Below are 144,179 nucleotides of genomic sequence, written 5' to 3' on the forward strand. Positions count from 1 at the left end.
GAGTGTCGCCGTGTCATCCAAAGTAACGCTGGTAACACTGAACATCCTTTCTCTTTTCCCCACACGTGTTTAATAGGTTGTTTGCTCAATTGGAATTAAATTTTATTCCAATTTTGACAGTGTCGCCACTCTATATATTTACAGGTGTGTAACTTTAAACTACACCATGAGATCACCCATTGCGCAGTTCAACCAAATCACCGTCTTACCTGTTCGGCTGTTAGACTCTCAATGAATGTGCCGCGTTAGCTCACTCACTGTTGGTCGGACGCAGGACGACAGAGAAAGCCTATATTATAGCATGGCATATAATAGAGCCGTCTCGCCCCACAAAACAGGCACTCTACGGTCAGCAGCAATATCGAGTCGCAATAGAGTTCTCCAAACGAAAACACATGAACACTACGACACGGCCCGGTGTGAATCAATCTCGGTAGTTTTTTATTCTCTTTTAGTTAACAGTTCTCACAGGCGAAAAACAAATTCTTACAGCTAACAAAGAAAAATGGAACACATCGCACTAATACAAACGTGCCTGGAGAACTCTATCTAGCTTTTTACGCACCATAATGGCGGTCGCTATAATGCGTGTTCGTAATATGCGAATCTCTCTGCTTACGTCAGATTTGCGATTTCTGAAAAATTGGCATCACAAATGTTGCCAGATATATTTTTCTTTTGATAAATTGTATGGAGACTTCAAACTGACGTAAGCAGAGTTGTCAAAAGGGTGGGTAATTTATTACGAACTTTGCATTATAGCGTCCGCCATTATGGCGCGTAAAAAGCTGGATAGAGCTTTCTACGCCAGATCTCACCAATACAGACTTAGTCGTGTATCCTTATAAAATCGATTTGTTTTCAACCAAAAAATCAGCTGATATTCAATTTCACTTATGAATTCTAGTTCAGTAGTGTTACCTGTTTTAACAAACTTTGTTTTAAGGGAAAAATAGATGAAATAAAACCAAAAATCGGCTTACAACTTGAATAAAAGTTCGGGGCAGTGAAATCGACCACTAACATTAGGGCATCCTTAACTGTGCGCTTCTATACCCCGTTTAGCAGCGCTCTATCACCACTTCATACCGTACCGGTCGCTGCTAAACGCGCTAGAGAAATAGTAGCCGGGCCTCCGGGAAGCATCGCGCTCTCAAATTTGGTAGCCCGGTAACAGCGCTGCTAAAGGTTTATGCTGGATGAAACGTCATACAGAGACGATAGCAACGACTGGTGTGAAAACGGGTGAGTGCGTAAAATAGCCGCGCTGTACAAAGTCGCCATAACAGCTTAAATAGTAGCGCACTGTTAAGGATGCCCTTAGCGCAAATAGAGGAAGGTCTATATCGTTATATCGATAATATTTATCAAGAGCAACAATATCGGTCGAAAGTAACGATATTCTGACGAGTAAATATCGATAATATCAAATATCGATAAAATACTAGCAACCCTACTAGAAAATATCCTTGTGGTATCGTATTTATTTTGTTTGCGACATTTTGTGATGGTAAGTTTTTAAAATTTGCTCTTTTCATATATGAGTTCTTTTCGATTAACTGTTATAAAGTGGAACTGTTATAAGTGGAAATTTCAATATTTAACCATTACGCTGTGTAATTTACACATTCAATTGCTTTTACAGGCCTCCAAAGGAAAGCATGGAACTAGAGGAACTAAGCAAATATTGGTAGAAAATGCTGCTACATTGAAATTCTATAGAAACATGTGCATTGCAACGACCGTATTTTGCCTGATTATCACATATGTCGTATTACAGCCTTCCGGAATATTGCAAATGGTATGTAAACCTATTACTTAAAAGTGGATTACTTCAATAGGATTTTTTTTTAAATATTTCTTTAATTTATGACTGCAATGGATTTTTCCCGGGTTTCATATTTTTAAAATAACTACTGGGAATGCATGTACAGCAACAGCAGCATCATCACTACAGTGCATTTTTTTGAACCAATGTTTTTTTTTGCTGTTAGCCATTCACTACCCATACCACAGACAAACAGACGTGCCTCTTCGAACAAAAATCCTGAATAATCTTCGTCCTTATTCGAAACGTTACACTCATGCGCCACCATGTAAGCTTATTGCCTACTAACTAGTTTTCGTAAAACGGTTTTTGTCTTTGCTAATGGGTGTGCACTAGGGTGTCCCAAAGAAAATTGATGTTTAAAAAGGCAAGGTGCTCAGCCCTAAATTGAAAGATAATGTTGTTTATAGCATTTTTGTAGAACATTTCGACTTTCTAAAACATTGTTTTCAGGTTGCCTAAACGTGATTTATGAAAAAATTACTTTCTTAGGGCATCTTCAGCGGTGATCTATTTTTGATATATCTTTATATTAGATTTACACCAGCGAAACCAAAATAGAACCAGCTAATATAGGCCCACTTTTTGTTCTCCGTTGTATATCTTATTGTTTTAAACCGCTGACATCTGTCACACTGTCAACAATTCAATACCCCATGCTATCAGTTTATGAGACTTGTTATAATAAAAAGCACTCAATATCTAACAAACGGAAATTCGATAATTTTTACGCACATTAAACGATTACTTTGGCAAGACACTTTATATCCACAAGACTTTATGGGTTTGACCCGAGCGTCAGTGACATTTCTCACGATGGATTAGTATGATCGAAAAATTTCTGCTACAAGTTGGGCTTCAGAGGTTAGCGAAAAATATTTGATCGCGTAGATGTTCGTCTTCAGTTTTCATCTCATCAACATTTCAAAATCTTGCCGTTCTTCAAACTTGGGTTGGGTTTTGAGGATATTGGAACAAGCCTGCATTTTGAACATTTTCAGTTCAGTGTCTTCGAGGAGCATTTTTCTGGCTTCTTAAGGTCTCCTCTAGTCCCACTACAATAAGGGCGATTAACAAATACCCAACATATTTGACATCCTGGTGGCTGATGGTTGCAAACCAAGTAGTTGAACCTACGGTTATGGTCTTCCAGAATTCCCCCTTTTGCTGGTCGGTTTCCTCGAAGCCAAAAACGACAAACCTGTTCATTTTCTTCTTCAGAAAAGCCATAAAAATGAATTGTGAACTGTCATAAATACTACAAGGTATACAGCCCTAGGGTTGTATGAAATGGTGACGTGGGACTAAACACTGTAATTAGAAGGATTTTTAGCTATAAATGGTGCCGAATCTGCAGAAAGCAACAATTCGTTCGTTCTGTGATTCAGTATTTTTTATATGCAGACTCCCCATAAATTACACACAATACTCGAAAAAACTTCGATAACACTTAACGATATTGTGAGTGTTTCTTTGTGCGAACAACATTTCTTTAACAAGGCACAAGCGTTTCGTTGTTATTGAAGAAGCACCAAGAATTTCTCGCAATGCGTCTGAATAAGAATTAACTCTATTTCCTCATAAACCAGATCCAACAATATTTACGTTATCATAATACATGATTTTGTCTTATTAAACTCTGATCAAATTAAATTTATTATATAAATCTCATTATGAAAATAATTTCGAAGCCGTTACATAGGTTCACTCATAGGGAAACATAAGAAGATAAGTTGAACAAAATTGTCAACAAGTTCCAGCGAAGAATCATAACAATCAACAATTACAAGGAAGTTAAAGTTCGAAATGATTAATTTCTGTTTTTTGTTTGACAAGTTTTTTTCATTTGCCAACAATTGCATTCACTGTATTACGAAGATAGCTAATATAGGTACGTAAGAATATTATTTTTTAAGTTGAAAACAAAAATAGATCATCTAACAATGTTGAAATGTGAAAAAAGATTTTGAATAGATCCTAGTGAATCGACAAAATGTTCAGAAGCATTCGGTGGCTCTTAAGCTTATATAAATTTGTATTATCGGAAATCTACTCTTTCGATCACGATCATTTAGTGAATATTGAAGATAAAATGCAAAAAAAAATCTTATGACCGTTGCAAACATGCTCAATTCTTGTTGAGTAGTTCATGTTTTTTTAAGGTAACCATATTTATGAGATAAACTGTTAATCACTATCAATGCAGCAGCATTGCAGTTTTTCCTTGATTTCACGGAAATAGAAGTCGTGTACCACTACTATGATAGACGACGAGAGACCAGCGGCGCTCTGCTCCACATAATATGTATATTATACTGTACGGTATTGTTGCTTTTATCAGCATGTTTTCTTTCAAGACATCAGTTTTTATTATGCTTTGACAGCAGGTTTAGAAATTGTTCAAGTAAAAGGCTTGTTTCAAAACTTTTCGAAAGATCTTTACCTTCGAGACTTCAAATTAGTCTAAGTTCATGGAAGCAAACTTAAATCGACCTGTTGGGACGGGAGAACTCTGTCGATTTTTTTCATATTAATACAGAGAATATCACAGGGAATGGTTGGTGTCCATTCACATCGTCTGTGCTGGGAATGCTCGCGTGTGATTGGTCAATTGTTCGCGTGAATTTCTTTGTAACTTTTTATCAATTTTCACCGTTGAGCAGTGAAATAATAATGATGACTAGCGTATTATAAAATTGTTACACATTTTATCTATCCAACAATATATTGGTTATTGTTATCCATCATCCAAGTATGATGACAGCTCTACAAGGTATGCTACATTTTTGTCTATCCACGCACACAAACAAACCTCGTTATGAAAAATTTCGCGTTTTGTATGGAATTCAGAACATTTTTGGAATTTTCTCGTTTTATGTTGTTTTATATCTGATTTTTTGGTTGGAGAGTGAATCTCCAGTTGAAACACACTAGAAATTGATATTAATTTAGATTTAGTGTGAAAAATTGCGACAATATGTCGAAATAAAATATATAAAAATGCTATATTTCTAATAGTTGGAGCATAATCTTAGTCATTATCATAGCTCATGACTTTTGTTACTGTATGAAACATAAGCGACTCTATTTAGAAGCGCTATTAGACTACAATAAAAAAACGAAAAGTGCAGAAAGGTTACCGGCAAATTGATGAAAAACAGCATATTTTACCTAAACCACAGCAATTTTATGTATTCCCCACAAATAAAACATGTTTCAACATCATTTCTATAACTTTTCAGGAAAGTATGTTTTATAAGTTTAGTTTAAAATGCAAAATCATTTCAAATTTCATTCAAAGTTGGAAAAAGTTCATAACTATCACTAATACTAATGCATCGACGTGAATAGCATACCTTTTAGAACTGTCATCTATACTTGGATCCATCATGTGGTTAGACTGTTTTTATCGTTTGAAATCTGACGTAACATTTGCCAGTTGCGATTCATATTTTACAGAATGCATCCCAGTATAGTAAACAAAGACGTAGTCCCACGTCAAAAATTTTTGTTTTGTTTATTTCCCAACACTCGCAAAACGCTCATATGGAAATAGCTAAAAATGAGGAATTCAATTAAAATATGACATTTTACCCACCTATTGGCAGCGTACAAAGGGCTTTAAAACAATCTATTTCTTGTTCCAAAAAGTGACAAAAAAAGACCTTAACGTATACCAGTTTCAAATTTTTTCGATTTAGATCTGATATAAAACAAAATTTACACCACCGGTGCAGCAGTAAATTTGAGTTTGTTCCAAAAAAATGGAACAAAACAACGATTTGGACCACCGCTGAAAACGCCCTTAAGGGCATCTTCAGCGGTGGTCTATTTTTTAAACAACTTTATACTAGATTTACACCAGCGAAACCTGAACAGAGCCAGCTAATATAGACCAACTTTTAGTTCTCCGCACCGGTGTTGTATATCTTGTTGTTTTAAACCGCTGACATCTGTCACACTGTCAACAATTCAATACCCCATGCTATCAGCTTATGAGACTTGTTATAATAAAAAGCACTCAATATCTAACAAACGGAAATTCGATAATTTTTACGCACATTAAACGATAACTTTGGCAAGACACTTTATATCCACAAGACTTCATGGATTTGACGGTTTGACCCAAGCGTCAGTGACATTTCTCGGGATGGATTGGTATGATCGAAAAAAATTTGCTACAAGTAGGGCTTCGGAGGATAGCGAAAAATATATAATCGCGTAGATGTTCATCTTCCATTTTCTTCTCATCAATCTTTCGGAATCTTGCAGTTCTTTAACTTTGGTTAGGTTTTGAAGATATTGAAACAAGCCTGCATTTTGAACGTTTTCAGTTCAGTGTCTTCGAGGAACATTTTTCTGGCCTCTTACGGGGTTCATTTTCTTTTTCAGAAAACCCACAAAAATGAATTGTGAATTGTCATAAAAAATCTTTGTTTTGCTTATTCCCCAACACTCGCAAAACGCTTATATGGAAATAGCTAGAAATGAGGTGTTATTTAAAACATGACATTTCACCCACCTATTGGTAGCGTACAAAGGGTTTTAGAACGATCTATTTCTTGTTCCAAAAAGTGACGAAAATAGAACAAAACGTATACCAGTTTAAAATTTTTTCAATTTAGATCTGGTATAAAACAAAATTTACACCACCGGTGCAGTAGTGAATTTGAGTTTGTTCCAAAAAAATAGAACAAAACAACGATTTGGACCACCGCTGAAGATGCCCTAAACTACAAAACCACTCTTTTGCACTTTGTTTTAATTCTGTTCGATTCCCAAATTTTCCTATATATTTTTTTTATTTTTGTGGGGTTCCTTTCTAATATTTTGCAAAGTTCAGTTCAGCATTGCATTCAGTTATTGTAATCTCAGAGCCCATCACACATCACAGATAAATTATTTTTTCTCAGAATTTTCAGATAAAATCCTGCAAACACAAATAAAAAAAAAGTTTTATCAAGAACTGAATTTTTTATTGCAATGTGGGATTTATGACGAAAATTTACCTGAAAAAAGACCCTTGATCTCTTATCGGGGGGCTGAGATATTGGCATTTTTAAAAGTAATGGAAACTTATGCATTTTAACAAATATGTTAAATAACTATTTTATTTTGGGAGATAAAAAATAACAATGTTCAGGACACAAATGCATTTTTGGATAGCTGATAACTTAATAGAAGGTTTGAAAATTCGGAAAAATCTGTGAAAAAGTTAAAACGAAAATTGTGATTTTCAGTGCCTTCTAATAGAAAACTTTATGTTGCTCGTAATATGTAAGAGATAGAAACATATCATTTTCGGTTAAGTTCTTTTTGTTTTAAGATAACCTAAATTTTTGTCGAAGACATTTTATGTCTATCTTATTCCGAATCAAAAGTAATTTTTTTCTCTCACACATTGGTGAATTGATCACCCATCTTTTTACATTAAAAGATACCTTATGGCTATAATCAACATTTAAATCACTATTCAGTTAATCGCATAAAAACGGCAAAATAAAACGCTGTGCACTGGAGATATTGAGCTTAAGTGCAAAAAAGTTGGTTTTTCCATACAAATCTCCATACAAATTTGAAATGAAATGCGCCAAGCGGAGACAAAACCAATCGACTTCCGATAAATTTAGGATTGTTAGGGGCCCCAAAAAGAACAAAAAAAACTTGGTTCTGGCCTTCTGCTATCAAGTTTCGTTTTTTCCATATAACGATTCCCCAGCCTAGTAAATATGTGCATGTAGTGTGAAAGGTAATATCTGAAACATGTTGAGCTTTTTGTCACTGTTCTTACCTGCTGGAGCTGGAACTTTTCACTGCACTTACCCTCCGATATTAAATGTTACCTTCACATGCATTTGTTTCATTTCATCCTGTATTTTATATTTTATATGTTTCCTTATGCCTGGGTCATATCCCTTCAAATTCTTGTTTCTAGGTCGCTTTTGTAATTCGCACCGATGTGAGAAGTATAAATCCATGCAAAGAGAGAAAACAAGTTATTTGAGCATCAGTGACTTTCGCTATAGCAGCGGTTCTCAAACTTTTTTTGTCCACGTACCCCTTGACGATATTTTTCAAATCAATTGTACCCCCTGGCTCGGTTTGTTCTCGCAGCGTAGGAGAGAGTAATGGTAGATCATGTTGTAGAGGTCTAGTTCAGGTTTCAAATTAAACTATGGTTTGTTTAATTGCTACAGTCCTGTTTTAAGAGCAATGCAGGGTTGTTACATTCGGTGCGGATTTTGCGTTTTTTGCGGATTTTGCGTTTTTTGAGGATTTTGCGTTTCTTGCGGATTTGGCACGGTTTTACTACTCCATGGCGCGGATTTTGCGGAAAGCCTTGCAACTTGGCTTTCAGCCACCTAGAATTTAATATTGAAGGATTTCGCACCAATTCGACTGAGTAGTTTGCAGCACCCTCTCAGAATTTAATGAAACTTTGTGGATGCAAGGCAATTAAGCAACTTTGCATACTTCCTTCATTTTTTCAAATATTATCTGGACTAGCATTTGAAAAGGACTGATTTTTTTTTATTTTTCTACTTAACAAGGGAAAAGTTTTAAAGGGATGACTTTTGGGAAATTGTAAGGATTTTCATTAAAAATTATTGAAAAAAAAATGACTAGAAACAAAAAGTGACTTAACCCTCTAGTGTCCAAGTTAATTTCTAGACCGGCTTCGGTAAAATCACTTTTAACATTATAAACACTTTTGAAGTATTTATTAAAGCTTGAAGAAGAGGTTTGACTGAAGCCCACCAAAAGGCGGCATTGGGCAGTAGAGGGTTAAAAATGGTCGTCTCTGATTTTTGTCTATTATTTTGTCAATGTGTTCATTGACGGTGGTGTCACTGACAGGGTTATCAAAAACATTTTGGAATAAACTGTAATAATGTTGAAAATAAAAACGGAAAAATTGGATCCCTTGCATCCTTGTCTTGCTCCAGGTCACAATCAAAAATATTTGATAATCTCACGCCTAAGTCAGCCCTATTCGAATACAGATTCTACAAAATTTTAAAAAGTTTCTTTATCCATTATTGACCCTTTTGCTTCTACATTGTTTTTAATGTTTTTTTTTTCATTTCTATGTCATATCATGTTGCTTTAAATTTGGCTGAGCTCGTGCGAGCAGCGGATAGAGAGAAAAAATGAGTGAAATCCTTATTTACTCCCTGTTAAAAAAATTTTAAAGAGGAATCAAGATACAATTTTTACTTAAAATAATATTTTAAAATAGATAAAAACAATGGGAACTTGAGCTGTTAAAAAAATTTGGATAGAACTGGCAAAATGTACAAAAAACTGGATGATTTTGTGATTCAATTGTTTAACTAGATTACATGAAAAAAACTGGAAGAATCTAGTTTAAATTGGAACGTTGGCATCTCTGGTAACATTTTTTTAGAATTTTGTATTGAGCTTACTCATATAAATGTTTTGGACTGTAATTTTAGTAAAACTTTATATGAATTGCATTATTAACTACTGATTGAATATTCGCGGCAATGTACAGGTAGTACGTATCAGACAATATTAGATACTCTTTTTAAAGGTTATTAAATTTACAATCGAATGGCATCATCAGATTTTGCAAACAGTTTGCCAATATTGATATTTTTACGTTTAAAACTAAAACTTCGTTTATCTCAAGCACCCCCATTTTTTTTTAAATCTAATGTCACCGATGTGTTCTGCGGAAAATTTTACATAAGAATTATCTATCTACAAAATGCAATATGCGCTGTTGCGGAGATATTCAACTTTTAAGATTAGGGGCCATCCACATACCACGTGGACAGCTTGAGTGGGTGGGGGGGGGTGTAATGTCTACGGTCCTTACAAAAAAAAAGAATTTATATGGGCATTTGTCCACGGGGGGGTAAAATTCGTCAAAAATCTGTCCACGTGGTATGTAAATTCCAACACTACGACTACAAATACGATAAGCCTTATTAAAACGCATCCCAAACTAAATCACCGCTTCGAATCTCAAAAACTGGTTTCTCATATTCTACTTGATGGTACCTCAATTAACAGCCATTAAAGTACAACGTGCGTTTCATAAATTATATTTATTTAACAAGTTTGTCAGGAGTTAACGTTTGATTTTTGTGGTACGTGACGAATTTTGTTTAACTTTTGGAGTTAAATTGAAATAGGTACTCGACCAGAGCTTGACAATGTCCTCATTAAAATGGTGTCGCCGAATGGATTCCTGGAACAGATTTAACTGAATCAAACCTGGCAGCACTGACAACTGGCAGATTTTATTGCTCGTTTTATTGCAAATTTGAAATTTTTCTTTAAGTAGCCGAACCATTTCCTCTCCAGCACTTTCTAGACCTTCATTTTGCTGACTAGAAACAGCCTCAAAAGATTTTTTTAAAGCTTTTGATGCTCTGAGCATTTTTTCTCCACTGTATTTATTCGATCGTTTGACCTTCGACTCACTAATGGGTGATTGCGCAAGAGATTGCAAAACCGTGTTAAGGCAAACCAGCTGTGTCTTTACTATTATAGTATAATACTACTTGTATTAAAATAGGTTCAAAACAATTTCCAATAAAAAAAACCTAAATTAATCCACCTAGCGGTCAGACCCAGCCTTTCTCATTCAAACTTTTATTTGTTTAAATAGATTTACATGAATGCTTCAATCCAATAAATGTATATTTACTCTTTAGGTTCTAAAATATTGATGTTGTAATCTATACATATAAAAATGCAATCCGGTCTGTCTGTCTGTCTGATCCAAATTGGCTCGAAAATCGACGACTCGATCGACGTGAAAATTTGTATGTAGGGGTTTTTGATGCCGACAAAGGTTCCTATGATAGTTTGAGACCCCTCCCTTTGCTGGAAGGGAGAGGTCCCATACAAATGAAACATAAATTTCTGCACAACTCAAGAACAAACCAAGCAAATGAAACCGAATTTGGCATGTGGATGTTCAATATGTCCATACAAATGAAACACAAATTTCTGCACATCTCGAGAACTAATCAACTAAATGGAACCAAATTTGGCAGGTAAATGTTTTTAGTGGTAACAAATATGTTCCATAATCGACCTCAGGCAACCTTTTGGATTGTAAGATGGCAACTTCCGGTTTCTGGAAAACAGCCAAAAATGGCCGATTTCCACCCAATATAATAATATCCGAATCTAGAATAATACACAGGAGCTAAAATCGATCGAAATTGTCTTCAAATGCCATTTTGAAATCCAAGATGGCTACTTCCGGTTTCGGAAAAACAGTGGAAAACGACCAAATACCACCCAACATGGATATTTCCGGAACCGTAATGATGCACAGGAGCCACAACTCGACTTCAGACAAAATTTTGAATTGTAAGGTGGCAACTTCCGGTTTCTGGAAAACGGCCTGAATTTGACGATTCCCAATAAATATGAGTATCTCCGGAACCAGAAAGATGGACAGAAGCTAGAAATTGATCACAGACACAATCTTGAATTTCAAGATGGTGACTTCCGGTGTCTAGCAAACAGCCGGAAATGACCAAATACCATTCAATATGAATGTTTTCGGAACTAAAATTAAACCCAGATGACAGAAATTGATTTTACATACAATTTTAAAGTTCAAAATGACGACTTTCGGTATCTGAAAAACAGCCCAAAGTGACCAAATACCACCCAATATAAGTATCTCCAGAGCTAGAATGTTGCAAGAAGCTTAAAATTGACCTTAGACACTATTATTAATTGTAGGATGGCAACTTCTGGTCTCTGGAAAAAGTAAAAAATGGCCAATTTCCGTCTAACATGAGTATCTCCGGATGTAGAATACACAGCAGCTGAAATCGACCACAAACCCCATTTTAGATTCTCGGTTGGCGACTTACGGTTCCTGGGAAACAGCCGGCAATGATCGAATAACACCTAATATGGGTGTTTCTTCAACCAAAATGACGCTCAGAGGCCAGAAATTATCTTAAATACCATTTGGAAATCCAAGATGGCGACTACCGGTTTGTCAAAAACAGCCCAAATAAACAACTACTATCCAATATGAGAATGATGCAAGGAGCTAACAATTGACCTCAAGCACCATTTTAAATTGCTAAATGGCAACTTCTAGGAAACAGTCGAAACACCGAATAATACTCAATATGGATGTTTCCTTAATCGAGATGATGCATAGAAACCAAACAATGACCCTGGACACCATTTTGAATTTAAAGACGACCAGTTTCAGTCTCTGGAAAACAACCAAAATAACTAAATACCTCCCAATATGGGTATTTCCAGTGTCAGATTGATGCCAGAAAATCTACTGAAAATGACCGAATGCCACCCAATATGAATATATTCAGAATTAGGGCGATGTAAAAAGCAAAGCAAAGCCTTGGTGCTACATTCCGATTCGAAACTTGACCTTCTGTTTACTATACACAGACTTCGCAGCCAACCGTTAAGTGTACAGGACAATTGCGGGGCTAGCGCTACGATCCTACTGACACCAACAGTCTCTCCCGAGTCGAGACTCGAACCTACGACGACCGGCTTGTTAGGCCAGCATCGTACCTCGAGACCAGATTGGCGATGTACAGAAACCAAAAGTCGAGGATGTTGTCATTTCGATAAAACCAATCATTTTAATCGATTTGTTATTTGACTTCGATCATATCCTATGACCGATTCGTCGTGCATTTATAGATTTTAAACACATCGCAAGGAATCAATGCATTTGTAACGTTCAAATAGTAAGATACCACATTTAAATTATATTGAGGCCACATATATCGATCAAAGCAGGTATAGTTTTCAATAGTCGTTGAATTTTTTTTTCCATAACTTTTGAGCCACATATCAAATTGTTATGAAGCTTGTTATTTGTAAGTTTGAGAGTTGACTCGTTCGTATGACACTAGTTATGTTCTCATAAGTCATGTAATCTTTGAGATAATAGACTTTCGTTGTTTTATAAACAATTTAATACATAACGGTTGCTCAAGTACGATAATAATCAAATGAAATCGGAACGTATAGGGCAGCCAAAATTTGAAACCACGTGTTCAATCATAATTTATCATTTAACCCTCAACTAGCCCGTTCATCTGATAATAATATTGATCAAATCGGTTGTGTAGTTTCTGAGATAATGAAGTTTCGTGATTTTTTACATTTCGGTACATTACAGACGAAGTTACAGTACGATTACAGTAAAATTCATTAGGGTGTTATAAGGCAGCTAGACCTTTCATTTGACACTAATTTTTTGGAAATCGGGTCAGCCATCTCTGAGAAAAGTGAGTGAGTCCAAGTAGTCTTCGGAATATGTTCCTTTTCATAGCTGGATTTCATATTTTTAAACATAACAGGCAAAGTAATAATCCGATTGCAAAACAAATCAATATGGTCTTATGGGGCAACTAGGCCTTCCATTTGACACTGATTTTATGAAAATCGGTTCAGCCACCTTTGAGAAACATGAGTGAGATTAAACAGTCTTCAGAACATGTTTCTTTCCATAACTTTTAAACCACAAGTTCAATCTTCATAAAATTCAAAAGTTAAGGGTTTTTTGGATAGCCCGTTCATTTGGAACCAATTTTGTTCAAATCAGTCGTGTGGTTTTCGATGTAATGATGTATCATGATTTTTACATTTTGATACATAACCTCTAAATAAAAAATCCGATTACAATAAAATTAAATAGGGTCTTATGAGATAACAAGACCTTTCATTTGCAATTAATTTCATGAAAATCGGTCCAGTCATCTCTGAGAAAAGTGAGTGAGAATAAAAATCTGCACATACACACACACACACACACACACACACACACATACACATACATACACACACACGCACACACATACAGTAAATGCTCAGCTCGTCGAGCTGAGTCGAGTGATATATGCCATTCGGCCCTTTGGAGCACTTTTATAGTTTCGGTTTTGCAAGTGATTGCTATACCTTTCTAGGAGAAAGGCAAAAAACAATTATGACATCGCTGAAGTGAGCTAATCATTTCATTTCCAACATTTTCATGTTGTAAAGAATATAGTGTGAAAAATCCTTTTACTCAGCTCATGCGGAGTTTCCAATTCTTCAGCTAAATGATCCAACTCACCAGTATCCACAATAAAGAAATAATGAATGTTAACTATAATGCTAGTAACATTACTTGTGCTGAGGTATACTATTTATACCGAATGCTACACCTGTTTCCTGATCCATCATTCTATCTTGCGAATTAAAATTTGATGGTGTTTAGAGATAAACGAAGTTTTAGTTTTCAAACGTAAAAATATCAATATTGGCAACACTGTTTGCAAAATCTGATGATGCCATTTGATTGTAAATTTAATAACCTTTAAAAAGAGTGTCTAATATTGTCTGTAGCTCTTGCGGTCTCTGAGATATGATTTTTTCCCAAACATGGAAAATGATTTTTTGTTAAAAATACAAAAATGGAGGGCTCCGCAATTGGAGGGGGTCGTCCGATTGACTTGAAACTCTGGATTTTTCAGTTTCGATTTAAAACAAGTCATTTTGTTCATTTTGAAGCGAATCGGAGAGAGTCGTTGCATTTGCCTGATCACTTGACATGGAATGACCCATATGTAATTCAGGGAACATCAGGGAAAATCAGCGAATTTGCTTTCAAAAACTTTTCGCCACCCTGTTTAGTTTCCAAAGTTCATGTTCAAAAGTTTTTGACCAAAAAACAAAATTTAAATGTTCTGCATTTAGACTCAACACGAATAAACTATACATTAGCGTGGGACAAAAAAATTAAGTCAGCTCCAAGGCTTAGTATCCATACGATTTGTATGGAAAAATCCACTTTACTACACTTATTCTCTAGAAATGTTCAGTTAACTCTTATAAATATATCGATACACGATATTTGCAGGAAAAACTCTTCTGAGGACTGTAAGGCGCTACGATGCTTGTAGAAACCATGCTTAAATCAATAATTTTTAATAGTTTTTTTCGGCTCGGATTTACTTCTCACGACGCGGATCTTCAAACCCCGTGGCGCGGATTTTGCGGATTCAAAATCAAGATTTCTGTAACAACCCTGTGAATGTTAACTATAATGCTTGTAACATTACTTGTGCTGAGGTATACTATTTATACCGAATGCTACACCTGTTTCCTGATCCATCATTCTATCTTGCGAATTAAAATTTGAAGGTGTTTTGAGATAAACGAAGTTTTAGTTTTTAAACGTAAAAAAATCATAGGAAGGTTGCATGCAAAGCCACGACCGCAAGGTTGAAGTAGAATACTTTTACAAGAAAGATAACTCGGCTGCTTGCGTGTCAGTCATTTTTTCTAGTAAATAAACGTTGACCGTTCATTGGCAGTATTGTAATTTCTTTTTGTTTGATATTTTGAATGAAGTTCATTGAATATTTTTAAATTTTGTGCAAATGAGAAGTTGAAGTGCTGCCGAATTGTAATATGCACATTTAATACGACATCAAACGGGAACGGAACAAAGGCTACGGTTATGCAGAACGCGAATGACGGCGCGATGCGATTCGCCTTACCGTGGTGAAATGTACAGCTCTTTTTAAGGCGAAGTAGAGCTATACATTTCAACACATTTTGTCTTGCCGAATCGCATCGTGCCGTTATTTGCGTTCTGCATAACCGTAGCCAAACACTAAGCGACGCACGTAACACGTAATAATAGTCAGAGTATGCATGTAGATGAAGATAATTAACTTTGGATTATAGCGCAAAACGAGAAAATATTAACTCTTCAAATATTCATTTTTGTTCTTCAAATTTCTGTTGTTCAAAAACCGATGAAATGTCTGTTTATTATCTGATGAAGTTCTTATATAGGCCAAATGATTCATTCCCAATTCACTAGGTCCATAATTCTGCCGACCGTGCTTGGGAAAGCAATCGTATCGTCGAATTTTGTGTTTTGACAAGGCTTAAGGATTTTCAATAGTACAATAGTTCGAATAATAAAATTGCAATTTCATGCATCTGGTAGGAATCTTAGAAGATTTTCTAATCGATTGCTGCAAAAACGAAGGAAATCCATCGAAAACTAACTGATTTATTAGCATTTGAAATTGGACATATTTCTCACTTTTTTCAGCTTTAGATTTTCATTTCACATCCCTATGTAGCCGAACTTCCTGAGAGAAGTATTCTACTTCAAAATATCAATATTGGCAACACTGTTTGCAAAATCTGATGATGCCATTTGATTGTAAATTTAATAACCTTTAAAAAGAGTGTCTAATATTGTCTGTAGCTCTTACGGTCTCTGAGATATGATGTTTTTCCAAAACATGGAAAATGATTTTTTGTTAAAAAATACAAAAATGGAGGGCCCCGCAATTGGAGGGGGTCGTCCGATTGACTTAAAACTCTGGGTTTTTCAGCTTCGATCTAAAACAAGTCATTTTGTTCATTTTGAAGCGAATCGGAGAGAGTCGTTGCATTTGCCTGATCACTTGACATGGAATGACCCATATGTAATTTAGGGAACATCAGGGAAAATCAGCGAATTTGCTTTCAAAAACTTTTCGCCACCCTGTTTAGTTTCCAAAGTTCATGTTCAAAAGTTTTTGACAAAAAAACAAAATTCAAATGTTCTGCGTTTTAGACTCAACACGAATAAGCTATACATTAGCGTGGGACAAAAAATTAAGTCAGCTCCAAGGCTTAGTTTCCACACGATTTGTATGGAAAAATCCACTTTACTAAACTTATTCTCTAGAAATGTTCAGTTTGCTTTTATAAATATATCGATACAGGATATTTGCAGGAAAAATTCTTCTGAGGACTGTAAGGCGCTACGATGCTTGTAGAAACCATGCTTAAATCAATAATTTTTGATAGTTTTTTTTCGGCTCGGATTTAGTTCTCACGCGCGGATCTTCAAACCCCGTGGCGCGGATTTTGCGGATTCAAAATCAAGATTTCTGTAACAACCATGATATTGTAAATCAAATGAAGTATATTAAATAAAAATTGCTTTGTCCGCCATTACTGATTTTGTTTTAGCGTACCCCCTAGAGGCTTTCGCGTACCCCTAGGAGTACGCGTACCCCAGGTTGAGAACCGCTGTGCTATAGAATCCTTGTTAATGGGTTATATGCCCAGTACCCTCATGTACTAATTAGATATTTAGATATTTCAACATGTTATATTCCAGAGTATGGAAGAATTGAATACGCAAAGTTTACTTTGCAAAACATTTCATATTTTTCGGAAAGACATGGTCAAATAAAATAAAGAAGATAATAAACAGAAGACGAATAAAAATAAAAAACAAATATAAAACGGAAAACAGGATATTTGCATATGACCGGGTTCTTATTCAAAGCCCTCATACGGTGAGTCGTTGTCATCACTATAATACTCAAATGGTGTTGGGAGAATTTCGCACAAATCATTCGATTCACTGCTGTCGTCATATTCCGATTCGATTAAGCTTGCATATAGTTTTTTTGTTTTGTTGTTCGGTCTTCATCGTTTCTTTATCCATGGCCCATTCTTGTCACATTTCCATTGAGACTCCGCTTCGATCTATATCTTGTTGCATGCAAGTTTTCCACGTGTAATCCGGTCGTCTCATTTTCTCTGGGCCATTTATGTGATATCTAAGAGCTTTTTTTAACACGCCTTGTTCGCTGTCGCGAGTGAGATGACCATAGAAATTTAGCCTATTGACGCGAATTTTGTTTATCGTGTGTCCTTCCAAGATTTGTAGGGCTAATTGAGCATTATCAGAACTACTCTTGGTCTCCGAGCATAAAGATCTTAGAATCGTTAGCATGGTGCTTTCCATTTCTCGTAGTGCATTTCTATTCTGTTTAAGTACAGTTGCTACTTCCATAGAGTAAGTGCATACTGGGGTGATTAGGCTATGATATTACCGTCGCACCTGATGGTCTCGAGGTACGATGCTGACCCAACAAGCCAGTTGTCGTAGGTTCGAGTCTCGGCTAGGGAGAGACTGTTAGTGTCAGTAGGATCGTAGCGCTAGCCCCGCAATTGTCCTGTACACTAAATAGTCGGCTGCGAAGTCTATGTATAAATTAACAAAAGGTCAAGTTCCGAATCGGAATGTAGCATCAAGGCTTTGCTTTGCTTTACAACCGTCGCACCACCTCCCAACTCAATTTATGCTTCTTCAGAACTTGGCATAGACAATGGAACGCTTTATTAGCTTTTTTAATCTGCAGTGGTTTCCTTTCTGGATAAGCTGCTTGTGATAACCCCTCCCAGATATGTCAGCTTCGTGACACAGCATAATGAAAATCGTCCATAGACTCTGGTGCGCGGGGGTGAAACATTGTTCGTAAAGTACGGGTACCGATACAAAATTTTCGTTTTGGTTACATTAATTTCTAGTCCCACAGATTGTAAAAGGGGCTTCAGTCTTCGATACTTGGTATATGTTTGCTCAGCTGGAAATGTTTGAGGATTGCCAGCTGGCCTGTCGGATCTCCATCAGGTACTTTTTTTAGGCGTGTTAGTTTCAATGCACTTTTTTCCGCCTCTAGTAGTACTACCTGGTGGAGTGGTAATAAATGCAGAATTGTATCTAAGGCTTTCGATGAAGCACTTTTCATTACTCTTGTAATTGCATTACAAATTAGCCTTTGCAACTTGCCAAGCTTGTTCTGCGTTGACCTTTCTTTTGTTTTAGGCCACCACACTAGCGAGGCATACGTTATTCTTGGTCTTATTATTGCCTGGTACAACCAATAAATCATACTTTAGACCCCATGTTCTGCCAATAGCTTTGTTACATGCCCAGAGGGCACTCGTAGCTTTACCGATGACATATTCAATATGTGCATTCCAGCTGAGTTTCTTATCTAAAACTACTCCAAGATGTTTAGTCTCAGTGGAAAGCTGCAGTGTGGTCTCGCTCAGCTTCAGGCTCTTCAAGTTGTACCTTCTTTTCCGAGTGAATGGAATAATGGTTGTTTTAGAGGGGTTAATCGTCAGCCCCTCTTGTCTACACCATTCTAAAGTACAGTTTAGAGCTAACTGCATTTTCTCCGATACCGTACTGTCGAATTTTTCCCTCACAAGAATCACAACATCATCGGCGAATCCTACCACTTCGAAACCTAGCTCAGTTAGGTTTCTAAGTAGCTGGTCTACAACCAATGACCATAGCAAAGGCGATAGAATTCCACCTTGCGGGCATCCCTTAGTTGTGTTCCTTGTAAGGGTATTACCCAATACTGCAGTTATCTCACGACTATTCAGCATGGTTTTGATCTATATGTATCAAACCCATGGTGTCCCATTGCGTTCGACATTGAGTGATGGGATACATTATCAAAAGCTCCCTCTATGTCTAAGAACGCAGCGAGTGCGATTTCTTTTTGTATCTATAGATTTCGTTATTTTTGTCGTCAGCATATATATTGCATCCGCTGTTGACATGTTGCTTCAATATGCAAATTGATACCTACTCAGCGGAGAGGTTTTAAGGTACATTGATTTGACGTGATAGTCAATTAGTTTTTTCATAATTTTTAACATAATAGAGGTTAGACTAATTGGTCTAAAGGCTTTTGGAAGTGTTTTGCCGCGCTTCCCAGCTTTTGGTATGAAGATCACTCTCGTTTTTCTCCAGTTGGTGGGTATGTAATTAAGTGTCAGGCTTGCCCTAAATATTTCGGTTATGAATTAAATTATTACCCTTCCACACCGTTGAAGCATTATTGGTAATAATCCATCCAGTCCCGGGGACTTATAGGGCTCGAATGAGTTGATTGCCCATTCCACTTTCGATTCTGTGAAGATATCGCAGGCTATGTAATGCGCATTTGTCCTAGCGATAGTCGAACCAGAACATGGAGCATTTGAGTCCTGCGTTTCTTCTTCTAGAATGGATCGTAATCCTGAGAAATGTTTCTCCATCATAACATTGAGTGTTTCAAGAGAATCGGCAGTAAAAGTACCGTCGTCCTTTTTTATTCTGCCCAAGCCATTCATGTGATCTTTGGACAGGGCTTTGTGTACTCTTGCAGCTGCAGCACAGTGTTTCTTCTTCTCAGTTTCAGTTCAGTTTCTTCTTCTAGAATGGATCGTAATCCTGAGAAATGTTTCTCCATCATAACATTGAGTGTTTCAAGAGAATCGGCAGTAAAAGTACCGTCGTCCTTTTTTATTCTGCCCAATCCATTCATGTGATCTTTGGACAGGGCTTTGTGTACTCTTGCAGCTGCAGCACAGTGGGAAATCGCTGGCCATCAGCCAAAATTTTTTTTTTTTCGTTAGCTGTTTCATAATATTTTTATTTTATTGCTATAACTTTCAAGTGTCTAAATCCAAAATTTGGGCGCAATATTATGAAATCTGAATTTTTTACGACTTTTCAAAGCATGGCGAATTACAGTGTTTTATTTTGCTGATTTCGTGCGCAAAATTAATAGCGTCTTCAAATTTGATTTTAGTGATATACTTTATTCGAAAAAGTTTCTATGTATTTTAATGAGCTTCTTTTAGAATGTACGATTTAGTGATTAATTCACCTAGAAGGGATATGTAAAATTTTTTTTTTTCAGGACAGTGAGATAGACAGCTAGTCTTCGAAAAAGTTGTAGCAAATGGTTTTACTAGCAACTTTGTCGAAGGAGTTGGATTTCTATCTCTTATGTTAACAAAGATATAAAAAGTTTTATATGCAAAGTTCACTCAAATCATAATTTTAAATATAACTTTTTGCCTCTCTCCTAGAAAGGTATAGCAATCACTGGAAAAACCAAAGGTATAAGAGTGGTCCCAATGGCCGAATGTCATATACCACTCGACCCCTTTCGACGAAATGAGCATTTTCTGTATGTATGTATGTATGTGTGTGTGTGTGTGTGTATGTGCAACTTTTTTTTCTCACTCACTTTTCTCAGAGATGGCTGGGCCGATTTTCATAAAATTAATTGCAAATGAAAGGTCTAGTTGCACCATAGGTTGCTATTGAATTTCATTGTAATTGGATTTTTAGTTTAGAGGTTATGTAACAAAATGTAAAAATCACGAAACATCAATATCTCAGAAACCACATAACCGATTTCAATAAGACTGGTTTCAAATGATCGGGCTGTCTCCAAAACCCTTAACTATTAAATTTCGTTATGATTGAACTTATGGTTCAAAAGTTATGTAAAGAAAAGTTATCCTGAGGTTGTTTAAACTCACTCATTTTTCTCAGAGATGGCTGGACCGATTTTCACAAAATTAGTGTCAAATGAAAGGTCTAGTTGCCCCATAGGTTGCTATTGAATTTCATTGTAATCGGATTGTAACTTTGTCCGTTGTTCATACAAATGTGAAATCACATAATGAAAGTAAACATATTGACTTTCTCCTAACGATCACTGGCTAATTAAAAGGTAGAAAAGTGATCCAAATGGCCGAATGTCATATACTACTCGACTAAGTTCGACGAATCGAGCATTTTCTGCATGTATAGGTGTATATGTTTGTGTGTGTGTGTGTACCTGTGTATGTGCACCTTTTTTTTTCGCACTCACTTTTCTCAGAGATGGTCTGACCGATTCTTTCTATCTTGGTGTCAAATGAAGGGTCTATTTGCCGCTTAGGTTGCTATTGAATTTGATTGTAATCAAACTTTAAGTTTTGGCGCTGCGTCAGAATGTGAAAATCGCTCTTATATCTCAGAAGCTATGAACATAGTTGATTTCAAATTAATGGGATTTACAACCCTTAAACAATGAATTTCATAATGTTTAAACATTTGGTTTGAAAGTAATAGAAAGAAACGTAACCCGCAGACTGTTTAAATTTATAGCTACGATCAAAATATGTGGCCTCAACACCATTTAAGTTTGATATTGTACTATTTCAATGTTTGCGGCCTTGCTCGGGAATGAGGTTGAAATTATAAGTCATTTCTATCAATTCACTTTTTGCCTTGATCCTAGAAAGGTATAGCTATCACTGCAAAAACTAAAGGTATAAAAGTGCTCAAAAGGGCCGAATGTCGTATATCACTCGACTCAGTTCGACGAGCTGAGCATTTTCTGTATGTGTGTGTGTAGCGCTCTCCCAATCTCACTCGATTTTCTCAGAGATGGCTGAGCCGATTTCAATGAAATTAATGGCAAATGAAAGGTCTAGTTGCTAGAGATGCACCGAATATTCGGCCGGCCGAATATTCGGGCCGAATATCAGCAAAAAATGGATTTTGCCGTATATTCGGCTCGCCCAATAATAAGTTTATTATTCGGCCGAATAGGCCGAATAAGCCGAATAGTTGCCAATGATTATCAGAAAATAATATAAAAGTATAGTGCAAAGTTGCATGAACGGGGGCAAATGAAAACTGAAGATGTAACTTGGGGTTAGAAAGGAATATATCTCATTAAAACGGAACACGAACCGCAATCTCCACACAATAGTTCATGTCTTGTCTGGATAAGGTATATTTTTTCTGAGCCAAAGTCACATCCTCAGTTCTCGTTAATTTCTCGCATTTTATATATTTGCATGCACTGCTTGCTTTGCAAAAACACTTGAAATGTAGTTGTAACACAAACTTTTTAATTGTGTTAACCATAATCCTTAAAAACATTATTTTTTAATGACAACTCAAATAAGATCAAAAGTAGGTGCGCCACGAATTAGCGTGCCTCATTCCATAGGTGCAAAATTAATTATTTCTTGTGCAATAGTTCGGATAACTTTCAATCATTTTCGTACATGAACAGTTGAAAAGCGAAAGAAACAATTTAAACTTCAAACAATGACCATTTGGTTATTTTGTTATCATACGATCAACGTTGTGTTCAGCCAAATATACGGCCGAATATTCGTCTCACCGAATAATGGAAAAAAAGTTATTCGGTATTCGGCCGAAGGCCGAATAGTGCTATTCGGTGCATCTCTACTAGTTGCCCTATAAGACCCTATTCAATTTTATTGTAATCTATTAGAATCTATTTGTATTAGAACTCAAAGAGTGAATATACCTTTATTGGATTTAAGCATTCATGTAAATCTATTTTTACAAATAATAAGTTTGAATGAGAAAGGCTGAGTCTGACCGCTAGGTGGATTAATTTTGGTTTCTCCTGAATTTTCTACATATTTTTCTACAAAATTATTAGCCAAACAGAAATACACATCTTTGCTGAACATTTGATCTAGATATGGTTCGAAAAAAAAAGGTAATCAACCATTAACGGTTTTTCAAGGGTTAGTTTCACTTCAAATTACTCAGCCGTACCCAAAAATACGCAGATAACTTTTTGATGTTCTGAAAGCACGTATTCTACTTCCAAAAGAATATAAAATCATTTGTCTAATAGAGTCTTTTCGAATGTTTCAATGAAAAGAATCTTTTGCATGAAAATTCTAACTTTATCAAATAACTTTGTTATTTCTAAATATACCGTTTTACAATCTTCAGCAAAAATATGAATCCAATGAAATCGCGTATTTTTTTAGAAGGTCATAAAAATATAGAAACTCATGGGAAAAGAAGGAACTTTTTCATTTTTAATCATAACTGGATCAAATGTTCAGAAAAAATATGTATTTCTGTTTGGCTAATAATTTTTAGAAGGCATAAAATATGTAGAAAATCCAGGAAAAAAGTTATATTTAAAATTATGATTTGAGTGAACTTTGCATATAAAACTTTTTATATCTTTTTAAACATAAGAGGTAGAAATCCGACACCTTCGACAAAGTTGCTAGTAAAACCATTTGCCACATTTTTTTCGAAGACACTAGCTGTCTATCTGTCCTGAAAAAATAAATTGTCCATATTACTTCTAGGTGAATTAATCACTAAATCGTACATTCTCAAAGAAGCACAATAAAATACATAGGAACTTTTCGAATAATTTATATCACTAAAATCTAATTTGAATTTTGCCCACGAAATCAGCAAAATGAAACATTGTGCGAACTGACGTTTTTCGTCTTTTAAAAAAAAAAGGTACATTACTTTGAAACGCTCTGTAGCTTCAAAGATAGCTTGGATTTTTTTGGCGTCAAAGGAAAGGTTGTTGTAAATATTGTGCAAAACAAACCCTTTTCATTAGATATTGTAAAATTTGGTCATAGTAGGCCTGACACTAGAAAAAATTAAAAAAAACGTGATTTTTTTTGTAGAAAAGTAGCTTAAAAGTTTAGTTGCCGCAGTTTGTCACGATTGTGACTACATTCAAAATTTAGTAAGCTTTCAAATGCATACTGTCCGCTGCAGCGCAAAACTGCGCAAATGGTCACTTTAGTGAAGAAAGCGATAACAGATTTTTTTAGTTTTTATTTTTGAAGTTGAAATTTCATCCAGGATTAATTTTAATCATAACCATGATACCCCATTAATGAAAATTTATGATATCGTTCTCAATCCGTAAGGATAAAATATAAATTTGGGCAAAAACCACAAAATTTATCAATGAAAAGTTGTAAAATAAGTGTTAAACAAGAAAACAGTAAACAAATCTTTATGAAATTTTAATTATGTCAAACTTTATCACTTTCTGCAAATTTAAAACAATATTAAAAACATTTCGCCCTTTTCAATTTATGATCATGAAATTCGCTAAACTGATTGAAGAGTCAAATACTAGCAGCAAATTCATACCACCAAACTCCGGCTAACAATAGCCCGTTTGAAGATTGCTTTTACTTCGCACTCGTTTGCATACAAAAGTAAAACACATTTAACACAAGTAACATTTTGCTCTATGAGAAAAAAAAAAACAAAGAACAGTCGTCGCCCTCCGTATCTTTTCATATTCATTTAGAACGTTGTGTCATTCCAGTGTCTTGGTTTTGAAATTCATAAATTCGTTGAATTTTATTATGGAGCCTTCAACTTCAGCGGCACCACCTAATTCAATGTCTAGTAAGTTGTCAATTCATGGTGTTATACATGTATTTAAATGTCCTCTTTCAACCATAGAAACCGGATTAGGAAGATAACATATATATGAAACAATGAAACATCAAACAAATTACTAGAAGAAATGAAAATTGCAGCGAAAGACATTTTTCCTGCTGATAAGTATAATGAACTTCAAATTTTCTGGAAACAATTCAACACGAGATTTGAGCAATCACAGCGGAAGATGATGATGCTGATGATGATTTTTTCAATTTGTAATTCGCGACTACGACGGTGCTGATATTTGTTTTGTTCTTGCATGAGAAAAAGAAGGAAGGAAATATTTTTGCCTTTGTCATCACACACATTTGACAATTGACATATTGACATATAACATTGCATATGAGAGTTCGCCTAGGTGCGAACAGCCTTTAAAATCTCTTTCAACTTCGTAGCCGCGAATTAGTTTGTATCTTCTAAACATATAAAAATGCAGCTCTGTCTGTCTGTTCCATATAGGCTTGGAAACTACTGAACCGATCGGAGTGAAATTTTGTATATAGGGGTTTTAGGGGCCGAGAGAGGTGACTAAGATAGTTCGAGACCCCTCCCTCTTCTGGAAGGGAGGGGTCTCATACAAATGAAACACAAATTCATGCACATCTCGAAAACTAACCAAGCAAATGGAACCAAATTTGGCAGGTGGTTGTTTTTAGAGGGTAACAAATATATCCATAATGCGGGGGCCTAGTGTGGTTGGTAACGTCTCTGCCAACCACGCTCGACGCCTGGGTTCGAATCCCACCGCCGACATAGGTGTCGATGGTTGTGAGGTGGCGTGATCCACTCACAACCAACCCAACTGGTCTAGATTCAATCCTAGCCGACACCGGGAGATTTTCTGAGGCGAAAAATCTCTGGGATCACGCCTTCCATCGCATGAGGAAGTAAAGCCGTTGGCGCCGGTCCGTTAATAAACGGGTCGTGAGTTAGGGTCCTGGGTGTGGAGTCGCCTCCCTGGGCGTCGGTGATTGGCCACAACAGGCGGAACTAGATCGACGGAAAATAAGCAAGAATAAAATATATATATATATATATATATATATATATATATATATATATATATATATATATATATATATATATATATATATATATATATATATATATATATATATATATATATATATATATATATATATATATATATATATATATATATATATATATATATATATATATATATATATATATATATATATATATATATATATATATATATATATATATATATATATATATATATATATATATATATATATATATATATATATATATATATCCATAACGGTTTGACACCCCTTCCTCTACTAAAAGGGCGGGTTCCATACAAATAAAACACAAATTTCTGCACATCTCGAGAACTAACCAAGTAAATAGAACCAAATTTGGTATGTGAATGTTTTTAGAGGTAACAAATATGTCCACATAGTGGTTCGACTCCCCTCCCTCTTCTGTGAGGGAGGAGTTACAAACAAATAAAAATTTCTGATTATCTCGAGAACTAACCAACTAAATGGAACCAATTTTGGCATGTGAATGTTTTTAGGTGTAACAAACATGTCCATAATGTTTCGACACCCTTACTTCTTCTGGTATGTCTCCAAATATCATTTCGAAATCCAAGATGGCGACTTCCGGTTTCTGAAAAACAGCTGCAAATGACCAAATACCAACAATATGGGTATTTCCGGAATTGTTATGATGCACTGAAGCCACAAATCGATTTATTAACCTCAGAAAACATTTTGAATTGTAAGATGACGACTTCCGGTGTCTGGAAAACAGCCGAGAATGACCAAATACCACCCAATTTGAATGTTTCTTTAACCAGAATGACGCTCAGAGGCCAAAAACTGTCTCCTAATGCCATTTTGAAATCCAAAATGGCGACTTCCGGTTTCTGAAAAACAGCAGTAAATGACCAAATACCACCCAATATGGTTGTTTCTTAAACCAGAATGACGCACAGAGGCCAGAAATTGTCTCCAATGAACAGCTCTACTTACGGCTGTTTATTTACCCGCGGCAAGAATCCCGACCGACCGCCCGGGTCGGCATCCAGCATGACAGAGGCCTAATGTCTTCGCTTACGCCGTTTTTCTACGCTTTTTTTACGCGGATTTCGGAATTTATGTGTTTTTACGCGCTATTTCCTGCATATAGAAAGACTTCAATAATGTCAGTATGAAATCAACAAAATATATTTTGTATATTTTTATAGACTCAACAACTCAAAACTCACAGTTTCGAGTAAACCGTTTTTGAGAATCAACGTCGAAAACTTTTTTCATTTCCGTGAAAACTTTAAATTTTAAGACTTCCTATTTTAGTTGAACCTGTTCAGGTCGATAATGAGCAAGTTATACGAGTTGTAATCTCATTTTGTGGTCTTTTTAGAATATTTTAAATTTGAGCTATAAAGGCACATCTCCTTAAAACTCTGGATTTTCTGTGCCATCGAAAACTCAAAATTGCAAAATTTTAAGCCGCGCCAACACCGAATCCAACCAACGATTTATTTCTAAGGAAAAGTAGAAAAAAAAGAAAGACAATATAGAAAGGAAAAAAAGAGAGAAAAAAAAGAAAGAAAAAAAACAAAAAACAAAAACAACAAAACGGTGGTTTGGTCCACGTGTGAGATCCATTCTTCAAAACTAGCCTTTTGTAAAATAAAAGCATATTTTAATAAGTAGAAGAATTCTCCCACATAGGAGATAGCCAAGAGAAGTCATAATAGGAAAAAGGAAAAGTAACAGATGGCCAACTCTCTTCATCTCCCACTCCCATCCGCCACCCGGGAGTACGCGCCCTATAGGCTAACCACCAAGCCCAGGGAAGTCGCACAAAAACAGGTTTGACTATGTCATACAACCCTAGGGCTGTATACCTGGTAGTATTTTTTTTGTAGCACAGTGTTATAGGTTCTCTTCATAGTCAATCAGTTAGCAATCATGTTTGTTGTAAGATAATCAACCTTTTTTGACGAGTAATTTTGAATCCCTACAAATAGCTTTTAACCCGTAAAGACCCGGGACGGAACTTTTTTTTAGAAAATGGTCGTTCTCAGCGATGCTGCGGCCGATTTGAGTAAACTCGTAATATTATTCAAGGGGAATAGTTGCTCTAAGTTTTAGTAAGGGTGCCACCCCTCTGAACCCCTCCCAGTTTATGTGAGACCCAAATATGTCTGTGCCTTTTTTTATTTTTTCCTACTGATTGAACAAACGCATGGATTTATCATACGTATCAAATGTCCTTTGCATCAAATCATGTCAAGTAGATGAAATAGGATTAACAAAAGTAAATTTTGAAGTTACCAAATTATTTCAGTGCAAAATCACATAACTACGTATTTTCATAGAAAGTCAAAAAAGATGTTCTACTGAGGGAGATTGTAGCTGTGTCCTTCAAGTTTTCTACTCTACATTTTTAGAATTAGGTCTTCTAAGTCCAAATATGTTAAAAGATTCATTCTAGCATATACAGATTTTGAGAAAAACAAGTTTGAATTCACTAAAGTACGAATTTTCATGGAAATTCGATTTTCTCAGTCTCTCACAGTAGGTTTCTATTTTGTTTTTCCATTTTTCAAATTTGCATTTTTAGAAAAAGGTCTCCTGAATTCAAATATGGCGAAAGATTTATTCTAGCATGAACAGATTTTGAGAAAAACAATTTCGAATTCACTAAAGTACGAATTTTCATGGAAATTCGATTTCTCAGTCTCTCACAGTAGGTTTCTATTTTGTTTTTCCATTTTTTAACTTTACATTTTTGGAAAAAGGTCTCCTGAATTCAAATATGGCGAAAGATTTATTCTAGCATGAACAGATTTTGAGAAAAACAAGTTGAATTCACAAAAGTACGAATTTTCATGGAAATTCGATTTTCTCAGTCTCTCACAGTAGGTTTCTATTTTGTTTTTCCATTTTTCAACTTTGCATTTCTAAAAAAAGGTCTCCTGAATTCAAATATGCTAAAGATTTAGTCTAGCATGAACAGATTTTGAGAAAAACAAGTTTGAATTCACTAAAGTACGAATTTTCATGGAAATTCGATTTTCTCAGTCTCTCACAGTAGGTTTCTATTTTGTTTTTCCATTTTTCAACTTTGCATTTCTAGAAAAAGGTCTCCTGAATTCGAATATGGCGAAAGATTTATTCTAGCATGAACGGATTTTGAGAAAAACAAGTTTGAATTCACTAAAGTACGAATTTTCATGGAAATTCGATTTTCTCAGTCTCTCACAGTAGGTTTCTATTTTGTTTTTCCATTTTTCAAGTTTACATTTTTAGAAAAAGGTCTCCTGAATTCAAATATGGCGAAAGATTTATTCTAGCATGAACAGATTTTGAGTGAAACATGGTTAAAATTATCAAAGTATGTACGCCTTAGACAAGTAGGGTAAATATGTATAAAATGCCCCCCACCGGGACATAACGCCCCAGTCCATTTATTCGGAAACACACAAAAAATAAGACATAAGACTATTGGGAATCCGTGACGGGTCATAAAACCAACTTTCTGTGCAAGTTTGATGATTGTCACTAGCAGCAAAAAATAAACAAAAATCAATTTTGATTTGAGCTGCTTCAGATCTAATTTTTTGCAGTGTTTCCGTAACGTTTTTCCACTAATGTATAAAGTTTATTATCTGGTATTTGCACTTATATATCTCAAATGAACCTCTAGGCAGCTGTATCTAGTGAGGAAACGATACAAATTATATAATTTGCTTAAGTATTCAATGCTTTCAGGTTCATTACAGCTCCCGGGCAATATGCCCCACCGCTAGCCCGGCTGATTTGTTCATTGTTTTAGCGTTTGCTTCTGAGACTTCAAGCGCTGTTTCACTTCGCATGCTGAGCTGGCATATGAAGCTACCGCATGGGGCATATTATACTGCATCTGGGGCGTTTTGCCCCGGTAGATTGGAAAGCTTGCAACTTAGTCCTATTTTTTAATAAAATTATGGCGTTTTTGTGTAACAGTAATTACAAAACAAAATAATAGCAGTGCATTACCAACTAAATAGTGTATCCAACTGCATGAAAGATTTGTTGTTTGTGATAAACATAGCTACAATATTGACGATGTTCCTTAGGGGGGGCGTATTATACCTGTTTACCCTAATTATATCTGTATCTAACTAGAAACCAGCAACTCGGTATCAAAGTTTTGGTTTATAGCATAGAGCAGAATTCGTATATTTATAAACCATACGGAATCTCGGGTTGGTTTAGAAATATACGAACTGAAAAAAAAATTAAAGCCTTTCAAGTTTTAAAACAAAAAAAAAGAGTAACGTGGCTTGTGATTAGTCTTTAGAGTAAATAAAGCGGACGATAGAGTTTTTTTTTGTTTTCTTGGACAATTTATACGGAGACTACGGTCGGAACTACGAATAACTAACCAAACCAACGAAGATAAAAAAAATCGATGTGAGCACTGGCACCGCAAAACGTTTGTGTTAGTGTGTACCTTAGTGTACCTTAGTGAGTACCTTAGTACCTTAGTGAGTTCAAACTCGTTTTTCTCAAAATCAGTTCATACTAGAATAAATCTTTCGCCATATTTGGATTCAGGAGACCTTTTATAAAAATGCAAAGTTAAAAAATGGAAAAATAAAACAAAAATCTACTGTGAGAGACTGAGAAAATCAAATTTCCATGAAAATTCGTACTTTAGTGAATTCAAACTTGTTTTTCTCAAAATCTGTTCATGCTAAAATAAATCTTTCGCCATATTTGAATTCAGGAGACCTTTTTCTAAAAATGTAAAGTTGAAAAATGGAAAAACAAAATAGAAACCTACTGTGAGAGACTGAGAAAATCGAATTTCCATGAAAATTCGTACTTTTGTGAATTCAAACTTGTTTTTCTCAAAATCTGTTCATGCTAGAATAAATCTTTCGCCATATTCGAATTCAGGAGACCTTTTTCTAAAAATGTAAAGTTGAAAAATGGAAAAACAAAATAGAAACCTACTGTGAGAGACTGAGAAAATCGAATTTCCATGAAAAGTCGTACTTTTGTGAATTCAAACTTGTTTTTCTCAAAATCTGTTCATGCTAGAATGAATCTTTCGCCATATTTGAATTCAGGAGACCTTTTTCTAGAAATTCAAAGTTGAAAAATGGAAAAACAAAATAGAAACCTACTGTGAGAGACTGAGAAAATCGAATTTCCATGAAAATTCGCACTTTAGTGAATTCAAACTTGTTTTTCTCAAAATCTGTTCATGCTAGAATAAATCTTTCGCCATATTTGAATTCAGGAGACCTTTTTCTAAAAATCTAAAGTTGAAAAATGGAAAAACAAAATAGAAACCTACTGTGAGAGACTGAGAAAATCGAATTTCCATGAAAATTCGTACTTTAGTGAATTCAAACTTGTTTTTCTCAAAATCTGTATATGCTAGAATGAATCTTTTAACATATTTGGACTTAGAAGACCTAATTCTAAAAATGTAGAGTAGAAAACTTGAAGGACACAGCTACAATCTCCCTCAGTAGAACATCTTTTTTGACTTTCTATGAAAATACGTAGTTATGTGATTTTGCACTGAAATAATTTGGTAACTTCAAAATTTACTTTTGTTAATCGTATTTCATCTACTCGACATGATTTGATGCAAAGGACATTTGATACGTATGATAAATCCATGCGTTTGTTCAATCAGTAGGAAAAAATAAAAAAAGGCACAGACATATTTGGGTCTCACATAAACTGGGAGGGGTTCAGAGGTGTGGCACCCTTACTAAAACTTAGAGCAACTATTCCCCTTGAATAATATTCCGAGTTTACTCAAATCGGCCGCAGCATCGCTGAGAACGACCATTTTCTAAAAAAAAGTTCCGTCCCGGGTCTTTACGGGTTCGATCCATGTAAACAGTAGATCAAATCAACTCGGGAATAATTCGGGTTCTTGTTTGCATTTCTTTTGAGATCAGTGCATACTTATTTTGTTTTATTCCAGGCGATGATGCTTCTGAGTGTTTGCATCTATTTTGGAAGCTACTCTATCATGATGACAATGAGTAAACCAAGGTATAGCGAAACAGGTATCATTTTGGACTCCGGTAATGACTTAAACATGGAAGGAGGAATAGCAGAGTAAGTTTGTTTGGTTTCATACGGTTAGCAAGCCCACACATTTGTTATTTAAACTATATCATCAAGGCACCAAACAGCCTTTAAGGCGGCATCCATAATGTACGTCACGCATATAGGGGGAGAGGGGGTTGTGACAATAGTGACTATTTGTGACGAAGTGGGGGGGGGGCTATAAAGTTGTGTGACATCACATAAAAAATATTAAAAAATTAAAAATTGGAATTATTTTTGTTTACTTATTTGCAAGCTTTTGATTAATAATCAAACTGAAACTAATAAGGCAAATACAATAACAGCTTGGGAAATCCTTCCGAAACTGGTTGCTTCAAGGCATCAGTAGAAAGTCCTGATTCTCAAATTGGGTTTGGCGCAGTGTTGCCAAATTTTTATCTGTACTGGGAGCTGCAAAAATCCTGTTCATTTACACTGGGGTCGCTTTTTACGCGGGTCGTTTTCATGCGTTTTTTTAAACAGGATATTTTTACAATAACGCGGATTATTTCTACTCGATTCGGAAGATGATTCGTGCGTGGTTCCAAATAAGTTTAGTATAAGTATATCTAATCTAATCTTTCAAATGCGGTAAAACCAACCACGTAAAAAGCGACCCCAGTGTATACTATTTCCGAGAAAAATCTGAACATCTAGAAAGAAACAAATGTGAAGTCATATACTTTTTGAGAACTAAACTGCAATTTTCTCTCTGAAATGTGTGATAAACATTGGTTTTGTTGTTAACTAAATTAAACATTGAAGTCTACTCTCCAAGTTATATTTTGACATCAAGCATTTAACTCTTTTAGTTTATCTGCTATTTCACTTTAAAGGCAATAGACGAAGACGAATGAGTAAGCATCAAAGCCGTTCGTACTGCGATCCCAGGGTGGCCAGCGAACCAGGAAAATCAGGAAAACCGGGAAAAAGGGGATGGGATTACTGTTGGGATCTGTTGTATTAGTTCAACGTGCAATTTTCTGCCATTTCACAAACACTGGAAGACTCAAGGAACCATGTAGTTGGTCTCGGGGTAAGATGCTGGGGTAACAAGCCAGTCGTCATATATTAGAATCTCGGCTAAGAGAGACGACAGTTAAAGTCAATAGGACCCTAGCGCTAGCCCCGCAATTATTCTGTACACTAACGGTTGGCTGCGATTGTTTATCTCTAATTTGTCTTCCTTCTCATTCGCACTGATTAGGACTTCAACAGTAAGTGCCGGAGATTTTCTGAGGCAAAAAATCTCTGGGTTCTTCCATCGCAGGGAAAGTGAAGTCGTTGGCACAGGTCCGTTAATCAACGGGTCGTTAGTAAAGATTCTAGTTGTAGTCGCCTCCCCGGGGGTCAGGGATTGACACAATAGTGGCGGAAAAAGACCGACGGAAAATAAGCAAAAATAAAAAACCTAAATTAATCCACCTAGCGGTCAGACCCAGTCTTTCTCATTCAAACTTTTATTTTTAAAAACAGATTCACATGAACGCTTCAATCCAATAAATGTATATTCACTTTTTAGGTTCTAAAATATTGATGTTGTAATCTATACTTATAAAAATGCAGTTCGGTCTTTCTGTCTGTCTGATCCATACAGGCTCGAAAACTACCGAACCGATCGACGTGAAAATTTGTATGTAGAGGTTTTTGGTGCCGATAAAGGTTCCTATGATAGATTGAGACCCCTGCCTCTTCTGGAAGGGAGGGGTCTCATACAAATGAAACATAAATTTCTGCACATCTCAAGAACAAACCAAGCAATTGAAACCGAATTCGGCATGTGGATGTTTTAAGGGGTAACAAATATGTCCATAATAGTTGGACGCCCCTCCCTTTTCTGTAAGGAGGGGTTCCATACAAATGAAACATAAATTTCTGCACATCTCGAGAACTAATCAACTAAATGGAATCAAATTTGGCAGGTATATGTTTTTTAGTGGTAAAAAATATGTCCATAATCTTTTGACACCCCTCCTACATTTGGAAGGGAGGGGTGCCATACAAATGAAACACAAATTAACCGAGTAAATCGTAACCGAGTAAATGGAACCAAATTTTGCATGTGAATGTTTTCAGGGGTAACAAATATGTCCATAATGGTTCGACACCCCTCCGGATCTAGAATGATATACAGCAGCTGAAATCGACCACAGACCCCATTTTGGATTCTTGGTTGGCGACTTCCGGTTTCTGGGAAACAGCCGAAAATGATCGAATGACACCCAATATGGGTGTTTCTTCAACCAGAATGACACTCAGAGGCCAGAAATTATCTTAAATACCATTTTGAAATCCAAGATGGCGACTTCCGGTTTGTGAAAAACAGCCTAAAATAACCAAATATCATCCAATATGAGTATCTTTGGAACCATAATGATGCAATGAGCTAACAATTAACCTCAGGCACCATTTTGAATTGCTAAATGGCAACTTCTAGGTCGAACAGTCGAAAATTACCGAATAATACTCAATACAGGGTGGCCACCCAACCGGGAAAACCGGGAGAACCGGGAACTGTTTAGAACCGGGAAAAAAACCGGGAATTCCACTGAATATCGCCAAGAGAACATAATACTGCTGAGTAAGGCTTGTACTCAAAAAAAACGCACCAGACAAAAGTGTTCGTCGAATATTTACTTAATTCGGATTTTCTTGTAACTTTCAGGGAATGAACTAATACATATAAATTGTGTTCCGGCATAATTACTTTATTAAATTTCCTTTCCATCGCTGAAATTTCGCACCATTCCCTTAAGACCCCTCATAACCTTTTGCGCAACAGTAGAGTCGACCTTTTTAGTCACATTTATCCATTTTTATTTCAACTCAAACTCGGTCTTAAAAGCTTGGACGATTTCGTACTTTGGCTTTCATTATGAAATTGGGGGCGGTTTTTGGTACAACAAATACGTTATTGTCTCTATAGCAATCCAACATCGATCGCGCGTAATGGCATGATGCCAGGACCGGCCAAAATAATGCCTCGCCTCCGTGGGACCGCAGAAAGGGTAATAGACGCTTCTGGAGGCACTCGGTGCGGTGCATTTCGCTATTGATGGTACCCGTTATGATGTACGGTTTACTCAGTTTACCATCGGAGCATGTATTTATTGGCGAATTTGTCCACTTTCTTCTTCCTTGGGTCTTCAGGAACATCAAACTGTGATTTGGCAACGTAGAACTCCAGCCCCAGTATCTGCTTTGCGTCTGTCTCGATGTTGGTTTCGTTATCGTTAACCACTCTGTTTTGTCGATCACGCCGGTTCGGTGCCTTCCGAACCTTAATATACGAAGCCCAGCTCGTTTCATTGTTTGCTAAACGAACTAGGCGGAACACTTTGCCTTCAGAGCCGCGCCGCGAATCGAAAGGTTCGGAATACGCTTGAAATAATTCAACATCTTTCGGACCTTCACAGGGTCAGCTGTCTTCGATTTTCTTCCACTTCCAGCCCGCCGCTCGGTCGCCTGGGACTCCTTAAACGTTTTAGTAAAGCGGGCAATGTATGCAGTTTGCGAGGATGCGAAAGTCATATGACAAAAATAAAATTAGTTCGTAAAGCTCCTTAAACGACTCAACCAGCCGAGACACAGTTGTATGGGTGATTCTCAGTTGTCTTCCGATCAATCTTATGGTCGCAGTCGGATTTTCCATGACGGCGTGCAAAATGGTGCATTTGTTTCGAGTGCAGGTGCTATGCAAACGATGAAGACATTACTGATTTCCTACCACCGTAGCGAGAAGCGCTTTAATAGTTTTTGGAGAGATCTGATGGCCGGTTCAGGCAAGAACCTTACTGACTTGACCATATTTATTAAGAGGACTTTGATTATATCCCATGGCAATGCCACAAGGATTAGGAAAGCCTTGTAGAACTGCGCTTGGTGTACGATGCAGTACAGGATGCCGGTGAAGTGTACGAAATTGATATTACCAAGTTACCAAGTTATGATGTTAAATTGATGAAGACAAAGAAGAAGGAGCAGTCAAATCAAGATGAAGAAGCCCGGAAAATGCACTGATGGATGAGATGCGTGCGCTGCTGAAGTAATGTGTTTGAAGTGTTTTGAAAATCTGATTGGCCTGATTAAATTGAAGTTTGTTTTGCAAGAAATGTGTAACATAATTCTTTTATATATTGATTCTTATATGCTTGAGGTAAGAGTGGTTCCTTCAAACTTAATTTGACCTTGGAGTCCCCGGTAACGAGTATTATATGCGTTGTTTAAAAAATACTCGTAGACAAGATCTTCTCTCGAAAAAGATGAGTCCGTCACATTCCTCGAATTTTTGCTATTTGATTTGTGGATCCAATAAAGCTAAATACGTTTAAGTAGTGACTTTGAGCATATTATGATGTAAATCGAACGTCACGTTTTTTTTTTCAATCCTTAATTTGTGGAAAACTACAGAATTCAGAAGTACAATTTATATACACAAAATATACAAAATATTTGAACGAACCGGGAAAAACCGGGAATTTCATTTCGGGTTTTGAGTGGCCACCCTGTCAATATGGATATTTCCGTAATCGAGATGATACATAGAAACCAAACATTGACCCTTAATACAATTTTAAATTTAAAGACGACCACTTTTAGTTTCTGGAAAACAACCAAAATAACTAAATACCTCCCAATATGAGTATTTCCTGTGTCAGATTGATTCTAGAAAATTTGCTGAAAATGACCGAAAACCACCCAATATGAATATATTCAGAATTACGGTGATGTACAGAAGCCAAAAGTCGAGGATGTTGTCATTTCGATAAAACCAATCATTTCAAACAATTTGTTATTTGACTTTGATCATATACTATGGCCGATTCGTCGTGCATTTGCAGACTTTAAACACATCGCAAGGAATCAATGAATTTGGCACGTTCAAATAGTACGATACCACATTTAAATTATGTTGAGGCCACATATATCGATCAAAGCAGGTATACTTTCAAATAGTCTTTGAATTTCTTTTCTCTCCATAACTTTTGAGCAACATATCAAATTGTTATGAAGTTGTAAGTTTGAGAGATGACTCGTTCGTATGGCACTAGTTATGTTCAAATAAGTCATGTAATCTCTAAGATAATAGACTTTCGTTGTTTTATTAACAATTTAATACATAACGGTGCTTAAGTTCGATTATATATAACCTTTCACCACAATATATCTAACTAATGGTAGCAGTGGTCATAGGCTCCTACAGGAAGTTCGATTATAATGAAATGAAATGGAAACGTCTAAGGGTATAGGGCAGCCAAGCTTTGAAACCACGTGTTCAATCATAATTCGTTAGCTAACTTTTAACGCCCGCTCATCTCATAATAATATTGATCAAATCGGTTGTGTAGTTACTGAGATAATGAAGTTTCGTGATTTTTACATTTCGGTTCTTTACAGACGAAGTTATAGTCCGATTACAGTAAAATTCAATAGGGTGTTACGAGGCAACTAGACTTATTAGTTGACACTAATTTTGTGGAAATCGGGTCAGCCATCTCTGAGAAAAGTGAGTGAGTTCAAGTAGTCTTCGGAATATGTTCCTTTTCATAGCTGAATTTCACATTTTTAAACAGAACAGGAAAAGTAACAGTCCGATGGCAAAACAAATCAATAGGGTGGGCAACTAGACCTTCCATTTGACACTGATTTAATGAAAATCAGTCCAGCCATCTCTGAGAAACATGAATGAGATTAAACAGTCTTCAGAACACGTTTCTTTTCATAACTTTTGAGCCACAACTTCAATCTTTATAAAATTCAAAAGTTAAGGGTATTTCAGGTAACCCGTTTATTCGAAACCAATTTTGTTCAATTCGGTTGTGAAGTTTTCGAGATAATAATGTTTCATGATTTTTACCTTTTTAAAAATAATCTCTAAACTAAAAACCGATTACAATGAAATTTAATAGGGTCTTATGGGACAACGATACCTTTTATTTGCAATTAATTTCATAAAAATCAGTCCAGCCATCTCTGAGAAAAGTGAGTGAGAATAAAAGTCTGCACATACACACACACACATACAGAAAATGCTCAGCTCGTCGAGCTGAGTTGAGTGATATCGGCCCTTTGGAGCACTATGGGACCCACAGTTATGAGTCAGCTATAATTATGGGTCACTGTTACGCAAATACGTCTATTCTCACGAAACAGAATAATTTTTATTAGCAGTGGTATTTTTTGTAACTCATTTGTAACCTCATTTATACGATTAAAATGATTAAAAGTTGAAAATGTCACTAAAAACTATAATTCTGCTCGGTGCAATGAGTGAAGTGACCCATAATTGTAGTAATGTTACATTTTGCGGTGCACAATTGTGGGTCAGTCCATATTCTGGCAATTTCTATTATCTTTACATGATAATGCATCGAGACCGAATAAAATAACATGTTACCAAGCTTTTACAACAATAAAATAACTTGCGTTATGTATTTTGACGATTTTATAGACTAAATGGTTTTGGATGCCAAAAAACACCCAAAATTGTGTCTTTTGCTATGTAAGTGATATTTTTCTTCTCAACCGATTTACACGCATCAACTGCAGTAAAACTAATTGTTGATCGAAAGTACACATTAAAACACAGAGATAGATAGTTGAACATTCGTAGTTGATAAATTTTTCGATTTTTTATCCATTTTTGAACATTTAGACAACACGTTGACTGACCCATAATTGTAGAGGAACTGTACATGGAATTTGAATATTTGAAAAATGTTTTCGATTCCAAGTGTCTTTAAAAGTACATGAAACGGTGGAAACTGATGGAATGTTTTTTTATTTTGTTTGAAAAATCTACTCTCTAGGACACTTGTACTTGTTCTGTCGAATGTTGTACCAGACGATTTATTCGTTTTATTTTCCACAATAATGTCCTTGGCCAACGCTTGATCTAACACACAGTGCTCTGGCTTAAATAATCGGACAATAGACTGTATCGATGTTATTCAGTGATAATTTATTTATTATCTATTTTCATCTGACCTTATTGGTCTCCATGAAAGTTAGTGGATGGGGAAAAGCCTTTTGAGGCCATCCTCATGGAGGCATAAAAACCCCATCATCTTTTGTTAAGAATACATTTACAATTTTACACATTTACAATTTGTCAATAATAAAACTACAAACATTACTAACTAACATTAAATTTAACAAATATTACATTGGGTTGCCCCGAGTCAGCATACAAAACATAGGTCCTAATATTATTCTATATGGTCAATTAAAAAATATTAGACATAGTCACTTTTCGGAGGAATTTGTTCAAAGTTTCACCGAATTCGAAGATCTCTTCAACTGAAGTGAATGCTCGAACCTTGCAGTGACAGGTTCATTGTAACCGAACGTTGACCGATGCACTCTGGGTTGTAGCAATCCAGCGGACCTTAGTGAGCGTTGCGGAGCGCGAAAATTCAGCAAGGATAGGGTTCTCGGTGAATCAATTTCGCCATGCAATAACTTGGTCACAAATCCGGCTTACTGGATTCTCCTGCGTCGTTCAAGCGTGTCAAGGCCAATAAGACGACACCGCTCGGAATACGGTGGTAGGTTAGCGGGATCACGCCAGAGAAGATTTCTCAATGCTAAGCGGATAAATCTTTTTTGTACTCGTTCAATCCTCAGAATCCAACTAAGCTGGTAAGGAGACCAAACCAAACACGCATTTTCCAATATTGGTCTCACGAGTGAACAGTTTAAAGCCTTCAAACAGTATGGATCATTAAAATAACGTCCTATTTTAGCAATGAAGCCGAGTTGTCGAGTTGCCTTAGTAATGATAGATGAGCGGTTCAGATTAAAGTTGAGCTTGGCATCGAGCAAAACACCAAGGTCGTTTACTTGATCCATTCTTTCGATCACATGACCATTAATCTTATAGTCGAACAGGACAGGATTCGCAATGCGATAAAATATCAGTTTCTGCGGCACCAACTTATAAAAATATCCAGCAATCTTTGTAACTCACGACAACCTTCAATGTTCCGCACAGCCAAGTACAGCTTCAGATCATCAGCATACAACTTCATCCATCACTTAATAGCAATGTCACATCGTTGAAATAAAGTAAGAAAAGGAGTGGCCCCATATTACTACCTTGTGGTATTCCAGATGTATTGGAGAACGTGGAGGATAATCAGGATCTTAGCCAACCAACAAATTGTTGCGACGCACCAAGTCTCAAAAGCTTTCGTAAAAGTATGCGGTGGTCAATTCGGTCAAAAGCTGCGTGAGTGTATATGACGTCGATCTGGGCCTTCTGCTCCATGTGCGATATGCAAGTCGTTGTGAAGTCCAAAAGATTTTTGGTAACAGAACGTCCTGGCATGAACCCGTGTTGGTCGCTAGAAATGTAGTTTTTCGTACAAGATAAGATTCTCGAGCTAACGACAATTTCAAGCAATTTAGACGAGGCAGGAAGACTGGTAATGCCCCGATAATTCCTAATGCTACGCCGATCTCCACTTTTAAATACAGGAAACATGTACGACTGCTTCCAAATCTGCGGGAATTTTCCTTGCTCAAATGATCGGTTAAAATGCGAGATAAGGGTTTAGCTAAAACGGTTGCACAGCGGGTATAGATTACTGCTGGGATTCCATCGGGCTTCACAGAAAAAGAAGATTTAAGCCTTTTCGCAGCTCCCAGTATCATATCCGCAGTAATTTCAACTGTACTTAGATCATCTAAGTTTAGCGGTACATCTGCAGAAGCAATCTCAGCATCCGATTCGGAAGCAGTGCTGTCGGCGAAAACAGAAGCGAAAAATTTAGCAAACATCTCACATGAATCCAGGGAACACGCTGAATCAGTTCCATCGAGGTAAACATTGGCAGGAATTAACGAACACTTTCGCTTCCAATTCACGAAGTTCCAGAACTGTTTAGGGTTTCGGCGGAGATCAGTTTGTATCCGCATTACATAGCTTTTGTATAAGCTGGCGTTCAATCGACGAAAATCTGTACTTGCTCTTTTAAAATTAATTTTTGTCTCATTTGTTTTAATGTTTCGGTATTTACGCTGCCAAGCATTACGTATGCGCTTCAGTGCACGCAGCCGCTATGTAGCCCATAGAGGGGAAGCAGGCTTATTAACTGTCGGTAAATTTTGCCTCAGCCACTGACATAATGTTTCACTAAACGAGGCAGCTAGATCGTCAACATCAATTACTCCGTAAAGATTCTCCCAGTCGTAACTTTTTAAGTATTCTGTAAGAGCCGTGAAGTCAATTTTGCGGTAATTCAAAGCTATAGTGCTGTCCGCTGACGATTCCGGTGTCGTCATTTTGGATACAATTGGCATCGATATAACTAGCGGAGGATGATGCAGGTCAACGGAAACAAGCGGGGCAACACAAACATCGACAACACAAGTTTGCTCGGAAGAACAAAAAATAAGATCGAGCATGTGGTCGAGATGGTTCAATTGCTGGTTTACTTGGCGTAGATTTAAAAAGTCCATGCCATCAATCAGCGCAGCACTTGCAGCAGACAATTGAGAAGAAATGGTGTGCGTTTCACTCTCCTGTGTCCAAACGATGCGAGGCTGATTAAAATCATCACAGATAAGAACGTTATCACCAGCTGATCTCTTATTGCACAGCTCGGCGACGGAGGCAATATGTGCGTCATTTATAGCTGGATCGTTACTTTTGTCTGGCAGGATTTACACTGCACAAAGCAATATTTTCGAGCCACAAATAGTGGTGCTCACGCATATCTGTTCCAGATGGTTGCCATGTAAAGTATTTAACAGAGCGCTCGGGTATCGTTTATTAACGGCGACCAAAACTCCACCAAAAGAACGTTTGTCACTGTTAATAGAGCATCGCATCGGAAAACATTAAACGTGTCGCCAAACAGTTGCTGTGAGTTGATGCGGCTGTCCAGTCCAGTTTCAGTCAACACGATCACGTCGAAATTGCAGTCGTTAGTCGCCAGGTAAAACTCGTCGATTTTTGTGCGTAGACCGCGAACGTTCTGGTAGAACAACCAAACAGCATTCGTATGTTGAGCAGTGTGCTGAAAAACATTACTACACAGTACAGGTTGCCGGGAAAAATCATCAGAATACTCGCCGTCCACAGTAGACCGCAAAAATTCATTACTAACAGGCTCATGCTCGTTGCTCGCAGTGTAGTCGGCATCTCAAAAACTAATTTTTTGGTATGTCGACAAACTCACGAAAGAGCAATCCAGTAGGCCACGAGGCAGGATCCAAAGCGGCGTTCTTCAAGTCCGGATCCAGGTCGATTTTATAGGACACATACGAGTAGTTTGACGTATCCGTTCCTTTCCGAACGAGCCGAACAACAGCAGCAGGTTCGGTTGTATTCCAACAGCGTGAGATGATTTTTTGAATATCATTATCGGTAAGTTGTGGATTCAAACCCGACAGATATAGCCAAAAGCGTTTCTGTACTGCAATTGAAGCGATGGATGGCACTAAACGATCGCTTAAATCGATATTGTTTTCACCACGGTCAGGTTGAACCGGGATGGGAACCCGCTCTGTTCGGCGACGCTTTATGTTTTTGTTGGGCCACACTGGAGTGGCAAACGAGGTAGATGGGGTGCGAAGAGCAGAATTCCCATTTATCGATATACGAGAGCAATTGTCGATTTTTTTGCTTAAAGCGTGGTACGCAGTTGAAAAGAAAAGAGGTTTACGAAATTTTGCTCTTTGTACCAAACGGAATTTTGACAGCTGAGAATGCTTCACAGTAACGATATCTGAGGTGAGTGAGCGCATGATTTTTCCTTTTTTTCTAGAACACAAGAACACTCTTGTTTACCGCGATCTGGTGTGAGAGCAGGGATGCCAGGTAATTTTTTCAAAAGTCTTCATGGTACGGAAAAAATGTCTTCCTACCCGTCGCCCGAAGGCTGAAAAAACTTTCTGGAAAATCGAAAACTGTCGAGCAAAAAAAGGTCACCACTAATGCACTAATGCAAAATTCGAGTCGTTCACATATTTTTCAATATCTTTACATGTTTTCTTCAATGTCTTCACGTTGTCGTCACAAAAATGGATGTCTTCATTGTACACTCAAAACTTTTTTCACGTTATTGTTACGTGAAAGTTTCTATACTTGTTCATTTTCTGTCATTTTGCATGATTTATGTGACAAACATAACATCTATGTGACAATCTCATGCATACCATGGTCAATCACGTACCATCTACGTGAACTTGACCACGTCAAACATCGCGTGAATTCTCTGTGCGAAAAGAACCAGAAATCAAAATGGTGATGCTGTTGTCTGATTCTAAACATAAAACAGAATTTCTGGATGGCTTGCACTTAAGTAAGTTTTCGAAAAATCCTAATAAACTCGAGACTTGAGCTTACAGGTTTCACACAGCTTCAGTTCAAAGATGGAAGAGTTACCTGAACAAAAACAGCTGCAGCGGACGATAAAAATCCCCGGGAATGTCGTAATATTTATCAGTTTTTGTGTTGTTTTATTCATTTACGAATTGACGAATTTGCATACCTGAGTGATATCTGATAGCAATCACGTTTTACGAAATGTACAATTTTCATTTATTTCGCTAGATGAATTTTACGTGAAACTCACATGAAATGCATACATCTACTGAACAAATTTCAAAGGAAAATTCATCTCAACAGGCCATGATGAACTCAAATGACAATCACGTAGAATCTACTAGAAAACGATAGTGGAAAATATTGACGTAACTTTTCCGGTAACTATAGCGTGAAAAATATTTTGAATGTAGGCTAAATGTCTTCCAATCTGGCATCGCTGGGTGTGAGACGACCAACCAACTGCCTGACACTTTCAGGCAGAGCTGAATGCCACCACGGGTCGGTAATTGGCGATTACCGAAGGCCACGGAAGTGCTCACTGCTAGCAAGCAGTCCCGGACCATCAGCGGGAGCTAGCCTAGGTCGTGGCGAGATTCAGGCACTGGGCCGCTGAATTCTCGCAAAAGCCACACTGGCCGGAAGCAGCTCCGACGGAGCGAGTAGTGCCGCTCCCACCACCCAAATGCACTATACCGCCCATTGGGACTGATGCCAGTAATGTTCCCAATTACGGCAACTGGTCGCATCACTATAGGATAAGAGTCGGATTTCGTTTTCGTACCATGATTTTGGGCCGGCACCTGCGCCGAGCTCCCTTAGTAATGTCGTGTGATAACGGCTTGAAACGGCGAGATTACAACCGGTGCAGGGGTCTCCGTCCCGTAAAACCTGGCAGGCCTTCCAGTACGTTCCGAGTCCATTGCCGGGTGGGAACCCGGCAGGAGTAGGATCAGATATCTTTTCCTGACTTGCGCCGGTCGGGGGTGTCATAGTTGCCCATAAGGCGCTATGGCAGCCACCCCTAGCCATGGCCTCACTGCTCCGGCATAGACTACCTTGGGACCATTTAGGCGACTACTCCATTATGGATAAGGATAGCGGCTGGTAGGGGGACCCAATAAACAAAAATGTTGAACTCAAAAACAAAAGAGACGGGTGCGGAGGGGTTACCAAATCCCTTCGCACGAGGTGGCATCCAGCGGTCTCCGCAGAAGAAGGCGGATACGGATGCGGCGAAGTCTGGAGGTGGAAAAACGGCGAATCCGTCGGTGTCCACACCAGACATCTCGGTAGACGGTCCCTTGCTAGTCAAGGCCGTCGAAAGGTGTATGGACACGCGGCCAAGAGTGGCGGCGCTGTCTGAACAACTCGATGCCTTAATCGAGTTCTTGGCGAACAGGCGAAACATCGCTGGCGACCTGAAGCAGAGCCTCCTCCTGCTTCGGAGCACCATTGATGAAGCCAGAAAGGAGCACGAAGAACTCGTAGCTCGGGTGAAGGCGGCCGAGAAAGCGGCCAGGACCGGGAGGGCGACTGCATCTAAAGAGGTGCAGACAGACGCCCCCTCGTTCGCGTCGGTCTGCTCCACAGGGCAGGTCGCTAAGCGAACGAGGCAGTCCCCGGGGGAAACGGCCCCCGGGAACACCAAGAAACGATTGGTCGTGCTACTCCCACGGGAACACACGCCAACCGGTTCAAGGTCCACCGCGGAAAAGGCACAGGTGGAGGCTACGGGCAACCCTTGGACTACCGTAGAGGGTAGGAAGCGTCGGGAAGGTGCGACGCGACATGATGGCGGAGCGGCCAGAGGACCAAAAAAGGTCAAAAAGGCGCGGAGTAGTGGTGATGCCCTCATACTCAAGACGGATGGGTCGAAGTACTCAGAAGTCTTGAAGAAGATGAGGGGGGAAACCCAGCTCAAGGATCTGGGGGCGGATGTGCGGAGTATCCGCCGATCTCGCACTGGCGAGATGATACTTGAGCTCCGGAAGGACGCCAAGAACAAGGGGGCTACCTACAAAACGGTAGCTGAAAAGGTCCTAGGGAAGGAGGTGCAAGTGCGGGCACTCACCTCAGAAGTGACTCTCCAGCTTAAAAACCTGGACGAATTCACTGAGGGGTACGACATTGCACAAGCCCTAAAAGCGAAGTGCGGGGTGGAGGTGGCTAAGGAGTCAATCCGCCTCCGCAAAGGTCCGGCGGGGACCCAGATAGCTACCTTCCGACTACCGTCGGCGGACGCTAACCTGGCCCTGAAAGAGGGCAAGTTGAAGGTCGGCTGGTCTGTATGTCCTCTGGGCATACTACAGCAACCAGACATTTGTTTCCGGTGCTTTGAGGGCGGACATAAGTCCTGGACCTGCAAGGGGCCCGATAGGAGCCAGCTGTGCAGGCCATGTGGAGGTGCAGGCCATAAAGCAAAGGACTGTGTGGAGTCTCCCAAGTGCATGGTATGTTCCGGGAAACGGGACGCCAAACACCTTATGGGAGGCCCCAGGTGCCCAGCCGGTAAGCCGGCTGCGAAACCACGGGCGTAAGGGTGACGCAACTGAACCTGAACCATTGCTTCGCGGCTCAGCAGCTGCTACACCAAGCAGCCACTGAGTCGTTGTCGGACATCGCCGTCATATCGGATCCCTACCGCATCCCTCCCGGAAACGGTAACTGGGTTGCGGATAAGTCCAGTTTGGCGGCCATATGTACGACGAGCAAGTTCCCGGTTCAGGAGGTTGTCTCAACCTCAGAAGAAGGGTACGTAGTTGCTAAGGTAAACGGAGTGTTCTACTGCAGCTGCTATGCTCCGCCACGTTGGTCTACCGAAAGGTTCACCCAGATGGTCGACCTCCTATCCATGGAGCTAACGGGCCTAACGCCGTTGGTGGTGGCGGGCGACTTCAACGCTTGGGCTGTTGAGTGGGGAAGTCGCTTCACGAACCAGAGGGGCCAGATCCTGTTGGGGGCTTTTGCAAAGCTCAACCTAGATCTGGCCAACGTTGGGAACAAAAGTACATTTAGCAGAAATGGTGCGGAGTCGATCATCGACGTGACGTTCTCCAGCCCAGGACTGATCAAGAACTGGAGGGTAGACGATGGCTACACTAATAGCGACCACCAGGCGGTCTGTTATAGTGTAGACAACAACGAGAGGCGGCAAGCGACGGGTAGAGCCAACACTCCGACCGTTCGCGGGTGGAAGACATCGCACTTTGATGCCGAGGTATTCGAAGAGGCAATGAGAAGGGAGCGCGAGGGGGGCAGTTGGATCCGCCCGACTGCTGACCAACTAGTTGCTATGCTATCGCGGGCGTGCGACGCCACCATGCCTAGGACTCGCCAACCTAGGAATGGAAAACCACCGGTTTACTTGTGGACGGACGCTATAGCCGACCTTCGCAGTGCGTGCCTCCGTGCAAGACGGAGGATGCAGCGTGCGCGAAACGAAGAAGAGAGGACAGAGCGCCACGCAGCATTCAGTTCGGCAAGATCGATGCTAAAGAGTGCGATAAAGGCCAGCAAGAGGGCCTGCTTCGATAGGCTATGTGCGAGTGCCAATACAAATCCGTGGGGTGACGCCTACAGGATCGTAATGGCCAAGACTAAAGGCGCGCTGGCGCCTGCAGAGCGATCACCAGCGATGCTGGAGCGTATCATCGAGGGACTCTTTCCACGCCACGAGCCAAGTCCTTGGCCTCCGGCAGTCGAGTCTCACGTCCGACGTTCCAGTATCTCAGACATAGACCAGAGATGGTCGGCCAACCTGCCGAGCATCCAATCCGTGAGCGACGACAGCCGTGTCGAGGCAGGGGAGGAGGCAAGGGTTACGAATGAGGAACTCATCGTGATCGCCAAATCCCTAAAGGTGAGCAAGGCACCGGGACCGGATGGTATCCCTAACCTGGTGATCAGGCTGGCGATAAAAACGGCCCCCGGGCTGTTCAGGGCAGTCATGCAGAGGTGCCTGGATGACTGTCTCTTTCCGGACAGGTGGAAGCGGCAGAGACTGGTCTTATTGCCGAAGGCTGGGAAACCGCCAGGGGACCCATCGGCATATAGGCCTATCTGCCTGCTGGACACCGCGGGCAAGGTGCTTGAGAGGATCATCCTCAACAGGCTGGTGAAGTACACGGAGGGTGTACACGGTCTGGCAAGTAACCAGTTCGGCTTCCGGAAGGGCAGGTCCACGCTGGACGCAATCTCTTCCGTCATCAAGACGGCGGAGGTAGCAATCCAGCGCAAGAGAAGGGGAATACGCTACTGCGCAATCGTCACGCTCGACGTGAAGAATGCGTTCAATAGTGCCAGTTGGGACTCGATAGCGCTCGCGCTCAGGAGCATCCATGTACCGGTGTCGCTGTACAAGATTCTGGAAAATTATTTCCAGAATCGAGTACTTGTTTACGACACGGAGGAGGGTCAGAAGTGCGTCCCAATTACCGCAGGAGTTCCGCAAGGTTCTATCCTGGGCCCGGTGTTGTGGAATGTCATGTATGACGGAGTGTTGAAACTCAAGTTTCCTGTAGGGGTTGTGATCGTCGGCTTTGCAGACGACATAACGCTGGAGGTTTACGGCGAGTCTATCGAGGAGGTCGAGTTGACCGCCGCGCACTGTATACGCAAGGTCGAGGACTGGATGCGCTCCAGGAAACTGGAGCTCGCGCATCATAAGACGGAGGTCACGGTTGTGAACAACCGTAAATCGGAGCAACAGGCGGTGGTCAGAGTCGGAGACTGCACCATCACCTCGAAGCGATCCCTGAAGCTCTTGGGGGTTATGGTGGACGACAAGCTCACGTTCGGGAGTCACGTCGACTATGCCTGTAAGAGGGCCTCATCGGCTATTGCAGCACTATCTCGTATGATGTCCAATAGCTCAGCGGTTTATGGCAGCAAGCGAAGACTTCTTGCCAGCGTGGTTTCGTCCATACTTAGGTATGGTGGGCCAGTGTGGTCCAGAGCGCTAGGTACTAACAGTTACCGTGGTAAACTGGAAAGTACCTACAGGCTCATGTGCCTGAGAGTTGCGAGTGCGTATCGTACGGTGTCATACGATGCAATCTGTGTCTTGTCCGGCATGATGCCTATCAGCATCGCCATCAAGGAGGACAGAGAGTGTTTCGACCAACGTGACACAAGGGGCATACGAGGTACCAGAAGGTCATTCTCGATGCTCCGCTGGCAGCGGGAATGGTCCAACTCCACAAAGGGCAGATGGACGCACCGACTCATACCGGAGATATCCGGCTGGGTCGGGAGACGACATGGTGAAGTGAACTTCCACCTGACACAAATCCTGTCAGGCCATGGTTGTTTCAGGCAATATCTGCACAGGTTCGGACACGCGGTGTCCCCCATGTGTCCCGAGTGCGTGGAGGAGGAGGAGACTGCTGAGCATGTCTTCTTCGGATGCCCCCGTTTCGCAAGAGCGAGGAGCAACATGATGGCTGTGAGCGGGCCTGGCACTACTCCGGACAATCTAGTCCGGAGGATGTGCGACGACCCGGACATCTGGAACGCGGTCTGTGCGGCCGCCTCTCAGATTGTTCTGGAGCTGCAACGTGTGTGGCGGGTCAACCACCAACACGCCAGTGGTAGCTAATTACCAGTCTCCAGGTAGTTAGCTAGGGGTTTATAAGAGTAAAGAGGGTGCATCACGCACAAAAGCCACTCCCCGACGTAATACTTAACCGTCGTTCCGGGAAGACCAGGGCTGGAGACTGGAGGGGTTTTAGTGGGTCGGGACAGGGATCAGTAGGTGTCTGGGCGAGTGTAACTACCCCAGCATCTCTCCCCTAGTCTCATCCCCACATCCTGAGCTCTCTTCTCAGGTGTCTGTTTGCAGATTTCCCCGCCACCTTTAAAAAAAAAAACACTTTCAGTACCTGAATAATGTCAATGACCATTATTCCGTGCTAGAACAAGTCACATTTTGCTTCACAGCAGTGTTCACAGTAAGTGAACTTTGTTCTCCCTTCCGGTTTATGATTTCTTTTTAGCTGCGTACTAGCTACCAGAAGAAATTTCATTGCCTGATTCAGTGCCTGAATTTTACATGGGATTGAGATAGGAAAATGAATTCCTTTTTGAACTGCATACTGCGCTTAAACCGTCAACAACCTCGAAGAGTTTTTGAACCTGAGCCGGCAGTTCAGTGAGATGTGAAGTTTGTGCGGGTTGCTCTAACTGTGGTAGTTGCATATCTGCCATATATGAGCGAATAGAACAACCGTTCAGCAATTCTTTGCATTCCGGTGCGAAAAGATCCTTGCACACTCTACTGTTAAAACCGCAGCATTGTTGATTTATGTGGTATCACAGAAGCCACATCGGATTGGTTCGATATCATTGACAGCTTGTTTACATTCTCCACACAGTTTCTTCTCCATTCTGTTTTTAATCAATTCGTGGCGCAAAGAGCGGTAAAATTTGACGAAAGATGTGTTTTACTAGGTAGCCTGTACAATTTGGCTGGAGAATCCACACAATAAAATTGCTCGATGGCGGCAGCAGACTAGAGATTCAACGATATTTCACAACGTTAGGGTAATTTAACAGGTACACTTTACTATACGCAGGTAAATATCAGAAAAGAATAGCTTTGTCACTCTAATGAGAGTATAGGGATCTCAAACAGATACGCAACACAATTGACTTGTTGTTTCTGGGTTTGCGTCGTTTTGACCCTTCGACCATACATTTTCTGTCAAGTTTACATCATCAGAACGTGAACGTGCTCATTGGCTGAAACTTTGCATAGACGTTTTTATAGGCAAAAGATGCCATTTTGTGCTATTGGTTCAATTTTTTGGAACACAACTCATTTTTGAAAAGCCATTGAAAAATGCTATTTCGGATAGGTGGTTATGATTACAAATATTTTTAGAACCAACACGGTTCGTTTGAGCGGTGTGACGTCTTCGGCAAAGTTGTAGATAATATTTTTGTCTTTTTAAAAAACACATATACAACGGTCTGGAAAACCGCACGCATCGTACCGATCCTCAAAACAGGCAATATTCACCACGTCAACAATTATCGTGGCATATCGATACTATGCTTACTTGCGAAGATATTCGAGTCGCTAGTTCATGTCGTGCTATACAGAGTTGCACGACCGCTTATATCAGAATACCAACACGGGTTTGTGCAACAAAGGTCCACAACCTCCAACCTGATGTGTTATACAAACGCACTATTTCCTGAAATCGAGAACAGAAAACAACGTTGATTTCTCTAAGGCTTTTGATGTTTGCGAAACAATTATGCCATCGAAAAACTTAAACGTATGGGGTTTCCAGAGCACATCACCGGATGGCTACACTCATACCTCACTAACCGTAAAGCCTCAGTCTTCGTGAACTCCGTGTGTTTCAAAGAGTTCGTCCTCACGTCTGGTGTCCCACAGGGAAGCGTACTGGGTCCGCTTATATTTGTCTTGTTTGTAAACGACATATGCACTAGACTGAAGTCCCAGAAGCAGATGTTTGCTAATGACCTCAAATTCTATAGAGTAGTATCGTCACCTCTGGACTGTCTGGCTTTGCAAGACGACATCAACGAACTCTCGTAATGGTGTTCACAAAATGGCATGAAAATGAACGCAGCGAAGTGCAAAATTGTTTCATTCACAAGACGCTCTGACTCTGTAAACCATACATATTACATTGATGGTAACGTCCACGATTTCTCTGGGATGTTGGAGAAAGGGCAAGGTATACAGCAGGGTTCGTTTTGCTAAACGATGCGCTGATTTCGAGCGTCGGGTTCTTTAGAACAAGCGTCGCGCCATTACATCCGCTACGATATTCACAATGCGATTCGAACTTATTCAGTTTGACAATGTAACACCGCAACAATAAATCGTACGCAAGAATACTGGATCTTTGACCGAATTGGGACAACTTCAAATGATTGGATATTTCCTTGTAAGGTGATCCTCTTGATACCGAGAGCTATTGCGCGTTGGTGATCTATCTGAAGATAATACGGCCTCATGAAAGGTATAAACGCGGAGTCTCTAGGGGTTCGGTCAACCGGATATTTTCTATCTAACAGATCGACTAACGACGTCTCTCGTATTCACTCCGTCTGCTCTAAAAAGAAAATGATGCCGTGAAAAACACACTTGAAAAACGGAATATAAAAATGTTGCGCGCTTATTACGGAAACGAACCAATAGCATCTTCTTGTCAAACACCGCGATCCTCTGCGTACGACGCGCGCGAAGTAGCTTTTGCCACTCGTAGCAACCAGCTATTTGTCAATCACGAGTACACGTCGGCTGACGTGATTCTTTGGAAGGTATACATCGTGTTTTCGTTAGTCACGATATTTATCGACCGAACGAAATTTTCGGCTGAATGGTCACTGTGAGACATAAAAAAGTATCTGGGTATACTTCGCGAAATCACTTCATTTCGAAAACGTTCATATGAGCAAAACTCTCCCGAGCCGGAAACGCGGTTTACACCGAAGCATTACGCACGACCGCTGTAGGGCAACCTCGGGGTTACCCTACCAGGAATTGTGATATTTTGTGTGAAGGAATCTACACCGAACCACGAATTCCTGTACGCACGGTCACACGACCGTGCGGAATCTCTTATACTTAGCGATTAATTTGTGGTTTACCTGAGAACTTACAGCTAACCCTAGAGTGTATTTCGCGAGAGACAATTTCCCCTCGCGAAATCACCACCTATCCTTATTACCCTAATGGCCTTTTCTCGGCCTGTCTCTATTTTGGATCACTTAATTTCAATTCTACTGAGAGTGGGGCGCCGTGCGCTCGTCACTCTACCTTGTTTACAAACATTTTCGGTAACTCACTTCTCGCGCGTCGATGAGTTACCGATCCATCAAGTAACCAACCTCGGACTTTGGTTTGTTTTAATATAATTTGCTTACGGGTGTCGGTTTTCGTCACCCAAGCCAAGCGGAAGACTTGGCTTCAACAGTAAGCAAGCTCTGACCTACTTTCGCGCACAGCTGAAGGCTGTGCCAACGTTGAAAAGAATGCGGTAGGAAACCGGCCTCTTTTCGGGGTTCCAACTGTGTCGTCTAATGTGACGGAACCCTGTAGGCATCTACGGGACGCGTGGGGGCCGTTACATCTGCCCCGCCTCCGATGATAGAGCTCCCGTGAAGCGTCGAGCTCTACCGGTAAGTACCGCGGGTTGGCTACTTTTACATACATATATGAGACAATTTCGAATTTACATGGATTAACACTATCTCTCGTCACAATTCTTGGACTCTTTGGGGCAGTAAGGTGTCAGCTGATTTCGTTGGCTTGACCTACTTTTGTCTCGGGGTGCTGTACCTTGCATTGTTTTGCTTGCAATGTTTCCACTTGTTCTGTCCGTTTGTTTGATGTGCAATGCAAACCTGAATTTTGCAATTCAATTGGGGTCGGCTAGGATATTGTCCCCTTGATTTCCGTTGATGATTTCACTTCGATTGGCAATCTCCCCATAAAGTTTCCTTAGGAAGTTTTTTTTAATGCGTAACTGATGCTGTCTCGATTAGTCTGAGCTAAACCAGATCGATAACTGATGTCTGGCTAGCTCTCGCCCATTTTTCTTTTTGTTGTCTGGGATCTGTGTTGAATTGGCGGCTTCGCCGCGTTCGCGATTCCTCCCTTGGTCTAGAAACTGAAGGCTGGTGGTTGTCCTCTCCTCGATACTGCGCGAAATACCTCACCCGCCATCGACTCCCACCATCCGGTCTCCCCTTAGCGCCAACTGCTGTCCTCTGGTGACTTGGTGGCATCTCCTCGTGGTCTGTAGAGTCCGCAATCGTTAATTCGCTCATCTCGTCGTTTGGCTGCTTGGTGTCTCTCCTTTTTTTTTGTTTTATCTTACGTGTTAACCCTGCTAAGCTAGTGGTGCATTTATTTTTTTGCTGATAATTCATCAATTCTTTTCTGGTTTGTTACTTTTTTCCACTTGCTGTCTAAACTTATTGTTCCCTCGCGTACGGGCTTCTTACATTTTATTTTCTGTTCTACGCTTCTACTTACAATCTATGCCCGTATTTTTTTTTTCTTTCGGTTAATATGCTTTCAATTCTCTTCCCCTACTAAATTGTTCAATATTTTCGTGTGTATATTTTGTTTATCTGATTTTACAAAAAATAATATTTAAATGTGCATTCTTTCTTTTATTTCGTTTCACTTTTGACTTTGAAGTATGATGTTTTTCCAGATTAAACATCATGTTGCACATATCAATCCGATTCATTTTTAACAGGCCTTTTACTTTCTATGTTGAAATATCAGTTTAACTTGTCTTTTGGCCATTGAATAACTTTTTTTTTCCAATTTGATGAAAAAAATCATAAATGTTTTGCTTGTTTGATACCTTTCGGTCACATATTTTTCCATCCTCTTGCTTTTCTTTGGATATAATCTTTCATTTCCCTTACAACATTTTCACATTCTGTCTTCATATATCTCCTATCATCGACTCTTTCAAAAACTCTCGAAACTCTCTTGACTTCCTTGTTTTCCATTAAGTTTTGTAGTTTTATTTCTTTGTATCTCTTTTTTTTCCTCTCTAGAATTTCTTTTTATCTTACCTTATCTATACTTACATTTACTTACACTTCTCCTGGTATGCAGTAGTCTGCATAATACCTCTCCCCCTTCCGACCGAAGGTGCGACCGCCCGCTTTAGAGATTCCTGAAAGATAAGAAGGTTAGGAAATAAAAGAAAAAATTCGCACTTCCATTCATACTGGGTTGACTACTCCCTTGTTCGTTCACCTGATACGCATTCATCTCAATCGTTCCGGGTAGTCACTCCCGTTGTTTCCACTCGCCCGATCTTAACTTACAATAGATAGGTGGAATCTTTTAACGCCAGTAGTCTCCTCGTCTGGAAGGTTTAGCCTTCTTGTCCAAAGTCTCTCCTAGTTTTATTGTCGTTCGTTATTTAGGTCATCTCCAATACTTCATTAATCGGTTTTCTTCTCTCATTGGGCCATTAGCCATTTTTAATTAACCCCGTTCTCATATTCACTATATATTTTTCCCATGTTTACATTTTCATTTTACAAAACAAAAAAACAAATGCTGTTCTAAATTCTTTTAACTCCTTACAATCGCCCTCATTGTTATTTCCCGTCCGTCTTTTATCGGGCCATTGGCCATTTTTTCCTACGTCTGCCTCGCACTAACGGGGTCATCTGTACTCTGTCCATTTATCCCATGCTAAATTCGCATTTTATATAAAAACGTTCCCTGTGTATTATTTACTTCTGTTTTCCGTGTTCCCACACGATAGGTCATTTTTTGTCTATAAATTCAATCTCGTTTTTCCCCAAGTAAACTTCACGCCCTTTTGACACTTGTCCATCAAAGGCTTTCTATAATTTCGGCGACTATTCATATTTCTTCACGCCATTTTATTTCAGTATACCTTTTCATATAGCTTTAGGTGCTTGCTACTATAACTTATTGTATTTCATTTTATTTTATAGCATAGTATAAGGTCATATAATCAGTCATAACAGCCGGTTATTATGAACTTTTTCTAAACGATTGCCGTTTCTAATTACTGTGGTCATTTCGCTTTGGAATTCCACTACTTCATAAGGTCCATGAGGTGTCGGGACTGATTTCACTAAAACTAAATCGCCATACATGGGCTGCCATTCATTTGCCTTTCTGTCATAAACTTGCTTGCGCTTTTCTTTCGAATCCTTTAGGTTGGCCTTCGCGTTTGCGTGGAGGTCAAAAAATATTTTTTTCATCTCTTGTGTATATGTTTCATATGTCAAATTGTCCACTCCATTCCGCTTGTAAATTGAGGTGGGAATGCGTGCTGTACGTCTATACAACAATTCGAAAGGGGTGTACCCCGTTGATGACTTTACTGAAGTATTATACTCAAACGTAAAAAATGGGAGTAATTTATCCCACGTGTGCGATTTTCCGCCAATAAATTGCCTTAGGTAAGTTTTTAACTCACGATTTGATCTCTCCACCAAGTTAGCCTGTGGGTGATATGGGCTAGTGGTAATTTTTGTTGATCTTCAAAATCTTGCACACATCCTTCATTAGTGCGCTCACAAAATTTGCGCCATTATCCGCAACTAATTCTAACGGTGCCCAAATTTGCATATATAGTTTTCCACAAAAGTTTCAGCTACTGTGTAGCTCTCTTGATTCGGCATTGGTGCCGCGATCAAGTATCTAGTCAAATCGTCTTGCATGACTAATCCATATTTGTTCCCGCTATCAGACTCGGGTAACACAACTATATCCATATAAAGTATTAAATGGTTCCGAAGCAGCTGTCGTAATCTGCATTGGAATCCTATTGGACTTACAAATTTTGTTCTTCTGGCAGGACTCACACTGCCGCACATAATTCTCAATATCTCGCTTCATAGTGGCCCACGTAAATAGTGTGCCAATCCTTTGGCGCATTCGTCGCGCTCCAACATGCCCTCCTAAGGGTGCATCGTGAAATTCTTTCAAAATTGTTTCTATCTGATCCGGCGCAACCAGCGTACGCTCGCTATCAGCATTATATAGTATAATTTGCTTCTTTAGCTTGCCCGCTATAAATTGAATCATTTGTAAAATCTCCCGTTGTTTGATTTTTCTAAATGATATTAAATGAATTACCACAGCAGCTTTCACAGCCGTGGGACTCCTATTGAAACTTTCTAAAAACAGTGAAAAGAATTTCCGGCAGTCGATTAGTGAATTTCCGCTGCCGTCTAATATAAAACCGCCTACCTTTTTGTCTTTCAATTTGAGTACACCATCTATTCTTTCAGTCCTTGTGACAGCTGATACAGTGTCTGAAGTTCTCTGTATGCCGTCCGACTGTTCAAAATGACAAGACGAGCTTCGATATTCCTGTCATCCAATATTCGAGACTTCCACCGTCTCGCTCGGTTTCAGGTCATCTGATAATGCCTGTGAAAAATCGTCATACGAAATATTGACGAGTTGTTGCTCATCCTCGTCCTCAGCGATGTCCGCAATGTCTATGGCACTCAAATCTTGTATTGTGCCCTGTAGTTCATCTGAAGTGTTTTTCTGCTGCTCTAGCAGGCGTTTCTGCTGGCGCGTAATCATTGCTATCTGCCTGTGGGGAGCACTTTCTTGCCCCTGACATGTCCCATCTGACAAACGTGACAAAAAATCTGCGACTACATTCTCGCTTCCTTGTTTGTACCTGATGCTGCATTCTAAACCCTGCAACTTCAGTCTCAATCTTGTCAGCGTTGGAGATGTCTCTTTGAGCCTCCAAATCGCTATAAGTGGTCTGTGGTCCGTGTAAACGATAAACTTTTGACCAAAAATGTAATGTTTGAAATATTCTATGGCCCATACAATTGCCAGTAGTTCCTTTTCTATGATATGATACCTTGTTTCTGCACCTACAAGTGCCCGACTCGCGAATGCGATCGGCCGGTGCATGGATTTTTCGTTTGACAGAACGGCCCCAATTGCTAGCGTCCGTCGGAATAACAAAAGTGTCCTTATAATCTGGCCGGACTTAAACAGGCTATGTAATCAGCGCGTCTCTAAGGAATTCGAACGCTTCTTGGCATTCTTTTCCCCACACAAATTTAACGTCTTTCTTCAACAAATCATTCAGCGGCTTGCGCTTCTCCGCGATGTTGGGGATAAATTTCCCGCAAAAAGTCACTGTACCCAAAAACGATCTTATACCTTTCACGTTAGTGGGTGGCTTAAAGCTCTGTATGGCCTTAATATTTGCATTAGTGGGTTTGATGCCGTTCTCGTTAACGACATGTCCCAAGTATTCTAATTATCTCTTTAGAAATTGGCATTTCGCTGGTTCAATTTTTAAGTTATGCTTACGTAGAGCCCGTAATACTTTACGCAAGTTGTCATTATGGTCGGCGATAGTGTCACCGAAGACTATAATATCATCGAGGTAAACGAATGCTTTCACATCCCCGATCTCAAACAAAACTGTATTCATCAACTTCTGAAAGGTTGAAGGACTGTTCTTCAACCCCATTGGCATTCGCGTAAATTCAAAATGGCCTTTTGGTGTAGAAAACGCCGTTTTAGCCGCATCTCGGCGATCAATCGGGACTTGGTAAAAACCCGATTTCAAATCAATTGAAGAGAAGTATTTCGCCTCTCCAACATTATCCAATATCTCATTTATAAGAGGTATTGGGTAAACAAATGGTTTGGTGACTTCGTTCAAAGATCTGAAGTCGACCACAATACGCTATCTCTTGTTACCGTCAGCATCCGGTTTTTTCGGTACGCATAATACCGCTGCATTCCAAGGGCTAGTGCTGGGTCTTATAATGCCCTGCGCCCTCATTTCCTCGATTTCCTTATTTATGTGCCTTTTTGTGGCCTCGGGAAATCTGTATTGCCTTTTATTAATGGGCACATCTGATGAAGTTTCAATAATGTGTACTGCGGCGTCGGTCGTAGTTAATCTGTCGCCTTCGAAAAAGAAAATGTCAGCAAAGCTTTCAATTATATTCTTCACTGTCTTAAATTCCATATCAGGCAAGTGGGCCAAATTTAAAACTTGCCGTAGTTTTTCAATTCTTGCAATACCTTTTGACTCTGGTGTCAGCTTGTGCTCCAACAGGTCATAGTCGAGCCTCGAGTCTAGCTCTAACTCTATAATATCTCTATAATATTTTCTATAATATTTTTCGAGTCAAGAAGATTGTTCTTCGGCTCTTCATTCTGATATGTTTGGTGCTCCCTACTTATTTCGTTTTTGTCCACGTCAGCCTCATTGCAGGCTGTGTTACTAGTATCTCGCAGCTCGTTCTGCACAATGACTCTATTTCTGGCTGCCATATAAACATGTCGACTAAGGACTTCCTCTTTGGGCATGCTCCACGGACTCAAGTCGTCCGGACCTCTAATGCCGTGTTTCTTGAACACGATGTAATCAAAATTAGTCCTAATTTGAAGCGTATGCTTCTTTAAAAACTCTGCTCCGATTATTCCGTCGCTTGGCAAATTTTCTAATATATGAAATTGTGTCGGGATTAGGAAGTCTCCGACTATTAAATCCAACGTAATTGTACCTGAGGTTCGTACAATGTTGCGACCGATACCTCCAAAAGTAGTTACATTCTGTGTATTTACCGGTACATTCAAACGGTTTACAATGCCTGCATTAATTATATTCGTACATGCGCCTGTATCTAAGATCAGGTTTAACGTAAATTGGACATTCTGCTTAGCCAGCAGCGTTAACATTAAGCACCCTTTGACATCGTAATAGACGCGCTTAGCCACACAAGCGCTGTTATCTCTTATGTGATTGCATGCGGTCTCCCAATCTGATATTTTAATGTTGCTGGGTTCATCTGTGCACATACGCCAGTCGACGTCCTGACACAATTCTGCGAAGCCATCGCTGAAATACTCTTGTGCAAACGGATCTTTTATACCTTGTTTTGGGTAATTTGTATCCCCCCTTCCAGTATGTCTTATACTCAAAATATTTCGGTGTCTGCGGTCGCACGAGTGATCGGACCGTCTGTTCCTTGATCCACTCTGACCATAATAATTGTGCTGCCTGTTTCTGGCATAGTTCTCCTGATTACGCCAATTCCTAGGAGCGTCGTGATTGTTATAACTGGGCCGATTACCGCTATATCTTTCATAATTTCTAGTTCTGCGACTGATATGCTTATCTCTTTTGAACCACCTTTTTCTATAACTCGTACCCGTGTGGTTGATTGAGAAAATATTTCTGCTTCTGATACAATGCTTGGGTGCGCCATGCTGTTTTTCGAGCAATTCTAAGCCACGCCATCGCTTTTCAATATCAGAGATATGTTTGATCTCCTGTTCATAATTTTCTAAGTTATTCAGCAGCTCCTCTAAATTCAGCATTTCTCTACCTCCGGCGGCTTCTTTCAATAAGCTGTCGTGCAGCCCTGCTATGCAATGTAACCGGAGACTCACTATCATGCAAGACTTCCCACTTTTGTTTTCGTAGGAGTCGATTTGTCTCTTAAGTTTAATTACTCTTCTTTTGTATTCAGGGAAGGTCTCATACACTCCCTGCCTCAACGTTTCTACCTGAATAATTACCGCTCCTATAGATATATTTTCTCCAAATTCCTTTAATAAATTCTGCTTAACCTGTGGCCAAGCGTTTGCGTTGATTCGATGTATTGCGGCAGCAGCTCTGCCTTTTAATTTCAATAGAACAATAAAAACCAGTGAAGCATGTGATACTCCTTCTGGTATTTCTAGGGAAAAATGTTCAATATGGTAAATGAACGCATCTAGTTCGTCCACCGATCCGTCATATTCTGGGATGCACTTCATGGCATCTCTTTCTGGGAACGTGTACTCCATTTTACAATAAATATTACTCTTCCTGATGAAAGAGATTCTAAAGTTTCTTTAAAATAATAATTACAATTATTGTAAATTATTTCCAAACACTAATATTAAGGATTCTATATTGCTTTAAAATACTATAAAAAAATTAATAGCACTGTAAAAAATATCCGTCTGTAAAGACTCATGTGGCCTTCTTTCTCTTTTTCCTATGTATCACTATCGCTTCTATTAACCAGATGTGATACCGGTGCGCGATCGGTTTCAATTTTATTGACGCTATTTCGAAGAATTTGAGTGCCAAGGTGCGAACCATTCGGCGCTGAAACTTCAATGTTTATTTTTATTAAGTAAATAAATAATTTTAGGTTTTAATAGTAATCAAATGACTATTGAAATAATCATTATTATTTAGTGTAATTAAACCCATTTTACAACTAATCAAAAGTTGTAAATGTTTACATCAGACGGCGTATGGTGTCATTCCTTATTCATGAAATCATACTTTAACCTCGTAGGCTAAAATTCAACCCGCTTGCCATGCACCGTAGCCTTGACCGTGAATTTGCACAGCTGATCACAATACCTAGAGACCTGCCTTAATGTACATACGTGACGTCATCCCCCAGACAATAACGAGCCATGGAAAGAAAAGAGACAGTTTAATCAAACCAAATTAGTACAACTGTCCGAAGTTAACCCGTACTTATTGATATCTCACGAGCGCGCTATTCGCTCTCCCGCTCTTATGCGGGGTTCTCGCGATCTTCTGTGCACTGCGTTATAATATGCACAACAGATGACAAACACCTATGCCCGTACAAATGCCCTAGTGCGAATTTGCATACGTCATAACCGCAGCCATTAAAATAAGTAATACAAATATACCCGAGTTATCATGCTCGCGAGAATTCTCGCGCAACCGAAAATGCGACACCTGATCGTACATCAGTACTCACTCTCTGGAATGGTACTCGATCGATGCCTCCGGTGTGCCAACCGGCGTGTGATAGGTAAATTTTGCCTTCCGTGCGTGGATCTTTAAATTATACCACTGTGCGCGGGCGAAATATCGTTTAAATTAAATGCGCTAGCACACACTCGTTCGGACGAGATTACCTAGCGCTCCTAGTGACGCAAAATTATGCTTTATGAAGCGCTAAACAATGTAATCAACAAAAATCTAACCAAGGTAGAACTCTAGACAAACCAAAGTGGAGAACCGCCGGGGAAAAAAAAGTAGGAGGTTGTATCCAAGACACGACCGCATAACTGACGTAGAACTACGCACACTATTAACAAATGCATTGTTGTAGGTGTTTCAATAATGAGTCAAAGTCTACTAATGCTTGCTTTGTGCTACCTCAACAGTGGGGTAATAAAGACACTGAAAACACGAGCTGTAAAACCAGTTTCACATTCTGTAAATTAGACGGCTGCTACAGATTTAAATTGCTACTATCCAGCACAGATTGCTCGCTTGAGTTGTCAAAAAATTATTACCCTTAAAAAATTTGTTTATTTGCCTTGAGAAAAGCATTTTGCTGCTCAAAATTGGATTTGCTGATGGCAACCTTTATGCTGCCTCAGTAGTGGGGCAATAACGGCAGTCTGACGACACACGCTGAGAAGCGAGAAGAACCGCGCTGCTCCTGCGATATGGTGACCAACCACAGGGCAAGTGCTTAATTTGAAGGCAGCCACAGGCGCGACCCGCTGCTATGGTCTGTTACTGCTGAGTGCCGATATCTGCTGCAACTGCTGTCAACGTTGTGGAGGGTCCATCCAGCTCATCTTCCGACTAATGAATGTAGCTAGTTTTTCCAGAAACGCTCTTTTATAGCCGAAGGGTGCTACGTAATAGGTCACGCCCTTCAGTTCAGTTGTCTAATTCTCTAATATTCTTTAGACGAATTATTCCACAATTCGCATTCGATATTTGTTTCCAGCGAATAAACACCGATGGTGCTCTCACACACGCAACGATTTTAACCCGTATTTTATTGCGGTTTGTAACATCAAGCGATTTCGTTTGCTCGTTGTTGCGTGTTGCATCATGTTGCAACTTGGCAGCTTTATATCGACTTTATATCAGTACTGCATATTCGAATTAACTGTCTTTGTGAATGCGTTCTAACAGGGCAGTTTGTTATTCAAAATCGGTTATGTTGATCGCAGCCTTTGTGCTGTCCCAACAGTGAGGGTAAACTAAAACTAAATAAACTACAACAGAATTTGATTGCTAGGATCCCGCGAAGAGGCATTTTGCTGTTCAAAATCGGTTGCTGATCGTAACCTTTGTGCCCCAACAGTGGGGGAGTTAAGATACATGGATAACATGCACTGTGGAAGCTATTTCACCTTCTGTAAATTAGACGGTCGCGACAGAAGTAACTGCTAGAATCCGCACAGAATACTTGCTTACGTTGTCAAAAATTATTAACTTTCAATGACTTGTTTATTTGCCTTGAAAAAAGGCATTTTGCTGTTCAAAATTGGATTTGGTGATGACGATCTTTATGCTGCACCAACAGTGGGGGAATGATGGCAGTCTGGCGAGGCACGCTGAGAAGAACCGCGCTGCTACAGAGACATGGTGACCAACCACAGCGCAATTGGTTTATTTAATTTGAAGGCAGCCACAGGCGCAACCCGCTGTTACTTCTGAGTGCTGTATCTGCTTCTACTGCTGTCAACGTTGTGGACGGTCCGGTCCATCCAGCTCATCTTCCGACTAATGAATGTAGCTAGTTTTCCCAGAAACACTCTTTTATAGCCGAAGGGTGCTACGTAATAGGCCACGCCCTTCATTTCAGTTGTTTAATTCTCTAATATTCTTTAGACGAATTATTCCACAATTCGCATTTGATATTTGTTTCCAGCGAATAAACACCGATGGTGCTCTCACAGACGCAACGGTTTTAACCCGTATCTTATTGCGGTTTGTAACATCAAGTGATTTCGTTTGCTCGTTGTTGCGTGTTGCATCATGTTCCAACTTGGCAGCTGGGAGACGACGAAATTCTGTTAATGCTGATTGATAGAATCGACTTTATATCAGTACTGTATATTCGAATTAACTGCCTTTGTGAATGCGTTCTAACAGGGCAGTTTGTTATTCAAAATCGGTTATGATGATCGCAGCCTTTGAGCTGTCCCAACAGTGGGGGTAAACTAAAACTAAATAAACTACAACAGAATTTGATCGCTAGGATCCCGCGAAGAATGTTTGCTTGTGTTGATGTTAGGAAATTTTCACCCTTCAATTACTTGTTTATTTGCCTTGAAAAAAGGCATTTTCCTGTTCAAAATTGAATTTGGTGATGACGATCTTCATGCTGCCCTAACACGGGGGAATAATGGCAGTCTGGCGACACACGCTGAGAAGAACCGCGCTGCTCCTGAGACGTGGTGACCAACCACAGGGCTAGTGCTGCTGCTAAGGAAGGACGACTGCTGTTGGCAACTTGTCGCTGTCCAGAACTATTATGAGCGGCTTCGGCTGAAACAGGCTCTTATATAAGCCAACATGCTGTTTCAATTGCAAGGTATATGATTCTGTCGACCGTGCTTGGGAAGCAATCATATAACGACCAATCAGAGGACGTAATTTTCGGCTTGACAGGCTTGACAATTATCAATAGTACAATAGTTTGCATAATCAATCAACAATTTTCTACATTTGGGTGGATGCGTGTATAATTTTCCAAACAATTACTGCAAAAATGAAGGAAATCGGTTGAAAACAAACCGATTTATAAGCATTCAAAAAGGGACATATTTCGTCCCCTATTTGTTAATAGTTTTCCTATTTACATCCCTATGTGGTAGGCTAAAGAAAAACGTAGTTCTACGTCAAAAACGACGCCGATGCGCATACTTACTGTATCTTCTCTTCCTGAAAAGAAAAACTTACTACTTACATGCCTCGTTTAACAAATCTCGTAATCTGTTTTTACTTTTCTTCCTGTCTCATTCCTCGATACCAAGGTGACATATTAATATTTTTTTTCAAAGTGCCCGTGTAACTTTCAATGTCGATACTCTTTTTTTTGCATTATTATTCCCTCATTTTTTTTTATTCCAACAATAAATCCTTTCTTTTTTTTTTGATTTAACGTATATTATTTTTTTGGAATAATACTCTTTTTTTAATACTTCATTTTTTCCATATTTTTTTTTATTATAATCAATCTTTTCCGCTGCTTTTTATTTCTGGGCTTTTTCATACATCTTATTATTTTTTTTTCACATATTCTTTTTTTCTTTGTATCGTCAGCGGAAATGTAAAACAACAAAAAGAAAACTCCTTGGTTTATTACTGTGCATCCGATCACTTCCTCCTGAAAACATTAAAATTGACTGAAGCGTGGAACACAAGCTCCCGTAAGCATCTATCCTAACGCGTTCTCGGTAATGACTGACGGATTTTTTCCTCCCTACTAAACAACCCGGCAAATCTCAACATCGGGCATTTTTCTTTTATGCATAATTTCAAATTTCGTAAGTTACTGTGATGGATCATTCACCGAAAAACTTACACTTTTAAGAATTCTAGATTTTTCTGTAAATTGTCGTGATGGATGCACTCATCACAAAAACAAAAACTTTTGCGTTTAATCATCCGCATGTTATTCAGAATCCAAAATTCACTTACCCTAGCAGCATACTCATCCTTAAAGTTGTTTTTTTTCGAGTCGTACAACTTTAGTCTTCAAAAGTGCCTTCTAAAGCACGATCCCACTCACTTGACCGTTGTTCAGCTGAGTTCTGTTGAACAGCAAATTACGATCTTGGATTACACCACAGACGAGTTTTTTTTTGTCTCCGCTTCACTTGAGCTTCCTCTTGCCAGCTGTTCCGCTAATCTTCTTTCTTCCAACACACTCAACGCACTACTATACTGCAAAGGTAGAAATTGCAATCCTAAGCTGAACCGATTTCCACTACTGTTTCTGGCCACTTCTAACTAGTTCCGGGTGTTGCAAATATCACACGCGCAATGCGCAGCATTTCCGTGACAAAATATAAGCGTTTCTTCTTCCGCTCGAAACTTTTTAAAACACGATTTTCTCCTCAGATAGAATCGAATGACGAATTCGTACAACTTTTGCTTTGTTAGGAATTTTCTCCAGATATATTTTTTCCTTTTATTTTTTTGTTTTGCCTTCTTACCCAACTTCTTTATATTGCACTATACTCTAGCCTCTTCTAGGCTGCTGTCCTGACAATCCCCCCGTTATCCGTTAAAGGTTACTTGAAAAGCACGCCGGACGCAACAGGCTTCACCTGGTGACGATTTTTCCTCATAGAGTGTGATAAATTACTAGCTTTGTAGCCTTTACAAAACCGCTATTCACAACAACACTTTTCACTCGCACCAATCACCGGCCGCATTTAGCAAAACCGTAAGCTGTTTATTTTTGTTTTTAGGTTTCTTATTTGCCACAGTTTGCCCTCTCTGTTTTCCACTTTACTCCGTTTTTACCCGTCGACGTTTTTTTTTTCGATTTCCGCTTTTTCTTAGCAGCACTACTTTCCAAACTTCTGAAGCCTTGAGAAATTGTTAATTACTTATTTCTTTTTTTTTTCAATTCTTTTTTTTTTTTAAATAACACTGTTTTTCCTCCGCGAGCACTACGCCACGATAGAAGCAATCGTAAATGTATCCGTCGCCTGCCAGGATTACACAAAATAACACACTTTGGCCTGAAAAAAAATTTCTTCTGCTGCTTAACACTACTTGTGTTCTACTGCCACTAATTGTTTCTTTTATACGGGGTTGCGTTTTGTTTTCTAAGATAAGTCACTTTACTAAACGGTAATCCAACTGCAGCAGCTGATGTGGAAGCACTTGCGTGACAAAATATAAGCGTTTGCCGACTGATATTTCCGTGTTTCGTAATTGTTTCTTTGCCACTTCAGCAAGCTGCTGTCGATAAAAGACTGTTTTTCCTCCAATGAAAGATATTCTAAGCCACTTGAAGCATAACTAAATCACACCCGATCCCGTGTTGACATATTCTGCGACGAAATTACTGTGAATAACTAATGTCCTTGCTGGGTTCCTTTTCCCGAACCAGCTGTCACCAATATGTAGGGCAACCCCGGGGTTACCCTACCAGGAATTGTGATATTTTGTGTGAAGGAATCTACACCGAACCACGAATTCCTGTACGCACGGTCACACGACCGTGCGGAATCTCTTATACTTAGCGATTAATTTGTGGTTTACATGAGAACTTACAGCTAACCCTAGAGTGTATTTCGCGAGAGACAATTTCCCCTCGCGAAATCACCACCTATCCTTATTACCCTAATGGCCTTTTCTCGGCCTGTCTCTATTTTGGATCACTTAATTTCAATTCTACTGAGAGTGGGGCGCCGTGCGTTCGTCACTCTACCTTGTTTACAAACATTTTCGGTAACTCACTTCTCGCGCGTCGATGAGTTACCGATCCATCAAGTAACCAACCTCGGACTTTGGTTTGTTTTAATATAATTTGCTTACGGGTGTCGATTTTCGTCACGCAAGCCAAGCGGAAGACTTGGCTTCAACAGTAAGCAAGCTCTGACCTACTTTCGCGCACAGCTGAAGGCTGTGCCAAAGTTGAAAAGAACGCGGCAGGAAACCGGCCTCTTTTCGGGGTTCTAACTGTGTCGTCTAATGTGACGGAACCCTGTAGGCATCTACGGGACGCGTGGGGGCCGTTACACCGCTAATTTTTCCTTCTACCGACGCAGACGCTCGGGGAGACGACATTTCGATGCGAATGTTACCTATTAAATAGAAAAATGGGCAAAGTTTCATGCATACAAAGCCTTAATTATTAAAAAACGCAGATATCCAAATTGACCAGTATTCAGTATTGAGTTTATTAACAAAATGCCGAACTAGTCATAATTGGAGCATAGTATATAAACCATCTGCCCAAAAGCTAGAAAAATCGAAAAAGTAAAACATACACTTAGTTATACAGTCGTGCTTTCATGTAATCTCGATTTACGAAACTTTGAAATAGTCACGTAAAATCAATAATTGTTCAAAAGCTAGAAAAATCTTGAAATGAAGCTTGACGAAATACCCACAAAATTATGTGAAAGTTTAAGTTATTCAAATCTTGAAAATATTAGAAACGATTCTAAAAACTAGCTTATATTCAATATTTCACGGAAGATATAAAAAATCTACTCAAGTTTCGAAAAAGAATCACTCAACCACTGAACGAAATTATAAAATAAATGTTTTGGTAAATTATCTTATCTTATACATCGAGTCAGCATTCAGCGCACAAAGCATTCCGTTACTCTTTTTTTCACCACTCGCACATAAACAATCACATCGTTTCCATGGTGATTGTGAGCACTTTCGAGTAAGCGCTCCGCCACCGGATGAAATGGGTGCTTCCAGGAATCATCATATAATTTTACTGGATCATGTCTGACACAATGTACACTAATCTTCACACAACGTCTTTCGTCACGTCTTTCCTCACTTGGCTCTAGTTTGCAGCTTTTATTTCAAACTGCATAACAATATTCATAACTACACTTTTTCTCTGCAGATGGACGGTCCGAAAACAGTGATAAACGAAAAAGATCCACGCACAACAGCGAATAAAATCGGGATTGTAATTCTCTTCAAGTTCTTAGGCACTTAAGCACGAGAAACCGCAAAAAAATTGCGAATCGACACAAAATAATCACAAGCGAAATCTTTTTACATTCACTCGCGATCGCAAGTTGCTACGATCTCCCGCGATCTAGGAGTCACAATAGACTCTAAACTCCGATTTCATGATCATGTCTCAATCATTGCAGCCAAAGCGTTTGCAGTGCTCGGACTCATTCGAAGGCTGTAGCGCCATTTCACTGATGTATACACTCTTAAAACCCTCTTCTGTGCATTGGTTCAGAGCATCCTTGAGTATGCAGTTCAGGTCTGGGCACCATACTAACTAGTGCACGCCCGAGGGGCGTGACAGCTTTTATCTGAGTTACTCTTATACTTGGGAGTAACTCTAATTTAATCAATATTACTCCGAAATTTCCAGATGATTTACATCTTCGATTACCTTGATACCGATTACCTTGATGCCGATTACCGAAATGCACTGAAAACATTCTATTCTATTCTAAAAAAATAGAAGAAAAAATTTAATTACATTATAAATATAATAAATTAAATTTTTCAATTTTTATATTCATATATATATATATATATATATATATATATATATATATATATATATATATATATATATATATATATATATATATATATATATATATATATATATATATATATATATATGAATATAAAAATTTAAAAATTTAATTTATTATATTTATAATGTAATTAAATTTTTTCTTCTATTTTTTAGAATAGAATAGAATGTTTTCAGTGCATTTCTGACTTTAAATTAAAATCTGATTGCTGACTTTTATCGAAGAGCTTAAGAATTTCTTAAGGATCTCTTGAGGCTCATTCATTGCGTCGACAATATAGAAAGGACTAATTTGATACCATTGTTATTCTTACGTGATATTGTTCGAGGTTTATTTTAGGCGAATAATTTTCGCTATGGCCCTTTAGGTTTTGTTTTATTTATTTGAAGAATAATTCTTCCTGATTTTGGAAGAGTATGCAAGCAATGTGAGAAAAAAAAAACAAAGACAGGCTCTGCATTTTTAAGCCTCTGTAATACTATTTCATAAATTTTGAATTGAATTTTAAATAATTTTCGTTGCCTCTGGTCTTTGAAAATGTAAATTCTTTAAAATCAATTTTTGAAATTTGTGGCCTTAAGACATTTTCTCAAGCGGATTTAAGCTTAACCCATTACCGGTGGAGAAAAATCAGTTTATACGTCTAACAATGAACTTTAAACTCTTATTACTAATCAGCTATATGCATAATTAACATAAACTGTATTGCATATTAAACATCAATCTATTCTCTAACAATGCTGAATAGTATCGTCGTGCAAATTTTCAAGTATAATTGTTGAATTCAAATCAAAGTTTGAATGTCAGGTGATGCCAAGTGGCATCACCCGCCGGGAACGGGTTAGGTTACGATTTTTTTTATTTTTGCACATTTTCCGTTGGTTTACTTCCGCCACTATTGTGTCAATCCCCGACACCCGGGGAGGCGACTCCAACTAGAATCTTAACTAACGGCCCGTTAATTAACGGACCGATACCAATGGCTTCACTTTCCCATGCGATAGAAAAATCCAGAGATTTTTCGCCTCAGAAAATCTCTGGAGGATTGAATCTAGATCAGTTTTGGTTGATTGTGAGTGGATAACGTCACCACACAACCATCGACACCTATGGCGTTGGTGGTTGGTGGAGGCGTTACTTGTTTTGGGTTTCAGATATTTTTTTATCATAGTTTAGGTTTTGCTTATTTCAAGTTAACATATAAAGCCTGATTAGAATCTTCTTGATTCTTCCCTGGGCTTTGTGGGTTTTTGTTGGCGATTTGTAACCTACGATTCGAATTTTGTTTCTTTTTAAAGAATATTTTTACATCAATTATGAATAATTCGGTACATAACTTTGAAACAAACTCAGACATAAATGACATTAGACGTTGATCCTGTAAAGTGGTGATTGTTTTGATGTTTGATCGCCACTTACTGTTGAAGCCCTAATCAGTGCGAATGAGACGGTAGACAAATCAGAGAAAAACAATCTCACTGTTAGTGTACAGATCAATTGCGGGGCTAGCGCTAGGATCCTATTGACTCTAACGGTCGTCTCTCTTAGCCGAGATTCTAACATATGACGCCAGTCGTCATATTGTCATTGTTCAGCATCTTACAGAGACCAACTAAATGGTTCCTTGAGTCTTCCAGTGTTTGTGAGTTGGCAGAAAATGTATAGCGTGTTGAACTAATACAACAGATTCCAAGCATGTAGTAAATTGAAAATTATGTTTAAAATAGAATAAATAAAGATTATTGAAACATAGATATCCAACTCAACCAACAATACGGGCAGCAAAAATGTGGCGCCCCTCCGAGTATGATGGCGATTGGGTGAACTACATTTAATGAGCACACACAGAAAAATATTCAGGTAATTGCTATCTTTTTAGGCTTGGTCAGATTTGTGCGGTGTTTTTAACAGACTAATCTATATGGTCTAGATAATACAGTAATCACCCGATTATATCTGTACTCGATTTTATCTGCCCCCGATTTTATCTGCCCCCGATTTTATCACATTTTTCACCCGATTTTATCATCATAAAACATTTCATTAAAAAAATGTCAGGGTGAACTTATTTTCTATTACGCTTCAAAATTTAAGATATTTTTCATAATTCTGTGTATCATTCTGGATGCAGTTTACATTAAAAATTCAACCGATGCACAATGTTACATTTTGCTGTTATCGTGCGAATAATTGAATAGTGATACAAATGTTTATTATAACGGTATAATATGTTCAGAGAAGTTTCAAAATATTTGAAAACGCATCTTTTGATGTAGAAAGCTGGGTGATCAATCCTCCTAAAAGTGAGATAGAATATTTACTTTTTCATTAGATAAAGATAGACGCTTGGTGCCTTAGGCAAAGTATTAGGTGATCTCAAAACAAGAAACTTTACAGAAAACATCATGTTTCTATCTCTTACATATTGCAAGCAACATAAAGTTTTCTATGAGAAGGCATTAAAAAACGTTATTTACATTTTAAGATTTTTCAGGTTGCAATATGTGAGAGATATCGGCAAAGTTTAGTGTTGTGAGAACATCTAATATTTTGCTTATGGTACTGCGCTACAAAAAAGCAAGTAATTTATTTTACCAATTCAAACAAAAACATGAACGAATAAAAAACTTAATTGTATTTTATTTGCAACTTTACATCGATTTTTTAAGATTTTTTATTTTTTTAGGTTTGTTCAGAAAAGTTTTAGGCAACTGAATTATCTATTTAAAAAAATGTTTTAAAAAAATAGTGATGATCGATTTTTTTTAGTCACTTTTTGTTTTTGATTTTTTTTTTTCAGTATCGGATCTCAAATTGAATTTTTTAAATATTTTTTATAAAAGCTCCGACAGTTTTCTCAATTTCATCCCTTGACAACTTTTCTCCATTTTTTGTCATTATTCAGATATATCGATTTATGAAAAAACAACTGCAGCTTTTTTCATATGTTTGTACAGATAAATTTTCAAAAAAAAAAATAATATCGCTGATTTTACGTATTTAGTTACTGATTTAACATCTTCAATAAAAAAAATAAAATTTTAAAAATTTCCCGATTTTATCACTTTCCCTATTTTATCACGCCAAAAATCATCAGGGTGAGATATAATCGGGTGATCACTGTAATAATAATTTATTACAACAGGACTATAATAAATGTCAATGTATGAGATGACCATGATATGAATTATTTATTTGGAAGATAGTATGACTAATCGTTCATAGTCGTTTCAACAATATGTTTTTAAGCATAACCAAAGATGACTAGTACACAATACGTTACTCTTGCAGTATGCAGCGGATACGAGTTTCGCTGCGCGTGAACGAAAATTGAACTAATTTGTATACTGTTAATTTGGTGATGACAAGGTGGTGAAAGGTGAAGCATGTTTTTCAATATCATTGTATGGTCCTGTCATCTAATTTTCAATATCCTTATACGGTATTGCCATCTTGTTTTCGTTTTCATCTAGCGGATTAAGCATGATAAATCGGTTTTGCTAATAATCACAGTTTTAAAGTCATCAGATGGCACCGTTATAAAGGTGTTGCGAGCAAAATGTATGAAGTCAGGTATCTTGCTCTAGGCATCATTAGCATAACTCATTTGTTGTTTGTACCAATTTCAATTGTCGATTGAGAACCACTATACAGCTTTAATCCCTTTGCGGAACTGGTTGGGTTAATAATTCTGCCTCAGCCGTCAAATAATGCTGTAGGATGTTCTCCTATTCGGTTTGTAGCTTCCGTTGCAGATTATTGTTTGTAATCTCATTCATTATCAATTTCACTATTCCTTGCTTGAATGTTTAAATCGATTCATTAATATTTGCAAAGAACTGAGAAAATCAAATTTGGAAATTTCCACTCATCCTTTTAAGTTCTATTTAAAAACGATACAATATGTATTTCGGTGAATACCGCTAAACGCTATTTTTAACTAAGGTTTTACATTACTGCTCTGAAAATCGTTGTTATATACACTAAAGTCGCTTTTCACGCGGGGGATACGTGCCGCGTAAAAAAACCCCTAATATACCAGAATCCGCATAAAAAAAAACGCGTAAATTCCGGAATCCGCGTAAAAAAAATGCGTAAATTCCGGAATCCGCGTAAAAAAAACGCGTAAATTCCGGAATCCGCGTAAAAAAAAACCTGCGTTAATTTTGCAATCCGAGTGAAGAGGAACCGAAATCCGAGCAAAAAAAAAATACCGCCTAAATTCCGGAATCCGCGTAAAAAAACGCGTAAATTCCGGAATCCGCGTAAAAAAAAACCGCGTTAATTCCGGAATCCGCGTAAACTCCGGAATCCGCGTAAAAAAAGCCGCGTTAAAAGAAACCCGCGTAAAAAGCGACCTTAGTGTACGTCTCTTAATATCCTCAAAATTCACTTACAACGAGTAGCAAAGCATAGCATAACTTATTTCGTCAAAATTCACGAACGTCAAGTACAACATAAACAATGTTAAAATAATTTAAGTGAATGTGAAGCTTTTTTTTCTTTTTGTCACCTTCGACAATTCGATGAAAGTATCTATGAGATTTTTACATTTTGTGACTCATGCTAATTTGTAAAAATACGCGAGGTTTCTTTGCATTGTTGTTGTGATAAATTGAAATTGCAAATCATCTAGATTATATTGTAAAGTCGATTGAAAACCGCCGTACAAATCTGATTGAAAGTAACAGGATATTTTTCTGGGTGTGAGAATCTGGTCAAGCTCACCACTGAAATGATAAGGAGTACCATGATATTTTTCCGAGTGGATATGCTTTAGTTCACCCAACGGCCTACAGATGGCAAGTTCATAGTGTTGCCTTGAGATTATATACAGCGAAGCCCAACTTGGATATCTATGTCTCTTTAGTCTATGATTATATGCAGCGAAGCCAAACTTGGATATCTATGCCTCTTTAGTCTATGTTAAAGGGGAGGTGAATTCGTTCTTTGTAAACCTTAAAACTTTCGACTTGATCAGCATGAAGATTTGAATTCCAAAGTTCTGATTGGTGCATGAATAATTGATTTTTTTTATATTTCAGACATATTAAGGATGTTATAATACTAACAACTGGAACACAATTGCTATCACTTATATCTGACTATTTCTGGTTTTCTCTACTGTTGGCACCACTACGTGCAGCTTGGATACTTTGGAACTCAATTATAAAACCTTGGTTAAATCAAAAAGATGAACAGCAAGATATATTGGTTAACGAAAAGAAGCATAAACTCACGGAAAGAAAAAATAAACGTATTAGGTAGAATTTCAAATTGCACCCTAGCGTATAACAGTCTCGCTGCTACATACCACAAGATAATAATGATTATTCTTTTTTTTTTTCAAATTATTTCACAAGAACTATTATGCTATGGCAAGTTTGTTTTACGGGTAAATTAATAAAAAAAATACTGCTTATTCGGTTAAATGTGTCAATATTCTTGTTGGAAATATGGGTCTCTTAGGGATAGTCCCAAAAGGCCGAAATATATTAAATACGTTTATTTATTTATTTATTTCCACATTCCTTTTGTTTCCTTGTATCTAGTCCTACAGGGGTTACCCAATAAACGAACGACAATACAAGAATGTCAAACTATAAACATCATACGTTTTTTTACATCAATAAACCGTTATACTCGGATCATCCTTTTAAATTGATTAAAGTTCAGAAAGATGTCCACTCCGTTAAAGCTCTCGTTGTAGGTCTGGCATAAACGAGATAAAGGCGCTGATTTTCCTAGGTTTGTTCTCGATCTAGGAACGCTGAATAAATTCACCGCGCGCAGACCATGCGTGGGAAATCGGTAGTTGAGATCGTTGGTAAGTTTACAGTGAATAGTGCCACCCAGACAACCAGAAGTCGCATAAGATTGCACGGATTACCTCGTATAAAGTTCTATGGCACATCAGTATCGTATTGCTGTATGAACAACGTATGTGTTTAATCGCATATGGTGTTATTTTGCGAACTTCTTGCGATGAGTGTTACATACTCGCATAGTAATACACATAAGCTCATATCATGCCTGTCCAAACTCGTAGTAAACTCACAAAGTGATGATTATACGTATAAAGCAAAAATCTCCAGTATCACGTCGTATTGCATATAAATTTAGTCGGAAAAGCTATCAGTTTGTATCACCGTTAATGACTAAATTCGTGAAAACAAGCCTAGATAACTAAAAATCGCATATGATTGCACGGGTTACCTCGTATAAAGTTCTATGGTACATCACTATCGTATAGCTGTATGAGCAACCAAGTGTCTCATCGCATATGGTGTTATTTTGCGAACTTCTTGCGATGAGTGTAACATACTCACACAGCAATACAGATAAACTCATATAATGTATATTCAAACTTTTATTAATTCCACAAAGTGAAGAATATATGCGAAAACCAAAAGTCTCATGTTTAGTCGCAAAACGCATCATTTTGTTTCACCGTAAACGACTGAATTTCTGATAACTTTAGATGCCGCTAATGTTTGCACAGCTTACTTGAATGAATGAATGAATGTTTCTTCGCATATAACGTTGTTTTGCGGAATCTTTGCGACAACTAGGTAATAAACCCGGGTTCAAAAACCAATTAACTTTTCCAATGCTTGGTTAAACTCGCAGTAAATCCACACACTGACGAATATGCGCGAAAATCGAAAACCATCCGCATTACAGCGTATCACATATGTATAAATTTAGTCACTTCCCGCCGCTGCTGCTCTTCAAAAAATTAGCCACAGAAAACATCTGCGGACAACTCGGATCAATGATGCACTACTTAGCATAATATTTTTGTTGATAATATGTTGTTGAAGGCGGTAAAATCACTCAATTTTGTTCAAACAAATGACACAGCTCATCGAGCGGCCATGACAATTCAACCGAAATGTAATACGAGATCTAATTAGATTCATGCTTTACGATGTCTTTTGGTCATTTATACGATGAAACTAGAAAGTTATTACCAAAACTCAGAGATTTCCTACAGCGACACCACGGAGAAGAGGAAAGAATGATGCTTGACAATCTAAGAGTCCGAGGTTCGAGTCCGGATGGATACCCAAATATTATAGCGTGTGCCCAAAGGAAAAAGAAAAGAATTGTAAAAATTAAACACTGACATTTGTAATTTGCTATTCCTTGTAATATGAATAGCAAGGGATAAATAATGCATAATATTTGCTACTCTGTTCGCTGTATTTTTTTTATTTGAAGGTGACTTAATCGCACGTTTTAATAAACAAATACGAAGGAATGCATAGTGAACATCGCATAAATATCTGAAATAATTTGCTAATGTTAACTTGTGAAGTCGCATAAAGTAATAAAAGAACCCGTAATGTATATTCATATATCGCTTATAGTTTCGTTTCAAATCGCAAATATGAAGTTGTAGAGTGGCATTTAATAATGGAACAACTCGTAAAAGTTATCAAGCTTTAACAGTTAAAGTCACATATATGAACTTTTTTCATCGTAAAAGTTTTTTGATATTTTGGAAATGCACGCATATCGCCTCCACTTTTGCGCATATAAGCAACATTAGCAGCATCTTGTGCGATGTAACTATCACGTATAAATGCACGTACAATGCGATGACTGTTTGCATTATACGCGTAAATTGGTTGTCTGGGCATGGACCAGTCGATGAAGCGTCGACACGTCGAGGATGCGCCGACGATCGCTTAATGATGTCAGTTGCAGGCGGCCTATCCTTGTTTGGTACGGCTCATGAGGGTAATGAAATTTTCTGTACAAAGAGCGTGTGAACGTATGCTGTACAGTTTCGATTCGTTCCACATACTGCGCATAATAAGGATTCCATGACGGTGAGCAGTATTCTAGTATAGGGCGTACGATGCAATTGAAAAGCGATATCATAGGTTCAAGTTGGTTGAAGTTTCTACAAATCCTCATCACGAAACCGGATAGTCTCGTCGCCTTTCGTACGATCATGTCAACATGTGAATTAAAGCTCAAACGAGTGTCAACTATTATACCCAGATCGCGTATCTCAGATACCTTCTCAAGCGATACTCCGTCCACAGAATACGTTGATTCGACAGGACGTATCTGGCGCGAAAAGGTAATTGGCTTGCTCTTCCTCACATTAAGAGTAAGACCATTAGCTGCACACCACTGTGTAATAACGTCGATCGTCTGCTGCAGTCCCAAGGTGTCGTGGAGAGTCGCGATGCGCTTAGCAATTTTAACATCATCAGCAAACGCCCAACACCAGTCTGCTATCCTGAATAGTAAGTTATTGAAAAATAGTAGATAGGGTAAGGGACCAAGTATAGATCCTTGGCCGACTCCTGAAGTTGCGTAGATGAGTCGAGATGACACACCGTTGAGTCTAACCTGGTAAGCTCGATTGAGGAGGTACGTACGCAGTAGGGTAATAGTAGCATCAGAAAGTCCGTAGACTTTGCATTTCTCGAGTAAGAGAGAGAGTGTGGAACTTTGTCAAATGCTTTGGACACATCGAAGTAAATTGCGTCCACCTGGCCGCCATCAAGCACATCGTTGAACTTTTTTACCGTTTCCATCAGATTCGTTAGAGTTGATCGATTTTTGAGAAACCGTGCTGACTGGGGTGCATGAACTTCAACATGTGGCTCTGTAGTTGGTCCTTAAAAATCCTTTCCCCGACTTGGCCGAATCCGTTCTGCACCACTACACCACGATAGTTCTCCAGGTTCATTGTATCTCCATCTTTCTGAATCGGTGTCATATTGGTGATAAAGAAATCAGCAAAGCCTTCGACAAGCCTTCTCGTCTGTGCCAGTGTAGTTATTGCTACCATAAAACATCTCGTTGGGCATCGAGTTTGATTTCCTCATAGACCTGGCGTACGCCCAAAATGGTTTGATTTCACTTCTACATTTACGCTGGAGATCATTCAGATATGATTTTTGACATGTACGCAGCAACTGTTTCGGTTGCCTACGAAGTTCGCTGAAAGTCACTTAATCCAATGGGTGCTTCGTACGTTTGAATTTCTTATGCGCCTTGTCTTTCCGGCGTAGTAGCTTCGTTAGTTCATGAGTGAACCAAATCGGATTTTTTGGATGACGAGGAAGAGTCATTCGAACATTACGATAAATGATATCGTAAATTACGTCATAGAATTTATCTACAACAACATTAATATTGCTATGATCGAGGACTTGGTGTCAATTTACAGCTGAGATCTCGGCACCAATAATGTCATAGTTTGCCTTCCTAAAGTTAAAGTAACTCATCTCTCGTTGAGGGGCATAACGTACTGGTTGAAGTGATATCTGAATCTGCAATGGAGGATGATCCAAGTGCATTAGTTATTCCGTTAAGCTGGACAAGTCCACTACATTTCATGAATTCAACTAAGCTTTCAGCATATCGACCTTTACACGATGATGATACATAGCAATTGTTCTCGAGTGTCCATTGAATATGTGGAGCATTCATGTCTTCTAAGACTAGCAAATGAGTCCTATCGTCTAACTGGTTCTCAATGGCAATGACATTATCGGTGAATTCGCATAGCTCACGCATTGAACTATTTGGTTTAAGGTATACGACGCAAATCAAAAGCTTATAGCCACCACCAAGTTCAACTTGCATCCATGGATCCTCGTTAGTCTTCAGTACTTCAAGATGTTGCATCCTCTTTAGAGCCACGTTTTTGTTCGCTAATGCCATACAACCATTGCATTGCAGTCGCTATCAAATCCCGATCTCTTCGATGAATTATAAACTGATGGACAGATCTCAGCACCTAAAACCTCGTTCTGGATCCTCTATTCGGTGCCACATATTATATCGTAAGACGAAATGTATTGCTCACGTCTAATGTCGCCTAGTTTACTGCGAACGCCGTTAAAGTTTTGGTAGAACAGATTTATGTAATTCCCGAACATTTTAAGAAATTGTCAAGACACAAACAGAAAGGACTTTTACAAATGCAACAAACAAGATTGTGTCTACTGGTCAGCATCAGCGCTTACTTGTCTAAGAGCATCAATGTCGCTTTTTGATGAACAAGGATACCATTTCGCCTTCGACCCTCCTGGCATACACTTTACCTTGGTGTGCCCATATAAACTTATAGCCTGATTTTATAAACTCTTTTGCCTCTCTAAGCAATCTGTAGCATTGAGTAGGAAGGTTTTCATTAATGTAAATTTTCGAGCTACCATCTGTTGGCTTGTCCTTTTTGGCTGCTTTGATCAAGCTCTTTAATGCATATGCCGATGTAAAGGTGACCGTTATAAAACATTTCGGTTTGTTCTTCAGCTAAACTAGCTCACTCTTAGTGATCACGTCCGATGGCACTAATCCTAAGTGAGAAACAATCTAATCAGCAACCCCAGTCGGATTTTCTGCTGCTTTGAGACTCACACCGGTGATGGTCGCCTTAAAAAGGGGATCAGAAGGAGACGGTCGCCTTTTTGTTTGCTTTGGACCGTTCTCTAGAGCCTCAATTCGCTTCTCTACCAGTGTCAATTGATTTCGTAATCTTGTATTCTCTGCAACGACCTCATCCACAGATTTCAGTTTGACCTCGATCGATTGTAGCTTACACTCAATCGTAGTCATCGTCTCATGAAGATTTGTCAAGCTCGCCTCGATATCTTTGTAATTTGTCATTGCGCTTTCGATTGTAGATTTAAAAGTTGAGATATCGACTTCCAGCGCATCCAGCTCATTCATTTGGTGGTGCGATGTTGTTTTGGTTTCGACAGAAACACCTATTACCGAACTACGACGGCTAGCTCGACATTTGATGCAGTTGAAAAGCACGCTGCCATCGACGAAGCTGTTCCATTGATCTTCTTTAATCTTTGAGCAAGACTTGTGGTAAGAACCGGAGCACTTCCCACAGGTAACGCGAAGCGCCTTAGTACCGAATGCTTTTTGACACGCGACGCAGCTCATTTGGGGACTGTGTGTGAGATATCGTTGTAGGATAGATAAAATGTTGGACAATTTTGTGATACGTTAGTTATCATTACTATTACAAGCAAGAAACAGAAAAAAAAACTTTAAACCATCACGCTGACTATACAGTAAGCTTACACATGTTTGTGTAAAGTAAACAATTTTATTGGTTATTGTTTCATTTATTGTTTTTTTTTTAATAGAGGGGGGGGGAGTTTGTAATGATTTATTTGTGTACTAAAATATCTATTCAGAATTAATATTGTGTGTTCTGCCACAAATGGTGACATTTCAACACTATTACACTATTCGGGTCGTTCACATATTTTTCTATGTCTTCACATGTTTTCTCCAATGTCTTCACGTTGTCGTCACAAAAACTAATGTCTTCATCGTAGACTCAAAATATTTTTCACGTTATTGTTACGTGAAAGTTCCTATACTTGTTCATTTTCTGTCACTTTGCATGACTTATGTGACAAACATAACATCTACGTGAAAATCTCATGCATACCATGGTTAATCACGTACCATCTACGTGAAGTTGACAACGGCAAACAGGATGTATCGCGTGAATTCTCTGTGCGAAACGAACCAGAAATCAAAATGGCGAAGCTGTTGTCTGATTCTGAACATAAAACAGATTTTCTGAATGGCTTGCAAATAAGTGAATTTTCTAAAAATCATAATTAACTCGAGACTTGAGCTTACAAGTTTCACACAACTTCAGTTCAAAGGAGGAAGAGTTACCTGAACAAAAACAGCTGCAGTGGACAATAACAATCCCCGGAAATGTCGTAATATTTATCAGTTTTCATGTTGTTTTACTCATTTACGAATTGACGAATTTGCATACCTGTATGATATCTGATAGCAATCACGTTTTACGAAATGTACAATTTTCATTTATTTCTCTAATTTTTATGAGCTAGGAAACGGGTTTTTGAAATTATCAAAATATGTTGCGTAATAAATCACTCAGGTATGCAAATTCGTCGTTTACCAGTAGATGAATTCTACGTGAAACTCACATGAAATGTATGCATCTACAATCACGTAGAATCTACTAGAATGTCTTCCAATTTGGCATCGCTGGGTGTGAGACGACCAACCAACTGCCTGACACTTTCAGTACCTGAATAATGTCAGTGGTCATTATTCCGTGCAAGAACAAGTGACATTTTGCTTCACAGCAGTGTTCACAGCAAGTGAACTTTGTTTTCCCTTTCGGTTTATGATTTCTTTTTAGCTGCGTACTAGCTACCAGAACAAATTTCATTGCCTGATTCAGTGCCTGAAGTTTACATGGGATTGGAATAGGAAAATGAATTCCGGTTTGAACTGCATACTGCGCTTAAGGAGCAACAATGGCGCCATTTTGAATTTTTGAGAAACCGGTAATTTTTGTGTTTTTTTCAACGCCATTTTGTTTTGAGGCCAGATATCAAAATTCTAAGAGTTTGTCCATATATTAGCATCTTTTTACCCATCTTTTGAAAAACACAGATCTTAAATCGGACAAAAAATGAGCTCAAAACGGTAATTCTACGAAACCGGGTTTGGCATAGTTACAGTATATTTTTCACAAAGCAAAATAATATCGATTATTTTTGAGCATTAATGGTAATTCGCTAATATCTTAAAGTGGTAGTCAAATTATATCTTATTTTGAGTAAAAAAGTCTCAGAAATCGAATGGTAGGCGTCTGATCTACGTGAAATGTCAGCAGATAAACCTATTTTAGTATTGAAGGGGAATTGGGGCAAAATCGACATTTTGCTGACATTTTACGTAGATCAGACACCTACCATTCGATTTCTGAGACTTTTTTACTCAAAATAAGATATAATTTGACTACCACTTCAAGATATTAGCGAATTACCATAATTACTCAGAAATGATCGATATGTTTTGCTTTGTGAAATATAGGGTAAATGACCCAATAGTGGAGGAGCTAAGCACGAGTTATGCATGTTTAGCCATGTTTTGGCTAAGAAAAACGAATCTAGCTGGTCCGTTTCACTATTTTCTGTTGAAATGGGTTCTATTTGATAATTTTGCACCTTAAAATTGACTTTGAACCCGCTTTGAGGGTTTAAATTAACTAAAATAAGTTGCACGCTTTTGTTCCAATAGTTGCGGTAGAGTTCCTATAGTTGTGAATGGGTGTTCCCGTAGTTGCAGTATATAAAACATTCGTGTTTGCTTGGTTAAATGAAAGTATTTGCCTCGCTTGAAATGGTTTTTGATTGTTTTACTATTTATCATATTTTTTTTTCTTCATCTATAGTTTATTTGACACGGCACAAATACAATTCAATGTTTAACGGCGCCAATTATATCTGGTAGCTTACTTTCTAAAGTATCTTAATAACTAAAAGCAAATTTTTTATCCTCGCTGCCGACTACGAGCTGAAACTAAATCTAACTTAAAGCTAGAATATTTTGCATTAAAAGCACAGGTTTGCTGTTTGGTGGTTTTCATTGCCATAGGTAAGCAGCATATTAAATTTGTTCCGCTGCTGGGCCAAGATATTACGGACTGGCATATTGGGTTGTTTCCATCGGGCCTTGAGAGTATCGTGCGGGTCTGATTGCTGTTTCCGGATCCGGGGTCTTAACTTGTTCTTGTCGTTTGGTTGGATGTAGGCGGAAGGGGATAGGACTAAACTGGGGCGTGGATGGATTTCAGGAAAACGTATATAAGGGACATGTAGGATAGGTCACGGCTCGCCAAGACATCACGAACAGGAACAGCCGGCTGCCTACCTTCGGCCTGCAGGGAAGCTATTAATCTAGACCTGGCGTCACGGTGTACAGGGCATGACCAAACAACGTGCTCTATGTCGCGATAACCTTCACCACAGGCACAGATACCACTCTCCCCGAGCCCAACACGACGGAGATGCGCGTCAAATCTATAGTGATTGGACATAAGCCGGGACATCACGCAAATGAAATCCCGACTTACATCCAACCCCTTGAACCACGGGTTCGTCGATACCTTGGGGATTATGGAATGTAACCACCTTCCCAGTTCCCCCTTGGTCCAAGAATTTTGTCAACTGATGATCGTATTCTGACGTACAAATGCAAAAAATTCATTAAAGGCAATTGGTCTTACATAAATATCACCGTTTGTTGCGCCCACTTAGCCAAAGAGTCCGCTTTCTCATTACCCGGTATCGAGCAGTGAGAAGGGACCCACGCTAAGGTAATCTGAGTAGATTTTTCGGATAAAGCACTCAGATGTTCCCGTATTTTCCCCAGGAAATACGGAGAGTGCTTAACATCTTTCATCGATCGGAGAGCCTCAATGGAACTGAGACTGTCCGTAAAGATGAAATAATGGTCCGTGGGCATTTTTTTCGATAATCCCTAGGGTGTACTGAATTGCAGCTAATTCTGCGACGTAAACAGAAGCAGGATTATCGAGCTTATGGGAGACGGTTAAATTGTTATTGAAGATACCGAAGCCAGTGGACCCATCAAGAAGTGATCCGTCAGTGTAGTACATATTGTCGCAGTTGATGTTTCGATATTTATTGGAAAAAAATTTAGGGATCTGCTGCACGCGTAAATGATCCGGGATTCCACGAGTTTCTTCTATCATGGATGTATCGAAAAACACAGTAGAATCAGAAGTATTTGATAAGTCGACACGATTTGGAATATTCGAAGAAGGGTTATTATTTTGGGACATGTGATTGAAATACAATGTCATAAAACGGGTTTGAGAATTAAGTTCGATTAACCTCTCAAAATTTTCAATCACGGGACGGTTCAAGACCTCACATTTGATTAGAATACGAGAAGACAGGCTCCAGAAGCGGTTTTTCAATGGTAGTACTCCAGCTAAGATCTCCAAACTCATCGTATGGGTCGATTGCATGCAACCCAAGGCGATACGCAAACAACGATATTGTATTCGCTCCAGTTTGATCAAATGTGTGTTTGCTGCGGAGCGGAAGCAGAAACACTCGTACTCAATAACAGACAGTATCGTTGTTTGGTAAAGCGGTAAGGTCTCCTGGGTGGGCACCCCACCATTGTCCGGTTATTGTACGAAGAAAATTCACTCTTTGTTGACATTTTTTCATCAGATACCTCACGTGACAACCCCAGGTGCCTTTAGAGTCGAACCAGACACCAAGATATTTGTGTACCAAAACCTGAGAAATCGTTTTACCCATTAATTGTGTTTGAAGCTGAGCAGGTTCATGCTTCCTGAAAAAAACTACTATCTCAGTCTTCTTCGGAGAGAATTCGATACCTAGCTGTAAAGCCCAAGCAGACAAATTGTCCAAGGTATCTTGCAATGGTCCTTGCAAATCGGCAGCTTTGGCTCCTGTAACAGAGATTACACTGTCGTCTGCCAGTTGTCTTATCGTGCATGAATTTGCCAGACATTCGTCGATGTCATTTACATAAAAGTTGTGAAGAAGGGGGCTTAAACATGAGCCCTGGGGAAGACCCATGTAGCTAATGCGAAAAGTTGCCAAATCGCTGTGCGTAAAATGCATGTGCTTTTCGGACAACAAATTGTGCAAAAAATTGTTCAAAATTGGAGAAAATCCTTGTCGGTGAAGTTTACCCGAAAGAATGTCAATAGAAACGGAATCAAAAACCCCCTTAATGTCCGAGAACGCAGACGCCATTTGTTCTTTGCGAGCATACGCCAGCTGAATATCTGTTGAAAGCAGCGCAAGACAATCATTCGTCCCTCTGGCACGGCGGAAGCCAAATTGAGTATCCGATAGTAGGCCATTTGATTCGACCCAATGGTCTAAACGACGGAGTATCATTTTTTCCATCAATTTCCGGATACAGGATAGCATTGCAATCGGCCTATAAGAGTTGTGATCAGAAGCTGGTTTCCCTGGTTTTTGGATAGCGATCACCTTCACTTGCCTCCAATCCTGCGGTACAATGTTTTGCTCCAGGAACTTATTGAACAAGTTCAACAAGCGCCTCTTGGCATTGCCGGGTAGATTCTTCAACAAGTTGAATTTGATTCTATCTACCCCAGGCGCGTTATTGTTACAGGACAGAAGGGCAACTGAGAATTCTGCCATCGTAAAAGGTGATTCTATCGCGTCATGGCCCGGAGACGCATCGCGAACAATGTTTCGCTCAGGAACAGAGTCCGGACATACTTTCCTGGCAAAATCAAATATCCACCGACTTGAAGACTCCTCGCTTTTGTTGACCGTTACGCGATTCCGCATTCTTCGGGCTGTGTTCCAAAGAGTGCTCATCGATGTCTCCCTCGACGTCTCGTTCACGAACCGACGCCAATATCCGCGTTTCTTTGCTTTAGCCAGGCTTTTAAGCTTGGTATTAAGCTCCGAATACCGTATATAGTCGTCGGGTATACCTCCCTTCTGGAAGGCCAAAAACGCGTCGGATCTTTGCGTGTAGACATCGGAGCACTCTTTGTCCCACCACGGAGTTGGAGGCTCTTTGATCGTTACGTCGGGATATTTCTTCGTTTGGGCTTGCAACGCGGCGTCGAGGATTAAGCCCACGAGGAGGTTGTATTCTTCAAGTGGTGGGTGATGTTGAATCGACTCGACCGCTTTTGAAATCACTTCCTCGTATAACTTCCAATCGACATTCCGTGTGAGGTCATACGGAATGTCAATTGGTCGCATGCGAGTTGACCCGTTTGTAATTGAAATAAGAATAGGCAGATGGTCGCTACCGTGAGGATCGAGGATTACCTTCCATGTGCAATCCAACCGTAGCGACGTCGAACATAAGGATAGATCCAGAGCGCTTGGGCGCGCTGGAGGTTTCGGGATACGTGTCATTTCACCGTTGTTTAAAATAGTCATGTCGAAGTCATCGCAAAGGTTATAGATTAAAGAGGAGCGGTTATCATTGTAAGGGGAACCCCAAGCCACACCATGAGAGTTGAAGTCTCCCAAAATCAAACGTGGCGAGGGAAGAAGTTCTATTAAATCAAAGAGCAGCCGTTGCCCAACCTGTGCTCTGGGAGGAATATATATTGAGGCAATACAAAGCTCTTTACCTTGTATTGTAATTTGACATGCGACAACTTCGATGCCTGGAATCGAGGGGAGGTTAATACGATAGAAAGAATAGCACTTTTTAATCCCTAAAAGTACTCCTCCATTTGGGGTGTCTCGATCAAGGCGAATAATATTAAAATCATGGAAGTTGAGATCAATATTTGAAGTAAGCCAAGTTTCACAAAGGGAAAATGCATCGCATTTGTTTCTATTTATTAAAACTTTAAATGAATCCATTTTTGGTAAAATACTTCTACAATTCCACTGTAAGACAGAGATAGAATCCTTCGTATACGCAGATGAATTAGGTATCGAAGGATACAATCGCTGCAAGGAGGGACCATTGGGCAGTCAACTGCTTCAAAAATGATCTAACTGTTGGGAGGAATGCTGTAAGAAAAATTTTAATTGGATCGGGTACATTGAAATTTTCAAAAATCCAGTCCACAATGTCAGAAAATTTCACTAATCCAGAGTTTGTTTCATCAACTGGATGTGCAAAAGGAACAACTGGGGTTTTAGATGTTCCTGGCAGTGCTGGGAACTCCTTCTGGGACTTTAAATTTGCAAGCCCAGGAGGAGTTTGCTTCGGTTTTTCCGCAGCACTGTTTGGTTTGTTCGTACTTTTCATTACACTTTGGGAAATCTTAGGACCTTTACGGGGAAGTTTAGGAGAAGAAACATTTTTCCCCTTCCTAGACTTCCCAGGATTGGCATAAGATGTTCCCGCTGATGAATCGTCAGAATCGGTTTCATCAGAGGACAACAGATCAAAGGGGTTCGATGTTATGGTAGAAGTGGTCACGGTCTTCTTCAGCATCTCAGCATAAGAACGCTTTGAACGCTCCTTAAGTGACCGCTTGATTTTATTTCTGCGCTGCATGTACACCGGGCATGTGGAGAGCTCATGCTGGTTTTCCCCACAGTGAATACATTTTTCAGCATTAACACTGCAAGAATCTTCCGCATGAGTCTCCCCACACTTGCTACATCGTGCCTTATTGCAGCAGTAGGCGGCTGTGTGGCCTTACTGCTTGCAATTGGTGCAATTCATAACACGGGGTACATACAATCGCACAGGCAGACGAACCCGGTCGATCGAGACGTGGCTAGGGAGTGCAGATCCGGCAAACGTAACGCGAAACGAGTCTAACGGAGTGTAAACTTTTTTACCGCCGACGAGAGACATGGACCGCAATTGCTTACAATCCGAAATCTTCGCCTGTGTTTCGGTATTTTTGAAGCAACCGGTTGCGCTTTTTAGGATACACTCGACAGACAGACTCGAATCGGTTATGACACCGTCGATCTCCACGTCTCGTGCGGGTATGTAAACGCGATACTCGCGTGTGAAGAGCTCAGAGCAAGCGATAGCATTGGCCTGTGCCAGATCACTGACCACGACACGGAGCTTGTTAGGTCGGACCTTGGAAATTTCGGTCACGGCCTTGTACCCCTTCGTCAGGTCTTTAGAAATTTGCAGTATGTTTAATCGCTTTGAATTCACTCCTGCCTTTGGACGAAAATAAACAGTATAGCTGCCCTGTTGAGATCCGTCCGGGTAAAGCCTGGGGCGAGGGGGGACTGGAGAATGAACAGGGGATGGGGTAACAGAAGGGTCAGGGTCAAGGGGGTTCGGGGATGGTGGCACGGGAGGCGAGGAATCTATATCCATCGCGCTAAATGTAGCGCACTAGCGCCGACAAGAACACGTACCTATTTACTTCTTCCTTCCAGCAGTGGTTGTCCGATCGTTCGAAGCTGCACCCAAAGCAGCCAGCAGCACCAGAACAGCAGCACCAATACAGCCACCAGCAGTGAGCCGGGTGTGAGATCACTCAGCACAGCGACACGACTCGACTGTCAAATGATGGCCTTGAATTAGAAAGATCTATTCACTGTGCACAGATCAAAACTGCAGCTGGTATTTTGCACCAATACAGCCAAAGTTGCGAGCCGGGTACAGAACGTAGCGACACAACTCACAATCTAGTTGGCCTTTAGCGCGAATAATACACTCTTTTGTTTGGATATTCGTACACACGGACCGGATTGTAATAGAACGACCACTTTGCACGTCCGTTTCTGTCGAGTGTTCGACGCGGAATGGATATATATCATATTGTTTTTAATAGGTTGATAAGTCGGTTTGCAAGTAAATACAAAAATGCACGAAGTTAATTAAGAGACGGATTTTGCGCCAATTTGGTCAGATGTGGGCAAAATTCAGTGAGGGTATGTAGGTTTTATTAAAATAAAACAAATTTTGCACACTTTTTATAAAATGTCGTTAGACTAACATTTGAAAAGGGCTGAAATTGGCTGAAGAGAAAGACCAATGGCGCTCATTTTGAAATATTCAGAAGAATTTTTTTTTCACAAATGGTGACTTCTCAACACTGGAAGTTAGAGTCTATAACCTCTGCTTCGTACCATGTTTGCGCTTACATTTTTGACGTTAGTGTTTACTAAAAGAGCGACTGAAGCTGTGAAAGGCAGTGCGTCTTGAGCTGCCCGACAGATCAGACGTATTTTCGGTTGCTTGTGAACTGGTCTTTGACTGCCTATAGCTTCAAAGTTTGTGTTTTGTCAGTGTGTCCTTTAAAGATTACCTGGAAGTTGACTTACATCAGTCTTTCTCAAGACTACCTATTTCTTTCTTTCTCAATACTTGCAATTTGATATTATTTTTGAACTTTTTTCGTATCACCTGAAATGGCAGGACGAAAAAAGAAACCACGCATCGCTACGGGGAGGAAAAGAGAGGCATCTCTTTCTGAAACTAGCTTATGCAGTGAAAATTTATATGATATTCTGCCTGAGCAAGAAGCCGGCGAAATTGAAATGTTCGAAAGTAAAACTATTCAAAGTGAAATTTCTGTAAAAAAGGAGAAAGTTCCACCTATTGTGGTAACTATTGCTTCTGAATTTAATATTTTTAAAAGAGAACTTTCTACGTTTCTCTCCGACGTCAAAGTTACTTATCAAATTGGCCGAAGAGGCGAATGCCGTTTACTGGCCCAAACATTGAAAGATTGGAATCGTCTTATTCAGTATTTAACTGAAAAGATGTATAAATTTTTCACATATGATACGAAGAGCGCCAAGCCGTTCAAGGTCGTATTGAAAGGTCTCACCAACGATCAAACCGTTGATGAGATCAAAATTACTTTGACAGAATTACTTGGTATAGCCCCTACCCAAGTAATTCTTAAGTTTTTTTTAAGTTTTAAATAGTTTATTTGACACGGCACGATACAATTTATGTTTAACTGAGCCAAGTACATTTTTTTTTTAATTCTAAATTAGCAGGGAAAAGAGGGAGGCCTTTTCTTTATTCTCGCGGCCGACTACGAGCTAGTGGGGATTTAAGGTGAGAGGAGGGGTGTTACAATTTTGTTTTTAATTATTTTATATTACAGAATGTATTCATTTGTACGTGGCTAACCAGTGATGTTCTGTTTGAGCAGTTTTGGTCTGAGGTGTCTGCGTAAACATAGAGATGCCGAGTCTTCATTTTAGTGTCTCCGGCCGGGTGTATCATTCTCTTTCAGTTTGTGACAGAAATTGTATTCTAGAAAATAGATAAAAGAAATCAAATTTTAATGCCAGCATTTTTTATAAACCCGTATAGTTGTGTCATGTACTGGAGATCACCGCTTCCCAGAATGTCTCTAACGGGTACGTTCGGTTGTTTTCCTCGGGCCCGAAGGGAATCTATAAGCTCAGACCTAACACCACAGTATTCGGTACACGACCAAACAACATGCTCGATGTCATGGTAGCCATCGCCACAAACGCAGTGATTACTGTCTACAAGCCCTATACGAAAGAGATGCGTGTTTAAAGTATAGTGATTGGACATAAGTCTGGACATCACGCGAATGAAGTCCCGACCTACATCCAACCCCTTGAACCATGCTTTCGTCGATACCTTAGGAAAAATGGAATGTAGCCACCGTCCCAGTTCATCTGAGTTCCATGATGATTGCCAACTGTTGAGTGTTCTCTGACGCAAAATGCTATAAAATTCATCATAAGCAAATGGTCTTTCATAAATATCGCCGTCAATAGCACCCACCTTAGCTAAAGAGTCAGCCTTTTCGTTACCCGGAATCGAGCAATGAGAAGGGACCCACGCTAAGGTAACCCGGTAATTTTTATCTGTTAAAGCACTTAAAAACCGCCGTATTTTCCCCAGGAAATACGGGGTGTGCTTCACAGGCTTCATTGATCGCAGAGCCTCAATGGCACTGAGACTATCTGTGAAGATGAAGTAGTGGTCTATGAGTAGGGTTTCGATGATTCCAAGAGAGTACTGAATAGCAGCAAGTTCTGCGACGTACACGGAAGCAGGAGCATCGAGTTTGTAGGAGGCGGTAAAATTTTCGTGGAAAACACCGAAGCCAGTGGACTCATCTAGATTAGATCCGTCAGTGTAAAACCTTTTATCATAACTAACATGTTTAAACTTATTGGAAAAAATCTTAGGGATCTCTTGGGGTCGCAATTGATCCGGGATACCAGAAATGTCTTGTTTCATGGTGGTGTCGAAGAATATAGCATTATTAGAAGTAGCTAAAAGTGCGACATTGGAGGAATCGTATGAAGAAGGATTAATATCTTGAGCCATATAGTCAAAATATAAAGTCATAAATCTGGATTGAGATTGAAGGTCGACCAACCTCTCGAAATTTTCAATTACTAATGGGTTCATAACTGTGCATCGAATTAGCAACCGGTAAGAGAGATTCCAAAAACGATGTTTCAACGGAAGAATACCCGCTAACACTTCAAGACTCATCGTATGGGTCGACTGCATGCAACCCAAGGCAATACGCAAACAACGATATTGTATTCTCTCTAATTTTATAATGTGCGTGTTCGCGGCGGAGCGAAAGCAGAAACAGCCGTACTCAAGAACTGACAATATCGTTGTTTGGTATAACCTTAGAAGGTCTCCTGGGTGAGCACCCCACCAAGTTCCGGTAATCGTACGAAGAAAATTAATCCTCTGTTGGCATTTTTGTGTCAGATACCTAATATGACAAGCCCAGGTGCATTTAGAGTCGAACCAGACCCCGAGATATTTAGCGACTAAAACCTGAGAGATCGTTTTACCCGTTAGTAGGAGCTGCAGCTGAGCTGGGTTATGCTTCCTAGAAAAAACGACCAGCTTAGTTTTCTCCGGAGAGAATTCGATACCCAGCTTAAGAGCCCATTCAGACAAATTGTCTAAGGTATCTTGCAATGGTCCTTGCAGATCGCTAGCCTTGCCACCAGTAATGGATACAACGCTATCGTCTGCAAGTTGCCTTAGCGTGCATGAATTTGCAAGACATTCATCGATGTCATTGACGTAAAAATTATATAAGAGAGGACTTAAACATGAGCCCTGGGGGAGGCCCATGTAACTAATTCGGGAAGTTGTCGAATCGCCATGTGAGAAATACATATGCTTTTCTGACAACAAATTGAGCAAAAAGTTATTCAAATTTGGTGAAAGTCCCTGCGAATGAAGTTTCGCGCTTAAAACTTCTACAGAGACAGAGTCAAAAGCCCCCTTAATATCCATGAACGCAGAAGCCATTTGCTCTTTTCGAGCAAAGGCTAGTTGAATTTCAGTAGAAAGCAACGCTAGGCAATCGTTCGTCCCTTTGCCCCGGCGAAAGCCAAATTGAGTATCTGAAAGTAACCCGTTTGTTTCGACCCATTTGTCTAACCGTAAGAGGATCATTTTCTCCATTAATTTCCGGAGGCAAGAGAGCATCGCAATCGGCCTATATGAATTGTGATCAGAGGCAGGTTTCCCGGGTTTCCGAATAGCAATGACTTTTACCTCCCTCCAGTCATGCGGAACAATATTTAGCTCAAGAAACTTGTTGAACAAATTCAACAAGCGTCTTTTTGCAGAGTCGGGTAGATTCTTCAACAGGTTGAATTTTATTCTATCCAACCCTGGAGCCTTATTGTTGCACGACAGGAGAGCCATTGAAAATTCCAACATCGAAAATGGAGGCTCTTCCGTAGTTACTAATAACGCGTCGCGAAAGGTTTTCTGTTCCGGTACAGAGTCCGGACAGACCTTTTTGGCAAAATCGAGTATCCAGCGATCTGAATACTCCTCGCTTTCATTCGAAACGTCACGGTTCCGCATGCGCCTGGCGGTATCCCAAAGAGTGCTCATCGCTGTTTCCCTGGACAACGCGTTTACGAACCGCCGCCAGTACCCGCGTTTTTTCGCCTTTACTAAGCTCTTCATCTGCCTGCCCAGTGCCTCGTACTTTCGAAGCAGGTTGACAGTGCCGTACTCCCGGTAGTCCTTATACGCCGCGGACCTTCGCGCGTACAGCTCAGAGCACTCTTTGTCCCACCATTTGTTGGGAGGGCGCTGTCTAATCGTTACCCCGGGTATCGGTTTCGTCTGAGCTTGAGTCGCGGCGTCGATTATCAAGCCAGCTAAGAACGCGTATTCTTCCTCCGGAGGAAGTTCCTCGTGAGTCTCGATAGATTGCGCTATAATAGACTCATAACACTTCCAATCAATATTACGTGTAAGGTCGTAGGAAATATTGATTGGGTTCGGGGAAGTTGAACCATTAGCAATTGATATAACGATTGGAAGATGATCACTACCGTGGGGATCGTTGATTACTTTCCACCGGCAATCTAACGCTAGTGATGTCGAGCAAAGGGATAGGTCAAGCACGCTTTCACGTGCTGGAGGATTAGGTACACGTGTCGCTTCCCCAGTATTCAAAACTGTCATATTGAAGTCGTCGATCAAGTTACAGATTGAAGAAGATCGGTTGTCGTCGTACAGCGACCCCCATAGCGAACAGTGGGAATTAAAATCTCCCAATATAAAAAAAGGCGCGGGAAGCAACTCTGCTATATCAGTGAGATGCTTCTGTTCAATCCGCGCGGATTGAGGCATATATAACGAAACAAGGCATAGGTCTTTTCCATTCATATTCGTTTGAATGGCAACGACTTCAATATTCGAGATCGAGGGGAGGTCGATTCGGAAGAAGGAATAGCACTTTTTAATCCCTAAAAGTACCCCTCCACCGTGTGAGTCTCGATCTCGACGAATAATGTTAAAATCGTGGAAATTGAGTTGATCGTTTGAATTGAGAAAGGTTTCACAGAGCGCAAATGCGTCACAATTGTATGTATTTATTAAATGAGAAAATAGATCGAATTTGGGGATGATACTTCTGCAATTCCACTGTAATACAGTGATAAAATTCCTAACCTCTTTCGCCGTATTAGTCATCGAAAGATATGATAGCTGAAATGAGGGGCCAAGTTGCTGCTAGTTGCATCAAAAAGGTTTTCACTGTAGGAAGAAGGGCAAGAAGAATATTTTGTAGGGGATCTGGTATGTTGAATGTTTTAAATATCCAGTCCACAATATCAGAAAATTTTATGAACCCTGTTTCTTTTTTATCTTTTGATCGAGAAATGGGTGCACGAGGGGTTTTTGGTGCCCCAGGAAGCGGTGGGTACTCCTGGTTTGATTTAAAATTAAAACCGGGAGGTACTTGCTTCGGTTTTTCTTCACCGCTTCCTTTTTGTGTTGGCTTATTGGTCATTCCGCTAGGGGTTATCTTGCGACCTTTGCGAGAAAGATTAGGAGAGTTGATCATTCTCCTCTTCCTAGATCCTTCTGGCATGGCATAAGAACACCCTTCGAGGGGATCGTCAGATGTACCCTCATCGGTTGGCAAAAAGGAAAAGATGTTTCCTGTCGAGGGTGGCTCAGCACTCTTCAGCATTTCTGCGAAAGAGCGCTTTGATCGTTCCTTGAGGGAACGCTTTATTTTTTCCTCGCGCTGTTTGTACGCGGGACACGCCGAAAGGTCATGCCGAGTTCCCTCGCAGTAAAGACACTTTTCAGTATCCTCACTGCAAGCGGTCTCAGCATGATTGCCTCCGCACTTGCTGCAGCGTGCCTTGTTGCAGCAGTAGGTGGCTGTATGACCTAACTGCTTGCAGTTTTGGCAATGCATGACCCGCGGTACGAACAGGCGTACAGGCAGACGAACCCTGTCCAAAGAGATGTAGTTCGGCAGTGCGGATCCGGCGAATGTTACACGGAAGGAATCCGAAGGGAAGAATTTCTTCTTCCCTTCTTCGATGGATACTGAATGCAATTGCTTGACATCCAGTATCTTTACATCTTGAATCAGGGGGTTCTTGAAGCAGCCAACCCCGTGACGCAAAATGTCATCGACCGTGAGGCTTCCTTCGGTAACCACACCGTCGATCTCCACGTCCTTGGCAGGGATGTACACGCGGTACTCTCTCGTGAAGAGCTCGTAGCTAGCAATTGCGTTTGCTTGCTTCAAGCTACTCACAACAACTCGCAGTTTGTTCGGTCTAACCTTTGTAATTTCGGTTACGTCCGAAAACTGTTTTGCCAGGTCCTTGCCAATTTGAATTATATTTAGAGGCTTCTTTATGGGCCTGAAGTAAACTACGAACGGACCTTTCGAAGCATCTGGGTAAGCTTTCACCCGTGTTGCCGGTACCCTTGGTACGGGGCTAGGTAGCGGGGAAGGTAGAGGGGAATTGATGGGGGAGATCTCAATCTCTTCCCCAGTTGTTTCCACATCCAGGAATAGTTGCACCTGCATGTCGTCCATTTTGCGGGAGCGTTACGCTCTACCGCACACAAACGATAAATATTCGAATGTGGGGGGGGGGGTCAAGTAGTTGCTATTAAATTTTGAAAACAATTTTTCAAACTACAATGGATCAAAATAAAAAAAAAGGCAGTAATACTAATACTAATAACAATAGTAATAATAATAATAATAATAATAATAATAATAATAATAATAATAATAATAATAATAATAATAATAATAATAATAATAATAATAATAATAAATATAATAATAATAATAATAATAGTAATAATAATTATAATAATAACAATAATAATAATACTATTAATAATAATGATAAAAATTCTAAAGTGAATACTTCACCGAACGTCTAAGTCACGACCTCACGGCTGATAGTAGGATTAATCGAGCGTCTCCGCAGAACAAACAATGACGATCCAGCTTCGTGTTGTGACACAGTGGCCGTATCCTACACGCGACCTTGTAGATGCCACTTGTAGTTGACTTCCACTCGCTCGATCGTATGGTGGTCCGTGCTGCTAGCGGGGTAACAGCGGTGCGGGAGAATTATTCTTGCTGATATATCAGCTGCGTATCGGATCACTGGCGGGGTAGCCTGCCCCTACCAGTGTGCAGAAGATGTTTCTGCCGATATATTGCAGGCTATTGTTATCGCACACAAGAACTAATCGAAAAAAAAAACACCCGTACGATAACTCGTGTATTGTTATTTTGCGAATCAAACGGAGATAAACAATTTGCGTCTAATCAAGACGAAAGCAAAACAACGAATGAGGTGCGTGTAAAATGGGAATTATATCGAAAGTTTGGCGGAGGTGAAAAGCATATCACCCAATGCCGTGTTTGCCAACGGTATGGCCATGGTTCAAAGTTTTGTAACATGAACCAAAAATGCCTCATTTGTGGAGACTCTTCTCACAAAAAGGACACATGTCCTGTGAAAGAGAGTAAAAATTTTCGCTGTGCGAATTGTAACGGCAACCATATGTCGAATTTTTATCAATGCCCAGCACGATTAACAATTGTTAAGGCAAGGCAAGGTAAACAAAATTCAAAACAAACTTCAAAACAAAATTCTCCAAGCGTACCAGTGACGCATAGTTTACTTACTCCTTTGCATACCCGTTTAACTTATGCACAGGTTACAGGTAGTTTTTCTAATGTCAACTGCCTGGGGCCTATTACGACAGGTAAACTTTCTTTTTTGCAACAGGCAATGTTCGATCTTATGAACGCCATGTTGCAGGCAAAATCAATGTTTGAAGCCATTCAAATAGGCACAAATTTTACAATTAAAATTGTTTCTAATTTAAAATTTAGCAATGATTTTAAATAAAACAATTAAATTATTAAATTGGAATGCTCGCTCATTGAAGGCCAATGAGAATGAGCTTTTTAATTTTTTAACAGTAAATAATGTGCATATTGCAATTATTACTGAAACATTTTTAAAACCTAACATAAAATTAAATTATGATCCCAATTACGTGGTTCATAGATATGATAGGATTCAGGGTTCCGGCGATGGAGTTGCAATTGTTATTCATCGCCGAATCAAACATCGTGCTCTTTCCCATCTTGAGACGAAAGTTATTGAAACTTTGGGAATCGAAGTTCAAACTGAACTTGGGATTTTATTTATTGCCGCAGCATATTTACCATTTCAATGCACACGCGAGCACAAAAATTATTTTAAAGGTGATTAACAAAAACTCACCAGAAATCGCTCGAAATTTTTTATAATCGGCGATTCTAACGCTAAACACATGGAATAATTCTCAAAGTAATTCCAATGGCAAATTTTTATTCAATGATTGTTCTTCAGGATACTATTCTATTTTGTCTCCGAATAGTCCTACATGCTTTTCTTCTGTAAGAAACCCTTCAACAATTGATTTGGTGCTTACAGATCAAAGTCATGTATGCAGTGATTTGATCACACATGCTGACTTTGATTCTGACCATCTTCCAATAACTTTTTCTTTATCACATGAATCAGTTTTAAACCCTATGAGCTCTGTTTTTAATTATAACAAGGCTAATTGGGAAAGATACAAAACTCATATTGAGAGAAATTTCAATAACGAGCTTGATTTGCAAAACGAAGTGAATATTGATTCCGCTTTGGAAGCATTAAAATGTGCAATTGTTGATGCCAGGAATTATTCTGTTCCAAAGGCTCAAATGAAATTTGATTCACCAATAATTGACGAAAATCTTCAACTTCTAATTCGTTTGAAAAATGTCCGCAGACGTCAATATCAACGTTCTCGTGACCCTGTTTTTAAAACTATTTATAAAGATTTACAGAAAGAGATTAAACATAGATTTACTCTTCTGAGAAATCAAAATTTTGAGACTAAAGTTGAAAAATTGAAACCATATTCAAAACCTTTTTGGAAGCTGTCGAAGATTCTTAATAAACCTTCAAAGCCTATTCCAGTTTTGAAAGATGGTGAACGTTTTCTTGTATCCAATGAACAAAAGGCTTAAAGACTTGCTCAGCAGTTTGAGAGTGTTCATAACTCAAATTTGAATTTTGTGAGTCCAATTGAAAATGAAGTCACACGTCAATTTGATTTAATTTCTTCCCAGAATTTTTTACCTGCAGAAATAATTGAAACTAACTTGAATGAGATTAAATCAATTATTAAAAATTTCAAAAATATGAAAGCACCTGGTGACGATGGAATCTTTAATATACTGATCAAACATCTCACTGAGAGCGCAATGGAAATTTCAGTAAAAATTTTCAATTGCTGCTTCAAAATTGCATATTTTCCCAAGTTATGAAAAATGCAAAAATTGCTCCAATTTTAAAACCGGATAAGAACCCAGCTGAAGTTTCAAGTTATCGACCAATCAGTTTGCTTTCTTCAATAAGTAAACTGTTTGAGAGAATTATTCTTAACAGAATGATGTCACACATCAACGAAAATTCAATTTTTGCAAATGAACAGTTTGGATTTCGCCATGGGCATTCCACAACTCATCAATTGCTCAGACTTACTAATATGATACGAGCTAACAAATCTGGAGGTTATTCCACTGGAGCTGCTCTTTTAGACATAGAAAAAGCATTCGACAGTGTTTGGCATAAAAGTTTGATTGCGAAATTGCAAACTTTTAATTTTCCAATTTTCCTAATCAAAATTTTAAAAAATTATCTTACTGATCTGAAGGTTATTCCACTGGAGCTGCTCTTTTAGACATAGAAAAAGCATTCGACAGTGTTTGGCATAAAAGTTTGATTGCGAAATTGCAAACTTTTAATTTTCCAATTTTCCTAATCAAAATTTTAAAAAATTATCTTACTGATCGAACTCTGCAGGTTGTCTATCAGAATTCAAAATCTGATAGATTTCCTGTCAGAGCAGGTGTACCTCAAGGTTCAGTCTTGGGTTCAGTCCTGTACAACATATTTACTTCAGATCTTCCTGATTTGCCTCCAGGATGCACAAAGTCATTGTTCTGCGATGACACAAGCATTTCCGTAAAAGGAAAAAGTCTTCATGTCATATACAGTCGATTGCAGAAAAGTTTAGATACTTTTTCTTCCTACTTGCAAAAGTGGAAAATCTCTCCCAATGCTACTAAAACTCAAATGATCATTTTTCCGCATAAGCCTAGGGCTTCTTTCCTCAAGCCAAACAATAATCACGTTGTCAAGATGAATGGGGTTATTTTAAGTTGGTCCGACAAGGTTAAGTACTTGGGACTAATTTATGATAAAAACTTATTTTCAAAGAGCACATTGAGAGTATACAAGCCAAGTGCATCAAATATACGAGATGTTTATATCCTCTCATTAACAGGAATTCTAAACTTTGTTAAAGAACAAACTTTTGATTTACAAACAAATTTTTAGACCAGCAATGCTTTATGCTGTACCGATCTGGTCAAGTTGCTGTTCAACAAGGGAGAAAACGCTCCAAAGGATTCAAAATAAAATTCTGAAAATGATTTTGAAGCGTCCTCCATGGTTTGGTACACTCGAATTACATAGACTTACTGGTGTTGAACCATTAGAAGCTATGTCAAATAAAATTATTAACAATTTTCGACAAAAATCGTTGCAATCCTCAATTGCTACGATAAGCTCTCTCTATAGCCAATAAGTAAGAAGCTGTGAAAGGCTCGTTAAAAGAATTACATGACCAGAAGCAGTGGATAAGCATCGATTAAGAGGTCATAAATGCATAATACAGCATTTTAGGGGTGAGAGCGATAGCTTTTGTGGCCGATCATGTATGAAGTATGGTTAACACACGGTGGCAGGGGAAGGTGGGGTTCAAAAATTTAACAGTAATAAGTTACATCATTTAGGTATGTCCCCTAGTACTTGCTTGTCCCTAATATACACAAGTAGTCCCACATACATATGTTCTGATAAACGTGAATCAGAACTGCGAAACATACCGCAACTATAAGAGCATAGTGTATCCTGTGATCCAATAGTGGAGGAAGTAATTTATAAATAATATTATCATCTATTAACGAACTTCACCTGTGCAACAGTTTCCATAATAAACTGTTATCTGGGAAAATAATTATATGAGTAATAATCGCACTAAAACCACACACATATCTTAAAACAATCGTGGACAAAATAAGGAAATGGGTAGTGAGTGGTGCCTTCCGGGTATGTTTCTGAAAAATACAGTATTCTTCAGTAATTTGGATATTTTCAGTATATATTGTTGTAGTAACATATGTACTTATGTTTAATCTATTATTTCTTCAACATGTAGCATAAGCAATTCGGTTCTAATTAGTTTAAACGATGAATTTAAAAGCGCCGCAACTATTGGTGCTACCACAACTATTGGATCATCTACCCTACTAAAACTATGCCAAAACCGGTTTCGTAGAATCACCATTTTGAGCTCAGTTTTTGTCCGATTTAAGATCTGTTTTTTTTTTTTCAAAGGATGAGTAAAAGGATGCTAATATGTGGACAAACTCTTAGAATTTTGATATTTGGCTTCAAAACAAAATGGTGTCGAAAAAACCACAAAAATTACCGGTTTCTCAATGTTTAATGTTCAAACTCAGGGGAATTTATTTTCGCATCAAACTTCATCAAAAAATCATACATAGGAGCAAAGGCAAAAAAATTGTTGCACTGTGTAATCAAAGCAAACCGATTTTGCCACATTTTTTTTTTATTTTGACACATACGTGTGAATGTGTTGGTGTCTTCAAAACTGCACCCTGTTTCTTTCGCGGACTGTCCGGGACAGAAAAAGGGTAGTTCGGAAAATGAAAAAAAAAAACAGTGATAGGACCACGGGGATGGTATCGCTGTCAGCTACCATACATATGACACCAACATCACTGGCACTGGCACCCGAAAAATGGTCAGTTTACCCTTATCTTATGTCGATTCGGGCAAACCGGTTAAATGTTGACTGCAATTATTGATAGCATATCAGACAGTTTTGAGCAATTTCTCAAGGTTTTTACATGGTATGTGATATTCTAAGTGATATTTAGTTTATCAATTGTGCCCCAAAACAAAGTGAAGCAAACTGTGACAGCAGAGAAAGTAGTTTTGGGATAAACGGTACAGAAATAGATGTTCGTAACGCTTGAAGGCTACCATATCATTCCCTTGGATAGGACAAAGTGTAGTCCGCGGGGTAGCTACACCGCAAAAACGAAAACGGCATACGTAGAGTGCCTGTAAATATATAGAGTGGCGACACTGTCAAAATTGGAATAAAAATTATCTGTCAGTGTCATTCCAATTGAGCAAACAACCTAATTAATACGTGCGGGGAAAAGAGAAAGGATGTTCAGTGTTACAAGCGTTACTTTGGATGACACGGCGCCACTCTAGTTATATATACACTCAAAAAAAATAAGCGTTATTGCTATGAGGGAACTACTATAGAATGGTGCAATAGATAAAATCTTTTAGAATTTACTCTTCGTCAAACATAGGAAGCATCATTTGCACCATATACAGTCGATACGATACGAACAAATAACATGCAAGTCTATCACACATAACTCTAATGTTTCATTGGTTTTAACTCTTTTAATATGTCATCATATCATGTATAGTGAAAAGATTTACATTATAAGTCATATTAAACTTGAAGGCGAACAAAAAAGGTTATACGAAGTATGGTATATATAATTGAATCCAACATTATTAAAAAATAAAATTAAATATAAAAAGCATATGTTAGAAATGATAATATAATATAATTTAATTTATTTTTATTTGAATTATTATTTGGAAATCTACTGCTATTCAATACATTATTTTATATTGCATCTGTTTTGTTTGAACTATGCTTAACATCCATATGTTAATATAGTCCATTGAATCGTTTCACCCTTATAGTATTTTAAAATATCTACCAGATGTTTCTCCCGAACAACTTTGTGTTATGTTACACCCTGCTACAGTCGCAACATTTGAGGTTTGGCAATCCGCGTTGTCAGTGTAACTAATAACTACACTTTGATCGTGGATATCGCTACTATCCGCTTCGTTCACCAAGTCTGTTTGGCTGTGTACATCTACAATACAATCATCACCTGAAATTCGAGAAAAATCATCAGCTTTCCTCTACAGACCGAGCATCGTTTTCTCTAAGTAATAACCAAAAATGACAATTATCTTCATTAGTATTTCTATCGCCACTTTGCGTTTCCTTAAATGCTCCCTGCGCTTGTAAATTCGACTGGTCAAAACCGTTACTGAGGTTTGCGAAGTTATCACTCACAGCTTTGTTGTCTCCTATATACGCGACACTTTCGGGTGAATATTCTTTTTCGATTGCATCAATTTCTTCGAAGTCGAGAATCTCGATACCCTAGAATAAAAATACAACCAGTTTACGTCTCGTTTTCATCTTAATATTATGTCAGAATATGTAGAACATGTATTTAAAGTAAAGCCATCAAGCGGTATGTACTTGCTCATGGTTGAACTTCATGATGACTTTTCAATAATTGAATTATATTCTATATCAAAATCAAAATACAAAATCATACCTTTACACCTCGCCAGCTTACAAGTATTCTATTAATTTCTTCTTGATCCCAGTTAATTTGAGAACGATCCAAAATGACATTCAACTCATCCGGCGAGATGCTTTGCAAATCCTGAATGCCAAGGTGAAAGTCTGCAAAACAGAAAAAAGATAAGCTACCGTCTTCGATCTGTAAAGAAATCCTTATCTTTCCACAAGTTGAAAAATTCTAACGGTAAATCTAGGTCCTTCAATATTACTGGAACAATATCATGGGACTTCCATTTATATAATTCACTGAAATATGTTTCGTAAATTTCAGGAGCAATACCACCATTAGAAAATTTATCGATGATTTTAACTGCCGATAATGATATCAAAGTTTTAATATCTGAAAGAAACTTTCTAATTATTTATTTACAATGCAAAACCCATTACTTACCGAGGAATATTTCACAAAATTTCTCCGGTATATCTAGTTCTGAAAACAAGATTGATAAATCAGAAAGTGTTCGGACTGTTTCATCGGCCATCTTGAGAAAAAAGAGAAGGTTTGACAAACTTCAATTCTGCTTCATCGCCCCATAAAAAAAAATATGGGAACATAATATACAGAATGAGAAACGAAATGAATCTTAACAATGGGTAATATACTATCCATAGGTGTTACACATACGTTTAAAGTTCTTGCGTCAATTGCAAAAATTCATGATGATTGATGTCATGAATTTTTCTGCATAAATTATATATTTACATTTAGATGCAGATTAAGCCAACGAGTTGATTTAAAACTAATATTATTGATGAATAATTATTATGATTGATTTATTTTTGCGAATTTGGATTGCACTAATACTTTTCATTAAAATATTTATGAGTATTGTGCTATAGAGATAATCATTAAATCCTATAACATTCTACTTATGAAAACGGTAATTGCCACATTTTCGAGTTAATACTATTGGCAGCATAAAATTAAAAACCCACTGTACATTCAAAATAATAGGATAAGAAGTATATAAAAAAAGTTTATATTATTTTGAGTGTAGGCACTCTAGGCATATGGACTTGCCATCTGCACTGAAAGAAATGGACACGACATTATAAAGTGTTTTGCACCAGAGTCTATGTTTAAGAGTCCCGCAAAGATGAAACCAAAGGAACCAAATCAGTGTCAAACGAGGGTACCAATCGAGCAATGTAAATAAACAAGGTGATAATGTTAGGAGTGGATGAAAAGTGTTGTAATTGAGCGTAATAAAGAATATGTGTTTTTCCGAAGTTTTACTTACACATTTTAATCCAACATTAAACCTGTACACTGGTTCACTTAAATTTAACAAAACATCACCGGTGTAATCTTTCAAAACTGTGTACCTTGTGAAGAATTTCAAAAAATGATATTCGCTTATGCATGGTGAAAAGCAGAACTGTATAGTTCTTGGCAACAAACGGCACAAAAACTGTGTTGCCGAAACGATAGATTTTCTCTTCGTGCGACTCTATATACCATAGACTCTGTTTTGCACTTGAATTCGCCCTACACTGAAAGAAATTGACACGACATTATAAAGTGTATTGCACTTGATTTCGCCCTACTGATCAAAACATAGAATTCATATGCGAAACACTTTAGAATTGTTTATCGTGCAACACCTCATTTTCAAAAGGAAAACACTTTCAATTCGCGTTTTATGACACATAGGCATAAAGTGTTTGGATTTTTAATCTCAAATGAAAGTTTACCGAAGTTCTAATGATTTTTATTCGATTTTCAAATGAAAACAGTTCTACAATGTAACCTTTCTTTTATTTATAAAACTTAATGTTTAAATTATAACGTTTCATCACCAAAAATAAAATTTTCTTTCTCTGTTGAAGAAGCCTGTAAAGCAAATAAAGAATTCAATTAATTTAATTTGATTAATTGAAGTTATAGTAAACAAATACTTACTTCTAGCGCAAAGATGCTTTCATTAGAATGTCTGTTATCGAAGAACGAAATAAAAGTATGATTGGAATTCAATTCTTTTACGGAACACAAACCACTAACCTTGCAAAAATTTACAGATGTATAGTCCGGAACAGAGTTGCCAATAAAATTTTTGGTTAAACTGGAAGAATGCTGAAGAAAAAACTGGAAAAAACTTGATTCCAAATAAATTGAAAAATAAAAACAAAAAAAAATAATTATGAAAGAGCTTTTCTGTGATTAAATCCAGAGTCTGTCTTGTTTTGTTTCGAGCTTACATTTTATAAAAATTATGAACTGAAAAATTTGCGTTAACAGCAGCAAAATTAAAATTACGCAATCAATCTATCTCAAAATAAAGAAAAAAAAACTTTTTTCAATTACTTTCACTTTTAACAAAAGAACTGTTGCAACAATTTCAATTATTTCTGAGTTCGCTCTCGCTTGGTATCCAATTCTTCCAACAATTTTCAAACTGCTACGCAACAAAGAATAAATTGAAGATTTTTTTTCTTGATCTGATAAAACCTATTAGTTTGCTTTTATCTCAACCCCGCCATGCAGTTCTTAATTTGGCCGTGTTTCATGCGAGAAGAAAATACTGAAAATGCCGTTAAGAATATAAAAAATTAACGTTTTTAAATTTTTTTTTCTAAAACCAACTGGAGCTTAAGTGAATAAAAAATCTGAATGAAACTGGCAAACATATGAAAAAAACTGGAAGATTTTGGAATTCAACTGTTTGACTGGATCACTTAAAAAAAACTGGAAGAATCCAGTTTGAACTGGAACATTGGCAATTCTGGTCCGGAAAATGGACGAACTTAGAGGCCGTATTAAGCAGGTATTAGACGAAGCAAATATTTGCTTTTTTTAATACAGATTTTATTTTGAGCAAATAAAAATCGTACCAAAAATAGCAAATATTTGTGTCGTCTAAAGCAGGTATAAGACGAAGCAAATATTTGCTATTTTTAGTACGATGTTTATTTGCACAAAATTAAATCTGTATTAAAAAATAGCAAATATTTGCATCGTCTAATACCTGCTTAATACCTGCTTTACACTCGCTGAATCTTCAACTTTCGTCATTTTTCTACTTCTCAGTACAAACGGTTCTTTTTTTAAGGGGGGATTTGTTAGTAGCTTAAGTATTTATGATAAATATTAGTAAATAATGAGTATGTGTGTCCAATCACAAATGGTGACTTCTCAACACTGTTAGAAATTTGTAATTTTAATTGTTAGGATTTGTTTGCTTTCGCAATTAGGACTTACCATTCGTAGAGATTTAAACCTACTTGTCAGAAAAGGGGAAGTAAACTTACAACTAACTTATTGGCTATAAAGAGAGCTTATCGTAGCAATTGAGGATTGCAATGATTTTTGTCGAAAATTGTTAATAATTTTATTTGACATAGCTTCTAATGGTTCAACACCAGTAAGTCTATGTAATTCGAGTGTACCAAACCAAGGAGGACGCTTCAAAATCATTTTCAGAATTTTATTCTGAATCCTTTGGAGCGTTTTCTTCCTTGTTGAACAGCAACTTGACCAGATCGGTACAGCATAAAGCAATGCTGGTCTAAAAATTTGTTTGTAAATCAAAAGTTTGTTCTTTAAACAAAGTTTAGAATTCCTGTTATTGAGAGGATATAAACATCTCGTATATTTGATGCACTTGGCTTGTATACTCTCAATGTGCTCTTTGAAAATAAGTTTTTTATCATAAATTAGTCCCAGTACAAACGGCTCGTCATTTGACATATAAGAACAAAACAAATCAACTGAAAGCGTTTCGCACATGTTTATCACTGTGATGAAACAGTGGGGCAGATTCAAGTGCAATAGAGGTTTCCCGTCCAAAAATTATATTCGCCTTAACGATGTCTTTCAATTTTTAAAACCGATCCTCATTTAAATTTTTTTTTCTGTGGGGTTCATAACTATTGAAAAAAATAAAAAACCGAAAAATGCATATTTTACCCCATTCTGCCGAAAAGATTTTTTTTGCGTTTTACCCTTTTTTCTCTTAGATCTTCACCATTTTCGAAATTGACAGTGGTGGATTTAACTCAATAAGGCAAACATAGGTGTGGAGGTAGCATTAAAAGAGTTTTAAAGATGCATATAAAGCATTGTTGTGTTTATGAAGACAGTAATAAACCAAACAGAATTTAACATGATCTCACTCTCAAAAAACGAACAGTGTTGTTTGGTCCACGTTGTTTTTTGAGCTTGACGTTGTTAAAGTATTGCTGACGAACTTTTTTTCCGTACCTGCATATAATTTTTCTGGGTTTCGTTGCCAACTCTTTCCTGAGAGCTGGTTTTGATGTCAAAGCTCGACCAGCTTCGGAAAAAAATGAAAACAAAATCCTTGAAGGAGCGAGATTACCCTCGAGAATGCGTTTGATTCAACCGGCAGTGGAAAATGTGGCAGCAAGAATTTTGAAAGTCGTGTATACTGTAAGTATTTAATGGCATTATCTGAAAAATTCTCTTGAAATGTTATTTCTATTCTTCTTTAGTTTTGAAATTGAACATCTCGTTTCAAATTGTCGATTACACATTTCGGCGGTTGTCATTTTCGTGCAAATTATGGTGGTCAAGTGCGAATAAATGGGTCACTGCTAGGAGATGAGCTATCTGCTCCAATCAACCCAAGTTCGAAAAAGTGCAAGAAACTCACGTTCAAATCAATCATTCATCTGACACCAGAGAAGCTGTCGAATTAGGAGGAGTTGGCCTGCAAGTCCCCCAGCGGATCCCGATTGCACTAGAATACAGCCTGGATAGTCACGCATTCTACTGGGATAGTCGCTTGTAAGGTTCTGGTCAAGCCAGCGTTGTTTTTATTGTATTATTTTTAATTATTTATACCTACATATATTTTTAAATACAAGTGCTAATAAAAGTAGTGTTCTGTGTAAGACTATTTTTTACTTGAAGTAATGTGTGTAAATATTGTTTTTCCACTTGCACTTCCACTTCCAATAAGGGTAATATGACTATTTTTTTCTTACGTCCTACGAATGTTTTGGTCACTAGAAACTCGCTAACGATCGTTTTATTGCCGGAAGTCGTTGCGCTGTTCCAATGGCAAACGGATTTTTCTGCAAGCGCGAGGGTGGCTCTGGCATCGGCAAAGATAAATTTTGTGTGTACTACAGTGCGCCCAAAGTAAAAAATCCAAAGCGCTTTAATGTTCATATGCTGATAAAATTGTATAAAGTTTGCCAGCTCAAGCTTGCTACTATTTTAGTGTAAAAAAGTATTATTAAAGAGTGATTATAATGATTCACTTGATAGAGATGTCATCGGAGGCCAAAGCATAGTCGATACGTGGTGGAGAATTGGCGGAGGGGCCACAAATATTTGGTAGCAGAATGAATTTATCCTATCGGACAACGCTGTTGTTGATGTGCTGGTGCTAACCAAGGTGCTTGGAACACAAATAGCGGATAACGCTCATTAGTGGCTAGATCAGTCAGAACGCTGGAATCGCATCAAACTGTTCGTTTCGGAGGAGGATGTTCGCAAGGCATACCATCGAGCAATGGACTTGATTGAATCGTATCGCCGCACAGCTGATGCATAAATACAACGCGCATGGATCAACCTATGTCACCGGGTTCACAATCTGCTGTTCACTGTGAAGTTACCGCAAAACAAGAGGGATGTCAGGTATGGATTACTGGTACCGTTGAGAAAGGTAACCGCACCGTAAGATTTATCGAAAAGCCACGAGTAATCTACACTCAAAATAATTTTCACGTTATAATTACCGGAAAAATTATGTGAATATTTTCCACTGTCATTCTAACGTAGATTCTACGTGATTGCCATTTGAGTTCATCATGATCTGGTGAGATGATATATCCTATGAATCTTATACAGCAGACATATGCATTTCATGTGAATTTCACGTAAAGTTCAACTACCGGTAAAATAGAATGCATTCGATTATCTGCTAGCTACTATGTTTTATACAACGTAAAATTCCCAAATTTTGTTTCCCCAATTCTTAAATGACGGAAAATAGTTTTTAGAAATAATAAAAATATGTTGCTTGATAAATCGCATGGCCATGCAAAATCGCCGATTCGTAAATGGATCAAACGACATGAAAACTGACAAATATTACATTTGCCGGCGATAACTACTGTAGGCTACAACTGTTTATGTACAGGAAACTCCTCGACCTTTGAACCAAATCTGTGTGAAACCTCAAGGCTCGATGTAAAATTCGTACGGTTTTTGGAAAGCTATCTTATTGGCAAGCCGTCGACAAACTCTATTTTATTTTCAGAGACTGAGTTAGACAACAGCTTCGCCATTTCGATTTCTGTATATTTTCACACAGAGAGTTCACGCGATACGTCTTCTATGACATTCTGTTTGACGTTGCCAAGTTCACGTAGATACTACGTGATAAAACATAGTATGCATGTGATTTTCACGTAGATGTTATGTTTGTCACATAAATTATGCAAAATGACAGAAAATGAATAAGTACAGGAAGCTTCACGTAACAATTATGTGAAAAATATTTTGAGTGTAAGTGATCGGTTGACGTGTTTTATTGTTTTTTTTTTTGCAAGTTTCGAGCGTCAACACAAAAAGACAATGTTGCCAAAAACTTGGGGTGAATAATGTGTCGCAGTATTGCAAGCACTTAATTTTGGAAACTCAACATTCATGCAAGGTGAGAAAAATATTCAACATGCATACAATTTTCAACTTTTCAAATATGATAGTAAATTTAATACTCATCGAAAAAATCCGATTTCAACGCTAGTAATCTTTAAATACTTTCAGAACTTTCAAGAAAAAATTTAAAAATAGGGGGTATGGTCCGACGGGAAACCTCTATTCACTTGAAAGGGATGTTGGAATCATACGTAAATGTCACTTAATGTGCGCGACAACTTGAAACGAAAGTGAAAAATGATTGAATTCGATAAAAAAAAGTTCTACAAATAACAATGCAGAGTCATTTTCATATCCATTTGAATCAAGTTGTAACCGCACGCGTAGCGAAGCGTTGGAACAGTTACAAACTAAACTCTAAACGCTTAAGTTTAACTCGACACCCCTAAGGTAGGTCGACTTTTAGCCTAGACAACAACCAATCCACGCGAACCGGTTGATCCTTTGCCGTGAGCAAAGAATTCCTCTCAAGACCTCTCAAAGCGGTAATCTGATCCAGCCAATTAGAAGGCGACACATGTTGGCGCAGGACATCGCCGAAGAACTCGGCGGCCAATATAGATCGATCAGAGAGACACCAGATCATTCGCAGATCGACCTCCAAGTTAGACAGACGAAATTTAGTTGGCGTACAAAGTGATTACAAGTAAGGCTAACAAGAGAAGATTATAAGTACAAGGTGCAATTAGTGGAGAAAAGTTTAAGATAATTTAACGATTATAAATAAGTGGCAAGCGAAAAGTGCCACCATACCGGCGGGTGTAGTGTAATTCACCCAGAGCAATAAGATCAAAGCCTTCGAACGAGGGTTTTTATTCCGGACAGGTCGTAGCAGCATCCTCAACGTGGCGTGACAACGTCAGCGATACGATAAACTGCCAGTCCGACACACAGATTCATTCTGCTACCTTCTGTGGTTTTTGTAGACCACGTGCATCGGTTCCTGATTACCTTGGACGCCATCGCGCTAGCTCCCACTGCTATCGGCTCGAATACGCAGTGGTCCTGACGAAGGACAGGTTTGTCGAACGCGTTTTCAACACCTTTGGCGTTCACGTTGTGTAATCGGTTTAGTTTGATATCCGTGCAACCAGCATCGACAGTCGGCCATCCGGACGAATTCGGGCCCGGTAGTTGAACTATCGGCCATTGCAGCGCCAGCGTCAACGCACCTTAAACAACATGCGTCAGCGTCTCCTGTCGTCGATTCCGTCGAAACAAGCAAGAACTATTAGAATTAATTCACACTGGTTCTTGCAATCAATTCATGCTGGTTTTCCCCACAGTGAATACATTTTTCAGCATTAACACTGCAAGAATCTTCCGCATGAGTCTCCCCACACTTGCTACATCGTGCCTTATTGCAGCAGTAGGCGGCTGTGTGGCCTTACTGCTTGCAATTGGTGCAATTCATAACACGGGGTACATACAATCGCACAGACAGACGAACCCGGTCGATCGAGACGTGGCTAGGGAGTGCAGATCCGGCAAACGTAACGCGAAACGAGTCTAACGGAGTGTAAACTTTTTTACCGCCGACGAGAGACATGGACCGCAATTGCTTACAATCCGAAATCTTCGCCTGTGTTTCGGTATTTTTGAAGCAACCGGTTGCGCTTTTTAGGATACACTCGACAGACAGACTCGAATCGGTTATGACACCGTCGATCTCCACGTCTCGTGCGGGTATGTAAACGCGATACTCGCGTGTGAAGAGCTCAGAGCAAGCGATAGCATTGGCCTGTGCCAGATCACTGACCACGACACGGAGCTTGTTAGGTCGGACCTTGGAAATTTCGGTCACGGCCTTGTACCCCTTCGTCAGGTCTTTAGAAATTTGCAGTATGTTTAATCGCTTTGAATTCACTCCTGCCTTTGGACGAAAATAAACAGTATAGCTGCCCTGTTGAGATCCGTCCGGGTAAAGCCTGGGGCGAGGGGGGACTGGAGAATGAACAGGGGAGGGGGTAACAGAAGGGTCAGGGTCAAGGGGGTTCGGGGATGGTGGCACGGGAGGCGAGGAATCTATATCCATCGCGCTAAATGTAGCGCACTAGCGCCGACAAGAACACGTACCTATTTACTTCTTCCTTCCAGCAGTGGTTGTCCGATCGTTCGAAGCTGCACCCAAAGCAGCCAGCAGCACCAGAACAGCAGCACCAATACAGCCACCAGCAGTGAGCCGGGTGTGAGATCACTCAGCACAGCGACACGACTCGACTGTCAAATGATGGCCTTGAATTAGAAAGATCTATTCACTGTGCACAGATCAAAACTGCAGCTGGTATTTTGCACCAATACAGCCAAAGTTGCGAGCCGGGTACAGAACGTAGCGACACAACTCACAATCTAGTTGGCCTTTAGCGCGAATAATACACTCTTTTGTTTGGATATTCGTACACACGGACCGGATTGTAATAGAACGACCACTTTGCACGTCCGTTTCTGTCGAGTGTTCGACGCGGAATGGATATATATCATATTGTTTTTAATAGGTTGATAAGTCGGTTTGCAAGTAAATACAAAAATGCACGAAGTTAATTAAGAGACGGATTTTGCGCCAATTTGGTCAGATGTGGGCAAAATTCAGTGAGGGTATGTAGGTTTTATTAAAATAAAACAAATTTTGCACACTTTTTATAAAATGTCGTTAGACTAACATTTGAAAAGGGCTGAAATTGGCTGAAGAGAAAGACCAATGGCGCTCATTTTGAAATATTCAGAAGAATTTTTTTTTCACAAATGGTGACTTCTCAACACTGGAAGTTAGAGTCTATAACCTCTGCTTCGTACCATGTTTGCGCTTACATTTTTGACGTTAGTGTTTACTAAAAGAGCGACTGAAGCTGTGAAAGGCAGTGCGTCTTGAGCTGCCCGACAGATCAGACGTATTTTCGGTTGCTTGTGAACTGGTCTTTGACTGCCTATAGCTTCAAAGTTTGTGTTTTGTCAGTGTGTCTTTTAAAGATTACCTGGAAGTTGACTTACATCAGTCTTTCTCAAGACTACCTATTTCTTTCTTTCTCAATACTTGCAATTTGATATTATTTTTGAACTTTTTTCGTATCACCTGAAATGGCAGGACGAAAAAAGAAACCACGCATCGCTACGGGGAGGAAAAGAGAGGCATCTCTTTCTGAAACTAGCTTATGCAGTGAAAATTTATATGATATTCTGCCTGAGCAAGAAGCCGGCGAAATTGAAATGTTCGAAAGTAAAACTATTCAAAGTGAAATTTCTGTAAAAAAGGAGAAAGTTCCACCTATTGTGGTAACTATTGCTTCTGAATTTAATATTTTTAAAAGAGAACTTTCTACGTTCCTCTCCGACGTCAAAGTTACTTATCAAATTGGCCGAAGAGGCGAATGCCGTTTACTGGCCCAAACATTGAAAGATTGGAATCGTCTTATTCAGTATTTAACTGAAAAGATGTATAAATTTTTCACATATGATACGAAGAGCGCCAAGCCGTTCAAGGTCGTATTGAAAGGTCTCACCAACGATCAAACCGTTGATGAGATCAAAATTACTTTGACAGAATTACTTGGTATAGCCCCTACCCAAGTAATTCTGATGAAACAAAAATCACGAGGCGAAAACAGGCAGCGAACTGGAATTTCCCTTGTAAATTATTTAATTCATTTTAACCGCAGTGAGGTTAATAACTTAAAATTTTTTGAAAAAGCACATGCTTTATATAACGTGCGTGTAAAATGGGAATTATATCGAAAGTTTGGCGGAGGTGAAAAGCATATCACTCAATGCCGTGTTTGCCAACGGTATGGCCATGGTTCAAAGTTTTGTAACATGAACCAAAAATGCCTCATTTGTGGAGACTCTTCCCTCAAAAAGGACACATGTCCTGTGAAAGAGAGTAAAAATTTTCGCTGTGCGAATTGTAACGGCAACCATATGTCGAATTTTTATCAATGCCCAGCCCGATTAACAATTGTTAAGGCAAGGCAAGGTAAACAAAACTCAAAACAAACTTCAAAACAAAATTCTCCAAGCGTACCAGTGACGCATAGTTTACTTACTCCTTTGCATACCCGTTTAACTTATGCACAGGTTACAGGTAGTTTTTCTAATGTCAACTGCCTGGGGCCTATTACGACAGGTAAACTTTCTTTTTTGCAACAGGCAATGTTCGATCTTATGAACGCCATGTTGCAGGCAAAATCAATGTTTGAAGCCATTCAAATAGGCACAAATTTTACAATTAAAATTGTTTCTAATTTAAAATTTAGCAATGATTTTAAATAAAACAATTAAATTATTAAATTGGAATGCTCGCTCATTGAAGGCCAATGAGAATGAGCTTTTTAATTTTTTAACAGTAAATAATGTGCATATTGCAATTATTACTGAAACATTTTTAAAACCTAACATAAAATTAAATTATGATCCCAATTACGTGGTTCATAGATATGATAGGATTCAGGGTTCCGGCGATGGAGTTGCAATTGTTATTCATCGCCGAATCAAACATCGTGCTCTTTCCCATCTTGAGACGAAAGTTATTGAAACTTTGGGAATCGAAGTTCAAACTGAACTTGGGATTTCATTTATTGCCGCAGCATATTTACCATTTCAATGCACACGCGAGCACAAAAATTATTTTAAAGGTGATTAACAAAAACTCACCAGAAATCGCTCGAAATTTTTTATAATCGGCGATTCTAACGCTAAACACATGGAATAATTCTCAAAGTAATTCCAATGGCAAATTTTTATTCAATGATTGTTCTTCAGGATACTATTCTATTTTGTCTCCGAATAGTCCTACATGCTTTTCTTCTGTAAGAAACCCTTCAACAATTGATTTGGTGCTTACAGATCAAAGTCATGTATGCAGTGATTTGATCACACATGCTGACTTTGATTCTGACCATCTTCCAATAACTTTTTCTTTATCACATGAATCAGTTTTAAACCCTATGAGCTCTGTTTTTAATTATAACAAGGCTAATTGGGAAAGATACAAAACTCATATTGAGAGAAATTTCAATAACGAGCTTGATTTGCAAAACGAAGTGAATATTGATTCCGCTTTGGAAGCATTAAAATGTGCAATTGTTGATGCCAGGAATTATTCTGTTCCAAAGGCTCAAATGAAATTTGATTCACCAATAATTGACGAAAATCTTCAACTTCTAATTCGTTTGAAAAATGTCCGCAGACGTCAATATCAACGTTCTCGTGACCCTGTTTTTAAAACTATTTATAAAGATTTACAGAAAGAGATTAAACATAGATTTACTCTTCTGAGAAATCAAAATTTTGAGACTAAAGTTGAAAAATTGAAACCATATTCAAAACCTTTTTGGAAGCTGTCGAAGATTCTTAATAAACCTTCAAAGCCTATTCCAGTTTTGAAAGATGGTGAACGTTTTCTTGTATCCAATGAACAAAAGGCTTAAAGACTTGCTCAGCAGTTTGAGAGTGTTCATAACTCAAATTTGAATTTTGTGAGTCCAATTGAAAATGAAGTCACACGTCAATTTGATTTAATTTCTTCCCAGAATTTTTTACCTGCAGAAATAATTGAAACTAACTTGAATGAGATTAAATCAATTATTAAAAATTTCAAAAATATGAAAGCACCTGGTGACGATGGAATCTTTAATATACTGATCAAACATCTCCCTGAGAGCGCAATGGAAATTTCAGTAAAAATTTTCAATTGCTGCTTCAAAATTGCATATTTTCCCAAGTTATGGAAAAATGCAAAAATTACTCCAATTTTAAAACCGGATAAGAACCCAGCTGAAGTTTCAAGTTATCGACCAATCAGTTTGCTTTCTTCAATAAGTAAACTGTTTGAGAGAATTATTCTTAACAGAATGATGTCACACATCAACGAAAATTCAATTTTTGCAAATGAACAGTTTGGATTTCGCCATGGGCATTCCACAACTCATCAATTGCTCAGAGTTACTAATATGATACGAGCTAACAAATCTGAAGGTTATTCCACTGGAGCTGCTCTTTTAGACATAGAAAAAGCATTCGACAGTGTTTGGCATAAAAGTTTGATTGCGAAATTGCAAACTTTTAATTTTCCAATTTTCCTAATCAAAATTTTAAAAAATTATCTTACTGATCTGAAGGTTATTCCACTGGAGCTGCTCTTTTAGACATATAAAAAGCATTCGACAGTGTTTGGCATAAAAGTTTGATTGCGAAATTGCAAACTTTTAATTTTCCAATTTTCCTAATCAAAATTTTAAAAAATTATCTTACTGATCGAACTCTGCAGGTTGTCTATCAGAATTCAAAATCTGATAGATTTCCTGTCAGAGCAGGTGTACCTCAAGGTTCAGTCTTGGGTTCAGTCCTGTACAACATATTTACTTCAGATCTTCCTGATTTGCCTCCAGGATGCACAAAGTCATTGTTCTGCGATGACACAAGCATTTCCGTAAAAGGAAAAAGTCTTCATGTCATATGCAGTCGATTGCAGAAAAGTTTAGATACTTTTTCTTCCTACTTGCAAAAGTGGAAAATCTCTCCCAATGCTACTAAAACTCAAATGATAATTTTTCCGCATAAGCCTAGGGCTTCTTTCCTCAAGCCAAACAATAATCACGTTGTCAAGATGAATGGGGTTATTTTAAGTTGGTCCGACAAGGTTAAGTACTTGGGACTAATTTATGATAAAAACTTATTTTCAAAGAGCACATTGAGAGTATACAAGCCAAGTGCATCAAATATACGAGATGTTTATATCCTCTCATTAACAGGAATTCTAAACTTTGTTAAAGAACAAACTTTTGATTTACAAACAAATTTTTAGACCAGCAATGCTTTATGCTGTACCGATCTGGTCAAGTTGCTGTTCAACAAGGGAGAAAACGCTCCAAAGGATTCAAAATAAAATTCTGAAAATGATTTTGAAGCGTCCTCCATGGTTTGGTACACTCGAATTACATAGACTTACTGGTGTTGAACCATTAGAAGCTATGTCAAATAAAATTATTAACAATTTTCGACAAAAATCGTTGCAATCCTCAATTGCTACGATAAGCTCTCTCTATAGCCAATAAGTAAGAAGCTGTGAAAGGCTCGTTAAAAGAATTACATGACCAGAAGCAGTGGATAAGCATCGATTAAGAGGTCATAAATGCATAATACAGCATTTTAGGGGTGAGAGCGATAGCTTTTGTGGCCGATCATGTATGAAGTATGGTTAACACACGGTGGCAGGGGAAGGTGGGGTTCAAAAATTTAACAGTAATAAGTTACATCATTTAGGTATGTCCCCTAGTACTTGCTTGTCCCTAATATACACAAGTAGTCCCACATACATATGTTCTGATAAACGTGAATCAGAACTGCGAAACATACCGCAACTATAAGAGCATAGTGTATCCTGTGATCCAATAGTGGAGGAAGTAATTTATAAATAATATTATCATCTATTAACGAACTTCACCTGTGCAACAGTTTCCATAATAAACTGTTATCTGGGAAAATAATTATATGAGTAATAATCGCACTAAAACCACACACATATCTTAAAACAATCGTGGACAAAATAAGGAAATGGGTAGTGAGTGGTGCCTTCCGGGTATGTTTCTGAAAAATACAGTATTCTTCAGTAATTTGGATATTTTCAGTATATATTGTTGTAGTAACATATGTACTTATGTTTAATCTATTATTTCTTCAACATGTAGCATAAGCAATTCGGTTCTAATTAGTTTAAACGATGAATTTAAAAGCGCCGCAACTATTGGTGCTACCACAACTATTGGATCATCTACCCTACTAAAACTATGCCAAAACCGGTTTCGTAGAATCACCATTTTGAGCTCAGTTTTTGTCCGATTTAAGATCTGTTTTTTTTTTTCAAAAGATGAGTAAAAGGATGCTAATATGTGGACAAACTCTTAGAATTTTGATATTTGGCTTCAAAACAAAATGGTGTCGAAAAAACCACAAAAATTACCGGTTTCTCAATGTTCAATGTTCAAACTCAGGGAAATTTATTTTCGCATCAAACTTCATCAAAAAATCATACATAGGAGCCAAGGCAAAAAAATTGTTGCACTGTGTAATCAAAGCAAACCGATTTTGCCACATTTTTTTTTTTATTTTGACACATACGTGTGAATGTGTTGGTGTCTTCAAAACTGCACCCTGTTTCTTTCGCGGACTGTCCGGGACAGAAAAAGGGTAGTTCGGAAAATGAAAAAAAAAAAACAGTGATAGGACCACGGGGATGGTATCGCTGTCAGCTACCATACATATGACGCGTTACCAACATCACTGGCACTGGCACCCGAAAAATGGTCAGTTTACCCTTATCTTATGTCGATTCGGGCAAACCGGTTAAATGTTGACTGCAATTATTGATAGCATATCAGACAGTTTTGAGCAATTTCTCAAGGTTTTTACATGGTATGTGATATTCTAAGTGATATTTAGTTTATCAATTGTGCCCCAAAACAAAGTGAAGCAAACTGTGACAGCAGAGAAAGTAGTTTTGGGATAAACGGTACAGAAATAGATGTTCGTAACGCTTGAAGGCTACCATATCATTCCCTTGGATAGGACAAAGTGTAGTCCGCGGGGTAGCTACACCGCAAAAACGAAAACGGCATACGTAGAGTGCCTGTAAATATATAGAGTGGCGACACTGTCAAAATTGGAATAAAAATTATCTGTCAGTGTCATTCCAATTGAGCAAACAACCTAATTAACACGTGCGGGGAAAAGAGAAAGGATGTTCAGTGTTACAAGCGTTACTTTGGATGACACGGCGCCACTCTAGTTATATATACACTCAAAAAAAATAAGCGTTATTGCTATGAGGGAACTACTATAGAATGGTGCAATAGATAAAATCTTTTAGAATTTACTCTTCGTCAAACATAGGAAGCATCATTTGCACCATATACAGTCGATACGATACGAACAAATAACATGCAAGTCTATCACACATAACTCTAATGTTTCATTGGTTTTAACTCTTTTAATATGTCATCATATCATGTATAGTGAAAAGATTTACATTATAAGTCATATTAAACTTGAAGGCGAACAAAAAAGGTTATACGAAGTATGGTATATATAATTGAATCCAACATTATTAAAAAATAAAATTAAATATAAAAAGCATATGTTAGAAATGATAATATAATATAATTTAATTTATTTTTATTTGAATTATTATTTGGAAATCTACTGCTATTCAATACATTATTTTATATTGCATCTGTTTTGTTTGAACTATGCTTAGCATCCATATGTTAATATAGTCCATTGAATCGTTTCACCCTTATAGTATTTTAAAATATCTACCAGATGTTTCTCCCGAACAACTTTGTGTTATGTTACACCCTGCTACAGTCGCAACATTTGAGGTTTGGCAATCCGCGTTGTCAGTGTAACTAATAACTACACTTTGATCGTGGATATCGCTACTATCCGCTTCGTTCACCAAGTCTGTTTGGCTGTGTACATCTACAATACAATCATCACCTGAAATTCGAGAAAAATCATCAGCTTTCCTCTACAGACCGAGCATCGTTTTCTCTAAGTAATAACCAAAAATGACAATTACCTTCATTAGTATTTCTATCGCCACTTTGCGTTTCCTTAAATGCTCCCTGCGCTTGTAAACTCGACTGGTCAAAACCGTTACTGAGGTTTGCGAAGTTATCACTCACAGCTTTGTTGTCTCCTATATACGCGACACTTTCGGGTGAATATTCTTTTTCGATTGCATCAATTTCTTCGAAGTCGAGAATCTCGATACCCTAGAATAAAAATACAATCAGTTTACGTCTTGTTTTCATCTTAATATTATGTCAGAATATGTAGAACATGTATTTAAAGTAAAGCCATCAAGCGGTATGTACTTGCTCATGGTTGAACTTCATGATGACTTTTTCAATAATTGAATTATATTCTATATCAAAATCAAAATACAAAATCATACCTTTACACCTCGCCAGCTTACAAGTATTCTATTAATTTCTTCTTGATCCCAGTTAATTTGAGAACGATCCAAAATGACATTCAACTCATCCGGCGAGATGCTTTGCAAATCCTGAATGCCAAGGTGAAAGTCTGCAAAACAGAAAAAAGATAAGCTACCGTCTTCGATCTGTAAAGAAATCCTTATCTTTCCACAAGTTGAAAAATTCTAACGGTAAATCTAGGTCCTTCAATATTACTGGAACAATATCATGGGACTTCCATTTATATAATTCACTGAAATATGTTTCGTAAATTTCAGGAGCAATACCACCATTAGAAAATTTATCGATGATTTTAACTGCCGATAATGATATCAAAGTTTTAATATCTGAAAGAAACTTTCTAATTATTTATTTACAATGCAAAACCCATTACTTACCGAGGAATATTTCACAAAATTTCTCCGGTATATCTAGTTCTGAAAACAAGATTGATAAATCAGAAAGTGTTCGGACTGTTTCATCGGCCATCTTGAGAAAAAAGAGAAGGTTTGACAAACTTCAATTCTGCTTCATCGCCCCATAAAAAAAATATGGGAACATAATATACAGAATGAGAAACGAAATGAATCTTAACAATGGGTAATATACTATCCATAGGTGTTACACATACGTTTAAAGTTCTTGCGTCAATTGCAAAAATTCATGATGATTGATGTCATGAATTTTTCTGCATAAATTATATATTTACATTTAGATGCAGATTAAGCCAACGAGTTGATTTAAAACTAATATTATTGATGAATAATTATTATGATTGATTTATTTTTGCGAATTTGGATTGCACTAATACTTTTCATTAAAATATTTATGAGTATTGTGCTATAGAGATAATCATTAAATCCTATAACATTCTACTTATGAAAACAGTAATTGCCACATTTTCGAGTTAATACTATTGGCAGCATAAAATTAAAAACCCACTGTACATTCAAAATAATAGGATAAGAAGTATATAAAAAAAGTTTATATTATTTTGAGTGTAGGCACTCTAGGCATATGGACTTGCCATCTGCACTGAAAGAAATGGACACGACATTATAAAGTGTTTTGCACCAGAGTCTATGTTTAAGAGTCCCGCAAAGATGAAACCAAAGGAACCAAATCAGTGTCAAACGAGGGTACCAATCGAGCAATGTAAATAAACAAGGTGATAATGTTAGGAGTGGATGAAAAGTGTTGTAATTGAGCGTAATAAAGAATATGTGTTTTTCCGAAGTTTTACTTACACATTTTAATCCAACATTAAACCTGTACACTGGTTCACTTAAATTTAACAAAACATCACCGGTGTAATCTTTCAAAACTGTGTACCTTGTGAAGAATTTCAAAAAATGATATTCGCTTATGCATGGTGAAAAGCAGAACTGTATAGTTCTTGGCAACAAACGGCACAAAAACTGTGTTGCCGAAACGATAGATTTTCTCTTCGTGCGACTCTATATACCATAGACTCTGTTTTGCACTTGAATTCGCCCTACACTGAAAGAAATTGACACGACATTATAAAGTGTATTGCACTTGATTTCGCCCTACTGATCAAAACATAGAATTCATATGCGAAACACTTTAGAATTGTTTATCGTGCAACACCTCATTTTCAAAAGGAAAACACTTTCAATTCGCGTTTTATGACACATAGGCATAAAGTGTTTGGATTTTTAATCTCAAATGAAAGTTTACCGAAGTTCTAATGATTTTTATTCGATTTTCAAATGAAAACAGTTCTACAATGTAACCTTTCTTTTATTTATAAAACTTAATGTTTAAATTATAACGTTTCATCACCAAAAATAAAATTTTCTTTCTCTGTTGAAGAAGCCTGTAAAGCAAATAAAGAATTCAATTAATTTAATTTGATTAATTGAAGTTATAGTAAACAAATACTTACTTCTAGCGCAAAGATGCTTTCATTAGAATGTCTGTTATCGAAGAACGAAATAAAAGTATGATTGGAATTCAATTCTTTTACGGAACACAAACCACTAACCTTGCAAAAATTTACAGATGTATAGTCCGGAACAGAGTTGCCAATAAAATTTTTGGTTAAACTGGAAGAATGCTGAAGAAAAAACTGGAAAAAACTTGATTCTAAATAAATTGAAAAATAAAAACAAAAAAAAATAATTATGAAAGAGCTTTTCTGTGATTAAATCCAGAGTCTGTCTTGTTTTGTTTCGAGCTTACATTTTATAAAAATTATGAACTGAAAAATTTGCGTTAACAGCAGCAAAATTAAAATTACGCAATCAATCTATCTCAAAATAAAGAAAAAAAACTTTTTTCAATTACTTTCACTTTTAACAAAAGAACTGTTGCAACAATTTCAATTATTTCTGAGTTCGCTCTCGCTTGGTATCTAATTCTTCCAACAATTTTCAAGCTGCTACGCAACAAAGAATAAATTGAAGATTTTTTTTCTTGATCTGATAAAACCTATTAGTTTGCTTTTATCTCAACCCCGCCATGCAGTTCTTAATTTGGCCGTGTTTCATGCGAGAAGAAAATACTGAAAATGCCGTTAAGAATATAAAAAATTAACGTTTTTAAATTTTTTTTTCTAAAACCAACTGGAGCTTAAGTGAATAAAAAATCTGAATGAAACTGGCAAACATATGAAAAAAACTGGAAGATTTTGGAATTCAACTGTTTGACTGGATCACTTAAAAAAAAACTGGAAGAATCCAGTTTGAACTGGAACATTGGCAATTCTGGTCCGGAAAATGGACGAACTTAGAGGCCGTATTAACCAGGTATTAGACGAAGCAAATATTTGCTTTTTTTAATACAGATTTTATTTTGAGCAAATAAAAATCGTACCAAAAATAGCAAATATTTGTGTCGTCTAAAGCAGGTATAAGACGAAGCAAATATTTGCTATTTTTAGTACGATGTTTATTTGCACAAAATTAAATCTGTATTAAAAAATAGCAAATATTTGCATCGTCTAATACCTGCTTAATACCTGCTTTACACTCGCTGAATCTTCAACTGTCGTCATTTTTCTACTTCTCAGTACAAACGGTTCTTTTTTTAAGGGGGGATTTGTTAGTAGCTTAAGTATTTATGATAAATATTAGTAAATAATGAGTATGTGTGTCCAATCACAAATGGTGACTTCTCAACACTGTTAGAAATTTGTAATTTTAATTGTTAGGATTTGTTTGCTTTCGCAATTAGGACTTACCATTCGTAGAGATTTAAACCTACTTGTCAGAAAAGGGGAAGTAAACTTACAACTAACTTATTGGCTATAAAGAGAGCTTATCGTAGCAATTGAGGATTGCAACGATTTTTGTCGAAAATTGTTAATAATTTTATTTGACATAGCTTCTAATGGTTCAAAACCAGTAAGTCTATGTAATTCGAGTGTACCAAACCAAGGAGGACGCTTCAAAATCATTTTCAGAATTTTATTCTGAATCCTTTGGAGCGTTTTCTTCCTTGTTGAACAGCAATTTGACCAGATCGGTACAGCATAAAGCATTGCTGGTCTAAAAATTTGTTTGTAAATCAAAAGTTTGTTCTTTAAACAAAGTTTAGAATTCCTGTTATTGAGAGGATATAAACATCTCGTATATTTGATGCACTTGGCTTGTATACTCTCAATGTGCTCTTTGAAAATAAGTTTTTTATCATAAATTAGTCCCAGTACAAACGGCTCGTCATTTGACATATAAGAACAAAACAAATCAACTGAAAGCGTTTCGCACATGTTTATCACTGTGATGAAACAGTGGGGCAGATTCAAGTGCAATAGAGGTTTCCCGTCCAAAAATTATATTCGCCTTAACGATGTCTTTCAATTTTTAAAACCGATCCTCATTTAAATTTTTTTTTCTGTGGGGTTCATAACTATTGAAAAAAATAAAAAACCGAAAAATGCATATTTTACCCCATTCTGCCGAAAAGATTTTTTTTGCGTTTTACCCTTTTTTCTCTTAGATCTTCACCATTTTCGAAATTGACAGTGGTGGATTTAACTCAATAAGGCAAACATAGGTGTGGAGGTAGCATTAAAAGAGTTTTAAAGATGCATATAAAGCATTGTTGTGTTTATGAAGACAGTAATAAACCAAACAGAATTTAACATGATCTCACTCTCAAAAAACGAACAGTGTTGTTTGGTCCACGTTGTTTTTTGAGCTTGACGTTGTTAAAGTATTGCTGACGAACTTTTTTTCCGTACCTGCATATAATTTTTCTGGGTTTCGTTGCCAACTCTTTCCTGAGAGCTGGTTTTGATGTCAAAGCTCGACCAGCTTCGGAAAAAAATGAAAACAAAATCCTTGAAGGAGCGAGATTACCCTCGAGAATGCGTTTGATTCAACCGGCAGTGGAAAATGTGGCAGCAAGAATTTTGAAAGTCGTGTATACTGTAAGTATTTAATGGCATTATCTGAAAAATTCTCTTGAAATGTTATTTCTATTCTTCTTTAGTTTTGAAATTGAACATCTCGTTTCAAATTGTCGATTACACATTTCGGCGGTTGTCATTTTCGTGCAAATTATGGTGGTCAAGTGCGAATAAATGGGTCACTGCTAGGAGATGAGCTATCTGCTCCAATCAACCCAAGTTCGAAAAAGTGCAAGAAACTCACGTTCAAATCAATCATTCATCTGACACCAGAGAAGCTGTCGAATTAGGAGGAGTTGGCCTGCAAGTCCCCCAGCGGATCCCGATTGCACTAGAATACAGCCTGGATAGTCACGCATTCTACTGGGATAGTCGCTTGTAAGGTTCTGGTCAAGCCAGCGTTGTTTTTATTGTATTATTTTTAATTATTTATACCTACATATATTTTTAAATACAAGTGCTAATAAAAGTAGTGTTCTGTGTAAGACTATTTTTTACTTGAAGTAATGTGTGTAAATATTGTTTTTCCACTTGCACTTCCACTTCCAATAAGGGTAATATGACTATTTTTTTCTTACGTCCTACGAATGTTTTGGTCACTAGAAACTCGCTAACGATCGTTTTATTGCCGGAAGTCGTTGCGCTGTTCCAATGGCAAACGGATTTTTCTGCAAGCGCGAGGGTGGCTCTGGCATCGGCAAAGATAAATTTTGTGTGTACTACAGTGCGCCCAAAGTAAAAAATCCAAAGCGCTTTAATGTTCATATGCTGATAAAATTGTATAAAGTTTGCCAGCTCAAGCTTGCTACTATTTTAGTGTAAAAAAGTATTATTAAAGAGTGATTATAATGATTCACTTGATAGAGATGTCATCGGAGGCCAAAGCATAGTCGATACGTGGTGGAGAATTGGCGGAGGGGCCACAAATATTTGGTAGCAGAATGAATTTATCCTATCGGACAACGCTGTTGTTGATGTGCTGGTGCTAACCAAGGTGCTTGGAACACAAATAGCGGATAACGCTCATTAGTGGCTAGATCAGTCAGAACGCTGGAATCGCATCAAACTGTTCGTTTCGGAGGAGGATGTTCGCAAGGCATACCATCGAGCAATGGACTTGATTGAATCGTATCGCCGCACAGCTGATGCATAAATACAACGCGCATGGATCAACCTATGTCACCGGGTTCACAATCTGCTGTTCACTGTGAAGTTACCGCAAAACAAGAGGGATGTCAGGTATGGATTACTGGTACCGTTGAGAAAGGTAACCGCACCGTAAGATTTATCGAAAAGCCACGAGTAATCTACACTCAAAATAATTTTCACGTTATAATTACCGGAAAAATTATGTGAATATTTTCCACTGTCATTCTAACGTAGATTCTACGTGATTGCCATTTGAGTTCATCATGATCTGGTGAGATGATATATCCTATGAATCTTATACAGCAGACATATGCATTTCATGTGAATTTCACGTAAAGTTCAACTACCGGTAAAATAGAATGCATTCGATTATCTGCTAGCTACTATGTTTTATACAACGTAAAATTCCCAAATTTTGTTTCCCCAATTCTTAAATGACGGAAAATAGTTTTTAGAAATAATAAAAATATGTTGCTTGATAAATCGCATGGCCATGCAAAATCGCCGATTCGTAAATGGATCAAACGACATGAAAACTGACAAATATTACATTTGCCGGCGATAACTACTGTAGGCTACAACTGTTTATGTACAGGAAACTCCTCGACCTTTGAACCAAATCTGTGTGAAACCTCAAGGCTCGATGTAAAATTCGTACGGTTTTTGGAAAGCTATCTTATTGGCAAGCCGTCGACAAACTCTATTTTATTTTCAGAGACTGAGTTAGACAACAGCTTCGCCATTTCGATTTCTGTATATTTTCACACAGAGAGTTCACGCGATACTTCTTCTATGACATTCTGTTTGACGTTGCCAAGTTCACGTAGATACTACGTGATAAAACATAGTATGCATGTGATTTTCACGTAGATGTTATGTTTGTCACATAAATTATGCAAAATGACAGAAAATGAATAAGTACAGGAAGCTTCACGTAACAATTATGTGAAAAATATTTTGAGTGTAAGTGATCGGTTGACGTGTTTTATTGTTTTTTTTTTGCAAGTTTCGAGCGTCAACACAAAAAGACAATGTTGCCAAAAACTTGGGGTGAATAATGTGTCGCAGTGTTGCAAGCACTTAATTTTGGAAACTCAACATTCATGCAAGCTGAGAAAAATATTCAACATGCATACAATTTTCAACTTTTCAAATATGATAGTAAATTTAATACTCATCGAAAAAATCCGATTTCAACGCTAGTAATCTTTAAATACGAAGAACTTTCAAGAAAAAATTTAAAAATAGGGGGTATGGTCCGACGGGAAACCTCTATTCACTTGAAAGGGATGTTGGAATCATACGTAAATGATGTGCGGTTCATAGATGTCACTTAATGTGCGCGACAACTTGAAACGAAAGTGAAAAATGATTGAATTCGATAAAAAAAAGTTCTACAAATAACAATGCAGAGTCATTTTCATATCCATTTGAATCAAGTTGTAACCGCACGCGTAGCGAAGCGTTGGAAGAGTTACAAACTAAACTCTAAACGCTTAAGTTTAACTCGACACCCCTAAGGTAGGTCGACTTTTAGCCTAGACAACAACCAATCCACGCGAACCGGTTGATCCTTTGCCGTGAGCGAAGAATTCCTCTCAAGACCTCTCAAAGCGGTAATCTGATCCAGCCAATTAGAAGGCGACACATGTTGGCGCAGGATATCGCCGAAGAACTCGGCGGCCAATATAGATCGATCAGAGAGACACCAGATCATTCGCAGATCGACCTCCAAGTTAGACAGACGAAATTTAGTTGGCGTACAAAGTGATTACAAGTAAGGCTAACAAGAGAAGATTATAAGTACAAGGTGCAATTAGTGGAGAAAAGTTTAAGATAATTTAACGATTATAAATAAGTGGCAAGCGAAAAGTGCCACCATACCGGCGGGTGTAGTGTAATTCACCCAGAGCAATAAGATCAAAGCCTTCGAACGAGGGTTTTTTATTCCGGACAGGTCGTAGCAGCATCCTCAACGTGGCGTGACAACGTCAGCGATACGATAAACTGCCAGTCCGACACACAGATTCATTCTGCTACCTTCTGTGGTTTTTGTAGACCACGTGCATCGGTTCCTGATTACCTTCGGCGCCATCGCGCTAGCTCCCACTGCTATCGGCTCGAATACGCAGTGGTCCTGACGAAGGACAGGTTTGTCGAACGCGTTTTCAACACCTTTGGCGTTCACGTTGTGTAATCGGTTTAGTTTGATATCCGTGCAACCAGCATCGACAGTCGGCCATCCGGACGAATTCGGGCCCGGTAGTGGAACTATCGGCCATTGCAGCGCCAGCGTCAACGCACCTTAAACAACATGCGCCAGCGTCTCCTGTCGTCGATTCCGTCGAAACAAGCAAGAACTATTAGAATTAATTCACACCCTATGTATCCTAAACTCTACTAACCTAACTAAACATCAAACAACCGAATAAGAAGATGATCAATACAAGTCGATGTTTCGTTTTTAAATTACACGTGTCGTGTTAGATAATTAGTTAGTAGAATTTGAGTCCTCTTTTGGTAACGTCAGATTTATCGTTCGAGTCTTTTTGAGATTGGTCCCGTGAGTCCCTGAGTGAGTCAGCCGGGCAGGCCTCATAACACGCGATTCCGCATCACGCTGTAAGGCGTGTTGGCGCTTAAGCGGATTTGTAACCTTTTACTTAGGGTATTGGTCGAGGTTGTTTAGGTCAGAAGGGCGGTCTCGCATTTTCCGTTGAGTTCCGTTTTGGTTTAGTATTTGGGACTGTTTCCCCTTCTGTTGCCGATTCACGGTGTACAGGATACTTCCGGCCCAAACATCATAGAAGGCAACGCGGTTTCAGTATCGTTTTGTAAGTTTCGCGTTCTTCTCGGGCTTGCAGCCGGGATTGATCTGTTACATATTGGCGCTCAACTCAAAAACTCGCTATCGATCTTTTGTATTGAGTTTGTTTGGAAGATCGGATAAAAGAGAGTGAAAAAAAAAACACGTACTATCGTTAATATTCTTAACATCATAGAAAGTTAAATATAAAATTTAGGTTACCTTAACTACCCAATTCTCATCAATCATTTGAAAATATCGGTAATTATAAAAGTAAAAATTATAATTGTAATTTATACATACATAAAAATAACATTAATCAAGTCGACATAATGGACATGTGCAATTACCACGCCGATGACTTAGAAGAAGATGAAGTAGATTATGAGCTCCAAATCCACGGTATTTTCACCGATCATAATTTAAAAATCAAGCGCCGTCAGCTAAGACATCAAATTCGAAGGATTAGAGAAGAACTACAGCATAAAGTAACATATAGAGCACAGTCAAGACTGATCAGGTTAAAGAATAGAGTACTCAGGTGCCCATCGTCCGACACAGTTTTCTTAAATCTAATCGATGAAACATGGAACACATTGTTCGTTTCGGGACACAACAAGAATAAAAGACAGGCGGAAGAAAACCAAGGTTTTCATACTCCAGACCAAACTCGGTCACAGCCGTCGTCTACGTTGAATCCCAAAGCTCCAACATATTGTCCAAATTCCACTAACCAATCTGTTCTGTCGGCTGTCGTACGATCGGCAAACAACTCTTCTAATGTCCCGGTTTCAACCACATCCCCTGGACCAAATTCTAGGTTAGTCGAGATTTTAAACTTAACAATTGGTCCGCCTCCGAACGAACATCGGGCAAATCAGACCTGTGCCGATTTAGTTTCTTCAAGATTCCCACCTATGATTTCTCCTAGATCAGGTGGCGATCAGTTTCCACTAGATATTCCGTCAAACGTGAACTCCGGTGGCAATATGTACCTATTTCAAGCCACCCCGGTGGTCCCTGCCCAGGTTAATCAAGCAAGGCTAAGACTACACCGACCGGAAGAAGGGAAAATCCAACTATTTACCGAGCTATGTCGACCGAATAACGAGTAAGTCAACCAGAATCAAAAACTAAACACCTCCTCGAATGTACGTGGAACTTCGAGTTGTAGGGCAAATTCGCATACACCAACATTTTTTTACTACTGACAGCTACAAAAGCAAACAGCACTAGAAAAAGGAACGGAAATACTATGTCACACAGGCAAAGCTTCTCAGTCTTTTCTCCATTCTGATAGGAAATACCTACGAAATACCGTTCAAGTTCATCCATTCGTAAAACAAATTACTTATAAGCACTTAGATTAATTAACCAAGAATAATTCGCCGTATAGATTTGGTTCATAATTATGTTTTTTTTTCACGTCGTCGCGATCGCGGTCGATTGTTTACCGAAGCGAAAACTTAGTGTCGATGACGTGACAGCTTCGTTAAGTTAACCCATTAGAAAAACGATGTTTGACAGACAACATTCGTTATTTCGTTTAACCCCTTAGGAAAGCGATGCCCCATATCTGATGCGAGCACGCCACCCCGACTAAGAAAGTCGCTTAGTTAAAAACGTGATATTTAAGAATATCCGCGTAAACTGTTTCGCGTAGAATAAAACGGATTAAGAAATAATAGTAGCAATATAAGATATGCAAAAAAAGGTAAAAAACAACACCACTAGAGGAGTGAAATTGTTTAATCTCGTGAGTTAGTGGTATTAGCATAAAAAAAATCAAAACAAAGTAGGCTTTAAGAGAAATATAAGGCTAAAACACCAGGCAACACTGGTTTCGTTAAGAATAAAGCGTTGAGTATTAAACATTTTGATTTGTGTTGGTACGCGTGAGATCGCAACCATTTTCCGTCGCAAAAAAATCGAATCAGGCCTCGTGTCGAGCGGTTGAGCTTTAAAAAAATGCTCGAATTCGCGATGTCGTTCGCGGTGAAATTATTTAATGTACCGATTATTCCGTGTTTTAAATGCCGTCGCAAGTTCTCAAATATGTTTGAGGTTAAATTAAGTACCGTATCGTCGGATTATCATATGATCGAAACCGAAATGAATAAGTGGAACATGGGCGCAACTAAGGAAAATTTCTAGGGGGGGGGGCTAGTTTTCATACACTTCATTTAAAAAAAATAGGAAAAAGAGTTACAATGCGCCTATTTAAAAACGCATAAAGTAGTGTCGTAACAGAAGACAAAATCACTTCAATCGGGAATAAATCTCCGAAGATGTATTGAATATCTTGACCATCTCTTTCAGCTGACACTGATTCGATATTAAGGCGAACTAGGTTTGGTAAACGGCTGGGCAGTGCGTACCAGCAGTACACCCGTGCTAGTCCGCATAAAATAGATCCCAGTGTGGTCCAAGGCATAATGCCATATTCTTAACTCCACGTGGAACCGACTGGAATACGAGCAACCATGAGAAGATTGGGGAACCGGTGGGAACTTATGCTGACAGGGAAGCGGTAGTTGTTCTCCTTGGAGAGCAGCTTGTCTGAGCGTCTGTTTTTTTCAGGATGGGGGCGGCTCGAACAGCGACTGATCCGAAGTGGACGGTGAACTATGAAATGCGGTGTCTCGCCTCTACACCCAATATGGCGGCCTCGTCGCGAGACTAGGTATCGCAGCCCTAGTAAAGCAGCATGCTAAAATAAACATACTACGAACAATCAAGAACTGAAAACGAACCGGAATTACCCGCAATGATCTAGTGACGAAATAAGGCCGACGATTAGAAGCACGGTACATGTAACAGTAGATCGCTTAACGCCTCGGATGCCGACCGGATCCTGCTGGATCAGCTTCACCAGTTCGGCATCGTTGCTCTCCATGTGCTTTACCGAAAAGGAGAGAAGGTACGGCGAATTTGTGGCCGCAGGGCGGCACAAACAATGAGCTGGGTGCCGGTTTTATAGTGCTGGGTAGGATGCAGAGTCGTGCGATCAAGTGGCAGGCGTTCAGCGACACGTTGTGTTTGTTGAGAATAAAAGGCCGGTTCTACAACTACACCATCCCTCCTACCTACTGCCCTCTCGAAAGACGTCCCGATTTAGAGAAAGGAACGTTCTACGCACAGCTGAGGAAACTCTACGATAGCTGCTCACGTAGAGACATCAAGATCGTCATTGGGGACATGAACGCTCAGGTCGGTAAGGAAAACATATATAAGCCGGTGATTAGCCCGCACAGCCTGCACACCGTTACGAACGACAACGGCCAGGGATGCGTCAACTTCGCAGCTTCCCGCAGACTGGCAGTCCAAAGAACCTGCTTTCACCAAAAAGACATCCACGAAACCACCTGGAGATCACCTGACCAACGTACAACAAACCAAATTGACCATGTTCTCATCGACGGCTCTTTTTTCTCAGACATGCAAACGTACACACCAATTGTGGTGGGGGTATTGGCATGACCACTTCGATCGAGTCTAGTGCGATGAAGTAAAAAGTTGACGATGTAGCTGATACGACCGGTAGTTCTCTACGGAATCGATACATCAACGCTTCTGGCCTCAACGCTCTTGGAGTTTTGGAACAGAAGGTGCTGCGGACTATCTATTGTGGAGTACAGACAGACGACGGATAATGGCAACAGTGCATGAACCATGAGCTGCACGCGCTGCTTGGAGAGAACCCCGTTGCACAGCTGGCGAAAGTCAATAGGTTGCGGTGGCCTGGTCGCGTCGTAAGGATGCCGGACGATGATCCTGTGAAATCACTTCTCTTCAGCGACCCTGTGGACTAGGAGGCGCAGCGTGCGCAATGGCTCGACCAGATCGAAAGAGGCTTGCGGGTGATGAGACGTCTGAGGAACTGGCGAAACACAGCCCAAAACCGAGCAGCATGGCAACAACTCCTTGATACAGCACGAGCCACCACGGCACTCGTCTTATTAGTGAGGTAAGTAAGAGAGCTAGGTTTGAGAATCGATCCTGGGCACAGTACTAGTTCTCAGCCAATGAATGATGACTTCTCAATTTGTGTTGATTTTGATGCTCTGATAGGAAGTATGGGATGTATTTATATTGACTACAATTATTCTCTGGGAAATTCTAGGGGGGGCTTAAAACTTGCTAGGGGGGGCTGTAGCCCCCCTTAGACCCCCCGTAGTTGCGCCCATGAAGTGGAAAGTATTTGAAACACCAACCACCCCGTGGTCTGAATATCGCCGCGAAATTCTCGATATTTTTGAGGTTAAAATTAATACCGTATCTTATCGTATCGTTGAAATAATAAGTGAAAACAGAAAGTAGAAATTCTCAATATGTTTGAGGTGATATTAGTACCGTATCGTATTGTATCGTTGAATTAATGAGTGAAAACAGAAAGCACCCCCGAATTCGTTTTGGGCAAATACCGTAGTTGTAGAGATAAAAATAACGGCATTCGTGGTCCGATTGACCCAATGTGATTTGATTATTAATTAAATTTGAGCAATTAAACAAAGAAGTTTGTCGTTATGACGAAAAAAGTTGAATGAGTGATCGATGAGAATGACTAGTAGGTAAAATTAGTAGTGTGATCATGCAAAAGCAATAATGATTAAAACAAATACAAAATTAAAAATTATGAGTAAGTGCCACATCAGAATTGAAATTAAATTTACAGAACGATCAGAACCCAATTTCTTCTGAAAAATTTAGTAGAATTTGATCGAGTTTTACTAAATTTTTCATTGTTATACGGGGGATATGTGTAACCGCACGCGTAGCGAAGCGTTGGAAGAGTTACAAACTAAACTCTAAACGCTTAAGTTTAACTCGACACCCCCAAGGTAGGTCGACTTTTAGCCTAGACAACAACCAATCCACGCGAACCGGTTGATCCTTTGCCGTGAGCAAAGAATTCCTCTCAAGACCTCTCAAAGCAGTAATCTGATCCAGCCAATTAGAAGGCGACACATGTTGGCGCAGGATATCGCCGAAGAACTCGGCGGCCAATATAGATCGATCAGAGAGACACCAGATCATTCGCAGATCGACCTCCAAGTTAGACAGACGAAATTTAGTTGGCGTACAAAGTGATTACAAGTAAGGCTAACAAGAGAAGATTATAAGTACAAGGTGCAATTAGTGGAGAAAAGTTTAAGATAATTTAACGATTATAAATAAGTGGCAAGCGAAAAGTGTCACCATACCGGCGGGTGTAGTGTAATTCACCCAGAGCAATAAGATCAAAGCCTTCGAACGAGGGTTTTTATTCCGGACAGGTCGTAGCAGCATCCTCAACGTGGCGTGACAACGTCAGCGATACGATAAACTGCCAGTCCGACACACAGATTCATTCTGCGACCTACTGTGGTTTTTGTAGACCACGTGCATCGGTTCCTGATTACCTTCGGCGCCATCGCGCTAGCTTCCACTGCTATCGGCCTGAACACGCAGTGCAGCGAGCAGTTACTTGAACCAAATCCGTCCATCACGCCACGTGGCCAACCGGCTTGTTGGTCCGTCGATAACATCTATTGTTTAGCGGTCCTGACGAAGGACAGGTTTGTCGAACGCGTTTTCAACACCTTTGGCGTTCACGTTGTGTAATCGGCTTAGTTTGATATCCGTGCAACCAGCATCGACAGTCGGCCATCCGGACGAATTCGGGCCCGGTAGTGGAACTATCGGCCATTGCAGCGCCAGCGTCAACGCACCTTAAACAACATGCGCCAGCGTCTCCTGTCGTCGATTCCGTTGAAACAAGCAACTGATGTTGCAAGTTAAGGTCAAATAAGAACTATTAGAATTATTTCACATCCTATGTATCCTACACTCTACTAACCCAACTAAACATCAAACAACCGAATAAGAAGATGATCAATACAAGTCGATGTTTCGTTTTTAAATTACACGTGTCGTGTTAGATAATTAGTTAGTGGAATTTGAGTCCTCTTTTGGTAACGTCAGATTTATCGTTCGAGTTTTTTTGAGATTGGTCCCGCGATCGATAGACCCGCCCTGAGTGAGTCAGCCGGGCAGGCCTCATAACACGCGATTCTGCATCACGCTGTAAGGCGTGTTGGCGCTTAAGCGGATTTGTAACCTTTTACTTAGGGTATTGGTCGAGGTTGTTTAGGTCAGAAGGGCGGTCTCGCATTTTCCGTTGAGTTCCGTTTCGATTTAGTATTTGGGACTGTTTCCCCTTCTGTTGCATATTCACGGTGTACAGGATACTTCCGGCCCAAACATCATAGAAGGCAACGCGGTTTCAGTATCGTTTTGTAAGTTTCGCGTTCTTCTCGGGCTTGCAGCCGAGATTAATCTGTTACAAAGTAAATTGTTACATTCCTCTTGGCAACCTATTGTTGCCTTATAAAAGCAACAATATAACATGTATCGTGTGTTGCACGGCTTGAAGGAAGAAGATGTTCCCGTTCTCGTATCGGATATAAGGGTCGCAATTATGCTGTGATGTCAAGCAACAACCGTCTTCTTCAAGACGTTACATATTTGTTAATGAAGTGTTATGAATTTTCTAAAACGGACTCAGCGCCGTGAGCAGAACTTGCTGAACTTTTCTGTTTGGAATCGGATTTGTTTCGCATATACCGTTTTTGATGCACAGTGTTAATGAATCGTAATATACATCACACTGCTGCGCAATTGCAGCAGCATCAAACTGCAATCAAAGTGGCAATTTAGTAATAACCATTCATTATGCTCTTCCAAATATATTTAGTAGGCTTAAAAAAGACTGGTTGCTGCAGTTGCAAATTTCATTCAATTATCGCATAAATGCTTCATGGTCCAGATAGCGCGCGATATCCGCTCTGACAAAGATTTTTTTCGCACGTTGTGGAATGGGATAACAGAAAAAATAGGTATGACTAAAGTCGCATGGAAGCAGATCGTGCGTGTTTGATACTGCCGACAATAGGCATGAGTATGAAGGTGGAAATTCTGCTGTGATGTCGAACTATAACCGTTTCGTTTGAGGACGCAATAGCGTAAGTGCTGCGTTTCTGTTATCTGCTGTCATCCAGCACTAGAACAAGTATATATTACAACCGGCCACCAACACATTCTTAAGGCCATGTGAAATTTTTCTTGTCTTGCGAATGCTGAAATTTGCGGTTTTCCGTCTATTAAACATGATGAAAAATCTTAACTACTGCAATCACATAATTGTGGAGCACCAACAGGTCCTATTATATTTGACAACAGTAACAAACTGGCAAGTTTGTTCAATTATCATTTCGGATAACCATTCGCCGATGATTCTGGTTCTTCCGTTTTCTTTAGTAGAATTACCTGCCATTTCCAATAATTCTGCAGCTACCGAAAACTCCATAACAGCCGCCAGATAGTCAAGTGCTTAAGTATCAACGCGCCCAGCGCGATCAGCCAGAAATTGAAACCCGGCTTTTCTTTCTTCTTCACGATCAGCATCCAACGTCCGTGTGGTATCGGCACAGTCATGGAATGAATTATACATAAAACACAAAGCGCGCATTCTTAGTCAACTAGGTATATTCTGTCGACCTTGTTAGGGAAAGAAGCATTGTGCGACCAATCAGAGGTCGACATTTGCGTTTCGACAAGGCTTAACAATTTTCAATGGTACAATCGTTCGAAAAAACAGATGAAATAAAACTAAAAATCGGCTCACAACTTGGATAAAAGCTGTGGGTAGGAGGTAATTTTTTGTTACCACGTGTTGATTATTTGCAACCAAAAATAAAACTTGTATTAGTGAAATCGACCACTAATACTAGCGCAGATAGGAAGGTCTATGAATGATTATCACAAAAGTCTAAATCGTCATGCAAGGGGCAATATTAAAAAAACTAGAGTTGACTCACATTGATTTGTATTGTGCCGTGTTTAATAAATGTTGTGTGAACAAAAATAAAGCAATACTAAAAGCAAATCTCGCGTAATTTTTAAATTAGCGTGAGTTACAAAATGTAAACATCTCATAGATACTCTAATAAAATTGGCAAAGGTGACGAAGAGAAAAAAAAGCCTCACATTCTTTTTATTTATTGAACTATGAAAAAGTGCAGAAAATATTTAAGTTCATAGAAGAGGTCAGTAATGTTTTTTGCTGGGATTGTTTAGTGAATGTTATTCAACTGTATTACGGCAAAAAAGTAAACCAACATCAGCATTCTTTCATAAAATTACAGAATGGCCAGTTAAATTTCAAATTTACTGAACGTGACCGTAATGAAAATCACCGTACAATTAAAACAAAAATAAGTGTGACTAGTCATCTTTTGTTATGCCTAAAACTTATTGTTGAAACGACTATAAACGACTTGTCATACTATTATCAAAATAATTAATTTATATCATGGTCATCTCATACATTCACAATTTAATCATTTACTCTTTTGGTCATGCTGTAATAAATTATTATTATTATCTAGACCATATAGATTAGTCTGTTAAAAACACCGCACAAATCTGACCAAGCCTAAAAAATAGCAATTACCTTAATATTTTTCTGTGTGTGCGCATAAAATGTAGTTCACCCAACCGCCATCATACTCGGAGGGGCGCGAAATTTTGTTGCCCGTATTGTTGGTTGAGTTGGATATCTATGTTTCAATAATCTAAGATATAATTGAGCGAACACCACTGCCAACCTAGGAGTAGGACAGGACGTGACAAATGGCTTCTAGTTATTCTTCTTTTCGGCTTTTATCTTCCCTCATGACACATTCACACTCTTCCCGATCAGAAAGACAAAACAAAAATGTACACGCAAAAGTTGAAGTCTTGTACAATCATTGTGTCTTCCCGATTCACACAAATGTCGCACACAAATCGCACAATAAATGTGTGAAACGCATAACGCAACAGTTGTACTGCAAATACATTTACATAGAATGAAATCAGAATATGTATCATATACCGACACTTTATTTCTCACGTCGAGTGTATTAGTGACTGCTACTCATGGAGCAGGGCAAGCAGCAAACAACAACTTGTGAACTCACTAGATTGAAATAGCTATAATACTCGATCGATTTATCTCGATGGATTTGGTCATTGAAAAGTACCATTGAATGATTTGCAAAAAAAAAAAAACGAAACAAAATTCTGTTCACAACATTTTGTAATCAACGCTAGCTTCACCGCAAAACTAGCAAAACCCTCCATTCCACAAAGCCACAAAAGCGTTGCTTATTTTTTCATGGCAACACTTGTAAATTTTGAATAATTATTATTTGTCATTCTTCTCTTTCGGTTCAGATAACGACGCACAAGGCGATATTTCGTTGCTTCACGAAATGAGCGAGACACCCGTCCTGTACATACTTGATACCAGTGTTGTTAGTCTCACTCATACTGTCGGTGCGTGCTTGCTGCTATTCAGAGGAATGCATGAAGAAGAAAAAGTATCTCGAAAGCGTGTGTGCAAAAGACTTGAAAAGCGTAGCATATGTCTCGTCCTCAAGCAGAAAGGAGGAGAATGGTTTTGCTTCTCGCTCGCTTTGCAATGCTGCTTGATACCAGTTGAAACTGTTTAGGTGTAGTAGTTTGGAGCTGCCAAATACATTGGAGAAACGCTAGAGCATTAATTGCGTTATGCCCAACACGCAATCATTGTACTGGTTCCGAATTACATCAACAATTGCGCTAAAAACGCACAATTTTGTCCTGGTTTCGCACCATCCAACTTTTGCGTGCATGGTGCACAGAAAACACGATAACTTACATATCTCCGATTGAGTGAAAACAGATTTTAGCTACTCAGTTCTCGACGGAGTAAAATTTTAAAATCTAATTGTGGTTCCGAACGAATCATTTATAGAATGAAATTGCTCTCGGGTGTCGCAGGATCTCGTTTGCTTTGCCTAAATAATGCAGCTGGCATAGCTTGGCTACTAGTAAAGATTGATATCATAACGTTACGCGTTGACGGTGTAAAAGAGATTTTGAAGGCTGTTCGCATCTACGCGAACTTACATATGTAGTTATCAAAATGTGCGTGATGAGCAAAAATATTTCCTTCTGTCTTGTTCGCTTGTAAAAACTAAGCAAATATCAGAAACGCCGTCACCGCGGAATTACAAAACCAGATTACATTGCATCATGGTTAGCACAGTAGCTGGCAGAGCAAAAAATGACACTACACACTTGTGAGCAGAGACTATCCGTCCGATCGACACAAATTGTTATCAGATGTTACTCTGATCGATTCTTCCGACTTCCGTTCAAAAAGAGCAAATATATAATAGCGAACCTAGGATTAATACTGCGAAACAGCACAGTAGGACATTGAGCACCATACAGTTTTCCCCAGCGAACGATTGCGATATTTTCATCAGCTAACTTGATCGTTCTGGCATATTATTTCATCAGGCGAAAATGATAAAAGAGTTGGTGTATTCGATAGCCTGATGGTAACTAATATACCAGAAAAGATGGTGAAAGTAAAATTTCGGATAAAAAATTGAAAACGAACACCAAAAAATAAAATTCCGGATAATCAAGTCTAAAATTCCGGATAATCGAATCTCTGGACAATCGAGTCCGAACTGTATTTTGGTGAAGGGAGCTGTGTGTTTTGTTATTGCTCGTTTTAGCTGTTAGTGTCAGTAGGATCGTAGCGCAAGCCCCGCAATTGTCCTGTACAGTGTTCACTAAACAGTTGGCTGCGAAGTCTGTGTATAAGCAGAAGGTCAAGTTCCGAATCGGAATGTAGCACCAAGGGTTTGCTTTGGCTTACTTCACAGGTTTAATATAAGTTGCGATCTGAAAGATGCGGTGTAGTTGGCAGCTAGGACAGAACGTGACAAGAGAAACCGAAAATCACCCAAAGTTCTGTCAAAGTGATAGGACTCTCTGGTTGGTCGATTTTATTTAGCTCACCGTTGAATTTGCTTTTACGGGATGCGGTTGGTCGTGCAGCAAATACTGTGGATATATTTTCGTTTTCACTATTTGTTTTGTTTACGACATGGATGAACTTGCGATTGCGTTTCTGCACTGCTGTGAAAATTTTGTGCAAAATAAAATGTTAAGGTATAAGGTTAAGGTTATAGATGAAGAAAAAAAAAGGTTAAGGTAAGGTTGTGACCGCAGTAATAATTTTTCTTCGGTTGCTCTTCGATAAATATTATCAGCATCACTGGTAAGCGTCGTACCGAACCCAATCAGAAGTGCATGACTAAAAAATTACAAAATTCTATTAACGGGAGATGCAAATAACATATTTTGATACGATTTAGTATTTCCCCATTTACTTTGGATAACAAAGTTGAATTTGAATGAGGTAAAAAAACATTTTTTTCGTCTCTATCAAAAACTGTTACTTATAACAATGGTTGTTATTATACTGTTCTATGTGCTATCTCATTTTGTTAGAAAACTGATACGTTAGTAACAAAGTTTGATGAGGGTTGGATATTAGTAGAATATTTTTTGTTATTATTTCTGTTATTTTAACACCTAACGGGATCAAAATTATAACACAACCTGAAAGGTTTTTCTCATAACAAACTAACAACCTCTGTTACACGCAAAAGTTTAATGGTGCGAAACCAGGACAAAATTGTGCGTTTTTAGCGCAATTGTTGATGTAATTCGGAACCAGTACAATGATTGCGTGTTGGGCATAACGCAATTAATGCTCTAGCGTTTCTCCAATGTATTTGGCAGCTCCAAACTACTACACCTAAACAGTTTCAACTGGTATTAAGCAGCATTGCAAAGCGAGCGAGAAGCAAAACCATTCTCCGCCTTTCTGCTTGAGGACGAGACATATGCTACGCTTTTCAAGTCTTTTGCACACACGCTTTCGAGATACTTTTTCTTCTTCATGCATTCCTCTGAATAGCAGCAAGCACGCACCGACAGTATGAGTGAGACTAACAACACTGGTATCAAGTATGTACAGGACGGGTGTCTCGCTCATTTCGTGAAGCAACGAGATATCGCCTTGTGCGTCGTTATCTGAACCGAAAGAGAAGAATGACAAATAATAATTATTCAAAATTTACAAGTGTTGCCATGAAAAAATAAGCAACGCTTTTGTGGCTTTGTGGAATGGAGGGTTTTGCTAGTTGGGCGGTGAAGCTAGCGTTGATTACAAAATGTTGTGAACAGAATTTTGTTTCGTTTTTTTTTTGCAAATCATTCAATGGTACTTTTTAATGACCAAATCCATCGAGATAAATCGATCGAGTATTATAGCTATTTCAATCTAGTGAGTTCACAAGTTGTTGTTTGCTGCTTGCCCTGCTCCATGAGTAGCAGTCACTAATACACTCGACGTGAGAAATAAAGTGTCGGTATATGATACATATTCTGATTTCATTCTATGTCAATGTATTCGCAGTACAACTGTTGCGTTATGCGTTTCACACATTTATTGTGCGATTTGTGTGCGACATTTGTGTGAATCGGGAAGACACAATGATTGTACAAGACTTCAACTTTTGCGTGTGAATCACAGTGCCCTTTTTTGCATTGCGTTTATAAACGTTCGTGGTTGTGAAAATGGCTACCTTTGATTTTTTTTTCTTAAGAGCTGTATCAATTAAAGCAAAACTATGAGTTGCATGCATATGCAACACGTGTTTACTGCCTACTGGTATCAAGCGCAATATTTTACATCTACACATTTCAACGAAGAGGAGTATTCAAAAGCCTGGTTACCATTCATGACATTTCCGGCATGTTTGGGACATGTTCGAAATAAGTGAAAATAGTCAATGTCCAATTAATTTTTTAAATAATTATTTTATGTTCGATAATCGCAAATTTTAATATTTTTTCTGTGATTCGTTTATCCGGAAAACTCGATTATCCGGAATGGAAAATTTTTTGATGTTCCGGATAATCGAGTCCGACCTGTATTACCTAAAATTTTATGACAAATTGATAAACTTGTAATAAATCAATCGATCACCTCCGCAACTGCACCACTTAGAAAATTAAACTAAAAATATTAATGATAAATCTATATCTATAAATCCGTATGTCTGTCTGTCTGTTCCCTATCCAGCTTTCCACGAGCGGTAATGGCGGACAGTGCATGTGTGACGTCACACCCTGCGAAGAACCCAATACTCCGTCACGAGCCTTATAATTAAAGTTAAATGTTGTTCCTAGGAAGGCATAGCCTTCTGCTATGCTTTAGTCAGGCGAAACATTTGGTTCCCTTGACAGAGGACCGCGAACGGCTCTGTCAACACTCTATGTATCAACAGATTATGCCACAGGTGGCAAAGAACTTCGCGCAGCCTTCTGCTGTGCCACCGGCAAACAAACATTTGGTTCCCTTGACAGAGGACCGCGAACGGCTCTGTCAACACTCTATGTATCAACAGATTATGCCACAGGTGGCAAAGAACTTCGCGCAGCCTTCTGCTGTGCCACCGGCAAACAAACTCAACCAAAATAAACAAGTTTTGTGTTATGAACAAAACGCCGCCTGTACTTTAGCAGTACTAGATTAGGTTAAGAGATTAGTAAGATAAACAGAGAGTGGAGAAAGTCTCTCTCTCTGAGTTACCGGTAGGGTATATTTAAGTAGTGATGTACGAAAATAAAGTTAGTTAGTCCACGTTAATCTGTGTGTATTTATTCCGCGCCAATTGCGCGTACAGGGTTTTCTGGAGAAAGTCCTGGTAGGGTATACCCAGGATATAGGTATACCTACACATGTGGTGACAGCGCGTGGTCTTTTCTGCGCCATTGAATCTTTTCTTTAATCTTCGGACGTATCTCGGGAGTCAGACGCGGTCGTAAACTCGGTCGTAGTAATCACGCTAAGGAAGCAAAAAGAAAAAGTAGTGGTTTAAGTATCTGTGGTTCAGTGAAAAATGAAATAGTTTTTCGGAGTTTTAATCCAAGTAGTGCTCGCGAAGGAAAAAGAGTGTGTTATTTTAAAAAAAAAAAAAGGAAAAAAAGAGAACTGAAGAAAAAGTACTTAACGATTTATCGAGGTCAGCAGCTTGGAAAGTAGTGCTGCTAGTGAAAGAGAAAAAAAAAGAAAAACGAAAATCGAGAAAAGACGTTGACAAAAAGTGTTCTCTTTTCTCGCTTTTTGCATGGAAGTGAACTGAGTTGGTGGCAAACCCAAGCGAGTGACATTCGTATGCGGGGAAAAGGTGCTGTGTTTTGCTGCTGAAGACGACTTGTAAAGTGCGATCGTTTTTTTTTTTCTTTCATGTAAGTGTCAGTTTCGACGTTGGCAGATATTCGATATAGTGAATTGTCGTATTAAGAAGGTGCCGAAGTTACGTAGTGGAAATTGAAGTCAACGACGATGACCGGCCCTGTGTCAAGGATACTCGGGTGAGTGAGTCATTTCCTTTTTTTTATTATGCGGCATATTGCAAAAGCAGAATAGGTGTTAGACGGTTATGACCATAAATGTCAAGATTAAAAGAGCTTAAGGATTATGTCTACCAGGAGTACCATAATCTGAGCAATAACATAAACAGGCCGAGAACACGGGCGGCAGTCGCTAATAGAAGAAAATTATTAAGCGACGCTTTAAACGACTTTTCGGAAATTTTAAAAGAGTATGAAAATTCGAATTTAACGCCAGAACATTGGAATAGATTAACAGATCAGTACACACTTGTTCAATCGAAAGTGTGTCTGGCATCGAAAATCTTTAATAACTCGGCGATTGCTCCTGAGCCAAACAGAAATAGAAGATTATCAGAAAATTGTCTTGAGTTTGAGACATCAGATCTTGCAGAAGATCAGTTGGCGAATTTAGAGCGATCGGTGATTTTTGAAGATCCCCCGCTTTCATCGACCCTTGTAGAAACTCAGGAATCAGGGGAGAAGAAGCACGACGGAGAGCGCGGAAACCGCGCAAGCGCACTTGAACAATTAGAAAAATTAGAAGAAGAATTTGTTAAAAAAAAGCCTCCAAATCAGCGAGGTAGAAATTCAAGACACACCCAGTTTTGGGGATCATATCGAAAACTTAAAAAGCATATTCTGTAGAAGCAGTTTTATTATCGGGAAACAACTAAATAAAATAAATATGAGCCGAGCGGCAGATTACGTTTTCCCGAAGGCGGATGCACTGCAATGCATCCCAGAATTCAGGGGACACAAAGATGAACTGGAAGCGTTCCTATACCATGTTCAGCATTTCGCAGACGAAATCCCAGAAAACGGGTCACACAGTGCACTAATTTATGTAGTCCTACTAAAACTAAAAGGCAAAGCAGCGGCAGTTTTGCCTCGGATCAAGGCGGAGAGCTGGCCAGAGGTCAAACGCAACTTGATCAAAGAATTCGGTTCCATTGAGAACATCGAGTCGGTAATAAAACGGATCGAAACGCTACGACAGGAACCGAGCGAAGATTACAGCGCATATAAAAGGAGAACGATAGAGATAAAGGAATTGCTGGATACATTTGAAAAGAATCAGGAGGGTGCAGCGGGTTCTGCAATGGAAAGAAGCCTCAGGATTCATTTTATTGGGGGTTTGCGGAATTCACATCTGAAGTTAATGGCGGGAGGAAATAAGAAATTGAGCTTAGACGAGCTGCTGGACCTACTGGAGGAACGAGGGGAGGAATGCGAACAACTCGCGGATGTAGAAAACAGACTACGCTGTTTGGATCTACTGGAGCAAGAGAAAGAGAGAGGCGGTAGGCGCTGGCAACCGAATGGGACAGGTAGTAACACCCAAGGAGGAGGCCGGGATGGTTTCAACGGAGCCGGGAGCTCGCAGAACAGGGGCAATGAGCGATTTAGCAATCGCCAGCGGCAGATCAATTATACACGAAATAACGAGGCCCAAGATTACAGACAGCAGCCAGGTGGGAACAGTAGCAGCACCAACAACTACAATTACAATAACAATCGTAACTACAGGGAAAACGCTAATAGGGGAAACGAGCGACAACAAAATAACGGGAACTACGGAAGCCAGTCAGGGGGCGGCTGGTCTAATCAGGGTAGAAACCTTGACAGCAATCAAACCAACCAACATAATAATAACGATCGCTACCGAGGTTCACAGGGAGCGCGTTGGAACGGGTACATACACCAAACCGAATCGCAAGATTGGCGGGTTGCCGCTCGGAATAACAACCAGCAAAGCAATCGAAATAGTTACAATAATGATGGGTATGACAACAATCGACATAATGACCGCCAGTATCACCACCATGATGATGGTTTTAATTACGGCAGCAATAGAGGAAGATCGCCCGGGCGCGGAAATTACAATAATAATAATGGTAGATATAATGATGCGTACGATCGCCAATTTCGAAGCCGAGGCTACGAGCGCTACCAACAATCAAAAAACTAGGTCGCCGGGGGCCCGACGGCAACGCCAGCCGGGCACCCCGACCGATGAATAGAAATAATTTTGTAAGGAACAAATTTAACAAACCGGTCGAGAACATTTCTCCCAATGTTGGAAATGAGCACGATATTTTTCGAAATTATTCCAGGTGGAGTGACGATGAGACGCACGGTCGTTCACAATATGTGTTAAGTATAAATCAGCCCAATGGAGGGGCGAAGAACTCGGGGAACAAAAATCATGGGATAAAGGACCCGTTTGCGAAAGAATACTTTAACGATGATTTCGCGGAATTATGCCAGGACGTCGATTGGCGGAGGATCACTGACGAGCCCAGCCACATAGAGATAACGGACTGGAGAACAGCATGTAACCACATACGGGACAATAGTGCCTGTGTGGCTAAGCGAGTCTACTTTGACACCAGCCGGCGGCTTATGATTACACTGCTGGCAAAACAAAATGTGCAGCAAACGCTGAACTTGATTTTGGACACAGGCGCGTGCGCGAATATGTTAAGCATGCATGTTACAGAGAAATTGAATGTGCATATAAACAGACAAGACATAAACACTTTTGAGGGCATTGGTCGCGGGATCGTGCGAACCTTAGGAACGGTTATCCTGGATTTATTAGTCGGGAACTTTTTGATTCCGGCAGAGTTTCACCTGATGAACGGTTTACCGGCGGACGGCATAATCGGGGTAGAATTTTTGAAAAAACACACCCTCCAGATAGGGAATAACTTCGACTATATTGTGTTTAAAAAACACGGCAATAGGGGTCCGGATAGTTTGGGCCCATGGAGCGTGCCTAGAGAGGAAGCCCTTAGTCGGCATGTGTTTTTAGCGGCCAGAAATAGAGTCATGGTGCAAAGCCAACTAAGAAACAACATCGTTAATGAGAATGCCACAGCCTGCGTGGAACCTAGAGAGGGTCCCAACATAGGGGGAGAAATACCCCATGCGTATGAGGGACCGAAGGACACACCTCGTGACAGGGAAAATACGATAATGACCGAGTTAGATCTTAACTCTAGGCTAGATTATGACCTATTAGAACATAAACTAACACCAGAGTCAAAAGGAAATGCAAGAATTGAAAAACTACGGCAAGTGCTGAATTTGGCACACTTGCCTGATAGAGAATTCAGGACAGTGAAGAATATGGTCGAAAGTTATGCGGATATATTCTTTTTCGAGGGCGACAAGTTAACTACTACTGACGCCGCCGTACACACGATAGAAACTTCATCGGAGGTGCCTATCAATAAGCGGCAATATAGATTTCCGGAGGCCACGAAACGGCATATTAATAAGGAAATCGATGAAATGAGGGCGCAGGGTATTATTAGACCCAGCACTAGTCCCTGGAATGCACCGGTGTTATGTGTACCAAAGAAACCGGATGCTGACGGAAATAAAAGATACAGAATTGTGGTAGACTTTAGATCATTGAACGAAGTTACCAAGCCGTTTGTATACCCAATACCTCTTATAAATGAGATATTGGATAATGTTGGAGGAGCAAAATATTTCTCCTCAATTGATTTAAAATCGGGGTTCTATCAAGTCCCGATAGACCGCCGAGATGCGGCTAAGACGGCGTTTTCCACTCCCAAAGGCCACTTCGAATTTACACGGATGCCGATGGGGTTAAAGAACAGCCCCTCAACATTCCAAAAACTTATGAATACTGTTCTCTTTGAGATAGGGGACGTGAAAGCTTTTGTCTACCTCGATGATATTATAGTTTTCGGTGACACTATCACCGACCATAATGATAACTTGCGAAAAGTATTACAAGCTTTGCGCAAACATAACTTAAAAATAGAACCATCAAAGTGTCAGTTTTTGAAAAAGGAACTGGAGTATTTGGGTCATGTCGTTAATGAAGAAGGCATAAAACCCACCAATGCAAATATTAAGGCCATTCAAAGCCTTAAGCCACCCACAAACGTAAAAGGTATAAGGTCATTTCTGGGAACAGTAAATTTTTATGGGAAGTTTATCCCCAACATCGCGGAGAAGCGCAAGCCGCTGAATGATTTGTTGAAGAAAGACGCTAAATTTGTGTGGGGAAAAGAATGTCAGGAAGCGTTCGAATTCCTTAGAAACGCGCTGATTACAGAGCCAGTTTTAGTCCGGCCAGATTATCAAGACACTTTTGTTATTACGACAGACGCTAGCAATTATGCTATTGGAGCCGTCCTGTCGAATAAAAAATCCATGCACCGGCCGATCGCGTTCGCGAGTCGTGCACTTGTAGGTGCAGAGACCAGATATCATATCATAGAAAAGGAACTATTGGCGATTGTATGGGCCATAGAATATTTCAAACATTACATTTTTGGTCAAAAGTTTATCGTTTACACGGACCACAGACCACTTATAGCTATTTGGAGGCTCAAAGAGACATCTCCAACGCTGACAAGATTGAGACTAAAGTTGCAGGGTTTGGAATGCAGCATCAGGTATAAACAGGGTAGCGAAAATATAGTCGCCGATTTTTTGTCACGTTTGTCAGATGGGACGTGTCAGGGGCAGAAAAGTTCACCC

At 38.9% G+C, this 144,179-nt stretch overlaps 2 protein-coding genes and 4 long non-coding RNA genes across 7 annotated transcripts; 4 read left to right on the forward strand and 2 right to left on the reverse strand.

Annotated features, from left to right (window-relative positions):
- The first annotated feature begins 1,395 nt into the window (after positions 1–1,395).
- Positions 1,396–73,378, forward strand: LOC129727474 (transmembrane protein 208). 2 transcript variants are annotated; one of them, XM_055685341.1, is made up of 4 exons: positions 1,396–1,510; positions 1,646–1,801; positions 31,707–31,843; positions 72,771–73,378. In XM_055685341.1, exons 1-4 carry the CDS (start codon positions 1,508–1,510, stop codon positions 72,991–72,993), a joined length of 519 nt encoding a protein of 172 aa, XP_055541316.1. In that variant the 5' UTR covers positions 1,396–1,507; the 3' UTR covers positions 72,994–73,378. The 2 variants fall into 2 exon arrangements, with proteins under 2 accessions (XP_055541316.1, XP_055541317.1); XM_055685342.1 differs by lacking the exon at positions 1,396–1,510 and adding an exon at positions 1,527–1,584.
- A 26,184-nt stretch (positions 73,379–99,562) lies between these two features.
- LOC129727475 (uncharacterized) lies at positions 99,563–100,931 on the reverse strand. Its single transcript, XR_008728535.1, has 4 exons — positions 100,781–100,931; positions 100,361–100,729; positions 99,968–100,179; positions 99,563–99,901 (listed from the first exon to the last, which is right to left on the reverse strand). It is a non-coding gene; the product is annotated as an uncharacterized LOC129727475 (long non-coding RNA).
- A 3,459-nt stretch (positions 100,932–104,390) lies between these two features.
- LOC129727476 (uncharacterized) lies at positions 104,391–105,261 on the forward strand. Its single transcript, XR_008728536.1, has 2 exons — positions 104,391–104,779; positions 104,842–105,261. It is a non-coding gene; the product is annotated as an uncharacterized LOC129727476 (long non-coding RNA).
- Positions 105,262–116,217: 10,956 nt separating this feature from the next.
- Positions 116,218–117,521, reverse strand: LOC129727477 (uncharacterized). Its single transcript, XR_008728537.1, has 4 exons — positions 117,390–117,521; positions 116,970–117,338; positions 116,592–116,787; positions 116,218–116,509 (listed from the first exon to the last, which is right to left on the reverse strand). It is a non-coding gene; the product is annotated as an uncharacterized LOC129727477 (long non-coding RNA).
- A 3,477-nt stretch (positions 117,522–120,998) lies between these two features.
- LOC129727478 (uncharacterized) lies at positions 120,999–121,869 on the forward strand. Its single transcript, XR_008728538.1, has 2 exons — positions 120,999–121,387; positions 121,450–121,869. It is a non-coding gene; the product is annotated as an uncharacterized LOC129727478 (long non-coding RNA).
- Positions 121,870–140,340: 18,471 nt separating this feature from the next.
- Positions 140,341–141,624, forward strand: LOC129728620 (probable ATP-dependent RNA helicase ddx42). The gene has a single exon (XM_055687070.1). The coding sequence runs from the start codon at positions 140,341–140,343 to the stop codon at positions 141,622–141,624; it is 1,284 nt and encodes a 427-aa protein (XP_055543045.1).
- Positions 141,625–144,179: the final 2,555 nt, after the last annotated feature.

Source organism: Wyeomyia smithii, chromosome 3 (assembly GCF_029784165.1).
Source record: "Wyeomyia smithii strain HCP4-BCI-WySm-NY-G18 chromosome 3, ASM2978416v1, whole genome shotgun sequence".
In the NCBI taxonomy this organism is placed as follows: Eukaryota; Metazoa; Arthropoda; class Insecta; order Diptera; family Culicidae; genus Wyeomyia; species Wyeomyia smithii.

Bases quoted from the DNA above. Each gene is read 5' to 3' on its own strand.
- LOC129727474 (XM_055685341.1), top strand. The intron at 1,802-31,706 runs GTATGTAAACCT...GTTTTATTCCAG, and splicing joins CTTCCGGAATATTGCAAATG to GCGATGATGCTTCTGAGTGT. The intron at 31,844-72,770 runs GTAAGTTTGTTT...TTTATATTTCAG, and splicing joins ATGGAAGGAGGAATAGCAGA to ACATATTAAGGATGTTATAA.
- LOC129728620 (XM_055687070.1), top strand. From the start codon at position 140,341: ATGAGCCGAGCGGCAGATTACGTTTTCCCGAAGGCGGATGCACTGCAA.